Source organism: Lithobates pipiens, unplaced genomic scaffold (genome assembly GCF_037356315.1).
Source record: "Lithobates pipiens isolate NorthernLeopardFrog02 unplaced genomic scaffold, aLitPip1_a1.2 Scaffold_8, whole genome shotgun sequence".
Classification (NCBI taxonomy): Eukaryota; Metazoa; Chordata; class Amphibia; order Anura; family Ranidae; genus Lithobates; species Lithobates pipiens.
This window is the reverse complement of record NW_027507903.1, coordinates 102,825,640-102,969,818: the sequence shown is the minus strand read 5'-3', so window position 1 is coordinate 102,969,818 and position 144,179 is coordinate 102,825,640. Positions and strand designations below refer to the sequence as shown.

The 144,179-nt window shown below is 44.4% G+C and overlaps 1 protein-coding gene across 5 annotated transcripts; it reads right to left on the bottom strand.

Annotated features, from left to right (window-relative positions):
* Window positions 1–70,998: 70,998 nt before the first annotated feature.
* LOC143963496 (neuronal acetylcholine receptor subunit alpha-5) lies at window positions 70,999–135,618 on the bottom strand. 5 transcript variants are annotated; one of them, XM_077473137.1, is made up of 8 exons: window positions 135,216–135,618; window positions 117,566–117,776; window positions 88,354–88,521; window positions 84,536–84,580; window positions 81,195–81,304; window positions 79,552–80,383; window positions 77,849–77,925; window positions 70,999–71,342 (listed from the first exon to the last, which is right to left on the bottom strand). In XM_077473137.1, the coding sequence occupies exons 4-8, from the start codon at window positions 84,560–84,562 to the stop codon at window positions 71,120–71,122; spliced, it is 1,269 nt and encodes a 422-aa protein (XP_077329263.1). In that variant the 5' UTR covers window positions 84,563–84,580; window positions 88,354–88,521; window positions 117,566–117,776; window positions 135,216–135,618; the 3' UTR covers window positions 70,999–71,119. The 5 variants fall into 5 exon arrangements, with proteins under 5 accessions (XP_077329263.1, XP_077329262.1, XP_077329260.1 ...); XM_077473136.1 differs by having other exon boundaries at window positions 88,358–88,521; window positions 135,216–135,616; XM_077473134.1 differs by lacking the exon at window positions 117,566–117,776 and having other exon boundaries at window positions 88,358–88,521; window positions 135,216–135,617.
* Window positions 135,619–144,179: the final 8,561 nt, after the last annotated feature.

The window sequence follows — 144,179 nt, the reverse complement described above, 5'->3', positions numbered from 1 at the left end:
GGTTTTCTTCTGCTGCTGAATGAGTCTGCTGTTGTAGACGATATCTGAACCCAGAGTGTCGGGTGGGTTGGAATGTTCACAGGGTCGTGGTGATGCAGAAGAACAGGTAAACTCAAGCAGTCCTCAAGGGGCCGTGCTACATTTGGGGGCTCATCCAGGATTTCTTCTGCAGCCGGCCCTAGCCAATCTAGACAAGAGCCACGATCCACGTGGGAGGCAGCTTCTATGTCTACGGGTGCTTGGGGTAGGGCCCAGGGAGCCAGAGTAGAGCAAAACGCTGTCCTAGATATCTCAGGAAGTGAATGCACCAAAAAGGAGATTTGGCAGTGGGTGATAGCTCTAGCCCCAGGACAGAAGGCCTACATTGTGGATGTAGAAGTTGAGTATGACCCGGATCGAAACAGGGTACTGTTGGAGTAGCAGAAAGAGATACCTGTGTGTTTCCAGGAAGAAGAGATACGCCTGGCTGAAGGGGTTACTGCCATGGTGATCCCACTGAAAGTGAAGGGAGAGACTGTAGAGAGGCAGTCATCACCATGGGCCCAGGAGAGGGGCTTAGGATTGATTGGGACAGACTGCACTAGGGCTGGTTCTCCCCCTGTTTCCTTCTACACTGATATGAGCTGGCTAGTTGATAACTTAGTGAAGAATGGATCTGGGAATGCAAATCAGAGTTACCGAATGAGTTTGAGACCTGGATAAGTCAGGCCATTCAAGCTATGAGTAGTGGAGTGTTCCAGAGGCTGTAAAATGACAGCGAATCAGTGAAAGCCTAGGAGGCTCTGCTGCCCAGGTAATGTATAACTTGAGAATGGGAAAGAGAACCTATATTCCTATGGACTACATAGATGCTTTGTATGCTGTATTTGGAAGAGTGGAAACAACTGTAGATCTGATGTACAAATTCAATCACACCCCTAAAAAGAAGGGATAGAGCCTTTCTGGATACATCTCCCGCATAGACAGAATGTTACATCAGATTATTCTTAAAATGGGCATCGACCCAAAGGATGCTGACCAAGATCGTTTAGATCGGGTCTTAGAGGGGGCCCAACTGAACCATCCTATTGTCTTAAAGTTTCTCCTGAAGAGAACCAAGGTGGTACCCACGTATCCTGAGTTGATGAGAGAAGTATGGGAAGAAGAATCTTTACTGGAAGAAAAGAGTCAAGGAATGAGATAATTGAGCTCTATTGCTACTAAGGTGGAGAAAGTAGTTGCCCGAACTGTCCACGTTGAAGCAGGTATCTCAGATGAAGACAGTGAAACCGAGTCGGAGCAAGCTGGGCTGGCCATCCCTGATACTAACAAGCTGGATGCTGAACTTGGACCAGCTGAATTGATGCCCCAGGTCATGCTTTAATGCGAGTAATGGAAACCCAAGCAAAAGGTCCAAGAACAAGGTCCAAGAATAAGGATTTCATCAAGGGGGATCAAAGCTTTCCCAAGTGCGAGAGAATAAATGTTATAGTTGTATAGAAATTGGACACTTCCAGGCTGAGTGCCCCAAGAATGGAATCAGGGCTGGTGCAAGGATTTTTGACACCCTAGGCGAAACCTAATTTTTCCGCCCCCATTGGCTCCACCCCTGAATTCACCCCCTTTGCCCTGCCCATGTGACAGGAGATGGCGCTATACAGGAAGCATCGGCTCTGCTTCCTCTAGCACTGGCTCTAGTGCTGCACTGCGCCTCTAATTACACTAACGGTTGGACAGAACAGTTGCCTGAGACTGAGTTACTTACAACCTGCAGCCTCCATAGCATGCAGGCGCAGAGGGAAACCAGTGGCTGGGTGCCCCTAGGCAGCAGTGCACCTGTCATAAAGCAGATGTGACCAGAACTGTGACTGCAACAGAGTGAACCAGACATAAATAGGTGAAAGTAAGTAAGTTTATTAAAGTAAATGCATAAAAATGTGAACACACCATCAATACAAACAGAGTGAACAAACCAAACAACCAAACAGTGATAATAAATCAACCAGCATACAGTTGCAAAAAAAAGTATGTGAACCCTTTTGGAATGATATGGATTTCTGCACAAATTGGCCATAAAATGTGATCTGATCTTCATCTAAGTCACAATAGACAATCACAGTCTGCTTAAACTAATAACACACAAAGAATTAAATATTACCATGTTTTTATTGAGCACACCATGTAAACATTCAAAGGGCAGGTAGAAAAAGTATGTGAACCCCATAGACTAATGAGATCTCCAAGAGCTAATTGGAGTGAGGTGTCAGCCAACTGGAATCCAATCAATGAGATGAGATTGGAGGTGTTGGTTACAGCTGCCCTGCCCTATAAAAAACACACACCAGCTCTGGGTTTGCTTTTCACAAGAAGCATTGCCTGATGCGAATGATGCCTCACACAAAAGAGCTCTCAGAAGACCTACGATTAAGAATTGTTGACTTGCATAAAGCTGGAAAAGGTTATAAAAGTATCTCCAAAAGCCTTGCTGTTCATCAGTCCATGGTAAGACAAATTGTCTATAAATGGAGAAACTTCAGCACTGCTGCTAATTTCCCTAGGAGTGGGTGTCCTGTAAAGATGACTGCAAGAGCACAGCACAGACTGCTCAGTGAGGTGAAGAAGAATCCTAGAGTGTCAGCTAAAGACTTACAAAAGTCTCTGGCATATGCTAACATCCCTGTTAGCGAATCTACAATGTGGACAGATGAAACCAAAGTTGAGTTGTTTGGAAGAAACACACAACACTATGTGTAGAGAAAAAGAGGCACAGTACACCAACATCAAAACTTCATCCCAACTGTGAAGTATGGTGGTGGGGGCATCATGGTTTGAGGCTGCTTTGCTGCGTCAGGGCCTGGATGGATTGCTATCGTGGAAGGAAAAATGAGTTCCCAAGTTTATCAAGACATTTTGCAGGAGAACTTAAGGCCATCTGTCCACCAGCTGAAGCTCAACAGAAGATGGGTGTTGCAACAGGACAACGACTCAAAGCATAGAAGTAAATCAACAACAGAATGCCTTAAACAGAAGAAAATACACCTTCTGGAGTGGCCCAGTCAGAGTCATGACCTCAACCCAATTAAGATGCTGTGGCATGACTTCAAGAAAGCGATTCACACCAGACATCCCAAGAATATTGCTGAACTGAAACAGTTCTGTAAAGAGGAATGGTCAAGAATTACTCCTGACCATTGTGCACATCTGATCTGCAACTATAGGAAACATTTGGTTGAAGTTATTGCTGCCAAAGGAGGTTCAACCAGTTATTAAGTGTTTACATGTGTGTGTTCAATAAAAACATGGTAACATTTAATTTTGTGTTCAATAAAAACATGGTAACATTTTATTTTTTTGTGTGTTATTAGTTTAAGCAGACTATGATTGTCTATTGTTGTGACTTAGTTGAAGATCAGATCACATTTTATGACCTATTTGTGCAGAAATCCATATCATTCCAAAAGGCTTCACATACTTTTTTTGCATCTGTATATAGCAAAAGGGAGTACCAGAATCATAGTCAAGCCAGGCCAATGTCATAAACAGGAGATCAGCAGATGGGGGCCAGGAGTAAACAGACAGGGAACAGGATGGAAGGGATCAGGCTGCAGTGCAAGGATCCAGGGATACAGGAACAGATACAAACAAGTTCAGGATACAGGAATCAGGGTTCAGGGTCAGGATAACAGATAAACAGGCTCGTGTCCTCTCTCCTCCTCCAACCAAAAGCTAAACTCGAGGAGGAGGCGGAGCGGGAGGAGGAGAGCGGCCAGAATGAGTGGTGTTAATTGAGGTATTTAGAGGCTTTGATTTACATTGAGAGTGACACAGGGGGAGCGATGTATGAGAAAGGGCTGGCAGCAATGTTTTCTTAACTTTAAAGTATGCTAGCAGTGCTGTCCCAGGGCCAAGAGAGGCAGAGCAGCTGGCCTAAGACCCCAATGTGTGACACCCAGTACGGACTGCACAATCCCCCCCCCCCTCGTTGGTATGAAAAGAATATCAGTATATAACACGCAGGAACCATTTACCCTCTATTTTCAGGGGAAAAAATTGTGTGTTATATCCCGATAAATACAGTATCTCAGATAAAAATGGAGAGCAAGATAGCTCCTGGTTTGAAGACTTTGAACCTGAGACAGAGTGCGTAAAGCTATCAGTGAGGAAAAGCATTCTGTCCTGAGCTGTGAGCGAGTCCATTATTATTATTATACAGGATTTATATAGCTCCAACTGGATTTTTGGTGTTTCTTTCACACTACATTTTGGTCAGAAGGACAGACTGCGCTCTTAGCTCAGAGAGAGGCCTGTTAGTGCCTGAATGCACTCTTTTAGTAACAAAATACCTACCTGTCTGATGACCGTTATCTATAGGAACCATGTGGATCCATGTTATGCAGTGAGGTCATAGTGCAGGGCAGCTGCAATACTGACATTTAGTCAAGTATAATACAATGTAATAACTCAGCATGGAGACATGAGGAACGGCATATCTATCTGCCGGAAACAGGAAATGGCGCTTGATGCATGGTTTGCAGCTATGGGCCTGTGAAGAATATTATTATGGTATGCCGTAAGACTCCTTTAGCACTGAGGCGCTTTTCCGGCGCTTTTGTGCTAACAATAGCCCCTGAAAACTGCTTCCCATTAATTTAAATGGATGCTTTCACACTGGAGCGGTGTGGTGGCGGGTTGGTGCTAAAAGTCCTGCAAGCAGCATCTTTTGGGCATGTTTGGAGCACTTTAAAAAGTGCCTCAAAAACGCCCCTGGCTATTGAAATGAATGAGAAGTGCTTTCGAAAGTGTTGCAAAATAATTATTATTCCTTTTTTTTATGGAATGAGAAGCGCACAGAAAAAGCGTTACAAAAGCACCGCAAAGATGCCCAATGTTTTATGGGCAGTTTTTGAGCGCCTCAGGGTGAAAGGATTTTAACTTACAGAAATAACTCTTATTGGTGACAAAAGTTCAAAATAGTAAGTCTACCCAGTTTTTTGTGCAAAAACTCAAAATGGATTTAATAATAAAGTAGCTTAAGATCACACAACAAATATTAAAATACAGAATATAAAATAATGTCGAAAGCAAAGTTATGTTCTTGAGGTAAAAATTGTGTATGTATAATCATTTGTAAGTGTGTGTTTAATTGTGGCAAGATGTCTGTCCAGCTTGTCATCTCATGTAAGTGTGGGTACAAAAAGTTCCTTTGTTTTAGTTCAAGCAGCCTCAAGACTCTCCACTCCCCCTCCCTCTCAGAGGGCTGGGTCCAGTAGTTCTAACCTCATATTGAAAGGCAAAGGAATCTAAATCACTGCTGAAAGGGCCTCTCCTTGCAACATTGAGGACTGGTTCACACCTATGCATTTTCTAGCGCATTTTCAGTTTTGCAGAAACAAACTACAGTCCATTTAACATGGCTTCCTATGGGTCATGTTCACATCTGTGCATTTTATGGGACTTTTTTCAGGTTTTTGGTTCCCTAGACTTCAATGGATCAAAAACATGTATTGAAAAACGCAAAATGAACCCAGACTATACAAACTGCAACCTGCATAGGTGTGAACCAGGCCTCAGTTACGCTGACAAATTCCATGAATGTGGAGGATAGGGAGTTCTACACATACACTTTAGTCATACATATATAATGCTCCTAACAATTCATTTATCAATATACATTATCTCACAAAAGTGAGTACACCCCTCACATTTTTGTAAAAATATTTTTTATAGCTTTTCATGTGACAGCACTGATGAAATTACAGCTTGTATAGATTTATAATCTTATAGCAGCTCTTTTGCATATGGTGTACCAATGCCTGCTAATATGAAATACCTTGTATTACATTCATCAATGTTTACTATCTCTCATGTGCTGCCAAGCTGACATATATGTATCCATTATGTTTGTACCATGTGTGCATGTATGTATATATGAAAATACCTTTTTACTAGTGTTACAAATAAAAATGTTTACTAAATACTCTACTTCCACAAGTCAATTGCCTCATTTAAAGTCCCACATTCCCTTCTAATGTACTTGAACCCGGGATGGAGGTACATTTTTTGTGCCTCATTTAAAGTCCCAAACGCCCCCCTCTTGGCTATATGCCCAAGAGGGTTAAGGCAATGCTGGAAAATAATGGTGGCCACACAAAATATTGACACTTTGGGCCCAATTTAAACATTTTCGCTTAGGGGTGTACTGACTTTTTTTGGCAGCAGTTTAGACATTAAAGCGGAGTTCTACCCAAAAATGCAACTTCCACTTTTCGGATCCCCCCCACCCTGGTGTCACAGTTGGCACTTTTCAGGAGGGAGAGGGAGCAGATACCTGTATAATAGAGGTATTTGCTCCCACTTCCGGCGAAAGTTTTGCCGCAGAATCCGTGGCAATCTATGCCATGTCTGGCCCCATCTCAGTCTCCCGTTGTCTTCTGGGAGACAAACAGGTCCAAGAAAACAGAGGGTCCACTCTGAATGCGCAGCTGGAATTGAGCATGCGCAGTAAGGAACCAGGCTGTAAAGCCACAAGGCTTCACTTTCTGATTCCCTTACTGAAGATGCCGGCTCCAGCACCCAGGAGCCGAGGGACCGGTTGGCTTTGCGTGAGGACATCGCTGGCGCCCTGGACATGTATGTGTCCTTATTTTAAAAGTCAGCAGCTGCAGTATTTGTAGCTGCCGACTTTTAATTATTATTTTTTTTGGGCGGAACTCCACTTTAATTGCTGTGTGTTGAGTTTTTTGAGGGGGCAGCAAATTTACACTGTTATACAAGCTGTACACTCACTACTTTACATTGTAGCAAAGTGTAAGGCCGCGTACACACGCGCGGACTGTTCGCCCAACTTTGTCCGTCCAACAGTTTCGGCAAACAGTCCGCTCAAACTTAGCATGGACGGACATGGCCACACACGACGGACGAACAGTTTGCTGAAACCGTGCGCGATGACGTGAACGGCACGTACGACGGGACGAAAAATACGACGTCCTATACACTGCATTATAGCTTTCGGCGTGAAAATCCTTTCTGAGCATGCGCGAGACTTAGTTGGCCGAACAAGCCTACACACGAGCGAACAGTCCGCTGAAACCTTGTTTCAGCGGACAGTTTTTCGGAATTTCCGTAAGACCTTGTTCGTCCAACTGTCCGCTGAAACTGTCCGCTGAAGCCCCACACACGAGCGGACTGTCCGCCCAAACACTGTTCAGCGGACAAGGTTGGGCGAACAGTCCGCGCGTGTGTACGCGGCCTTATTTCTTCATTTTTGTCACATGAAAAGATATACAGTAATGAAATATTTACAAAAAGGTGAGGGGGTGTACTCACTTTTGTGAGATACTGTATATACTTAACCACTTTCAGACCAGACCAATTTGCTGGTCAAAGACCAGACCACTTTTTGCGATTCGGCACTGCGTCGCTTTAACTTACAATTGCGCGGTCGTGCGACGTGGCTCCCAAACAAAATTGACGTCCTTTTTTCCCCACAAATAGAGCTTTCTTTTGGTGGTATTTGATCACCCCTGCGGTTTTTATTTTTTGCGATATAAACAAAAATAGAACGACAATTTTGAAAAAAAAGCATTATTTTTTACTTTTTGTTATAATAAATATCCCCCAAAAATATATAAAAAAACATTTTTTTCCCTCAGTTTAGGCCGATACGTATTCTACTACATATTTTTGGTAAAAAAAATCGCAATAAGCGATTATTGATTGGTTTGCGCAAAATTTATAGCGTTTACAAAATAGGGATAGTTTTATAGCATTTTTATTAATTATTTTTTATTATTTTTTTTTTACTAGTAATGGCGGCGATCAGCGATTTTTATTGTCACTGCGACATTGTGGGGGACCCATCGGACATTTTTGACACATTTTTGGGACCATTGTCATTTATACAATAATCACTGCTATATAAATGCAGTGATTCCTGTGTAAATGACACTGGCAGTGAAGGGGTTAACCAGTGGGTGGCAGTGTAGGGGTTAAGTGTTCCTAGGGGTGTGTTACTAACTGTGGGGGGGTTGGGCTTTCATTTAGTGAACACTGATCTCTGCTCCAATCACATGGAGCAGAGATCAACGTCACTAGTTGCTAGGCAGAATGGAGAAATGTTGTTTACTCTGCATTTCCTCCATTCGGCCGCTCCGTGAGACGATCGCGGGGATGCCCGCGGCGATCAAGTCCGCGGGTCCCGCGACCGGACTCACGGGGGTCCCGACCAGCGCGGGAGCGTGCCGCCGGCGGCGCGCTCCCGATGGCAGGGCGGCATTCAATATTGGACGTACCTGTACGCCAATATGCCTGCCCGTGCCATTCTGTCGACGTACATCATCGTGCGCTGGTCGGGAAGTGGTTAAAGGGGTTGTAAAGGCACAAGGTTTTTTTTTCTTAATGCATTCTATGCATTAAGATAAAAAGCCTTGTGTGTGCAGCAGCCCCCCTCACACATATCTGAGTTCCCTCTCTGTCCAATAATGTCCATGAGTGTCTCAGCCGTCCGAGATTTTCCCTCCTGATTGGCTGAGACACAGCAACCGCGCCATTGGCTGACGCTGCTGTCAATCAAAGTCAGCTAGCCAATCAGGGGAGAGAGGAGAGGGGGTCGGGTCGGGGCTCCATGTCTGAATGGACACAGGGAGCTGTGACTCGGCTTGGGTGCCCCTATAGCAAGCTGCTTGCTGTGGGGGAACTGAACAGGAGGGAGGGGCCAGGAGCACCAAAGAAGGACCCGAGAAGAAGAGGATTCGGGCTGCTCTGTGCAAATCCACTGCAACAGAGGAGGTAGATTTAACATGTTTGTTATTTTTATAGGAAAAAAACAAGACTTTACAGTCACTTTAATGTACAGTGAAGGCTCATGACTAATTACTAACCAAATATAAGCTCACCAGAAATGTAAAGACTATGCCTATACAGTGGTGTGAAAAAGTGTTTGCCCCCTTCCTCATTTCCTGTTCCTTTGCATGTTTGTCACACTTAAGTGTTTCGGAACATCAAACCAATTTAAACAATAGTCAAGGACAACACAAGTAAACACAAAATGCAATTTGTAAATGAAAGTGTTTATTATTAAAGGTGAAAAAAAATCCAAACCATCATGGCCCTGTGTGAAAAAGTGATTGCCCCCTTGTTAAAACATACTATAACTGTGGTTGTCCACACCTGAGTTCAATTTCTCTAGCCACACCCAGGCCTGATTATTGCCACACCTGTTCACAATCAAGGTATCACTTAAATAGGAGCTGCTTGACACAGTAAGGTCCACCAGAAGATCCTTAAAAGCTACACATCATGCCGAGACCCAAAGAAATTCAGGAACAATTGAGAAAGAAAGTAATTGAGATCTATCAGTCTGGAAAGGGTTATAAAGCCATTTCCAAAGCTTTGGGAATCCAGCGAACCACAGTGAGAGCCATTATCCACAAATGGCGAAGACATGGAACAGTGGTGAACCTTCCCAGGAGTGGCCGGCCACCCAAAATTACCCCAAGAGCGCAGCGACGACTCATCCAAGAGGTCACAAAAGACCCCACAACAACGTCCAAGGAACTGCAGGCCTCACTTGCCTCAGTTAAGGTCAGCGTTCATGCCTCCACCATCAGGAAAAGACTGGGCAAAAATGGACTGCATGGCAGAGTTCCAAGGAGAAAACCACTGCTGAGCAAAAAGAACATCAAAGCTCGTCTCAATTTCTCCACAACACATCTTGATGATCCCCAAGACTTTTGGGACAACATTCTGTGGACCGATGAGACAAAAGTGGAACTCTTTGGAAGGTGTGTGTCCAAGTATATCTGGCGTAGAAGGAACACTGCATTTCATAAAAAGAACATTATACCAACAGTAAAATATGGTGGTGGTAGTGTGATGGTCTGGGGCTGTTTTGCTGCTTCAGGACCTGGAAGACTTGCCGTGATAAAAGGAACTATGAATTCTGCTGTCTACCAAGAGATCCTGAAGGAGAATGTCCGACCATCTGTTCGTGTACTTAAGCTGAAACGAACTTGGGTTCTGCAGCAGGACAATGATCCTAAACACACCAGCAAGTCCACCACCGAATGGCTGAAGAAAAAGAAAATGAAGACTTTGGAGTGGCCTAGCCAAAGTCCTGACCTGAATCCTATTGAGATGTTGTCGTATGACCTTAAAAAGGCCGTTCATGCTCGAAAACCCTCTAATGTAACTGAATTAGGACAATTCTGCAAAGATGAGTGGGCCTAAATTCCTCCAGGACGCTGTAAAAGCCTCATTGCATGTTATCGCAAACGCTTGGTTGCAGTTGTTGCTGCTAAGGGTGGCCCAACCAGTTATTAGGTTTAGGGGGCAATCACTTTTTCACACAGGGCCATGATGGTTTGGATTTTTTTTCACCTTTAATAATAAACACCTTTATTTACAAATTGCATTTTGTGTTTACTTGTGTTGTCCTTGACTATTGTTTAAATTGGTTTGATGTTCCGAAACACTTAAGTGTGACAAACATGCAAAGGAACAGGAAATGAGGAAGGGGGCAAACACTTTTTCACACCACTGTATATTAATATTTTCCCCTAGATTATAAAGTCTATTTATTTAACTTTTTCCAATCTAAAACAAATAAAAATATAACAACTCAATTATTCTTTCAATCCACCCAATTGAGTATGATTAATAATCTAATATTAGATATTAGATTAAGGAGAGCTTCTAACAGCTTAAGCCATGGATGCTCTATCTGTAATACGCTGGCTGTTTAATCACTTTCAGACCGGGCCATTTTGCTGGCTTAAGACCAGACCACTTTTTGCGAGTCGGCACTGCGTCGCTTTAACTGACAATTGCGCGGTCGTGTGACGTGGCTCCCAAACAAAATTGACGTCCTTTTTTTCCCACAAATAGAGTTTTCTTTTGGTGGTATTTGATCACCTCTGCGGTTTTTATTTTTTGCGCTATAAACAAAAATAGAGTGACAATTTTGAAAAAGAAAACGCATTATTTTTTACTTTTTGTTATAATAAATATCCCCCAAAATATATAAAAAAGCTGTTTTTCCCCGTTTAGGCTGATACGTATTCTTCTACATATTTTTGTAAAAAAAATCTCAATAAGTGATTATTGATTGGTTTGCGCAAAAGTTATAGCGTTTACAAAATAGGGATAGTTTTATGGCATTTTTATTAATAATTTATTTTTTTACTAGTAATGGCGGCGATCAGTGATTTTTATTGTGACTGCGACATTATGGTAGCCACATTGGACATTTTTGACACGTTTTTGGGACCATTGTCATATATACAGCAATCAGTGCCATACAAATGCACTGATTACTGTGTAAATGGCACTGGCAGTGAAGGGGTTAACCAGGGGGTGGTAGTGTAGTGGAGTTAAGTGTGTCCTAGGGGCATGTTACTAACTGTGGGAGGCTGGGCTTTGTGTTAGTGAACACTGATCTCTGCTCCAATTACATGGAGCAGAGATCAGTGTCACTTGTTGCTAGGCAGAACGGGGAGATGCTATTTACAATGGCACCTCCCCATTCACCCTCCCCGTTGAGATGATCGCAGATATCCCCGCGGCGATTGTGTCTGAGGGACACACGACTGGACTCACGGGGGTCCCGACTGACACGCGATCGCGCCGCCAGTGGTGCGCACGCGATGGCAGGGCGGCTTATAGAAATGGACGTACCTGTACGCCAATATGCCTGCCCGTGCCATTCTGCCAACGTACATCGTTGTGCGCTGGTCGGGAACTGGTTAAACCATTTTCCTCCACTCTTCCGCGTACATCCAACTCCTGACAATCTTTTCACTTTGCCCACTTTCAAGATAGCGTTCAGGCAGTTTCCCAACTCCAAGATGGCTACTGGGGCAATGCTTGCCCAAACCTAAGATGGCCCCCATGTGAGATCTATTTACTTCACCTGCTCAGCATTATGCATCATTCCCTTGAATGTAGACACTTAGCTTTTCCTTCCACAATGACCATTAGAATGAACACTGTGCAGCCATGGTCCATCCGAGAGTTGCTGTAGCACACAACTTATGAGTTCATTCACAGATAAATTTAAAAAAATGAGAAAGCATACACTATATTGACAAAAGTATTGGGACACCTTCCTTTACACACACATGAACTTTAATGGCATCCCAGTCTCATGCCACATACACACGACCGGACTTTCCATTGGAATGAACTCTGATGGACTTTTGAACTGACTTTTCGTCAGAGTTCCAACGGAGTTTCACTGAAACGGACTCTCCTACACATGATCACACCAAAGTCCGATCATTTGATGACGTACGACGGGACTAGAAAAAGGAAGTTCAATAGCCAGTAGCCAATAGCTGCCCTTGCGTCGGACCTGCATACAGACGAGCAGTTTTCTCTATAGGAACTGGTTCCGGTGGAAAGATTTAAAAATGTTCTATTTCTAAAGTCCGGCAGATTTTTCGACAGAAAAGGTCCGATGAAGCCACACATGATCGAATTGTCTGACAGATTCGTTCCGTCTGAACTTTTCTGTCGAAAAGTCTGGTCATGTGTACACGGCAGTAGTGTTCAATATTGTGTTGGCCCACCCTTTGCAGCTGTAACACCTTCAACTCTTCTGGGAAGGCTGTCCACAAGGTTTAGGAATGTCTATGGGAAGGTTTGACCATTCTTCTTAGAAGTGCATTTGTGAGGTCAGGTACTGATGTGGCTGAAAAAGTTTGGCTTGCATACTCCGCTCTAATTGATCCCAAAGGTGTTCTGTTGGGTTGAGGTCAGGACTCTGTGTAGGCCAGTCAAGTTCCTCCACCCCAAACTTGTTCATCCATGTCTTTATGGACCTTGCTTTGTGCACTGGTCCAAATCATTTGGTGGAGGGGGGATTATGGCATGGGGTTGTTTTTCAGGGGTTGGACTTGGTCCCTTAGTTCCAGTGAAGGGAACACTTAAGGCGTCAGCTTACCAAGACATTTTGGACAATTTCATGGTCCCAACTTTGTGGGAACATTTTGGGGATGGCCCGTTCCTGTTCCAACACAGTGCAGTTAGTTGTGCAGTTGTGCAGTTAGTCCTGAAGTCCACTGTCGGGTGATGTCCCAGAGCTGTTCCACGCTCGCACAAGATCATAACCATATGGTTGGGATTCGGCCACATGCCTGGACCAGCACCTGGCTCAGCCTCTAAGAGAGCTGTTAAGAGCCTGACCTGGCCGTTCCTGCCTCCTCCACAGCCCAGCACTCAAGTGACCGTTTTGGGCGGAATGGCAGAGCAGAGAGCTGCTGCTCAGGGAGCTGGGACAACTGAACGATCGATGGTGTTTGATCACTCGGTTCTCAGTGTTAGCCCTTGTACACACGGTCGGATATTCCGATGGACAATGGATAATCCGACCGTGTGTGGGCTCCATCGGACTGTTTCAGTCGGAGTATCCGACGGACCAAGTTTTCCAGCTGGGCTATAACATTTTCCGACAACATGATCCGATCGGACTTTGTCCGATCGTTTGTAGAGAATTCCGATCGGAAAAAGTGTCACGCATGCTCAGATCAAATTACGAAACTAAAGCTATTGGCTACTAGCCTGAACGTAGTCCCACCGTAACGAATGAACGTCATCACGTTTTGAACGATCGGATTTTGGTATGTATGCAACACCAGTTTCGGACAAAATCCGTCGGAAAAAAATCTGACAGATTTTGTTGTCGGAATGTCCGACTGTGTGTACAAGGGCTTTGAGTCAGCGGGGGGACAGATGCCTCATCGGACCGATGCATCCACCTAGGTGAGTATCAGAAAAAAAGATTCCCATACTTCTTTTTTAAGACACATTTTGCCATTCCATACCACTCTGAATATGTAGCTAATCTTTGTAATGTAGCATATTAATAAAAGTGATCTAAAAATACCTGCCACTAATCACTCGCTGTACAGCAAAGGTTTAATCACAGCAGTAGAAAATTAATTATGTTCCATGATTAGTTGGTTGAATTCCCTGCTTAGCAAGTTATCACCAGAGCATAGAAAGGAGACATCTAAGCTTGCTAAAGATAGGAAAGAAATAGGAAAAACCTGTCCAAGGAAAAAGAAATCAGCTCTGATCACATTTTCTTATTTTGATTTTTACACCACTGCAACTAAGGTGCAATGCTACATGTGTGGGCAAAGGACTTAAAGCATTATTTAAAAAAATATATATATATATACTGCAGCTTACCAAATCTTAGTTGTGGCTGTATCAGTTTTTTTATATTGTTTTTGTTTTTTTTGTTTTTTTACCTGATGATCCAGCCAGTAACTCTGTTTATTTTAAACCTTCTCTTTACAGACTATCTGTTAGAGGGTTGAGACAAACCATTTAACACTGACAGGGCTGCCTACAATGATCAACTTTTATTCATTTATGTAACCTGTTGCTGTACTGCTTATAAAGTGTTAGCTGGAGTTCAGTTTTAATTTATTAGTCAAGTCCATATGAATCTTTTAGTAAGTCTAAAGGCCCGTACACACGATTGGACTTTTTGAAAACAAACATGCCAATTAGCTGTTTTAACCACTTGCCGACCGCCTAACGCCGATGTACGTCGGCAGAATGGCACGGGCAGGCATAAGCACGTACATGTACGTGATTTGCCTCCCGCGGGTCGGGGGCCCGATCGGGCCCCCGCCCGGTGCCTGCGGCGGTCGGTTTTCGTTCGGGAGCGATCCCGGACGAGGGGACGGCCATTCATTCATGGCCACCCCCTCGCGATCGCTCCCGACGAATAGAAATCCCCGGTGACATCACTTCCTCTCCTGTAATGTAAACACAGGAGAGGAAGTGATGTATTCTCTCCTCCGTGTCGGTATTTTTCGTTCCGACACGGAGGAGAGCGGATCAGTGAGTTGCACCAACACATCCCACACACAGTAGAACATGCCAGGCACACTCACACCCCCCCTTTACCCCCCGATCACCCCCCCAATTACCCCTGCCCCCCAGTCACAGTGACACCAATGTCATTTTTTTTTTTTTTTTTTTTTTTTTTGCATTGGTGTCATTTGTGACTGTAATAACTGTTAGGGCAGTTAGAGTTAGCCCCCTTTAGTTCTAATGTACCCCCCTAACCCCCCCAATAAAGGTTTAACCCCGTGATCACCCCCCGTCGCCAGTGTCACTAAGGCTGGGTTCACATTGCAGCGGTTTATGAGAACGAATGTGATTCGCACCGCACTGCAGTGCAAATCACATCCGATCTCTGTGCGATTCGAGTTCAGCCATTCGCCGCACCCGCCGCACCCGCCACACCCCCGCCGCACCCGCCGCAAATTCGCACGGGACCCTTTTTTTGGCCCGCAGCAGAATCGGATCGCATGGGTGTTCACACCATGCGATCCGAGTTTGCAGATCGCACTGCGATATGCGAACTGATCTGGGGGTGTCAGTAACATTTCACTGACACTCCCAGCAGTTCGCATAGGGCAGTGTGAACTGCCGCCGGGAGGCATGCGATGCGGGAACCCGCCGCGGATTCGCGGCGTTTCCGCATCGCTCCAGTGTGAACCCAGCCTAATAAGCGATCATTTTTCTGATCGCCGTATTAGTGTCCCAGGTGACGCTAGTTAGGCAGGTAGGTATTTAGGTTCGCCGCAGCTTTTTATAGCGCCAGGGACCCCCATATACTACCGCATAAAGCCCCCTGATTGCCCCCTAGTTAACCCTTTCACCAGTGATCACCATATAACTGTTACAGGTGACGCTGGTTGGTTAGTTATTTTTTTATAGTTTCAGGGCACCCGCCATTTATTACCTAATAAAGGTTTAACCCCCTGATCACCCGGCGGGTGTCATTTGTGACTAATAACTGTTAGGGCAGTTAGGGTTAGCCCCCTTTAGTTCTAAGGTACCCCCCTAACCCCCCCAATAAAGGTTTAACCCCGTGATCACCCCCCGTCGCCAGTGTCACTAAGGCTGGGTTCAGATTGCAGCGGTTTGAGAACGGATGTGATTCGCACTGCAGTGCAAATCACATCCGATCTCTGTGCGATTCGAGTTCAGCCATTCGCCGCACCCGCCACACCCGCCGCACCCGCCGCAAATTCGCACGGGACCCTTTTTTTGGCCCGCAGCAGAATCGGATCGCATGGGTGTTCACACCATGCGATCCGAGTTTGCAGATCGCACTGCGATATGCGAACTGATCTGGGGGTGTCAGTAACATTTCACTGACACTCCCAGCAGTTCGCATAGGGCAGTGTGAACTGCCGCCGGGAGGCATGCGATGCGGGAACCCGCCGCGCATTCGTGGCGTTCCCGCATCGCTCCAGTGTGAACCCAGCCTAATAAGCGATCGTTTTTCTGATCGCTGTATTAGTGTCACAGGTGACGCTAGTTAGGCAAGTAGGTATTTAGGTTCGCCGCAGCTTTTTATAGCGCCAGGGACCCCCATATACTACCGCATAAAGCCCCCTGATTGCCCCCTAGTTAACCCTTTCACCAGTGATCACCATATAACTGTTACAGGTGACGCTGGTTGGTTAGTTATTTTTTTATAGTTTCAGGGCACCCGCCATTTATTACCTAGTCTCACTAGTGTACCCCTAAATTTAGGGGTGTCTACTTTCCAAAATGGGGTCATTTGGGGGGGGTTTGTGCCATCTTGGCATTTTATGGCCTTCAAAACTGTAACGCCCTTAGAAAGCCTGAAGGCGGTGCTTGGTTTTCGGGGCCCCGTACGCGGCTAGGCTCCCAAAAAGTCCCACATATGTGGTATCCCCGTACTCAGGAGAAGCAGCAGAATTTATTTTGGGGTGTCATTTCACATATGCCCATGGCATGCGTGAGCAATATATCATTTAGTGACAACTTTGTGAAAAAGAAAAAAAAAAAAAAAAAGTTTGTAATTTTCCCGCAACTTGTGGCAAAATATAAAATATTCCATGGACTCAACATGCCTCTCAGCAAATAGCTTGGGGTGTCTACTTTCTAAAATGGGGTCATTTGTGGGGGTTTTGTGCCATCTTGGCATTTTATGGCCTTCAAAACTGTAATAGGTAGTGAGGAGTGAAGTCAAATATTTACGCCCTTAGAAAGCCTGAAGGCGGTGCTTGGTTTTCGGGGCCCCGTACGCGGCTAGGCTCCCAAAAAGTCCCACATATGTGGTATCCCCGTACTCAGGAGAAGCAGCAGAATTTATTTTGGGGTGTCATTTCACATATGCCCATGGCATGTGTGAGCAATATATCATTTAGTGACAACTTTGTGAAAAAAAAAAAAAAAAAAAAAAAGTTTGTAATTTTCCCGCAACTTGTGGCAAAATATAAAATATTCCATGAACTCAACATGCCTCTCAGCAAATAGCTTGGGGTGTCTACTTTCTAAAATGGGGTCATTTGTGGGGGTTTTGTGCCATCTTGGCATTTTATGGCCTTCAAAACTGTAATAGGTAGTGAGAAGTGAACTCAAAAATTTACGCCCTTAGAAAGCCTGAAGGCGGTGCTTGGTTTTCGGGGCCCCGTACGCGGCTAGGCTCCCAAAAAGTCCCACATATGTGGTATCCCCGTACTCAGGAGAAGCAGCAGAATTTATTTTGGGGTGTCATTTCACATACGCCCATAGCATGTGTGAGCAATATATCATTTAGTGACAACTTTGTGTAAAAAAAAAAAAAAAATTTTTTTTTTGTCATTATTCAATCGCTTGAGGCAAAAAAATAAAATATTCAATGGGCTCAACATGCCTCTTATCAATTTCCTTAGGGGGTCTACTTTCCAAAATGGGGTCATTTGGGGGGGTTTTGTACTGCCCTGCCATTTTAGCACCTCAAGAAATGAGATAGGCAGTCGTAAACTAAAAGCTGCGTAAATTCCAGAAAACGTACCTTAGTTTGTAGATGTGACAACTTTTGCGCAAACCAATAAATATACAATTATTGACTTTTTTTTTACCAAAGACATGTGGCTGAATACATTTTGGCCTAAATGTATGACTAAAATTGAGTTTATTGGATTTTTCTAATAACAAAAAGTAGAAAATATCATTTTTTTTCAAAATTTGCGGTCTTTTTACGTTTATATCGCAAAAAATAAAAATCGCAGAGGCAATCAAATACCATCAAAAGAAAGCTCTATTTGTGGGAAGAAAAGGACGCAAATTTTGTTTGGGTACAACATTGCATGACCGCGCAATTACCAGTTAAAGCAGCGCAGTGCCAAAGTGTAAAAAGACCTCTGGTCATTTACCAGCAAAATGGTCCGGTCTGAAAGTGGTTAAGGCAACATCCAACTGTGTGTATGCTCCATCGGACAAACTTTTTCGGTTTTCATTGGACTTTTGTTGGTTGTGCGAATGGACAAACTTTTCGACAACATAAGTCCGATGGAGCAAAGTCAGATCGTGTGTACAGAAAACCATTGGACTTTACAAACACGCATGCTCAGAACCAATGCAAAAGGTCAGGCAACAATACAGAAGTTGACCAAAGGTGGCAGTAAAGAGCAGAAAAACCACGTGATTTGGTGAAAGTTGGCTGAAAAAGTTTGATCGTGTGTATGCTTAACAAGTTCACGGCCAACACCCTTTGTACAAAAGTCCACAGGAAAGTATGTACAAAGTCTAATCCTGTGTATGAGGCTTAGCACTGCCCTCTCCCCAGATTGACAATGCTGTTGACCAAAGGTGTCTCTGTTGCTTCTCTATTCAAAGAGGAGACACCTTAAGAAAGAAGATGCATTACTCGCCAAATCACCAGGTGAAAATTAAGAAATGGCAACCTCAAAAGAAACCGAATGCAGCCACCACATTTAAAAATTTACCAGCGCTTTTTGGGCGCTAGCGGGGCAGATTTTTAAGATCACATAAAAACGTGACCTTAAAAGTCCCATTTTACAGCACCTTCAAAACGCTTTTAAGGCACTTTGGAAGCACTGCCCATTCATTTCAATAGGCAGGGGCATATTGGGAGCAGTATTTATACTACTCCCAAGCCACCCCAAGATGCGGCTTGCAAGACTTTTTCTAACGTCCCACAAGCGTACCGCCCGAGTGTGAATGTACACATTGCACTGAATGGGAGGCAGTTTTCAGGCGCATTTAGAGGCTATTTCTAGCACTAAAACTCCTGAAAACTGCCTCAGTGTGAAAGGGGTCTAACTCAACAAAAGTAGTAGTTAGCACCATAGGGACAAACCATATAACATGGACAATGGTGCTTACAACCGTCATCTTTTATTCATGTTGCTTATTTTCCAAAATAAAAAAAAACTGTTGCTGTCTTTGCCTAAAAAATGTTAGCTGAAGTTAGAATTTAATATGAAAACAAAAATGCAGCACTAAAAGTGTGAAAAAATCACCTACTTGTGAAAAAGGTGAAAAAATTATTGCACAGTGGCATAGCATAAGCCAAGCATAATAAAAACAACACAAATGCAATATGTATAAATAAACAATACAGAGATCCACGTGAACAATGTGTAAAGATCCCCACAATATATGTGGATATATGATAAAGAGATCCACGTGAACCGTACCACGTAGATCAAACAAACAATGTGAAAAACAAAAAACAAAATATTATCCTATGACACATAAGAACACGTAAGTTCCTCTTCAGTAAGGAGTGATCCAAATTGAAAAGAGTGCCCAACTTCCAGTAAATGTAAAATGGAACACTGAAGGTACCATCATAGCGACACCCTTCCAAAGCTCCTCATGCAGGTAATACAGCGTACTCGATAAACAGAGATAAGTAATGGGTACTCTTACCTGAAGGTGTGGACCCACACACCTTAGTGGTGAGTCAGTTGAAGTAAGTTATTGCAAAACATGTCGGGTACTTAGCCTGCTGGCGAGATTTTCCACGCATCCAGACGACAGCTTTGTTGTTGTTTTTCTTTTTTTTGTACCCCTTTTGTACATGCATGTATTTCTAATTTTATATATTTTTTTAATAAACTTATTTTTTTATTGGATTTAATCTACTCTGTGAGGAGGCCTTTTGATTTTTTCTTTTCCCCTTTCTTATTTTTGATACACCTACTACGATGTGAGTACTTCCTACGTTGGAGTTTAAGCTGAGGATATCCTACATTGGACACCCCGTTTATACAGAGTACGGAAGACGGCTTGGCGGAGTGGAGGTTTACACCATCCTTTTGAGAGGATTGCTGTTCATTACAGCTTGACGCCTGACTGACTCACCACTAAGGTGTGTGGGTCCACATCTTCGGGTAAGAGTACCTATTACTTATCTCTGTTTATCCAGTACGCTGTATTACCTGCATGAGGGGCTTTGGAAGGGTGTCGCTATGATGGTACCTTCAGTGTTCCATTTTATATTTACTGGAAGTTGGGCACTCCTGTCAATTTGGATCACTCCTTAGGCCTCTTTCACACGGGGCGGATCAGTAATGATCCGCCCCGTGATGATCCGCTCGCTCAGCGGGGATCGCTCCGTTGTCCCCGCTGAGCCGGCTGCGGACAGGGCGGTCTCTGCACACTGTGCGGGGACCGCCCTGTCAGCTCTCCGCTCTCCTCTATGGGGATCGGATGAGCACGGACCGTGTGTCCGTGTTCATCCGATCCGCTCTGCAGACGGATAGAAAAATATGATTTTCCTCCGTCTGCAGAATCGGACTGTTGCGGAGGCGGAGGAAATCGGGTGTCTGCGGATGTTCATCCGCAGACACCCGCTATCCCATAAGGATGAATGTATGCCCGTATTTCATCCGCAAACGGATGGATGAAATACGGACATATCATCCGCATGTGTGAAAGGGGCCTTACTGAAGAGGAACTATTTGTTGCTTAAGGGGACGAATATTTTCTTACGTGTCATAGAATAATTGTTTGTTTTTCACATTATTTGTTTGATCTACGTGGTATGGTTCACGTGGATCTCTTTATCATATATCCACATATATTGTGGGGATTTTTACACATTTTTCACGTGGATCTCTGTATTGTTTATTTATACATATTGCATTTGTGTTATTTTTATTATGCTTGGCTTATGCTATGCCACTGTGCAATAATTTGCATTTTTTGTTTTCTTGTTTTCTATGCAATTGTATCATTGTTGATGCTGGCTGCTTTATACATTGTTTCTATTTGGTAGCGCAATTATATTTATATTGGGAATTAGAATTTAATATGATAGTCTATCAAATACTACTCATCCATCAGGTGACAACACTGCTGCACAATGTCATTGCAGAAAGAACAATGTTGTCACCCTGTTTAAGGAAGTGAAAAAACACTGGCAGGATCTAAAGGTACTAAAACTACTAAAACTGCAGGGTACGCATGGGAACGGAGTTCCTGTACTTTTTCCACAACAGGAACTCAGTTCCGGTTAGTAGCCGTGTCCTGCAAGACTTTGAAGTATGCAAGCTGTGTGGCAGGTGCTACACCAGCAGCTGCCGGCACAGCTCGCAATAGTAAGTGCTGCACACCTGACCATTCAGGCATTGCCAGTAGGGGGCCCCATGACAGCTTCTGCTTTGATCTACCTGTTAGCGGACAGGTAGATCAGGTTTAGGTGTAGCTGATGGGTAGATCAGCTATTCTGCTCACAGGACATGCAGGGAGAGAGGTGAGTTTCATAGTTAAGTTGAATAAAGACACCAGTCCATCCAGTTCAACCTGAGTGAGTGTCTACAATTGTCCCTATCCCTGTACATTGCACACTCATGTCTGTCCCTACCCTCAAGGAGCCCACAATCCAAGGTCCCCATTCATATACTAGGGTCAATTTTGGATAGAAGCCAATTAACCTACCTGCATGTCTTTGGATTGTGGGAGGAAACCGGAGTACCCGGAGGAAACCCACGCAGCCACAGGGAGAACATGCAAATTTCAGGCAGGTAGTGTTGTGGTTTGGATACGAACCAGTGACCCTTCTTACTGCTAGGTGAGAGTGCTAACCACTACACCACTGTGCTGCCCAAGCTGAGGGAGCTGAGCTGAGGGAGGAACATCAGTTTTGGGGTGGTAAGCTGAGCACAATACCTGGCAACGTTTAATGCCAGGAGGGAAGTTTATGTGGAAATTAGTGAAGAGTTGGAATAGCAGCGAGAGTGTGTTGGAGCCCTGCAGAGTTTGCAGCCCCCCAAGCTAACATACATCTCCTATGCAGTGGGCTGAAGCCCACTGTCGGCTGACATCACACAGCTGGTCCAAGCTGGGGAAAGATCATGACATATGGGATCGAGATCCACTTACATGCCTGGACTGGCACCGGGGTCAGCCTATCAGAAAGCCGCTAAGAGACTGACCCAGTCGTTCCCACCCCCTCCATAGCCCAGCGCTCCAGTGAGTGCGCGGGAGGTGGAGGGTTGGGCAGAGCAGACAGCGGTGACTGACGGACACCATCTCTCTGCTCAGGGAGCACTGGGAACCAAGCAGTGTTTGATTGCTTGGTTCTCAGCCTTAGAGCTGGCGGGGGCAGATGCAGCATCGGACCAATGCTGCATCCACCTAGGTAATTATAATTCTTTAAGTGTTTTCCTATACTTCTCTTTTTTTTTAGTTTTGGATAGAGTAAAAAGGGATTAGAACACCTGTCAGGTTTTATTGCGGTCTGTGCCCCCCGATGGGGAGATTCAGTCCATCTATTTGTCCTGTTTACTTTATTATTCAATTATTATTGAGGCTGGGTTCACACTAGGGCACAGAGTTGCTCACAAAAAGGGTTCGATGCATCTACATTCAACGGTTCAGATTAGATTTCAGCCTGAATGTTTGGCTGAATTCGGACCTGAAATGGACCAAAAGACGCACAGGACTTCTGTGCAATTCGCTCCAGAGATGTGTGAACCGGCTCCATAGAGAGCCGGTCACAATCTCCTGCTATTTGAATTGAATGTGGGGAAACCTGCATCCAATTCGCAATAGTGTGAACCCAGCCTCAAAGTATAAGTAAAAGAAAACCCCAAAATTTGGGTTGTCCCCAGAAAAGTAATAGAGAGGAAATCTTTCAATGGGGACAAAAGTTCTGGTGACTTAGGGTTTCCCAAGGAATTCCCTTAATTTCTAGGAATTTTCTCTTTAAGTGCCCAGTCGTGGGTCCTTAGCTCCGTGACCATGGCTGCGGGACCAGCGGGCCCGATCGCCGCTGGTGTCCCGTGATAGGTCACAGAGCTGAAGAATGAGGAGAGGTCTGTGTAAACAAACCTCTCCCTGTGCTTTCTACTGTGGCTGTCACCGATCGTCTGTTCCCTTTTACAGGGAAAGACGATCAGTGACGTTGCATGCCACGCCACGCCCCCCACAATAAAAAAAAAACACATAACGTCACATATAACCCCTCCTCGCCCCCTAGTGGTTAACTCCTTGACTGCCAGTGTCATTTACACAGGAATCAGTGCATTTAAATAGCACTGATTGCTGTATAAATGACAATGGTCCCAAAAATGTGTCAAAAATATCTGATGTGTCCGCCATAATGTCGCAGTCACAATAAAAATCGCTGATCGCCGCCATTACTAGTAAAAAAAAATTAATAAAAATGCTTTAAAACTATCCACTATTTTGTAAACCCTATAACTTTTGTGCAAACCAATCAATAATCGATAATTGTGATTTTTTTTTACCAAAAATATGTAGAAGAATACGTCTAAACTAAGGAAAAAATTTTTTTATATATATATTTTTTGGGGATATTTATTATAGCAAAAAGTAAAAAAAATTAAATTTTTTTCAAAATTGTCGCTCTATTTTTGTTTATAGCGCAAAAAATAAAAACCGCAGAGGTGATCAAATACCACCAAAAGAAAGCTTTATTTGGGAGCCACGTTGCACGACCGCACAATTTTCAGTTAAAGTGACGCAGTGCCGAATAGCAAAAAGGGGCCTGGTTATTTGGCTGCAAATTGGTCCGGGGCTTAAGTGGTTAAACTGTATGTAAAGTCAAAACGTCTTGTTTTTTGGGAGGTCAAGTGGGGAAATGTTAAAACTCCTTTAGCGTCTCTATTTTTGCCTGTTTTTGATGACAATAGTGGGAAATCTAAAATGTTATAGTTGTTACAGGAAAAGGAGGCGTGTTTGCAATGAGGATACCTCTTCTGGTGACAAATAACAAATGACCCATTTTGGAGAGTTTTGCTTTCTATTACTGTTGTGTCTTTGGGACAGGAAATGAAGGGAAATCTCCCAAATAAGACTAAAAATTACACTTTTAGACCCAAGAGTTCATGACTGCCAACTGCCTGCCTCACGCATACAGAGATATGAATCCTGGTTTGAAATCAGGGAAGGTTCAGTGAAGTTTTCACTTCAAACATTTTGTCATTGTCAAAAGAAGCTCTATTTTTTATTCATGTGCACATGATTGGATGCTCGTTCACTTCACTTCACTTCAGTTCATTGTACTTCAAATCACTTTACATCTTAGTAAATCAAGTTCTTTGTGTGACAGTTGACAAGCCAGCAATTGGTAGGCTTTAGGTGACCTAACCCTCTATCATTGCTTAACAGTCAGCCCAAACTTCACCAATAGTGTAGTCCTTTACAAAACTCTTTCAAATGTCGGATGGGGTTTGTAAGTGCTCTGGATATTCACCTGTTTTACTGAAATATAGGAGCTGCTTCTTTTCCTCCTCCAGAGTGTAATTAAGAACCTTTATTGTTTAGAAGGCCTTGTAAAAAGATATTTGACATTTTTCAAATCTTTCATTAATTTCTGAGACTCCTATTACATTTTTTTTTTTCCAAACAATGAAATATGTCTTGCAAAGGCACTATAGCACAGGAGAAAAAAATAAATTTTGACGGCTGCATCTGCCTGGGCATTTAATAATTGATTCAGACATTAACAGCATTTGACGAATGTTAAAGCAATGAGCACATATTATATTTCAGAAACACATACCAAATTGCCTTGAAAGCAAAAAATACCTTTTGGGTAAATTATTATCTAAAAATGGTGCAGGTCTTGGTTGTGGAATTGCTTTAAAGATGGTACTGGTCTAAGAGTCTAGGAGTTCTGGAGCACTTTGATTATTTATAGGACTTTCTTGAAAATAAATCTGAGATGTTAGTAGGAACATTTAAGGACTTTTATAAGGTTGCAGAGCTTACTTCCTGAAAAAAGGCGTAGGATTTCAGATATTCAGGATAGCTATGAAACAGAGTTGTTGTTCCTTCAGCACAAGAGGAGTCAGCTAAGGTGAACTATGAGTATTTTACATTGATGTGTTAAAGGCCATTCAACATTCCAGGCCTATACTATCAATAAGAATGTACTCTGAACTGGAGAAAAGTGTCAATGTTGCCATTTTATTAACAAATAAATATTAAAATCTCTTTAACCACTTGCCGACCGTGTCGCATACATTTGCTGCGGCACAATGGCACTGCTGTGCGAAATCCCTTACCTGTACTAAATGTGCTCTCGCTGCCAGGGGGCAGGCAGCGGCAGTGATGTCAAACTGAAACTTCGACAGAGCCAATCCATTGAGGTGCATAAGAAAAGAGTCCTCATGCTGTGGGCAGACACTCCCAAATGCCTTCACAACCGATACTGGAAACATTTGATAATCCCGTACTTTGTAAAGGTTCAAATACGTACCTTTGCCCAACTGGTCAGTCTTGGAAGGCAGAATAAATAAAGCTATGGAAGAATTAGAACAACTTACCTCATACGTCAACAGCCTACCTTGTGCTGTTTTGGATGGACTGACCAACTCACTAACTCGAAGAGCCCCGAAAAAAGCCAGGACGAAAGCCGTCCGGAATAAAGGCGACTCGTATTCAGAGACACACACAGAACTTGTCTGAGCCTATAAATCTTGCAACATGAAAAAAGTAACCAGATGGTGACCGTCCCGACTGCAGAAACCCTTCCTATAGCCTTTTTTACTTGCGTCTATCTAGCAAGGTTACTTTGTAGTATAAGCAAGGAAGCTGAGACCTCTGCAGTGTGTAAATGTGCTTTTACTAAACAAAAATGCAGTATGTACAAAACTATTACAATATTAGAAATACAGTACAAGACTTACAAATTTCTATAACAAGCAAAAAGCTTAACAAATAAACAGCCTATGGTCTGTAACAGTAGAAATACACTTAAAAGTTACTTAACTCTGGTTACTCTGTTCATGATCTCCAGTAGCAATAAAGACTCAGTTGGTAGTTAATGGAGAATCAGGCAAAAGCATCTTTTTTCTTCAATGGCTGGTTACAGATGAGTCTTTTTGGTGTTAAAGCATGATGAGTCTTCCTAGCTTATGCCTGACATCCCGTTTTATGTGTCAGGCTGTTTACCATAGTTACCAAACAACAGAAAACATACCTGTTTACTGTAGCTGTAGAGACAATGGACTGCTGAAACTCCTAACAGTTCCCACTGTTTAAGGACAGCCTATGTATTTGTTTGCAAAATATTAGTTTGAGAAACAGCCTCAAACAAACTAAAACAAACCTGATTTATTTTTCTGTGAAAACTAGTCTTATGGAGAAAATAATTAATTATATATATATATATATATATATATATATATATATACTCAAACTGAACACAACACATTCCGCCCTTGATTTTTCTCTTAGCCTACACACAGAAAATCTCTGCATTACTAACAACTCATTCTACACATTCATTTTTCTTGAATGCCACACCTCCCATATTTCTGTCATTAAGAAGGTGTTTTAGTCTTTGGCTAAATGTTCATTATAAAGTCCATTCTAAACTTCTTTTTTGAAACAAGTCCAGGCTTATAATACATTAAAGGCCTTGCTCTACACAGCTCTTGTTCTTCCATCATTCTGTCCATCATGTAATTACTTTTCTCTTGTCTTCCTATGAATCAAATCGGAGATAGCCTGTGGAGTGGAAAACAAAATGGATTATCTGTTTCTTCTAATAATACATAAACAGTAGATCCCGGCCCTTCAGCTACAATCTCTCCTCTAACTGGCTTCTTGCTGGGATATCTGACTGACACTTTGCCACCTGCTTGTATCCACTTCTGACCCTCCCAAAGAACATCAATAGGGAGGAGAGGAAATATACTGATATTTCCCAGAAGATCACTGCTGTTTGTTTTGGAAGGTTTGATGTTATGTAGTCTCACTTTCCACTCTTGCTGAGAAGTATCCACTAACCAGTCAGAGTCCCAACCACTGTTTCGAAGCTCATCTGCCAATACAAATATAACTTCAAACCTTCCTGCCGCATTCCCTCGCATTTATAGATAGGCTTCAGCTTCAGATACGTCACTCTTGGTTTCTATGTCATGGGAAGCAGTAACATGGTATCTGTTAACTCCTGTTCTTTCAGGAACCTTACATAAATACTGAACTCTGCAATCCAGCTGCGGAATCTGTGCCCCAGTCCCTACCATCCTCTCATGTGGTGTACTTTTGGCTATTGGCCTAGAATTTAACAACACGACTGCCTGTGTGAGGACCCAATCACACCCCCTTAGTGTATGTGTGGGTGTAAGTTTGCGTATCTGGTCCTTCAATAGCCCGTTGTAGCTTTCAATCAAACCAGCTGCCTGTGGATTGTATGGGATGTGGCACAACCAGTACACTTCAGAATCTTTGGCCCACTGCTGTACTGTTGATCCGGTGAAGTGTGAGCCCTTATCACTTTGGACTTGTTTGGGACAACCATAAGCAACGACAAGTTTCTGGAGCATTAGGCAGAAAAGGTGTATAAAACACCCAAAGGAAATTGGGACTTTATTTGAAGCACCGGACAGCAATAAATATAATTGGATGAATAAAAAGGAAATTTTATTGGAGGACTTAGGTAAAAAATATCTGAAACTATTAATAATTACAGTGGTACAGATTGTATAAATATATAGACTGAGGCATGGTAATGCAGTCACAGTACAATATATGATAACAATAACATGCTATACAGTATGTTGAAGACAGTGATAATCTCACATGATATAAAGCATTCAATTCCTTAATTCATCCAAGACAATACAATGTATACAATGGTTCATCTATTATTATTACTTGCGGGGTCTATGGTCTCATTGAGCCTGGAGAAGTAGAAGATAGGTACAAGGTGGTACATAAATTTGTAAAGTCTTGAAAATGATAAGAACACGGTAGTCGGTAGCTCGATGCGTTTCGTGGCTTTGATGCCACTCATCAGGAGCAAACACGTGTAGTAATCTAAAAGATTGAACATAATTATAAGAGGAAAATGGTAATAACTAGGTAAGGCAGAGTAAGGAGAGGGGTATCAACCCCACAACCGAAACTTACTTATTAAGGTCTAATGCGGTGCCCATCTGGTAATGGGGCAAGAAGAGCCATCCGGACATGGCTCCAAATGGGAGCTGAGGTGGAAAACGTACCGCCCCTTCCCGAGATTTTGGGATGGATATTCGTGATCTTACCAGGCCACGATATCATTTAAAGTCCCTAGGGATGGTGATACATGACCCTACCCTGTCATGTTCTCCTGAAAGTCCCTACCCTTTTCCTTAAGTTTCTGGAGCAGTTGAAGCATTGTGGCTTGATCTGCATGTTTGCAAGGATGAACAAATATAAGTCCTGAATAGGTGTCCACTGCAGTGCAACAATATCTCAGTCCATTATTTCTCCCGGGGCAGGGGACCGATGAAGTCAATCTGCCAGATCTCTGCAGGCCTCTCACCCCTCTTAATCAACCCGGTGGAGTACTTTTGCAATGGCCATTGTTGCACTTCTCCACACACTGTACAGTTGCCTATTACAGTCTTTATCATGTCCATGGATATAGGCAATCCTCTCTGCTGTGCCCATTCATATGTTGCTGTGAGCCACACTGTCTGCTTCATGTCTTCTGACAGAGACGCAAAGGGTGGAGCCCCTTGAATGGGGTGTAACTGCAGCACAGAAATGTCCTCTTCTGGCTGGGTGCTGGTAAAAGTAACAAGCCCTGCCAACTGTTTTTAAATGTCTCTAACATCCCCAGCTGCAACACCCCCTCTTTCTTGAAGGTACCACTTCCATTTCATCAGTGTCTGGTTCAGGGCTACAGCTGCCCTAGTAGTCAGTACATTATCTCTCACCCATCCTGCTATTGGCAATGCAGTATGGATGGTGACTGTGTCCTTTCCTGTAATGGTCTCTTCTCTACATGTTGAAGTGCTGTGTAGACCCCAAACAGGCACTTCTCTAGGGACATGTATCTCTTCTGTGCCCTTGTCAGTTGCTTGGACAAAAATCCAATGGGTATTTCTTTTCATTTGGCTGCCACAGACTCCAAGATTTGGTACCATCCTGCTCCACTACATCCAGCTGAAATGGTACTCCTTGTCTCATGGGTCCCAATCCCTGAAAATTGCTTCTTTAGCAGCAAGGAATGCGGTCCACTGCTCTAAACCAATTGGAGAACTCAGTCTTTTTCCTGGTATCATTGTATTTAGGCCTATGAATCGGCCCAAGATGTGGGATAAACGATCTCCAGAATCCCATAAGGAGGGATGAGCCTAATGGTCGCTGAACAGCAAACATTATGCAGTGTTTGCGCCAAATTCGAAAGCCGCAAAACACTAACATGAAAAAACAAAAGTGTTAATTTTCAAGTCAAGTCAAGTCAAACTCAATTGTCATTCTACTACACGTAAGAACATACAGTAGAACAAAATATCGTATCTCACAGGGCCACGGTGCTACATACAAATTAAACATAGTTATAAATAAATATACACAGAATAAAAACACCAATAAAAGAAAACCTATACACATCTGGGAACTACGTAACTGTACATATACTATTTGTTTCTAAAAGTCTTTGTAGCAGTGAGTGTTTATAAAAGTGTCTAGTGCATATTCAAGATTAAAAAGGAGGGGACGTAAGGCATTCCTGGTCACAATTCATAGGTTGTAGAAGAGGTTTCAAAGAGGATTGGAGTTGAGGGCTCTCACAGCCTGTGGGGAAAAACTGTTGAGCAGTCTGACAGTCCTGGATTTGATACTCCGGTACCTTCTACCTGATGGCAAGAGCTGAAAAAGACTGTGGGAGGGATGGGTAGGATCCCTACCTCATTTTAAAGGCTTATATGCAAGTTATTTCCATAAAGATTAAAAGTGTATGCGCTACTTTACAGGCATACTAAGGACAACCCCAGGCACGATATTTAAAGGAATATTACATTTTTATTGTTTCACTTTAAGCATATATCGGTGGTGGTGTCAGTGCTCTATATCACAGTGCTGGTGTCAGTGCTCTCTATCACGGTGCTGGTGTCAGTGCTCTCTATCAAGGTGCTGGTGTCAGTGCTCTCTATCACGGTGCTGGTGATCATCTCCTGCACCCTTTTCATAGCCTACCCTGACCTTTCCTCTCCTCCATTGCCTTCATGCACTCCTGAGTCCTGAATTGTCAAAATTTCACAGATAAAAAAAGAATGCTTGTAGTTGTCGATCCCAGATTCACTTCACACATGTGTTATGTCAGTGGCCATGTGGTGGGACTATGTGTGCACAGCTAGTAAGTATTTTGTGCCTGAAAATATGACCTGTAGGTTTTTAAGGTTCGCCTGCCATTGAAGTCAATGGGGCCCGCTGCAAAATTTGTGGTTCGCGAACTTTTGGCCGCGTTCGCAGTTCGCGTTCGCGAAACATCCTGTCGGAAGTTCGTCCATCTCTATTCTTTACTGGGAACCCCCAGAAAAGGACTTACAGCAGGTCTAAGGATCCCTACTCTCCACAGTTCTTGAATGGTCTCCCCACTTTCTTTGTGGCCTCCAGGAAGGCTGTACTGCTTGAAACAGATTGTCTTCTCTGGTGGAGGAATGTAGACAGGGGTCCATTACCGCTCTAACCAGATATGATTTATCAGGATACCCAAATGTAAATGTACCCCTTTCAGTCTGAATTGACTGACCTTGAAGTACATTCATCCCAAGAATATTTTCGGGTAACTGATACCAAAACATTTGTCATAAATCCTGATCCCTTGCCAATAGCCAATTTCACCTATATCCTAACTTCTGGTGTGGTTTGCCCTCCCAAACCATCTACATAAAACAATTCTCCTTTGTGATAGGTATGATTTCCTTGCAAAAGTGTAACTTCAGCTCCGGTATTGATTAAAGCCATTACATGTGTAGGAGAAGATGACTTCCCCCACCATACAGTGACAGGTGCATATTGGTGTCGGTCTCCTGCTGTCACTGCCCTCACTGCTATTACAGGAGACCCACCTTCCATTCATAAAGAACAAGAAACCTCCCAATCCCCTTTTCTGAATATCTCTAACTCCTCCCCAGGATAAAGGGACTTTTGTTTGGGTTCTTGTGCAGTGTTGGAAATAGTTTTGGGGATAACAGGAGGGTTCTATTCTGTTTTCTCTAAACCTAAGGCAGATGTTATCTTCACAAGTAGTAGTTTTCTAACCCTGACAGTTTTCCCCACTTATTGTTTCCACTTCTTCAACATTTCTGCAGTAGAAATCCCATCTATCCCATCTTTAGGTAGTCCTGCCTTTAATAGGCCCACCCACATTTTTTTCCTAGAAATAACTAGCTTTTCTCTTCACCTCCTGTCTTCCCTAAAACAACACTGTCTGCCCCTTCATTCCACAAGCATAGAAGCCAACTCAATAGGGGCTCCCCAGACCTTTGTTTGTATTGTTTTGCCAGCTCATGGAGTTCAGTTTGTGTAAACTCCCGTACTTCTTCAAATATAACATCTCTAGGGTTGCGATACTGCACCTCCCCATCTGCCATATCCTCTCTATCATGTTGACCTTTTCCTATGCTTAGTAATGAGATGTCTGGCATACTTTTTCTTTCCTATTGGGTGATTATCATCAGCAACATAAATCTCCTCAGCCTCACTATCATTTGAGGAGAGCACATCCTCACAATCCCAGGCTAGGCATGTGACAATGGCACGTACCCTGGCTTTACTAACAGGTTTACGGCCCTTCCGTTTCCTTAAGGCATTGATTTGGTCATGAGGGCTGAACACCACTCTTGTAAATCATCAGCCCAACTAGCAGTTGAACGAACACACTCCTAAGCAACTGCTAGCTGGTATTTTATTACCTTAACTTCTGCCTCTTTCTCCCTTCTCTGTGATTCACTATAGAGAGCATGAAGAACATACCAACCCACTGTGGACACTGTCTTCTTCTCTGCTTTAGTTAAATCCAACTCCTTAAGGCTAAAATCTACAAAATGACTTGAGACTTTATCACCTCAAGTCTTATTCAAGGGAGAAGCATACTTTACAAATTCTTTAGCAAGAGGCTCCCACTCATTGTCTATGGCCCAGATAGGTATGCTGCACACTTCCTTCTGGCCACCAGAACCCTCTGTAGCCTTGCTTTTCCTAAACAGCTTATGCAGCATTTTTACCTAGCACAAGCCACACGACACATCACAGAAAAACAGGTCTGCTTCAGTTGAACTTTAGCACAATATATCGCAGTACGAGCGACCAATGTTTTTCTTGCGTCTATCTAGCAAGGCTAACTTGTGGTATAAGCAAGGAAGCTGAGACCTCTGCAGTGTGAAAATGTGCTTTTACTAAACAAAAATGCCAAACAAATAAACAGCCTATGGTCTGTAACAGTAGAAATACACTTAAAAGTTACTTAACTTTGGCTATTGTGTTCGTGATCTCCAGTGACAATGAGGTAGCTCCTGGAGAATCAGACGAAAGCATCTTTTTTCTTCAGTGGCTGGTTACAGGTGAGTCCTTTTGGTGTTAAAGCATGATGAGTGCTCCTAGCTTATGCCTGACAACCCCTTTTATGTGCCAGGCTGTTTACCATAGTTACCAAACAACCTGTTTACTGAAGCTGTAGAGACATTGGACTGCTAAAACTGTCAACAGTTCCCACAGTTTAAGGACAGCCTATGTATTCATTACCAAAACCTGATATGCCGCAGCTCCCTCCATGTTGCTCCACAGCCAGTGCCAACTCTCGGGAACCTGTTCAGCTGTAAACAAGACAAAGAATCAGCTAATGTGTTAGTAAGGTGCACAGCATATACAAAAATTACATTCAGCTGTAGGCAGCGCAACACCAGATGCTTTAACAAACAGCCAGACAGCATTGAAGCAGCCGACAGCCGGTTCAAAACCACTGCCATATTGTCACAGTGCAAACAAAGGTTCCTGTCCCAGAAACAATACCCCGAAATTCTATGGCAACAATCACTGGAAAAAGTTCCAAAAGGACCAGGTTCCACAAACCCCTACCTCCCTCCATGTCTCTGGCCAACGTTTTGCGCTCCACCACCCCCCCAAGGAATTCACCATAGCCCACGGAGCCCTCCGCATCTGTATAGAGGTCCATATCATAATTACTGACCCAGCCACGTTGCCAAAGGGAACGACCATTAAAGGCATCCAGGAAGGCATGCCACACCTTCAAGTCCTCCCTATCTCCCCAGGTAGAGTAATAAAGTGCTGTGGGGAAGATACACCTGCTATAACCACCGACAAGTGGGGACTAAAAATCCTGCTCATCGGCAGAATGCGACAAGCAAAATTGAGCTTGCCGAGGAGAGACTGCAGCTGTCACAGTTGGACCTTCAGTTTTCCCACCAGTAAAGCAATCTCAGCTTGGAGAGCTTACAGTTTGTCCTTGGGCAAGTGACATTCCATAGCCACAAAATCAATGACAATCCCTAAGCCCTTGTACACACGGTCGGAGATTCCGTCAGAATGTTTCCGATCGGAGTGTTTTGTCGGATATTCCAACTTTTCCAACTTGCCGGAAATATTTTCCAACAAAATGCTCCGGACATACTCCAATCATGTGTAGCCTACTCGGACGGACAAGGTGCCACGCATGCTCACAATCAAATTCGGACACGGAAGCGCTCGCTCAGGTAAAACTACTGCTCGTAATTGATATAGCACATTCGTCACGCTGCAATGTTAAAAATTCTTTCATGAAGCGCATTCTCTTGTTCTTTACAATGCTGCAAGAAGGAATTTCTTTTGATGCTCATAGTCACACACTTCTTCCGAGCGTATTTCCTGACTGTTTTTACTCATTTCAGCAATACAATTTTTGAAATCGTCACATCTACACAATTTTATTTTTTGTTTATTGTTTTTTGGGTGAATTTTGTGTGTGTTTTTTTTTCATAAACATCTCCTTTTTTGTCAGTTTGCTCATCTTTCCATTTTTTTGGGGTGTGTTTTGTGTGTAAACTTACCACAACAACATTATTATATTTTTTATATTTTCTTTTTCTTTTTTAATCTACAGGAGGTTGTTTAGTGTTGGTACCCCTTGTTATTCATTTCACTTTGAAATGTACCTGCCTGCTCACAAATAAACTGGTCTTTTTGAAGTAAAACACATATGCAAGTATTTCTTCAAACAAAAAAAAACTTTATTTAGGTGTCAGTAACAAATAAAGGGGGAGGCAGCGATGGACAAACTGGGGAGATTAGCGAAGCCTTTGGCCCCCAGGGCACACATTAACTATTTAAACGCAAAACTTGGTGGCGTGTGTAGTACATATCTGAGGGAGAGAAGTCTGGTCCTGAAGTCCAAGAAACCCGGAACAGCAGCAGATGACATCTATGTTCCCAGGCTGTGGTACTACAACAGGCTACATCTTCTGTCAGACCAGATTGAACCCAGGTCATCACTCTCTGGTCTTCCTTCCACGCTTCCTTCCAGGCTGTGGCTGTGGTGCTGGAGGGTGTGGCAGAAGGAGGAGGAGGAGGGGCATGGGCCAAATCACACAAGTGTGTTGTTTGTGTCATTTGGCCCAAAAGACCCTTGTTGAGGGTGTGTATAATTACCTCCTCACACAAGAGCTGTTGCCCCTCCTCCATTTTCTCAAGCTTGCATGCAGCCAAGGCGGCAAAGGCCTCTTGATAGGTGGGTTTGGCTTGGAGGGCAGCTGATGCCTCCCCAATCAGCCTCAGGGCTGACTCCTCCACACTCCCCCCCCCTTTCTCGCCCTTTTGCGGTGCAGGCGGAGGGGAGGGACCTGGCATTCTGTGAGGCTCCATTGCCGCTTACCCCCGTCTCCTCCTGGCTGCCACTTTCCACAGCCACCTCCTGGCTGCTGCATTCCACACCCTCCTGTTCCTGGCTGAGGTCTTCCTGTGTATGAAAAAGGGACATAGTTTTAGTTGTTGGCTCATCAAACACACACAATTTTCACATCAAGACTGTTGCACATTGTTAACCAATAGAAAAGACTATCATTCAGAGCCCAGCATTTTTCTTTCTTGTCCCCAAGGTTTTGGCCACTACTGTCTATTGATATGTGGATCACTTTATAAAATCACCAATAAGTGAGCACAAATCAAGTTAACATCATTCATTTATACTCCCAAAATATGTACAACAATACTATACCTGGCTCAAGCTGGGCTCCCCCAGTTCTTCCTGAGTGGCAGGCCCAGGTTGGGTGTCAGAAGACTCAGCGGGTGTGAAATGTAGCATAGGACGCGTGGAAGGAAGAGTAGAGAGGGATTCTCTGGCCTCAGCCTGGTCTGACAGAAACTGCATCCTGTTATAATACTACAGCCTGGGGACATAAACCTCATCTGCTGAAGCACCAGATTGCATGGAGTCCAGCACCTTCTTCCTCTCCTTCAGATATGTACTCCTCAGGCCACCGATTTTCTTTTTTAAATAGTTGACATCTGCCTTGGGGACCACCGGCTTCACAAACTCAACCAGTTTGTCCATTGCTGCCTGCTTCTTTAGTTTGTTACTATACTGAGGGTATGTCGCTTGCCACAGGCAGGGCATCTCTCTGTATTTATCGATGAACAGAGGGAGGAATCTATGATCATTGAACCCGTCCATAATGTCTGCAAGACACAACACAAGACAAACCTTAATGTCAGGCTAAACTCCACTAATGCAGGCCTCAATCTAGAAGCAGTATAGCCTAGTGATGTACCAAGTTCAAAATGTTACCTTCGTTTGCACGTTCGTCGCCTCAGCTTCTCCCTCTGTTCACAGATCGTACGGACGACGCACGCGTGTTGCATTTTACATACAGTGCGCATGCGTGAAACTCCGCCCGCCCCTGACGTTCTTTCTAGACTATTCCCCGCCCCTTCACTTTCGGCGCAGTGGAGGGAGCACATGGCAGAGAAAACGCAGGTGTGCAATCAGAGTTCCACTAATGAGGAGAAGGGTGAGGAAAGGCCGGAGCCTGAAATGTCCCTATCCAGGAAGAGAAGATTTAAGGCCTCAAATATGTCTTTTGGAGAGATGTTGGAGATGGTGGACATATTGAACAGGGCCGACTATGATGGGAAGTATGGACCTTACCCAAACTCAAATATCAGAAAGGCCAAGATCATGACTAAAGTTGTGAAGAGTCTTCAGAAGAATTTTGGGGTACGCCGATCCAAGGATCAACTGAGAAAACGCTGGTCAGACCTGAAACTGAGGGAGCACGAGCAGTACATAAGGATCAAGCGTGTTCTTGAAAAAAGTAAGTAGTTGTCGTGTGTTCATATGATTATTCTTGCTTGCATACATGCTCTATGTGCTTTGATTTCATGTTGTGCATTTTAAAATGGCCACTTTCAAGTTCATGGTTTCATTCGTTCGTAAGAAACATCGTTCTGCAGGTAAGTATTCCAGCTTAACAAAGTGTCCACAATAATGTTCTCACCTTGGAACCAAAAACACAATTGTACAACACTTCCAAGCAATGTTTCATATTCCTATTTCTGCCCTCTGTGTGCCAATTATTGTTTTTTTGCATTCTCATAGGGGAGAGAAGACCCGGCAAGTATGAGGGGACCAGGGACCCCACACCTTTCCAAAGAAGGCAAAATTCCAAAACCAGCGATGGATGATCATCTCTCCGGGGTCCGCTGATCTGATCCAGCGCAGCGAATCCATCCATCTTTTGTCACCACGGAGGAGACACTGCAGGGATCCCAGCCGCCTGACGTTTGTTATATGCAGAGGGCGGGGCCACCTGTCACCTGACCCCACCTCCCTCTGATGCAAGGGGAAACCCGGGCTTTCCCGTGACGTATGGGTGACCCCGCCCCCCTCTGATGTAACACAGGCAGGTTTCCGTTACATCAGAGGGGGGCGGGGTCACCCATACGTCACTGGGGAAGCCCGGGTTTCAGAGGACGGATCAGATCAGCCATCGCTGGACCCCGGAGAGATGATCATCCGTCGCTGGATAGCAAGAGTGGATTACCACCGCTGGAATCTTTTTTTTATTTTTTTATTTTTTTAATAAAGGAATTTTTGAAGTGTGTTTGTCTTATTTAACTATTTTTTACACTTTCTTTGTGAAATGGTAGGGGTACCCCCTTACCATTTCAAACGGGGGGGCAGGATCTGGGGGTCCCCTTGTTAAAGGGGGCTTCCAGATTCTGATAAGCCCCCCGCCCGCAGACCCCCACAACCACCGGCCAGGGTTGGGAGGATGAGGCCCTTGTCCTCATCAACATGGGGACAAGGTGCTTTGAGGGGTCACAGATCCCCAAAGCATTCTCCCAATGTTGAGGGCATGTGGCCTGGTACGGTTCAGGAGAGAGGGGGGCACTATCTCGTCCCCCCTCTTTTCCTGCGGCCTGCCAGGTTGCGTGCTCGGATAAAGGGTCTGGTATGGATTTTTAGGGGGACCCCCACGTCAATTTTTTTTTCAATTTGACGCGGGGTTCCCCTTAATATCCTGAAGGGTCTGGTATGGATATTTAGGGGGAACCCCATGTCAATTTTTTTTTTTAATTTGACGCAGGGTTCCCCTTAATATCTATACCAGACCTGAAGGGCCTGGTAATTGAATTTGGGGGACCCCCACGCTATATTTTTTTTTGTTATCAATTACTTTCAATGAGTGTTCTCTGTATTACCGAGCCGGCAATTCATAATAGCTGTGAGTGATTTTAAAGGACTTTTTTTCCTGCATAAATGACACTTTGTGCAGGGACAGTTCTAAGCATGGGAAACATGCGCCCCTTCACAGGCATACTATAGACAACCCCCAGGTATGAAATTTAACCACTTAACACCCGCCCTATAGCCGAATGACGCGCGCGCCCCCCTCCACAGGACCCGGTGGATCACGGTAAACGGCCGCTCATAGTGGCCGTTTACCACGTGATCGCTCCGTCAAATGACGGAGTGATCACTTGTAAACAAACCGGCGTCATGTTATGACGCCGGTTCCTCCCTCCCCCTCTCTGTACCGATCGGAACAGCGGAGGGGGAAGAGATCGGTGTCAGCAGCGATGTGGGCTGCATCTGCAGTGCCCACATCGCTGCTCACCAAAAATAACCCCTCAATTCCCTGCCAATACTCTGCAATACTCTGCAATACCCTGCAGCACTCTGCAGCACTCTGCAGCACTCTGCAGCACTCTGCAGCACTCTGCAATACCCTGCAGCACTCTGTAGCACTCTGTAGCACTCTGTAGCACTCTGCAATACCCTGCAACACCCTGCAACGCTCTGCAACACCCGCTAATACCCTGCAACACTCTGCAATGCTCTGCAACACTCTGCAATGCTCTGCAACACCCGCCAATACCGTGCAACACTCTGCAATGCTCTGCAACACCCTCCAATATCTTGCAATGCTCTGCAATGCAATACTCTGCAACGCCATACTCTGAAATACCCAGCCATACTCTGAGATACCCAGCCATACCCAGCCATAGTCGGTGATACCCTGCAATACCCAGCCATAGACACCCCCCCCTCCCGCCGCCCTCCGGTGCTTCTGCCGACTCGCCAATACGATCAAATCCAGAATCTTTTTTTTTTTTTTTTTTTCAGGGAACCCAGCTTAGAGGTGAGATGTGGGGTCTTATTGACCCCATATCTCACTGTAAAGAGGACCTGTCATGCCATATTCCTATTACAAGGGATGTTTACATTCCTTGTAATAGGAATAAAAGTGATCAAAAAATTGATTTTTGGGGAAAAAAATGTCAAACTAAAATAAATAAAGTAAAATGAACAATAAAATTGTATTTATTTTTTTAAAGCACCCCTGTCCCCATGTGCTCGCATGCAGAAGCGAACGCATACGTAAGTCCCGCCCACATATGAAAACGGTGTTCAAACCACACATGTGAGGTATCGCTGCGAACGTTAGAGCGAGAGCAATAATTCTAGCCCTAGACCTCCTCTGTAACTCAAAACATATAACCAGTAAAAAAAATTAAGTCATCGCCTATGGGGATTTTTAAGTAGCGACGTTTTGGCGCCATTCCATGAGCCTGTGCAATTTTGAAGAGTGACATGTTAGGTATCTATTTACTCGGTGTAACTTCATCTTTCACATTATGCAAAAATTGGGCTAACTTTACTGTGTTTTTTTTTTTAAGCACAAAACTGTTTTTTTTCCAAAAAAAAGCATTCGAAAAATTGCTGCGCAAATACCGTGCGAGATAAAAAGTTGCAACGACCACCATTGTATTCTCCAGGGTGTTTGATAAAAAAAACATATATAATGTTTTGGGATTCTATGTAATTTTCTAGCAAATAAATGATGATTTTTACATGTAGGAGAGAAATGTCAGAATTGTCCTGGGTGCTCCAGAACGCCTGGTGGCGCTCCCTGCATGTTGGGCCTCTGTATGTGGCCACGCTGTGTAAAAGTCTCACACATGTGGTATCGCCGGAGTAATAGCAGAATGTGTTTTGGGGTGTAATTTGAGGTATGCATATGCTGTGTGAGAAATAAACTGATAATATGACAATTTTGTGAAAAAAAATAAAATTAAGTAAAAAAAATCTTGATTTTGCAAAGAATTGTGGGAAAAAATGACAACTTCAAAAAACTCATCATGCCTCTTACTAAATACCTTGGAATATCTTCTTTCCAAAAAGGGGTCATTTGGGGGGTATTTGTACTTTTCTGGCATGTTAGGGTCTCAAGAATTGAAATAGGCCATCAGTACTTCAGGTGTGATCAATTTTCAGATATTGGCACCATAGCTTGTGGACTCTATAACTTTCACAAAGACCAAAAAATATCCACCAATTTGTACTTATTTTTACCAAAGATATGTAGTAGTATAAATTTTGGCCAAAATTTATGAAGAAAAAATTACTAATCTGCTAAATTTTATAACAGAAACAAAGAAAAATTAATTTTTTTACAGAATTTTCTGTATTTTTTCTTTTATAGCACAAAAAATAAAAAACCCAGCAGTGATTAAATACCACCAAAAGAAAGCTCCATTTGTGTGAAAAAAAGGACAAAAATTTCTTATAGGTCCAGTGTTGCATGACTGAGTAATTGTCATTCAAAATGTGAGAGCACCGAAAGCTGAAAATTGGTCTGGTTATTAAGGGTGTTTAAGTGCCCAGTGGTCAAGTGGTTAAAGGAATATTACACTTTTATTAAATAGTATATATATATATATATATATATATATATATATATATATATATATATATATAAAAACAGATAAAACCTCAAAACAGAAAGTCCACAAATTAAATATATATATATATATATATATAGCAGCGCTCAACATGCAAGATCTTGTTCAGATGTTGTTCATATGTGCTCTTGAAAAAATGGTGATAGAGTCCAACACGTGAAAAAAGAAGAAGAAAGATCGGAACCACCTTCCACCTGACGTTTTCCACCTTATGTGCTCTCAAAATACAAGCCCCCCTTGGGGATGCACTCACCAGAAAATCAAGGCTATAAGATCCTTCAATATACCAAACCACTATGTTCTTTAGTCGTGGAAAATCAAGGATATAAGAGCCTTCAAACCATTATATTCTTTGGTCGCTAGATGTCACCATAATGGGGTGGCCCAAAGCTCATAAAGGAAAAAAGATCATACTGACATAGCGTAATACTGTTTAAAAAACCTTTATTAGAGACCCCCTATACAAAATAAGCGTACCAAATATAATAGAACAAATCGCATTAGATAAGTGTACTGTGCCTTGTTTCTCGTGGTGAGCCCCTTAGGTAACCGCGAACGACCGCTCTGTCCGTTCGATTCACTTCCTGGTACCTTGGTTAGTTCACGATCGAGTAACTGGAACGCACACACGTCGTGCACCGGAAGTGACGTGTGCGTTCCAGTTACTCGATCGTGAACTAACCAAGGTACCGGGAAGTGAATCGAACGGACAGAGCTTTATGAGCTTTGGACCACCCTATTATGGTGACATCTAGCGACCAAAGAATATAATGGTTTGAAGGCTCTTATATCCTTGATTTTCCACGACTAAAGAACATAGTGGTTTGGTATATTGAAGGCTCTTATATCCTTGATTTTCTGGTGAGTGCATCCCCAAGGGGGGCTTGTATTTTGAGAGCACATAAGGTGGAAAACGTCAGGTGGAAGGTGGTTCCGATCTTTCTTCTTCTTTTTTCACGTGTTGGACTCTATCACCATTTTTTCAAGAGCACATATGAACAACATCTGAACAAGATCTTGCATGTTGAGCGCTGCTATATATATATATATATATATATAATTAGTGGACTTTCTGTTTTGAGGTTTTATCTGTTTTTTTATATATATACTATTTTATATGATGTATGTTTTAAATAAGCAGCAGCTATTACTATTATTCTTCTGATTTAATTGAATTTCTTAGTGATCACAAGTATTGGTCCAAAGATTATTATTATTTTTCTTTTAAATCGGAATCCTGAAGCGCTGAGCAGTGTGCTATTGTAGTTAGGGACGATAAATTTTCAGCACGCAGGCTTGGATTACACTTTTATTGTTTCACTTTAATCATTATTAAAATCACTGCCCCCGAAAAAACGGCCGCTTTTAAAACTTTTTTATGCATTGATACATGTCCCCTGGGGCAGGACCCGGGTCCCCAAACACTTTTTAGGACAGTAACTTGCACATTAGCCTTTAAAATTAGCACTTTAGATTTTGAACGTTGGAGTCCCATAGACTTTAATAGGGTTCTAAAGTTCACACGAAGTATGCTATATACTAGCTCCGTCAAATCTTCTTTATACATTCGACAGACACCATAAGCCTTCAAAGACAGATTCGACCGTAATTCATGTGGATTTTCGGACGAATGCAATTTTTGAAGAAAAAACGAAATAAATAAAAATGAATTTCGGGAGTAACTAAATTAATTAATTTTTCGGATGAAAACGAAATTACGAAACAAAATAATTTACTCTGCACATGTCTATATTTTGAACTTTTGTCCAACGGACTTATGTACACACGGTCGGAAAATCAGACAACAGACATTTGTCCGTGGAAAATTTTAAAACCTGCCATCCAACATTTGTCCGATGGAGCATACAAACGGTCGGATTTTCCTACAACAGCCTGCCATCACACATTTCCTGTCGGAAAATCCGATCGTGTGTACGAGGCCTAAAATTGCAGGTTGCAGCATTTGAAAACATAGGGTTGATTTACTATAGGAATTGAGGCTTCTTAAAGTAAATGCAAGCAAATAATTTAAAACTAGTACTGCACTAAATATATATAAATTCATTCATTATTATATATGCATTAATTTCAACCTTCTTAGTGTAAATACTAAATCACGCTGAACAAATAACAAATATCCAACCTGTGTGGCAGCACGCAGGTAAAATCACCTGGTTGTATTCAGGATGGGAAATATGTGTGTCCTAGATTCAGGCTTTATGCAGACTTTTACAATTAGAGGGGAAGAGTTAATGAGCCCAGCTGTAGTAAGTGGGCTCATTAAGACCTCTACAAAAAAAACCAGCATGCATAGGGAGATGCTCCATCCTGGAACCAGTTTTGTGTGTATAGACTGGGGAGTCTGAGATCTGTTCTGTGCGGTGAGTTAACGCCTGTGTGGCAAACCCCTACAATAGAGACAGGGACTGGGGCAGCACAAGGCTGTACCCAGTTGTTAGACAGGGAGTCTACGTGTGTAGTTAGAGGTCAAGCTGACCAGGATTTATTTTCTTGTTTTATTTTGTTTGGCTGTTATATGTATCACTGCATGTAGCCTAAATAAACCGGATCTTTTGTTTTTTGCACCTACACCGCTGTCTGCTGTGCCTGGCTTTGTGTTGTGAACCCATCCAGGGGGTCACACACACCCGCTACCGAGCGAACCCCCTCACAGTTGGTGGAGAATTTTGGCAGTTTTTTTTTTTTTGTTAAGGCCAGCATGGAGGAGATACTGAGACAGCTGGCTCTAGCAAATGCAAACCAGCAGCAAACAAATGCAGCTTTACAAAAGAGCCTTGCAGCTCAACAACAAGCCCAGCGGCAGGCAAATGCAAATCAGCAGCAGACAAATGCAACTTTGCAGCAGAGTTTGGAAGCTCAGCAACAAGCCCAGCAGCGATCTGAAGCCCACTTCATAGACCTGTTGCAGAAGCAAGAGCAGAATTTTCAACAGCAAATAGAGACATTGATACAGCAACGTCCGCAGACCAATGAAGCAAGTGGGTACAATAATACTGCAACCTTTGGTGTGAGCCGTTTACTGACAAAAATGACTGGAGAGGATGATCCGGAGGTGTTTTTGACCACATTTGAAAGGACTGCTGAAAGGGAAAAGTGGCTTAAGGAGCAATGGGCTGGACTGGTGGCCCCTCTGTTAACTGGGGAATCGCAGAAAGCTTATTATGACCTAGAGCCTGACCAAGCAAAAGACTATGTGGTGCTAAAAGCAGAAATATTGGCACGGCTGGGTGTCACCCTGGCAGTCCGGGCTCAGCGTGTGCATAACTGGACTTTTCAGGTTGGAAAACCTCCCAGGTCTCAAATGTATGATCTCATTCACCTGAGCAGGAAGTGGCTGCAGCCAGAGATTTTGACCGCACCAAACATTGTGGAACGTGTGGTTATGGATCGTTTCCTGAGAGCTCTTCCTACTGCCATCCAAAAATGGGTAAGCCATGGAGACCCAGAAAATGCAGATAAACTTGTGGATCTGGTTGAGAGGTACTTGGCTACAGAGAACTTGACCACCTCTTCCAGGGACTCACGGACTTTCCCCCCTAAGACCAGATCATCCCCAGTGGCGGGTAAGATGACTCCAAGGGGTGAGGGTGGAGAGAGTGAGAGGGTGGGAGTTCTACCTAAGGTCTGGCGGGAGCAGCCCAGGAAGCCCATGCTGCAAGAGGCAGCGAAAAAAATTATTTGCTACCGCTGCCGGCAAGAGGGACATATTGCAGCCAATTGCTCAGTTGTGGATGAGCCTATGCAATGTGACTTTATAAGGGAGAGACGTCAGTCGCTGTTTGCGACAGTTGCATGCACTGCCATTCGGGGACCTGAGAAACATTTATGTAAAATGTGTATTAATGGTAGACATGTTGATGTGTTGCTAGATTCAGGTAGCCTGGTAACATTGATAAAAGCTGAATTAGTTACTACAGAGGTCTCTGGGAAGAACAGGGTGGCTGTTATTTGTGTGCATGGGGACACCCGAGAGTATCCTGTAACTTCAGTGTTTTTTGAGACCCCCAAAGGTAACCTCTCTCATCAGGTGGGGTTAGTGTCTCAGTTACCACATGATGCTATTGTGGGAAGGGATTTTCCAAAATTCTGGGAACTCTGGGATTGTCCTGAGGCCCCCATTGGTGCCCCTATAAACCAGGAAGATGACCAGAATTCCTCTGGGAGTGGTGAGGACTCTCCTGAATTTCCCTTGTCGGTATTGGCGGGGGAAACTCGAGAAACTGGGGAGGAGCCAACATCCTCAGATGAAAACATGCCGTCTGTGGAGTTTTCGGATCTTGAGGTTCACAGAGAAAATTTTGCCACAGAACAGTTAAAAGACCCCACCCTAATAAAGGCACGGGAAAATGTGGTGAAAATAGATGGCGAGTTAGTGAACCCAGATAAGACTTCCCCTTATCCTTACTTCACTATGGAAAGGGACCTGCTATATCGAGTGGCTCAAAGGGCAGAAGAAACCATTGAGCAACTTGTAGTACCCAAACCTTACAGGAAGTTGGTGTTAGAATTGGCTCATGGACACATTCTGGGAGGTCATCTGGGGACAGAGAAAACCAGAGAGAGGGTATTGCAGAGATTCTATTGGCTTGGGGTCATGAAGGAAATAGAAAAGTATTGTTCCTCCTGCCCTGTGTGTCAGAAGTCGGCACCTATGCCACATTTCCGTAACCCACTGGTACCTCTTCCTATCATTGAGGTCCCCTTTGAGAGGATCGCAATGGATTTGGTAGGTCCGATAATGAAGTCTGCTAGGGGGCATCAGTACATTTTGGTTATATTGGACTATGCCACCCGTTATCCGGAAGCAATTCCTCTCCGAAATACCTCGGCCAAAACCATAGCCAAAGAGCTATCCCTTGTTTTTAGCCACGTGGGTATTTGTGAGGAACTGCTTACGGACCAAGGTACACCCTTTATGTCCCGGGTTATGAAAGAATTATGCAAGTTGTACAAAGTGAAGCAATTGCGTACATCTGTGTATCACCCCCAAACAGATGGGTTGGTTGAAAGATTCAACAAAACCCTAAAACAAATGTTAAAGAAGGTGGTGGATAGAGATGGAAAGAATTGGGATTGTCTAATACCCTATCTGATGTTTGCCATTAGGGAGGTACCCCAATCCTCTACGGGTTTCTCACCCTTCGAGTTGCTCTATGGGAGACACCCAAGAGGGCTGCTGGATATCGCCAAGGAAACTTGGGAAAATGAGAGTTCTCCTCACAGGAGTGTGATTGAGCATGTCGCCCTGATGCAAGATAGAATTGCACAGGTAATGCCAATTGTAAAGGAACATTTAACCCAAGCGCAGTTAGCACAGCAGAGAGTGTACAACCGTGGGGCCAAGACACGTACTTTTTCCCCGGGGGATAGGGTCTTGGTGCTAGTCCCTACGGTTGAAAGCAAATTTCTGGCCAAATGGCAAGGTCCATATGAAGTAATTGAAAAAATTTGTGAGGTGAACTACAGGGTTAGACAGCCAGGAAGGCGAAAGCCGGAGCAGATCTATCACGTCAATCTGCTGAAAGCCTGGAGGGATAGGGAATCCCTAGTCGCAGAGACTTTGTCACAAGTACAGCCTGATTGCTTAGTTCCTGAGGTTGGAATAGCAGACACCTTATCGAAACCCCAACAACAGGAGGTTAAAGAGTTTGTACTTCGTAACAAAGAGATTTTCTCTGAGCTTCCGGGACAAACATCTGGCGTAGAGCATGACATTATCACCCAGCCAGGAGAAAGGGTAAAACTAAAACCTTATAGAATACCAGAGGCCCGACGGGAGGCAATACGTGGGGAGGTTCAAAGGATGCTGGAATTGGGTGTGATAGAGGAGTCCCAGAGTGACTGGTCCAGTCCTATTGTACTAGTGCCCAAACCTGATGGGAGCTGGCGGTTTTGTAACGATTTTAGACAATTAAATAAAGTTACAAAATTTGACACCTACCCCATGCCACGTATAGATGAGTTGGTTGACCGGCTGGGAACAGCCCAATATATGACAACTCTTGATCTCACCAAAGGGTATTGGCAAATTCCCCTGGCCGAGTCGGCCAAGGAGAAAACTGCGTTTGTAACCCCAGATGGAGCATTCCAATATAAGAGAATGCCGTTTGGGTTACAGAATGCACCGGCAACATTCCAGCGGAAAATGGATAAGATTCTGAGGCCCCATCAGAAATATGCTGCAGCTTACCTGGATGATGTGATTATCCATAGCACAGACTGGGTCTCACATTTGCCAAAAGTACAAGCAGTCCTAGGCCGCGTACACACGCGCGGACTGTTTGCCCAACCTTGTTCGTCAAACAGTTTCGGCAAACAGTCCGCTCAAAATTTGCATGAGCGGACTTGCCCACACACGAGCGGACTGTTTCAGCGAACTGTTTGCCAAACAGTTCGCTCAACTTTTGAAATGAACGGACTCGCCCACGTAAGGAGGAGGCAAATCCGCCCATTTCGAGCGCATGTACAGGTAGGCGGGGCCCGCGAAGGAGACGTCGCGGGCTCCGCCGCCTGGAATGGGCTTAAAGGGGAACCCCAACGCCGAAAAAAATCGGCGTGGGGGTTCCCCCAAAGTCCACACCAGACCCTTGTCCGAGCACGCTACCCGGCCGGCCAGGAAAGGGGGGCGAGCGAGCGCGCCCCCCCTCCTGAGCCGTACCAGGCCGCGTGCCCTCAACATGGGGGGTGCCTTGGGGAAGGGGGGGCCGCGCGGCCCCCCCACCCCAAAGCACCTTGTCCCCATGTTGATGAGGACAAGGGCCTCTTCCCGACAACCCTGGCCGTTGGTTGTCGGGGTCTGCGGGCGGGGGGCTTATCGGAATCCGGGAGCCCCCTTTAAGAAGGGGGCCCCCGGATACCGGCCCCCCACCCTATGTGAATGAGTATGGGGTACAATGTACCCCTACCCATTCACCTGTGAAATAAAGTACAAAAAAAAACACAACACAGGGAAAAAATATTTTATTGCACAGCTCCGGGGGTCTTCCGTCTTCGGGGGTCTTCTCGCCGGACTCCTCCGCTATCTGTGTGTAGCTCTTTTGCTAGCGGAGGAGTCCGGCTTTCTTCCTCCCCGCCGCCGGCCTCTTCTCCCGACTTCGGGGGTCTTGTCCCCCTCTTCGGTTCTTCTGCCGGGCCACCGCGCCTTCTTGTAGCTCTTTTGCAGGCGGTGGCCCGGTCTTCTGTCGCCGCTGCCTTCCGTTCTTCTGTCGCCGCCTTCGGTTCTTCTGCCGGGCCACCGCGCCTTCTTGTAGCTCTTTTACAGGCGGTGGCCCGGTCTTCTGTCGCCGCTGTCGTCGCCGCCGCCTTCCGTTCTTGTTCTTCTTCTTGTTCTTCTTCTTCTTCTCCTGGAGATGTTGACTCGACGAGCTCTCCGGCCGGAATGCCAGAGCCGCGCTGTGCGGTCACTTATATAGTGACAATGGGGCGGTGTCACATGGTATATGTCACATGGGTTGGTCACATGGGTTGATGTCACATGGGGACTATGACATCGTAAGGGGGCGGGGTCACCATGTGACCAACCCATGTGACATATACCATGTGACACCGCCCCATTGTCACTATAAAAGTGGCAGCGGAGCGTGTCCCTGGCATTCCGGCCGGAGAGCTCGTCGAGTCAACATCTCCAGGAGAAGAAGAAGAACAACAAGAAGAAGAACAAGAACGGAAGGCGGCGGCGACGACAGCGGCGACAGAAGACCGGGCCACCGCCTGTAAAAGAGCTACAAGAAGGCGCGGTGGCCCGGCAGAAGAACCGAAGGCGGCGACAGAAGAACGGAAGGCAGCGGCGACAGAAGACCGGGCCACCGCTTGCAAAAGAGCTACAAGAAGGCGCGGTGGCCCGGCAGAAGAACCGAAGAGGGGGACAAGACCCCCGAAGTCGGGAGAAGAGGCCGGCGGCGGGGAGGAAGAAAGCCGGACTCCTCCGCTAGCAAAAGAGCTACACACAGATAGCGGAGGAGTCCGGCGAGAAGACCCCCGAAGACGGAAGACCCCCGGAGCTGTGCAATAAAATATTTTTTCCCTGTGTTGTGTTTTTTTTTGTACTTTATTTCACAGGTGAATGGGTAGGGGTACATTGTACCCCATACTCATTCACATAGGGTGGGGGGCCGGTATCCGGGGGCCCCCTTCTTAAAGGGGGCTCCCGGATTCCGATAAGCCCCCCGCCCACAGACCCCGACAACCAACGGCCAGGGTTGTCGGGAAGAGGCCCTTGTCCTCATCAACATGGGGACAAGGTGCTTTGGGGTGGGGGGGCCGCGCGGCCCCCCCTTCCCCCAGGGCACCCCCCATGTTGAGGGCACGCGGCCTGGTACGGCTCAGGAGGGGGGGGCGCGCTCGCTCGCCCCCCTTTCCTGGCCGGCCGGGTAGCGTGCTCGGACAAGGGTCTGGTGTGGACTTTGGGGGAACCCCCACGCCGATTTTTTTCGGCGTTGGGTTCCCCTTTAAGTCCATTCCAGGCGGCGGAGCCCGCGACGTCTCCTTCGCGGGCCCCGCCTACCTGTACACGCGCTCGAAATGGGCGGACTTTCCGAGCGGGAACAGTTTGCTCATTTCGAAAGTAGCCTACACACGGGCGGACTGTTCGCTCAAACACAGTTTCAGCGGACAGTTTTTCGGAATTTCCGAAAGACTTTGTCCGTCCAACTGTCCGCTGAAACTGTCCGCTGAAAGCCCACACACGAGCGGACTGTCCGCCCAAACACTGTTCAGCGGACAAGGTTGGGCGAACAGTCCGCCCGTGTGTACGCGGCCCTAGACTCTATCCGGGAAGCTGGGTTTACGGCCAATCCAAAGAAGTGTACCATTGGACAGGAGGAGGCCAAATATCTTGGGTACACTATTGGGAGCGGGGTGATAAAACCCCAAGTCAATAAAGTCGAGGCCATACAGAGTTGGCCACGTCCCAACAGCAAGAAACAGGTACGAGCCTTTCTGGGAATCGCTGGCTATTATCGACGATTCATTCCCCATTTTGCTTCTCAGGCTGTGCCCCTCACTAACCTGACAAAAGGGAAAGAGTCGGTTATGGTTAAATGGTCCCCAGAGGCTGAGGAAGCATTTCAGTCCTTAAAAACAGCCTTATGTAGCCAGCCAGTGTTGTACTCACCAGACTTCTCTAAGGACTTTGTTGTACAAACTGATGCATCAGACGTTGGGTTAGGAGCAGTGTTATCCCAGGTCTGGAACGGGGAAGAGCACCCAGTCATTTACCTCAGCAGGAAGTTAAAGTCCCATGAGGTAAATTACTCCACAATTGAGAAGGAATGTTTAGCAGTGAAGTGGGCTCTAGATTCCCTTCGGTACTATCTGCTAGGTAGGCACTTTGACCTGGTGACTGATCACGCTCCTTTAAAGTGGATGGCTCAAAACAAGGAGACCAATAGAAGGGTAAATAGGTGGTTCCTGGCCCTACAGGAATTTAACTTTACAGTTAAGCATCGCCCTGGTGTTAAAATGGGGAATGTGGATGCTTTGTCTCGGATACATGCGTGTCTGGCTGCTTGTGTTACAACCCCAAGGTTGAAACAAGAGGGGGGGGGTATGTGGCAGCACGCAGGTAAAATCACCTGGTTGTATTCAGGATGGGAAATATGTGTGTCCTAGATTCAGGCTTTATGCAGACTTTTACAATTAGAGGGGAAGAGTTAATGAGCCCAGCTGTAGTAAGTGGGCTCATTAAGACCTCTACAAAAAACCCCAGCATGCATAGGGAGATGCTCCATCCTGGAACCAGTTTTGTGTGTATAGACTGGGGAGTCTGAGATCTGTTCTGTGCGGTGAGTTAACGCCTGTGTGGCAAACCCCTACAATAGAGACAGGGACTGGGGCAGCACAAGGCTGTACCCAGTTGTTAGACAGGGAGTCTACGTGTGTAGTTAGAGGTCAAGCTGACCAGGATTTATTTTCTTGTTTTATTTTGTTTGGCTGTTATATGTATCACTGCATGTAGCCTAAATAAACCGGATCTTTTGTTTTTTGCACCTACACCGCTGTCTGCTGTGCCTGACTTTGTGTTGTGAACCCATCCAGGGGGTCACACACACCCGCTACCGAGCGAACCCCCTCACACCTGTTAATTTATTAAACAGAATGGTGTGAAATATCAAAGCATTTTACTTTCACCATAAACAAGAATAATGAAAAAAATACAATTATTATAATTACCGTATATACTCGAGTATAAGCCGAGATTTTCAGCCTCTTTTTTGAGGCTGAAAGTGCCCCCTCGGCTTATACTCGAGTCACCGCTGTCTGACTGCTCGATCAGCGTATCGAGCAGACAGACGGCGGACATTAAAATTTAAAAGCCGCGCCTCCTTCTCCGCCTCCGCCTGTGATAGGCGGAACACTGAATTTCCCAGCAGTCAGTGTTCCACCTATCACGGACATCCGCTCATTCTCATACTACGGACGAGTATGAGAGGATGTCCGTGATAGGCGGAACACAGGCTGCTGGGAAATTGAGTGTTCCGCCTATCACAGGCGGAGGCGGAATTTTGAATTGTAGAATGGCCGCCGAGAAGAGCGGCGATCCATCGGCACGGCACGGGACGGAGGAGGCACGGCACGGGACGGAGGAGGCACGGGAAGGAGGAGGCACGGCACGGGACGGAGGAGGCACGGGACGGAGGAGGCACGGCACGGGTCGGAGGAGGCTCGGGACGACGGCGGCTCGGGACGGAGGCTTGGGACACAGGTAGGCTGGACACACACACAAGGCTGCACGGACACACACACACACACACACACACACACACACACACACACACAAGGCTGCACGGACACACACACACACACACACACACACACACACAGGGATGGATGGATGGATGGATACACACACACACACACAGGGATGGATGGATGGATGGATACACACACACACACACACACAGGGATGGATGGATGGATGAATACACACACACACACACACACACACAGGGATGGATGGATGGATGGATGGATACACACACAGGGATGGATGGACGGACACACACACAGGGATGGATGGACACACAGGGATGGACGGACACACACACAGGGATGGACAGCCATGTCTCACCCTCGGCTTATACACGAGTCAATAAGTTTTCCGGTTTTTTGGGGGTAAATTGGGGGCCTCGGCTTATATTCGGGTCGGCCTATACTCGAGTATATACGGTATATATAAGAATTATTAAAAAATAAATATAAACCACTTTAAATCCCTGAAGTGTCATATAAAACAATCCCACTTGATACACTCCTCCAATCAAAATAAAACACATCCAACCATACTGTACTCCTGTATACACACATAAGAAAATAAATAAATGGACACTTTTAAGGCTAATTTAAAGCTATATTTTTCATGCTGACAGGGTTGGTGCACCCCTCTATGCACTTTATCTATGAGTGTCCTTTTCTTTTATATGTTTTTTAATTAATATATGTATATAGAATACAGTACGACTAGATATGTTTTTTTTTTTTTGAGTCATTGAGAAGGAAGCAAGGAGGAACAAAGGCAAAGAGGCATGGCTCTGACAATTAGGGATGGCCGAACTGTTTGCCCGGCGGTTGGTTCGTGGCGAATTTTGCGTGTTCGCGATTCGCCCAATCGGCGGACTATTGCTGCTGATCGCCCGGCGGACTATTGCCGCTGTTCACCTGGTGGACATATGTGTTTACAGTGTGAAAGAACTTTGACCCATGATGACACATCCATCATGGGGTACAGGACAGCCAACTGAGACATTTCAGCACATGGACAATTGGACATTCCCCCTACCTTATAAATAGACCTGATCTGGCGGCCATTTTACCTTCTGTCTTATGTCAGTTTAGGGACAGGACACTGTGTGGAGCAGGGAGAGACTGTAGTGACACAAATCGCTAGCTATTAGGTCCACAAAAGTCCATTTAAGGACTGGTACAGGTGTTGTACAGTATATAGGGTTCAGTGCACTGCTGTGCTGGTGATTGCAGCAGCCTGTCTTTTGTCAGTGTAGGGACAGGAAGCTGTGTGCAGCAGGGACAGTCAGTTTAATCACTAGCTAGCTATTACTATTAGGTCCACAAAGGTCCTTTTAAGGACTTGTAATGGTGTACAGTATATAGGGTTCTAGTGCACTGCTGTGCTGGTGATTGCTGAGTGCCCTGCTGACTGATTCTGCAGCTGTCTTTTGTCAGTGTAGGGACAGGACGCTGTGTGGAGCAGGGACAGTCAGTTTAATCACTAGCTATTACTATTAGGTCCACAAAGGTCCTTTTAAGGACTGGTATAGGTGTACAGTATATAGGGTTGTACACGTATAATATACTTTCTTCCAAATATAGAAAGAATATTATACTTGACTGATGCCCGATTCTGCAGCTGTCTTTTATCAGTGTAGGGACTGAGGGACAGTCTGCAAATCACTAGCTACTAGGTCCACAAAGGTTCTTTTAAGGACTGGTATAGGTTTACAATATATAGGGTGCTGGTGCAGGGCTGTGCTGCAGATTACTGCCCTATTCTGCAGCAGTCCTTTATTAGTGTAGGGACTGAGGGACAGTCTGCAAATCACTAGCTACTAGGTCTACAAAGGTCCTTGTAAGGACTGGTATAGGTGTACAATATGTAGGGTTGGGGTGCACTGCTGCTGACTGCTGCCCTATTCTGCAGCAGTCTTTTATCAGTGTAGGGACTGAGGGCAGTCTGAAAATCCCTAGCTACTAGGTCCACAAAGGTCCTTTTAAGGACTGGTATAGGTGTACAATATATAGGGTGCCGGTGCATTGCTGTACTGGTGATTGCAGCTGTCTTTTGTCAGTGTAGGGACAGGACGCTGTGTGGAGCAGGGACAGTCAGTTTAATCACTAGCTAGCTATTGCTACTAGAACCACAAAGGTCCTTTTAAGGACTGGTATAGGTGTACAATATATAGGGTGCTGGTGTCAGTGCACTCTATCACGGTGCTGGTGTCAGTGCTCTATATCACGGTGCTGGTGTCAGTGCTCTATATCACGGTGCTGGTGTCAGTGCTCTCTATCACGGTGCTGGTGTCAGTGATCTTACAGTGCTGGTGCCAGTGCTCTCTATCACGGTGCTGGTGCCAGTGCTCTCTATCACGGTGCTGGTGTCAGTGCACTCTATCACGGTGCTGGTGTCAGTGCACTCTATCACGGTGCTGGTGTCAGTGCACTCTATCACGGTGCTGGTGTCAGTGCACTCTATCACGGTGCTGGTGTCAGTGCTCTATATCACGGTGCTGGTGATCATCTCCTGCACCCTCTTCATAGCCTACCCTGACCTTTCCTCTTCATGCGCTCCTGAATTGTTAAAATTTCACAGATAAAAAAAGAATGCTTGTAGTTGTCGATCCCAGATTCACTTCATACATGTGTTATGTCAGTGGCCATGTGGTGGGACTATGTGTGCACAGCTAGTAAGTATTTGGTGGCTGAAAATATGACCTGTAGGTTTTTAAAGTTCGCCTGCCATTGAAGTCAATGGGGCCCGCTGCAAACTTTGCGGTTTGCAAACTTTTGGCCGCGTTCGCTGTTCGCGTTCGCGGTTCACTTTCGCGAAACATCCTGTCGGAAGTTCGTCCATCTCTACTGACAATAAGTGAAACAAGAAAATACATGATGTACCAACATAGTACAATAAATGATGATGCTTAGCTTAAGGAAACATACTGCATCACTGCATTTTAATACTTTTTATTTTTCATTTAGTGTAAACTCTCATTGATTTTAAGTTTAAAATAAATGTAAGTAAAAAGCAATACTAAATTGATTAAACCACGCTCCTTCCCTAATAAAGTGCAAACATGCAAAAGTGATTTCAACTGAGCACCAACATGATAATATAATAATATGTGTATAAAAAGTCCAAACAAAAAATAAGTTCAGTAGTGCAAATAGTGAATATTCAAACAATGTATGAAAGTCTTCGAGCAATGTATCAACTTCTTCAGATAGTGTACACAATTTTCAAATCCCTGCTCAACAGTAGGTAAATTTGACTGAAATATCTTCCACCACTATCACCTGCACACGTCCTACTCACCAGACTTCCATGACCCCTATTACAGGTAGTCATAAAATGCATATGGGTATATCCAGCAGGAGTTGCACACAATCCCAATGTTGATCCCAGCGTTTAACCAACCTCCAGGACACACACACCAAAGGGAATCCAGATTGTTTGAGCATGTTCCCAGGAACCAAACGATTTGAAAGGATTTGTCCAACGGTTAGTGGGAAAAATGTAAAAAGAAAGGGCTTCCATAGTGAAGTATGTCACAGTTTTATTCCAAATAAAACAGGTAAAAACAAGATAAAAACAGCAAAACCTTGTGGACAAACAACAAATAGCAGGGAACAAAAATAGTGGGATATTTTTGGGAAAAATATCACTACCATCTAGTGGCCAGAAAAAGTGAAAAAAATTCATAAGAAAAAATCTTGTTTTTGTATACTGCCATCTTGTGGTGAATGGAGAGACATTTACATATTTTCTTTTAATTATATAAAATGTATTTAAAAAAAAAAAAAAAAAAATATATAAAATTAAAATGAATAAAATATTTTAAACTATCCTACAACAAAAAGGAAAAAATGGGGTAACAGGATGGATTCAAATGAGTTGGATGTCCCCTTTACAAATTGTCATGCAAAATTATTAATTAGATAAATAACAATTTAGGTCAATATCCACGTTGATACCAGCGGGCGAGAGTGTGTTTAACTTATAGATCCTTTCTTTTTCATTTTTTGATATTCTTTGGATCATATTACCCCCCTCCAATCATAATCTATTTTGTCTATCTCAAAATTTTTTGACAAACTCGGGTCCCTATTGTGGTGTAGCCAAAAGTGATTCGAGAGGCTGTGCTTCAGGAACCCCTTTCTGATGTTATTAAGATGTTCATTTATGCGGATGCATATGTTCCGTTTAGTACGTCCCACATATTGCAACCCGCGTGGGCAAATGATAAGGTAAGTGACGTGTAGATTTACACATGATAAATTTATCAATAGTAAACTCACTGCCTGTGCTAAATGAGGTGAATTTAAAAATGTTTCTGTAATTATTCCTTGTTAACTTACATGCTTTGCATCTTCTACAGTAATAGAAACCAGTTACATCCAAAAAAAGTACTGTTTTTCTTGGGAGGGTTTAGCACATTGGGGGACAATTTATTTCTTAAATTGGGTGCACGTCGGTATGTGAATGTTGGGCGGTTTAGCAACAGTTTCAATAAAGTTGAGTCCCTTAAGAATGGCCAGTATTTTAGGATCACCTTTTCCAGACTTTTGTAGTCTCAACTAAAATTAGTCAGAAATGCTTCAAATTCTAAATCTGATGATTTTTTGGGTTTATCTTTCAACAGGATGCACCTATCCATATTCATAGTCTGTTGTTGAATAGACTTAAGTTTATGTTCATCATATCCCTTTTCTTTAGATTTGTTGATTATCATATGTGACTGTGATATATAATCTGACATAACAAAACAAACACGTCTCATACGTTCGTGCACATTAAAACCAAAATTGACTATGGAATGGCTATGCATAATCTGAATAATCTGTATCTTAATCTATAGTTATAGATCCACAAGAATAAAGGCTCAATAAAATACTGTAAACAGTATAGGTATGCTTTGTATCTCCTCTAGGCAGGTGTACTGTCTCTCGCTTCGTCCTGGCCACTCCCCTATGGGAAAGTTTTATTGGCACTTTATAGTGCCAATACTTGTATACTATATTTAGTTGTGTGTTTTAGTTGTGCGTTTATAGATTTTGTGCACATTATTTGTTTTGCTATATTTTGCACTTGCACATTAGTTGTATGTTTACTATTTTATGTACATTATTATATTCTTGTGGATCTTGTGGATAACTATAGATTAAGATACAGATTATTCAGTGCATAGCCATTCCAGTGCAGCATATATTCAATTTTGGATATATAATCTGACATATTTTCACAGTTACGCCTTATTCTCATTAGTTTCCCTTTTGGGATCCTGCTGAGTCATCTTGGGTGATGGCAAATTGCCATGGTAATATAACTATTCCTATAGGTCTCCTTGAAATAGGTCTTGGTAGTGATGCTTTTAACGAGAACCAAGTCAAGGAAGCTGATTTCAAATAGGTCCCAGTTCCCTGAAAATTTTAAACCAAAGTGGTTATAGTTAATGTCTCTCAAAAAAACTTCCAAAGAATCCACTGTGCCTTTCTACAAAATGACGACATCATCAATGTACCTGTTGTACAGAGGGATCTCAGGTCTGTCAGTTCCAAAAATGCTATGCTCCTCCCACAAGCTCATTAAAATATTTGCCACACTGGGAGCATAATTTTCTCCCATGGCGATTCCCTTTATTTGCTTAAAGCAAGATCCCTCATGCCAAAAGTAGTTGTTAGACATAGCTAGATCCAAGATCTCAAGAGGCAACCTTTTCTGTTCCCTCTTGAGGTCAGATCCAGAATCAAGAGCTTTTTTTGTGGTGGCTAGGACTTCTGATTGTATGAGATTGGTATAAAGCGACTCAACGTCAATAGTAACAATTAGCGTATCATTCTGTTTTGGTACATCATTCAACAAATTCATAAGGTGTTTACTGTCTCTTAAATAAGAAGGATACGTCTGAAAAATAGGCTGTAAAAAGTAGTCAATATATTCTCCTATCTTGGAAAAAAATGGATTTATGCCGCTGATGATTGGATGTCTTGGTGAGTGATCAAGATTCTTGTGGATTTTCGGTTATTGGTATATGACAGGGAGTTTCGGTGCATCAGGAATAAGATACCTACCCACTTTTTTGGCGAGAATGCCCTTATGTTTGGCCCCTTGAACAATTGCCTTTAAAGAAGCTTTTAGCTTCTTAGTAGGATCACTTCTCATTTTCTTCTAGGTATCTGTATCACCAACCAACCTATTAAGTTCCTTAGTATAGTCCTCCTTTTTCAAAACTACAATACCCCCCCCCCCCCTTTATCTGCTGGCCTAATGGCTATGTTTCTTCTTTTTTCTAATGCCTCAATGCCCTTTTGGATATTACATTTTCTCTTCCCTTTTCTTGTTTTTATTGGTCTAATATCCTGTTTGACCAATATTTTGAATGTCTCCCAAAAATGTTTGGATGACTTTTTGGGGTTAAAAACTGACAGATTTTTTAGCCCACTATTTTTATAATTCTGTTCAATATTGGGAATAATGGTGATCAGTTTTTCAGCAAAATGTTTTTTAATATTATGCTTCCTTACAAATTTTTCAGTATCTATAAAAGCATCAAATGTATTTAATCCCTTATCATGTGAATACATTAAACCTAATTCGAGAACCCTCAGCTCATTCAAAGTAAACATTTCTCCACTTAAAAATTCCCTGGCCCACTACTCTCTCATTCTTTTGTTCTTCCTTCCTCCTCTTTTCTCTTGGTGTTGTTTCTTTGGGACCCTTGTTATAGCCAGAAAGGTGCCTCCCATTGTTGCCATGGGGGGGCCATGTGGTCCATAATGGGGATCCTGTTGTTGATTGTACCAAGGTAGAATGGGTGGGCCCCCTCTCCCCTTTCCCCTCCAGTTCCCTCTCTGGCCAGGGTGTCCTCTGTATGGATTCCATCTGCCTCTGTTGAGTGTTTAGTGGATCCCCATGCCCTCTCCTCTGAAAACCCCTATAAGGTGGGTGCCCCCTGTAACTACTATCATCATGATACAGGGGTTGAAACTGATTTTGTACAGGAATTTCATAACTATATATTCAACGGTTGTATGATAGGTCGCCGCACCAGTATAACCCAATGTCATCGCGCCCCTATCATTAACACGGTTATTCCTACCCCCTCTAACAGGGGGGCCGTAGAATGTCCCTGACCTCTCCCACTGGGGGTGGAACAAACAAGAGCTCCTGAAGATTGAATATGTTCCATGTGTGACAGGTGGGATGTGTGACAGGTGATGGTGGTGGAAGATATTTCAGTCAAATTTACCTACTGTTTAGCAGGGATTTGAAGATTGTGATGTCCCTGACCTCTCCCACTGAGGGTAGAACAAACAGGAGCTCCTGAAGATTGAATATGTCCCATCCTGTCTGTGGAGGAGTCCATATTGAATATTCACTATTTGCACTACTGAACTTATTTTGTGTTTGGACTTTTTATACACATATTATTACATTATTATGTTGTTGCTCAGTTGAAATATCTTTTGCATGTTTGCACTTTATTAGGGAAGGAACGAGGTTTAATCAATTTAGATGTAGATGGTTAATAATTTAAAATGTTATGTTACATATTTGTTCTGTTATATTTGTAATAGTTAACATTAAAGGAAAGTTCCAAGGAACACAGTATTCCTCCCAAATTAGAAGAAAAAATATTTGTTCTTAAAATGCTGATAATGTAGCAGGAAATGTCTTCAAACGCTGAGGAAGTAGCAAGAAATGGACTTAAAGAGGAAGTAAAGGGAAAAAAAATAAAAATTAAAAAACACACCCTGCAAGGCAAAGGCATAATGAGCTAGTATGCTATGCATACTAGCTCATTATGAATAATTTACCTCAGAACGAAGCCTCCGAAGCGGTCCTCTGTCTTCCTCTTCGCCGCTGCCATAGATCCCGGAGTGACTTCCGGGTCTGATGTGCACGGGAGCCGACACTCGCGGCATATCGCCGCAATCTGCGGCCTGCCCAGTGCGGCCTGCGTGCCGCTGTCTACGGCGCATGCGCCATAGACAGTGGTGACTGTCTTCGTGTAAATATCTCCTAAACCGTATATGCTGTTCCAGAATCTTCCTGGGCTTGGAATTCTGGTAAGAAAGGCAGCCAGCCTTTTGGGATGTGCACTGTGGCACCCCCGGGTCAGCAAGCAGCACTCACCCTCCCTTGTTGTCACTTTTATGTGGTTTGTCACCCTTGATTCAAGGGGGGACTATTTTGAAAATGTATGTAATATTTTTTCTTGAGCTCTTTGACTAAGCTCTAGTTTGTGATACATTTTATGGTATTTGTTTATAACATTTATATAATCCGTAAGTGATGTGTTTTGATTTAAACCAATAAAGTGCCATAGCCAATTTTCTTGCCATAGTCTGGTTCATGTATATTTAATTTTAGTTATTATTCTGGGGGGGCTGGCAGTTTGCAATCCCATACTGTATCTCCTTTGTTGTCTTCCAGACAGCAACAGGACCACTTCACTCAATGCAGATTTCATTCTAACCCCTTCCTATGACTAGAGAAATGTGTTCTCAGCAGGGGCGTAACTAGAAATCACAGGGCCCCATAGCAAAATGTTGTATGGGCCCCCCCACCAAAAAAAAATGAACTAATGCCATTAAACAACAGACTACCACACCCATGTGGCACAGTACCCAGGCAACAGCTTATATTAATTTTGAACAACAAAGTATGCAGTATACTCTATGCAGCCCCTGAAGGGAACACATTGCTGACCTCCATGCCTTCTAACCAATTTCTGTTCTGTTATATAAAATGAAATAGTTCAACTCACCATAATGCAAAATCAGTGGGATCCCTGAGTGTGTCACTTGCCATCATCTCCTGCCACCAGATGCAGATTGTAACTTGTCACACGTTGCGAAATGTCACCTACCACATGCTGCGGATTGTCCACTTGCCACATCCCAGATTGTCACTTGCCAAGTCACCTGCCACACATTATGGATTGTCACTTGCCATGTCCTGGATTGTCACTTGCCACGTCACTTGCCACACATTATGGATTGTCACTTGCCACGGCCTGGATTGTCACTTGCCACACATTAAGGATTGTCACTTGTCACATCACCTGCCACACGTTGCGGATTGTCCACTTGCCACATCGCCTGCCACCAGATGCAGATTGTCACTTGTCACACATTGCAGAATGTCACCTGCCACATGTTGCGGATTGTCCACTTGCCACGTCCCGGATTGTCACTTGCCACGTTACCTGCCACACATTACGGATTGTCACTTGCCATGTCCTAGATTGTCACTTGCCACGTCTCGGGTTGTCACTTGCCACGTCACCTGCCACACATTACGGATTGTCACTTGCCACGTCACCTGCCACACATTACGGATTGTCACTTGTCAGGTCACGGATTTTCACTTGCCACGTCACCTGCCACATGTTACGGATTGTCACTTGCCACATCCAGGTTGTCACTTGCCACGTCACCTGCCACACATTACGGATTGTCACTTGCCACGTCCTAGATTGCCACACATTACAGATTGCCACTTACCACATCCTAGATTGTCACTTGCCACACATTATGTATTATCACTTGCACGTCCCGGGTTGTCACGTGCCACGTCACCTGCCACACATTACGGATTGTCACTTGTCACATCACGGATTTTCACTTGCCACGTCACCTGCCACATGTTACGGATTGTCACTTGCCACATCCAGGTTGTCACTTGCCATGTCACCTGCCACACGTTACGGATTGTCACTTGCCACGTCCCTGGTTGTCACTTGCCACGTTGCCTGCCACACATTATGGATTGTCATTTGCCACGTCATGGATTTTCACTTGCCACGTCACCTGCCACACGTTACGGATTGTCACTTGCCACATCCCGGGTTGTCACTTGCCACGTCACCTGCCACACATTACGGATTGTCACTTGCCACGTCACCTGCCACACATTATGGATTGTCACTTGTCCCGTCACAGATTTTCACTTGCCACGTCACCTGCCACATGTTACGGATTGTCACTTGCCACATCCAGGTTGTCACTTGCCACGTCACCTGCCACACATTACGGATTGTCACTTGCACGTCCCGGGTTGTCACTTGCCACGTCACCTGCCACACATTACGGATTGTCACTTGTCACGTATTTTCACTTGCCACGTCACCTGCCACATGTTACGGATTGTCACTTGCCACATCCAGGTTGTCACTTGCCACGTCACCTGCCACACATTACGGATTGTCACTTGCCACGTCCTAGATTTCCACACATTACAGATTGTCACTTACCACATCCTAGATTGTCACTTGCCACACATTATGGATTGTCACTTGCACGTCCCGGGTTGTCACTTGCCACGTCACCTGCCACACATTACGGATTGTCACTTGTCACGTATTTTCACTTGCCACGTCACCTGCCACATGTTACGGATTGTCACTTGCCACATCCAGGTTGTCACTTGCCATGTCACCTGCCACACGTTACGGATTGTCACTTGCCACGTCCCTGGTTGTTACTTGCCACGTTGCCTGCCACACATTATGGATTGTCATTTGCCACGTCATGGATTTTCACCTTCCACGTCACCTGCCACACGTTACGGATTGTCACTTGCCACGTCCCGGGTTGTCACTTGCCACGTCGCCTGCCACACATTATGGATTGTCACTTGCTCTGCCACTTTCCTGCTGTGTCACAGAGTCAGGCAGCAGATTATCAGTCAGGCAGCAGAGAGATAATGTCATCTCTCTGCTTCCTGGCTGCCTGCACAGTGAGGGGGAACTGCACTGCAGGGATGAGAGGGCGGCAGAGATGATGTCATCTCTATGCTCCCCCGCCCGTCAGCTCCCTGATTGGCCAGCCCGCTCACGCCCACTCTCTCACCAGCGGACCGGCCACTCTCATCTGCCTCCCACTATCACCCGCGGAGCCGCCCGCGGACCACCCGCGGAGCCGCGGACTGCCCGCGGACCACCCGCGGACTGCCCGCGGACCACCCGCGGAGCCGCGGACTACCCGCGGAGCCACCCGCGGACCGCCCGCTCTCACCCGCGGAGCCGCCCGCGGACCACCCGCGGAGCCGCCCGCGGACCACCCGCGGAGCCGCCCGCGGAGCCACGGCACCTATCCTCACCGGGCCCCACTTGACTGCGGGCCCCATAGCGCCCGCATGTGTTGCTATGGCGGTAGTTCCGCCACTGGTTCTCAGCTATTGTATATTGTCTATTAGTTTAAAAGGTGTAATATTTGGGGGTTATTTTAGCTTAAAGGTAGAGCTTACCAGTGAGCTGAGTCCACGCCAGATATGCCGTTTTAAGGGCTTGTAGGCCCACTTTTATTAAAGAAAGAAAAGTCCGATAACAAAATAGTTGCTCACACAGGGGTTTCAGCTTTCCACAGCAATAATGTAAGTAGAACCAAAAATACCAAGCCACCTGGCTCTCTTTAGCAGCACTGCTGCTCAGACTAATGCTGCAGCCCTCTCGGCTCTGTAACAGGGTTCCTGTACACCCAGTACCTCAGCACTCTTTACGAGTTTCTTTTTTTTCAGCCCACAAGCTTGGACCCTCTGTCTGCTCTGACAGACCGACCTGTGCAGACATGCACACTTCTCCCTTACTCGCCTGGACTCCTCGGGAGGGTGGAGCCCAGAACCATGGTCTTGGCTCTGTTTTAAACCCAGGACCCACCTGTGCAATCATCCAGCCAGACTTCTGGCTGTTCCCAAAACCCGGTCCCAGGATTGGAGATTCCGTACTACCACAAAGGGTAATTTCATATATTGCTGCTGCTTATGACCAACAAAAGAAATAGTAACTGGAAGGACAAAATATTGCAGGCAGGTTCCGATGATATTTTTGTAATGATTACCCTTCTATATTATTTGCATAATACAGTATGTGATGTCAGATGCTGTGCGTGTGGTCTAAAATGTAAAAATGATTACATACATTTATCTATTAGTAGGGGTATTTTATACATTTTCATTTTTCTAGTATGAATTGAATTCTTGCTCAGTTGTTTTTTACATGCAGATTTTTGTGCAGTGGCTTACATTACAAATAAGGCTTAATGGCTTTTACTTCCTCTTTTGCTCGTTGCAAAGCCTGCAAATAAAAAGCATAATGGGCTAGTATGCATTGCATACTATCCCATTATGTGCCACTTACCTGAAAAATAATCCAGGGATGTCCCCTTTGTAGGCAGCATCCATCTTCTGGCCACTCTTCCTTCCGGGCCGCGGACTTCCGGCCATTGGAATTTTCGGCGGACTACAAGTGAAATATCTCCTAAACAGCGCACGTTTAGGAGATATTTCCACTACTTATAGGTAAGCCTTATTCTAGGCTTAACTATTGGTAGAAGTCCAAAAAGTGGGTTTACATCCACTTTAACCACTTGCTTACAGGGCACTTAAACCACCCCTCCTATCCAATTTTCAGCTTTCAGTGCTGTCGCACTTTAAATGACAATTGCGCTGTCATACAACACTGTACCCAAATGAAATTTTTTATCATTTTTTCCCCCCAAATAGAGCTTTCTTTTGGTGGTATTTGATCATCTGTGCGATTTTTATTTATTTTATCTTTTTTAAATGTAAAAAGACCAAATTTTGTTTTAAAATTTTATAAACGGGTAATTTATGTCCGTCAATGAAGTATGCTGATGAGGTGGCACTGATGGGCACCGATAGGTGGCAGTGATGGGCACTGATGGGTGGCAGTGATGGGCACTGATCGGTTACACTTATAGGCAGCACTTCTAGGTGGCATTGATAGGTGGCACTGGTGGGCATTGATAGGTGGCACTTGTGGGCATCGATAGGTGGCACTTTTGGGCATCGATAGGTGGCACTTGTGGGCGTCGATAGGTGGCACTTGTGGGCGCTGTTACTGTTATAAATGAGGTATAATTGCCTCTTCCTTTTTCGGGACCGATGTCCCTTTAAGATAAGCTGGCGATCGTTTATTTTTACTCCTCCGCTGTCAGCGTGAGGAGAAAAAAAAAACTATCACCGAGCTTTTGTTTACATCATGTGATCAGCTGCCATTGGCTGACAGCTGATCACATGGTAAGGGGCCGGGACCAGCCCCTTACTCGTATCGGTGATCACCAGAGTCTCAGTGACTCGGTGATCACAGCGCGTGCAGGGAGCATGCGCAGTGGAGGCTGTCATATGACGGCCTCCCGGAAATTCACATCCTCGCTGTGGCCGTCATTCGGCCATAGCGCGGATGCCAGGAGGTTAAGAATGCTATTTTGCAAAGGGACCCTGTCCAACAGGCCAGCTGCAAGGGTAGAATACATGCAGTGATGCGGTGTTGTTTCAACACGTGGGCTGAAAGAAAGTTAGGTATAGATAGGCTTCTTTTACAAGGCTGGCCTTCTTTTATACGGTAAGTGACCCTGTAGTGACAGGGTCACTTTAAAGGAATCCATTCCTGAGAAAACATGGACTTGACAACTTTTTATTCTATACATGCTAGTTGCTTGGCTGTCATGCTGACACTTTTGCTTCAGTACTAATCCAGAACTTGTTGCAGTTCAGTGACTGAGAAAGGATTGAAGCCAGACGGTCAGCGTACCAACATTTTGAAAAGGTAGCACCCATATGATGATATTTCTCTTTAAGGATATGAACCGCATCATTTTATAACTTTTTAAATTGTAATTATCTATGAAAGAAGGAAGTTTGTCTTTTAAGTGATATCATTTATTGGTCATCTCAGTAAGCTGGAAATAAAAATGTAAAATAAATGATAGATGTGTAACATAATTTATAAGCTTGCATTTTCAGTGTATTAAATTAGGCAATAAATCTAATTACATGAACTCCAAACTTCTAAACAGAATCAATATTGCAAGTACATTGTGTGCGGAATAGGAATAGAATTTTATTAAACATATTAACCAACATGCAGCTCTTCATTTCTTGAGTCAGTCAAACAGCTGCAGGCCAAAGGTGCATTATATAAGAAACATGTTTCCTCAAGGAAAAAATCCCATTGGACTTACCAGATACTGTGTGACAGTGTGACTAAATTAAATAGTATAAAGAGCTAAACAACAATGCTCTAGGACAGTGGTCTCCAAACTGCGTCCCCGAGGCCATATATGTCCCTTTGCTAGCCTTTATGTGGCCCTTGGGGCACTATTCCATCAACTAATATCTATTATAGGACACCATTCCCAATACTAACACCATAAATGGGGCACTATTCCCATTAAACCCAATGATGGGACACTGATGCCAGAGAATTTTCTACTCTCACTGGCTACAGTCCGGCCCCCACAAAGCCTGAAGGACAATAAACCGGCCCCTTGCTTAGAAAATTTGGAGACCCCTGCTCTAGGATGTGAAGTAGTCACCTGTGAATTTATAAATGAGAGGTAAATGCATGGCTAAAAAATGTATAACATGCTTATGTTATTAAGTTAAAGTGATACCACTCATTGGCTAGCTTAATAGACCAAAATACAAGCATTCAAAGCATGTTTTTTTTTGCAAGAGATATGAATGTGTGAAACATTGTGTAGTGGTTGAGGCACTGCATAGAAACCAAACAGCTTCCAGGTTGAATCTTTGTTGAAGAAACTGCAGTTAGAAGCTACCATGCACAGCTACACCAGATTTTGCACTGACCAGTTTTAGTAAATGAACCCCTATGTATTTTTTACACTTCATCTATGAGAGCACCCAGCACCTCACCCAAGTTATATACTCGTATATAAAAACATTTTTTTGTAAGAAAATCCCTGCCTGAGTTCTCCCCTATGAGAAATGCTTTGGATGAATGACACCATAAAAATTTAAGTTTTTCATATCATATAGTATATGCTCTGTCTGTTTGCTTACCTGGTCTGTGTGTCAGTCTTGGGCCTGCACTCTCATACCTGGATGGTTAAGTAATCTTCCCTCAGCCTGGCTCCACCCTAGCCTCTAAAGGATACACTATTTAACACTGTGCTGTCCAAGCCTGCCTTGCCCGAGCAATATTGTGTGTTTGGTTTCCTATCGCCTGCTTGCTGTGTGCTCTACATCTGTTTCTGTTACCGATCTTGGCTTGTTGTTTGACTATCCCTGCCTGCTTGTTACCCTGACCTTTGGAGTGTTCTCTGTTTATCCTTGTCTGCTAGTTGCCCCGAATGTTGGCTTATCTCCTGACTATCCCATGTTGTCCTGGGCTGCTGCTTTTTTCCCTATCCTCCTGTAGCCTACCGTGAGCATGAGCTGGGAGACCCTGGGGGACGTGACCTGGAGCCAGTTGCTGTGCAGTCCATCCTCACCGCTAGAGGCTCTGGTGAACACCTGCTGGTTCTTAGACTCCAAGCCCTGGGGAATCTTATACTCTAGCTCCCAGTGGGATCTGTGTTGGTGCTCCAGTGGACCTGCTTTTCTGAACCACCGCAGCAGTCAACCATAGGGTCCACTACCTTAGCGGTGCACTCCTGACCCCAACGGTGTGCATCTGTCACCTGGCCTCATGTGACCTGACAGTCAGTATGAATTAACTTTAATATTTCAGTAATTTTATTAGAAAGAAAGTTTTGAAGAATATGCTACCACTGATCACAGTACAGTAGATGTATTTATTTTATTTTAAAGGATGTCAACTTTGTAAATGTACCCATTAAGCAATTTTAATGGAACAATGTTACAAAAACATATAACTATTTCGGGACTTTGCGTCAATGCTGCCATATCGAAGGTGACATATGTCAATCTTCCAACATCCAAACTGAAGTCACATGTTCAGGGATGCAACGCGTCAGAGAGGAGCCAGTTGTCGTCACTTCCAGTCACGGCCGAGACCGGAAGTACCCTACATAGCTGTACCTATTATTGTGAACTGTAAGTTACTACAGTGTTTTTTAATAATTTGGACTGAATTACTGCACTATGGAGCCCCCCTTCTTTATTGCATGGTTATACTGCATCTGAACCTGGTATCAGCATTGCTGTGAATATCTGTGGGAGTTGATCGATTGCTGAGGATCCATTGTATATCTATACCAAGGCTTGATTTGACCCGTAGGGGTCTTTTTATGAGGTGAGAGGCTGGGGCAAATGAGTGGCGCACCACGGATGGTGATATCAATTGGATGAAGTGGACTTTATTCCATCGCTTTGCAAAAGCACTTTTTTTTTATGAACTGTAACTTGGAGATTTTTTCTCTTTTTGCACTGGGTTTTTATTGCACTATTAGCACTTTTGGTGCATTTTTTTGCACTTCATTCCTATGTTTGCTCCTTACTAGACTTTTTTGCAATATGAATGATTATTAATGTTATATATGTTGAAGATTGCTTACACTTGATTATTCACCATACAGTTTTAGCATGGCCCCTAGTGTGTTCATTGCACACAATATTTTTTATCACATTTGTTGTTATTCATTTATTTCTTTGAGTCAGCGCCACATACCTGTATATTTATTTACCCTTTTGATTTAGTGATCCGCATAGTGAACCACATGGGACTCTTCTTTCCTCTACTTTTCCGCTCCTTCTGCCCTTCTTTTTATGGTTATTTTATATGTTTATCTGGCCACCAGGCATTTCCCTGGTTTGGATGGTTGCAATGTATGTAATTTCTTTGCTTTTGCTTATAAAAAAAAGCCCATGGCTTACTATTGGTAGGGTCCTGCCTACGTGCACCCAGGAGCAAGGTTGGATGTTTGTGCAATGCTCATTTCTATGCTGAAGCATGAACCCAGAATGATCTTGATCACTTATTTTCCTTTTTATTTCTTTGTATTCTCTCCATATATATATATATATATATATATATATATATATGTATATATATATATATATATATATATATATGGTATATATATATATATATATATATATATATATATATGGTATATATATATATATATATATATATATATATATATATATATATATATATATATATAATTTATTTTTTCCAAATTATTGTGAGGCATTGTATGTTGATTATGTACGTGTTTCCCGTCTGTACACAACTGTTCGGCATTGTAACTATTTGTTGGCTCTATTTGTCTCAATTAATATTAATAAAACCTTTATAAAAGAAAAACATGTAGCTAAAAAGAAAATAATCAATCAAAAAAGCAAATCATCAGTTCATGTGTTTGATAGAGTTAAAGTGTATGTCTCTGTAAATAAAAAGAGGATATCCACGGATCCTGCCTGGTACTTTTGAAGGCTGCCGTGAGTACTTCAGGAGCCTTGTGAGTACAGACCCCCACAGGGGATCCCTGGGACTTGTGCTGTTAGATCCCCCTCTGGGTGCTAGAAGGCAGCTACTGGGTGAAAGCTAAAGGACACTGGCTAGTGTCTTGAAGAGGCAAAGTTCACTGCGTTCCTTCTACTACAAAGGGACTTGTTCATTCCATACAGGCATGTATGGTCCTACTGATAATCTGCTACACAGTTCTATTGAGAGAGTTGTCCTCACCTGTGAATAGTTAATTTGGAGAATCCTACTAATTCCCTTCCCCTATCCAAGTTCTCCAAATAAAATACAAAAACAAATCCCCTAGACTGGTCATTGAAGATAACCAGCGGAAAAGTGTGTGCACCTGGCTGTGTGAAAATGCCCTGTAACCGGCTGTTGATTAATCAGTGAGAGGCCCTGGGTTACTAATATCCAAGTGGCTCCTGCGGGGGTACCGCTACATACACATACTGTATGTGATCCAAACTATATTGTTTAGTTCTCCTTCCTGTTTTATATTTCAGTGATTTGCCTTTTGGACTTTATTTTTGGACACTATTTATCATTTGCACATTGTTATTATCACACTCTGTCCATCATTGTTTGTTTAAGGGTTTATAATTCAGGTCATTGTGATTTTTATATTTTTTATAGTAGTTCGGGTGACCTGGGGGTCGCCAAAGAATTCCCTTAATTTGCAGGGATATCCTATCACTTCCTGTTTGGTTATGGGACAGGAAGTGAAGGGAAATGTTCGCAATGAGACACAGATGGCAAAAAAAATAAAAAATTTGACAGTGGTTATAACCTTTCCTTACTCTATCCAAAATGAAAAAAAAAAGTTTTGCATATAGTTCTAATTGCAGACCACTGGAGTGGAGATATGAAGGCGAACTTATTATACAAACTGGTATTTATATTTAAGTTAATCTGGCCTAAAAGATATAATATGAATACGCACTGGCATGTTCAGTGAATCATGTGTACCCTTTTATGCTGAAAAGGGAACTGACATTTATCAATCACAGAAATGTCATAAAATATTTTTCTGTGCAAAGACCACTGGGTTCACACCTATGTGAATTGGATGTGGCTTTCACTGCATCTAATTTGCATGACAGGAGATTGTCATTGGCTCTCTATTGAGCCAGTTCACATATCTCCGTTGCGGCTCAGGAGTGCTGTGTGTCTTTGGCTCAGTTTCAGGGCTGAATTCAGGCAAAAAATTGTCCCTGATTCGTCCTTGAAACAGAGAACAGGGATGCACCGGACCCCTGCTGCGAGCCGCACCCGTCAGAGGTGTGAACCCAGCCTAAAGTATATGTAAACCCTAACAATAAACGTTATTAATTTGCTACCTTTTGCTCTGTTTAATGAACAATTAAAAGTGTTTTCTTAGATCTATTTAATAAATGCAGAAAAACATCTGTTACATATGTCATCAATGCAGAGCTGTCCTGTACATGTTTCCTATATTATCTCAAAGAGTGTGATTAGCCCTTCAAGTTCTTATCTTGGACTGCAGACTAAAGCCCCATACACACAAGCCAAATGCAAAGTGACATTGGCCTGTGTGTATGGCAGCTGGTCCAACAGAGGCCGGGCATTTGGCCTGGCATCTGTTGGATAAGCATGCTGGAAAACAAGCGGCCAACTGGCTCTCAAAAATTTGTTCTCAGCCAATGGCTGAGAGCGCTAATTAGAGTGTTCTGGTGGTGGGGGGCAGAATACAACATTTCAGTGGGGGAAATCGCTGTACTAACATTGGATCATTAGTACAGCGGCTCCGACCGGAGCTGACAGTTTTTTTTCGTTCAACCTGCTGGGTTGAATGGGAAAAAAAAATAATAGTGTGTACCAGGCTTAAAGTGATTGTAAAGTCTCCTTTTTTTTTGTTAAAAATAACAAATATTTCATACTTACCTCCTCTGTGCAATGGTTTTGCACAGAGCAGCCGAGATCCTCCTCTTCTCGGGTCCCTCATCAGTGCTCCTGGCCCCTCCCTCCTGTTGAGTGCCCCCACAGCAAGCGGATTGCTATGGGGGCAGCCAAGCCACAGCTCCCTGCGTCCATTTAAACACTTATTTGTGGCCCAGCTCCACCCTCTTTCTCTCCTTATTGGCTGACTGACTTTGATTTACACCAGCGGGAGCCAATGGTGCCGCGTTGCTGTCTCAGCCAATGAAGAGGGGAGTGCTGGACAGCCGAGAAAATCCTGCAACATCAGTGGATCAAGATGGGCTCAGGTAAGTATTAGGGGGGTTGAGGGGGGCTGCTGCACATAGAATGCTTTTTATCTTAATGCTTAATCTTAATATTAAGATAAAAAAAACCTTCTGCCTTTACAACCCCTTTAAGTTAATGTCTAAGTGGAGAATAGATGAGAGTGAGTAATTTGAGTAGTAAATAAAAAAACACTGGCCAGGGCTGACAACACGCCCAGCCAACAAAAATGCTGTGTGTTGTCAGCCCGCAACAGAACTCAGGGGCTGTGTGCATTTCTGCCAGATCAACAGATATTTTTCTGTACTTGCAGGGTATTTTAAAGTATAAAACCTAAGCAAATGTGCATGTATAGCAGAAATGCACTGTACAATGTACTACCGTACGTTTTTATTTTTTTTGCCCTAGCATACTCTTTAACTATCCCCACATTGCTCACATAGTGAAAAGCTATGCTTGAATCTATCACAATCAATATTATCAGTCTGAGCAGCTGTGCTTACTCCACCGAACCTATTGTGGGAGAGTTGCTATTCATCTTTCATGTATAGCTCTACTACAGATGTCACTCAAAAAAACAGCAACACAATTTGTATTAATTTTTATTTATTTAAATTGTAAATATTCAAGCTATTTAAATAAAAAATATTTTCTTTTAAAGCATTCATTTTCAAAATAGTCAGTACAGCAGCAAATATATGAGCTATGCATTAAATATTTAAGCTCGTTTTTTTTTTAAAGAAATATACAGGAAAAAGTTCATGTAGGTCTGTCTCCATACATGTTCCCAATATGTATTGGCACAATAATGTTCGCCCACTTGTGTATGACTGGGATAAATAGAAATATGGAGCCAAGGACTGAAACCAGAAGAAATGTCCATAAAAACACGCGGTCCAATACTTGAGCCACAAATTTCCAATCTTCAACAACCTGGAAAATGAAATATTATTTTTTATGTATGAGAATTTGTATGTATGCATTAAACTTTAAAAAAAATACAAATGAATAAAGTGTCTTGCCTACTTTGCCTTTCTAATTTCTTTGATCAGAAGCACACAGCAGCTGTAAAGAATTCAATGTAGAGGACAAGAAGTGGAGATTAAACTGGTTCTAAAGCCTTAAAGTGTTTGTTAACCTAAAATAAAAAATAAAAAATGGATCCTGTTCCTGTACAGTGCTTGTGCTGTGTAATTTGCCCCCCCTGTAAGGCTGGGTTCACACCTATGCAAATTAGATGTGGTTTCTTCGCATTCCAATTCGCATAGCAGGAGAATCTAACTGGCTCCCTGTGGAGCTGGTTCACATATCTCTGTTGCGGCTACAGAGCGCGCACTGCGCACTGTGCGTCTTTGGCTCAGTTTCAGGGCCAAATTCAGGCATAGAATCGGCCCTGATTCGTCCCTGAAATGGGGAACAGGGACGCACGGTGCTCCTGTGCGATCCGCATTGGGTTACAGTGTGAACCCAGCCTAACACCTAAAAAACCTGGCTGATCCTGCCTGGCTATACCCTCCACTCTGTAAACTGACCATGGTGTATCACTTATATGCCTCTGTCATCCGCAGCTCTCCTGTCTCTCCTGTCCTCCTCTACCCCTCCCTCCCTACCTGTCGGTTCCTGTGTCAGGGACCGCCCCTTCCCCCCTGCTGCTGAAATAACATTTCATAGTTTATACCAGGGGTAGGCAACCTGGGGCCCTCCAGCCTCCAGCTGTTACAGAGCTACAAGTCCCATCATGCCTCTAGGAATAATTATAACTGCCAGTCTTGCAATGCCTCATGGGAAATGTAGTTCCACAACAGCTGGAGGGCCCCAGGTTGCCTACCCCTGGTTTATACTATCCTCCTTGTCTCCAAAGGATATGTCCCCCTGTGTGTGTGTTTTATTAAAATAAGCTGTCCTTTACTTTACCTCAGAGCGCCTATCGCCACTCACGTGACCCACCATCTCTCTCCTCCTCTCCCCCCCTCCCTAGACTGACGTGAACGGGGGGAATCCCGGCACCGCCCGCTGCATCTGTTAGACGGGGTGAGGTGAGGGTCAGAGGGTCACATAAATGCAGATCTTCACTCTGAGATAAGGTAAAGAACGGCTTATTTTAATAAAACACACACACAGGAGGGCATATCCTTAGGAGACAAGGAGGATTGTATAAACTATTAAATGTGGGTAAACAACCACTTTAAGGCTTTTTACTTTAATGCATTCTATGCATTATGGTGAAAAATCTTCTGTGCTGCAGAATCCTCCCCAGCCCGCCTTATTCTTACCTGAGCTTGATCTGATCCAGCGATGTGCACAAGAGCAGCATCTCTCACTGCTGTCCCCTCCTCCATGGGCAGATTGATATTTGCTGCTGTCAAATGCTTTACCGAGTGAGCGGGAGGCAGGGCTGAGCTGCCTTCTCTGGGTCAATAGACACAGACAGGGTGGCTCAGGAGTGGCTTTCTATTGGGGCACGTACAGAAAAGGAGGAGCCTGGAGCACTGATGGGGGCCCCCAGAAGAAGTGTATGGGGGCTGTTCTGGGGGTGAGTTGGACAAATATACACCATCATAGCACAAGAACAAAAAACACATTTTGACATTATGTCATCTAGAAGAAAGAAGCATTTTCCATCAATATAGAAAGGAGTTCATTAGGCCTGTTTCACACGGGCTTCAGCTTGTACAAGAGCAGTGTGAACAGCAAGCATTGACAAAGCATTTGTAGAGTTTACAGCAAGCTGTTTAAAGCTTTTAACCACTTCAGCCTCGGAAGATTTGGCTGCTCAATGACCAGGCTATTTTTTGCGATACGTCACTGTGTCGCTTTAACTGACAATTGCACGGTCCTGCGACACTGTACCCAAACAAAATTGATGTCCTTTTTTACCCACAAATAGAGCTTTTATTTGATGGTTTTTGATCACCACTGTGGTTTTTATTTTTTGCACTATAAACAAAAGAAGAGCGACAATTTTTTTTAAAAAAAATAACACAATATAACTTTTTGCTATAATAAATATCCCATATTTTTTGAAAAAAAAATGTTTTTCCTCAGTTTAGGCCGATATGTAGTCTTCTACATATTTTTGGTTAAAAAAAAAATGCAATAAGCATATATTTATTTGTTTTTGCGCAAGTTATAGCGTCTACAAAATAGGAGATTTATGGCATTTTTATTATTATTATTTTTTTACTAGTAATGGTGGCAATCTGCCTTTATCAGGACTGCGATATTGCGGCAGACAAATTGGACACTTTTGACACATTTTTGGAAACATTGACAGTTATACAGCGATCAGTGCTGTAAAAATGCACTGATTACTGTATAAATGTCACTGGCAGGGAAGGGGTTAACACTAGGGAGCAATCAAGGGGTTAACTGTGTTCCCTCACTGACTGTGTTTTAATGGTAGGGGGAGGGGACCGTCTAGGACAGTGATGGCGAACCTTGGCACCCCAGATGTTTTGAAACTACATTTCCCATGATGCTCATGCACTCTGCAGTGTAGTTGAGCATCATGGGAAATGTAGTTCCAAAACATCTGGGGTGCCAAGGTTCGCCATCACTGGTCTAGGAGAATAGAGAGATTGGTGTTCATACTGAGTATGAACACACGATCTGTGTCTACTCCCCTGGAAGAACCAGAATTTGTGTGTTTACACACACAGATCCCGGTTCTCACTCTGTCATGAGCATCGACTCCCCTAGTGGCCAAACGGAAAAGCGTCGTAAGGTAACGTCAATTTGACCAGCGGCAGCTGGTCCGGAAGTGGTTAATGTACTATTCAACTCCAATTTGTAAATGTTGAACACAGATCCTAATGGGAGTGCTGACTGGCCCTTTAAACAAGCTACTAGCAGGCTTCAGCACTTATTGAAGCTTGTTAAAAGCCTGCTGTGACCTGCTAGAAGCTTGTTTAAAATGGCAATCTTAGGACCTGTGTTCAACATTTACAAACTGGAATTGAATGGTACATTAACCACTTCCGGACCAGCCACCGCAGTTTTACTGGTACAAGCTTCAACAAAGATTGGTGAAAGCTCTACAAATGCTTTGTCAACGTTTTCTGGTCACTGCTCCTTATAAGCAAAAGCAAAATGTACAGCTTGTTTGGCCTTCCTCTGGAATTGTGAGTAGATAAACTTGGTAGACATCTGTGTTGTGTCAGCCTTGTTAACTATGTACCGTATATACTCGAGTATAAGCCGAGATTTTCAGCCTCTTTTTTGAGGCTGAAAGTGCCCCCTCGGCTTATACTCGAGTCGCCGCTGTCTGACTGCTCGATCAGCGTATCGAGCAGACAGACGGCGGACATTAATTTTCAAAAGCCGCGCCTCCTTCTCCGCCTCCGCCTGTGATAGGCGGAACACTGAATTTCCCAGCAGTCAGTGTTCCGCCTATCACGGACATCCGCTCATTCTCATACTACGGACGAGTATGAGAGGATGTCCGTGATAGGCGGAACACAGGCTGCTGGGAAATTGAGTGTTCCGCCTATCACAGGCGGAGGCGGAATTTTGAATTGTAGAATGGCCGCCGAGAAGAGCGGCGATCCATCGGCACGGGACGGAGGAGGCACGGGACGGAGGAGGCACGGCACGGGACGGAGGAGACACGGGACGGAGGAGGCACGGCACGGGACGGAGGAGGCACGGGACGGAGGAGGCACGGCACGGGACGGAGGAGGCTCGGGACGACGGCGGCTCGGGACGGAGGCTTGGGACACAGGTAGGCTGGACACACACACAAGGCTGCACGGACACACACACACACACACACACACACACACACACACACACACACACACACACACAGGGATGGATGGATGGATGGATACACACACACACACACACACACACACACACACACACACAGGGATGGATGGATGGATGGATGGATGGATACACACACACACACACACACACACACACACAGGGATGGATGGATGGATGGATGGATACACACACACACACACACACACACACACACACACACACACAGGGATGGATGGATGGATGGATACACACACAGGGATGGATGGATGGATGGACACACACACAGGGATGGATGGACGGACACACACACAGGGATGGACGGACACACAGGGATGGACAGCCATGTCTCACCCTCGGCTTATACACGAGTCAATAAGTTTTCCAGTTTTTTGGGGGTAAATTGGGGGCCTCGGCTTATACTCGGGTCGGCCTATACTCGAGTATATACGGTACCTTTAATTATCCCATAAAGTATACAGCAAACTAAGCTAACTGAACTAAGTTTACTAAGCTAAGGCTGGCCGTATATGGATCTTTTTTTTTTTTTTTAACAGGTGGCAGGATGATCAGAAAAAAAAAAGAATGGATTCCCCCATTCACACAAGAGAAATGGAAGAGGGAATTCTCCCTGCTGTACTATTGTATTCTGACAGTGGAGAACCCCCCACTGTCAGAATACACTGATCAGTGCTGCAGCCTATTGAAATATTTTCCAGACTTTCCATTCAAGAGAAGCCGATTATTAGAGCGGGAACGGCCATAGATGGATCAAAATTTGTCTGGTCCTTGCTGATTTTCAATCCATCTGTGGCCTTATTAGTGAACAATCTCAAAGCCATTAGTAAATTGAACCTATCTGTAATGGTCCTCAATGCACACTTGTTAAAGAAACTACACTACACTAATTGAAGAAAGTACACCGTTAAATTTTGATGTAGACTGGAGTGTTGCATTAACCCTCAGGTATAGACTCAACCAATGCACCCTAAGCAAGGGCAGAGGATCAGTATTTGGAACATGGTCCTGCCCCTGCTCTGGAGACCACTCCTTTTTTGGAATAGCTTTCTGTTCACAACACATTTTCTGCTCTCTTGCTTTTTCATTTGTGACAAAGGTACCATAGAGACACTCAATTTATAAAAAGTCTATGTGGTTCTTGTAACCTAACTAAAGAAAAGTGGAGGATCAACATTACAGATCAGGATATGTGTACCATTGGTGTAAGGAGTTGGAGATAATTATGAATATGATCAGAGACCTGCACTGCAGAACTTTATCTAGTCTAGGCCCTAGTCTATCTAGTCTAGGCCCAGCTGCAGTTACAATGAGGGATCTAATAATCATGAATTCATTTAGCACCTCATCTACAGTTATATATGCTAATTTTATTGGTATTGGGCTGAGCTTTCATGGTATGGACTTTAACCATTTTTGCTTAACCACTTTATTACCACTGTTTAACAATGGTTATGTGGCCTACAGTTATTTGTCCAGTGCTGTTTATAAATGGTACTGCAGTGCCCTGCAAAAGTATTCACCCCCTTGGCATTTTATTGTGTTTCGTTGCCTCACAACCTGGAAATAACATGGATTGTTTGAGGATTTGTATCATTTAATTTACAGAACATGCCCACAACTTTGAAGATGTTTTTTTTTATTGTGAAACAAACAACAAATAGGACAAAATAACAGAAAAAGTCAATGTGCATAACTATTCAACCCCCTAATGTCAATACTTTGTAGAGCTAACTTTTGTGGCTATCACAGCACCAAGTTGCTTTGTATAAGTCTCTATGAGCTTGCAACATCTTACCACTGGGATATGCACCCATTCCTCCTTACAACACGGCTCCAACTCCTTCAAGTTGGATGGCTTGCTCTTGTGAACAGCAATCATTAAGTCTGACCACAGATTTTCTGTTAGATTGAGGTCTGGGGTTTGACTAGGCCATTCCAACACATTTACATGTTTACCCTTAAACTACTCAAGTGTTGCTTTAGCCATGTGTTTGGGGTCATTGTCCTGCTGCATCCTAGGCTCAATTTACACACAGAGTGGTACAGATTTTGCTCAAGAATATCCCTGTATTTAGCACCATCCATCTTTCCCTCAACTCTGACCACTTTCCCACTGCTGAAAAACATCCCCACAGTATGATGCTGCCACCACCATGTTTCGCTGTGGGGATGGTGTTCTTTGCGTGATGTGATATGTTGGGTTTGCGCCAAAGCATTTTTTTAATGCCCAAAAAGTTAAATTTTAGTCTCAACAGACCAGAGCTTCCTCCATACATTTTGGGAGTTTACCACATGCCTTTTTGCTAACTCAAAACGTGCCATTTTGTTTTTTGCTGAAAGTAATGGCTTTCTTATGGCCACTCTGCCATAAAGCCCAACTCTGTGGAACATATGGCTTATTGTCGTCCTATGTACAGATACCCCAGTCTGCAGCTCCTCCAGGGTTACCTTAGGTCTCTGTGCTACCTCTCTGATTAATGCCCTCCTTGCTTTGTCCACGAGTGTGTGGCCATCTCTTGGCAGGTTTGCTGTTGTACCATGTTCTTTCCATTTGGTTATGATAGATTTGATGGTGCTCCTAGGGGTCATCAAAGATTTGGATATTTTTTATAACCTAACCCTGACTTGTACTTCTCAGCAACTTTGTCCCTTACTTGTTTGGAGTTCCTTGGTCTTCATGGTGGTTTTTTGTTAGTGGTGCCTCTTGCTTAGGTGTTGCAGCCTCTGTAGACTTTCAGAAAGGTGTATATATGTAATGACAGATCATGTGACACTTAGATTGCACACAGGTGGACATAATTTGACTAATTATGTGACTTATGAAAGTAATTAGTTGCACCAGAGCTTTTTATGGGCTTCATAACAAAGGGGGTGAATACATAAGCACATACCAATTATCCATTTTTTATTTCTGAAAAATAGTTTTATATATATAAATATATATTTCAAATTTTACTTCACCAACTTAGGCTATTGTGTTCTGATCCATCACATATAATTCAGATCAAAAAAACATTCAACTAAAGGCTGTAATGTAACAAAATAGGTAAAAAGCCAAGGGGTGTGAATACTTTTGGCTCACATAGCTTAAAATTGTTTATTAAAAGTCAAACATAAAAAACAAGTCAATCCATGAATTCACAAGAGATGGTGTCAATCTAGATAAAAATGCCTGTATATTCGCCCAGCTGACCGCTGTGTTTAAGCGGCGGCCCCATGTGTGGGATGACGTAATGTGCTTAAGCCATGCCCTGTTTAGTCTTCTAGACATTGTCAGGAGGACTGTAATCACGGACCTCCCTTTCTCATAATTATACACTCATTACCCTTACAGTGCTCCTGGCAATGTCTAAAGCATGAAAAGTGTAGAGCGTAGGAAAAGTATAGGGCGTAGGGACCCATTCATAGAAAAGTCTTCCAGGATAAACCTAACCAGTCTTAAAAATGCTCCCCCCAGAAAGATGTACAGTATAAGCTTACCTACTTTTAGCCCAGTCCAGCCCAGCCATGTAATCCATCTCCCCTGTATCAGACAGCAATGGCTACAGGGGAGAGGAGGGAGCACCGACAACATATGGGCTATAGTAAGTCTATGGATGACAGCACCGCTCCCAGACTTTACCAGCTGTTGCCAAGCACTCTCTCTACTTCTCTGCAGCTGCCACTGGTTGACACAGGGGATCACTTGACCAGACCAGAACCTGCTGAAAATAGGTAAGTATATACAGTACATCTTTCTCCCACAGGTTAGTAAACATAGGTGTTAGTAGAGGGGAGCTAGCATTTTTAAGACTGATTAGGTTTAGCACAGAATTCTAGATTAAGTGGCAATCAATGTTTGTACAAAACTACCTTTATGATCAGAGTAGAGATATTGTGGAGAAAAAAAGCTCTACGCAATGTTAAAGTCAGATGATAAATGGGGGAACACTTCCAGTTATTCATCTGTATAACTGATTGGACAATCAAGGAGCAGTGGTACACTGATGAGTTCATTTCATTGCTTTCTCCTTCTGTAAGCATGTGTGTATATTTATATTGACAGCACACTGGAAAGTGCAGCTCTAACTCTACCACTTCAGTATGAGCCCTGCCGGGCAGAGAATTACGGGGTGTTTTCTTTTTATATATGCCACAAAGTTTGTAAAATCAAATGTTTAGTAATAATTTTTCAAAAGAATAATACAATTTTTATCTATGCTTTTAATTTATAGAACATAAACATATCCTGCAATGCTTTAGTATTTCCTTAAAAAAGTAGAAAGAAGGGTTGTATACTGGCTGTTATGCCTTGAGTAACAAGGACACTTGCTGGCAAAGCTCACATTTAATAAATAATAGACTGAAATAATCATACCTCGCGAACTTCATGTTCTTTGACCACATGCCGTGTTATATAACGAATGGAATCCAAAGCTGCCTCTAATGTATTTCTGGAGGTCTCTTGGCCATTGACTATTCCTGTGTCTTCTTTTCGTGTAAAGTACCTGTCTACATGGCTCCTCATACAAAGCAGTTTAGGAAGCTTGTGAAGGAAGATCTTCCTCACCCATGGTGCCATTGCATTGCGTGTTGATGAGGATCGGTTGTGGATATTGATGGCAAAGACTGTTATAACAATTGACAGAGTTACAAATATCATGGTGAACACCAAATATTCTCCAATAAGAGGAATGACTTTGGAAGAAGATGGAATAATTTCTTCAATCACCAGAAGAAACACCGTCAGAGACACAAGTACGGAGGTACACAGTGAAATTTTTTCACCCCCATTGGAAGGGAGGTAAAAAACAAGGATGGTTAGGAAGGAAAGTCCTATACAAGGAATAATAAGAAACAATGTATAAAAAAGGGGCAAGCGTCTTATGATGAAGGAATAGGTAATAAATGGATACCAACAGCATCCATCTGTTCGGTTCCCCCTGTTTCCAGTTGCAGTTACTATTTCCCATTCTCCATTATCAAAGAAGTCTCTTTTGTCTACTTCGTAGTCTTCAAGTGTGATGTCAACTTGTGACCCATCATAAGTCCAGGATCCAAACTTCATGGAACAGTTTTGGAGGTCAAAAGGAAAGAAGGTCACATCAATAATACAAGAACTTTTATAATTAGCTGGTGGTGTCCAGTTTATGGTGCCATCATATTTCACAACAGCTTTTGTAACAGAGCCTTCAAAATGCCCATCAGCACTAGAACAAAAATATTGTTATACATTTTATTTTTGTGATTGGACATGTCCCAGAAGCATCTGAATTATTCACTGTTCAATTTGTTAACTGCTACACAGACATATTATCTTTTTTAGTTAATTTAGGATTTCACAATTAAATTAGATAAAGTGCTGGTTTCAGACATAGATCTAAGACATAGTACAATAAAATGGCTATGCATATTGATTTATTTCCCTATTCTGCTTTAGTCATCTTGAGCCTCTTAATTTAGCAAAAACATTGTGTATTACAGAGAAAAGCTTGTAGGACCTATATATTTAAATAACTGCACAACCTTGCTTACAGGGGACTTACACTTAATTAGCTCTAACTACTTTTATCTCTGAACCAAGAGTAATGCCCCATACACACGGTCGGACATTCCGACAACAAAATCCATCTGGATCTAAAGTTTTCCGACAACAAAATCCGATTGTTTAAATTCCGATCGCATATAGACAATTCCGACACACAAAGTGCCACGCATGCTCAGAATAAATTATGAGATGAAAGCTATTGGCTACTGGCCTCTTTATAATCCAGTTGTACGTGTTGTACGTCACCACGTTCTGAACGATCAGATTTTCCAACAACTTTGTGCAACCGTGTGTATGCAAGACAAGTTTGGGCCAAAATCCATCTGAAAAAAATCAGACGAATTTTCTCGTCGGAATGTCCGACCGTGTGTACGGGGCATAAGACAGCTGTAGCAGACTTGAATGCACAAAAGGAACACTTACACTGCTGACTTTTTCAATAGTTTATTTATAGCAAACATGGAGGCACTTACTTGTCATAGAGAACAATGTCAGGAATCCAGATAGAATCAGATGGCACTCGAATTGATGTTATTCCAGCAAACTCACTAGGAGACCACCTTAGCTTCACATCTACCCATTCCTGAAAAAACAAGATAAGGAAGTAGATATGTAACACCACTGTGAAAACCTTTTAATGTCAGCGAAGTGTAATAACCTCATTGAAAATTTTAAGATTGAAAGCTTTTCAATCTCCTCACTAGTGATTATATGCAAATAAGCTTCTCTGTTACAATAGTTGCCACTTCTACGAAAACCAGTTTAACACAAATGGTAAAATATATGTGCGTAGATTATGATAAACCACTTTATGATATGCCTGAAACACCTAATGGGTTAATGAATATTACAAAAGGTTGCTGTGTAAAGATTGATCTCAGAAGTGACAAGTCTGATGGATGGGGAGGCAGGTATAAAAAATATCTACAGAGAAACGTGTTCAGTATGAATAATGTCACATAAGCAGCCACAGCCCAATCTGTGGTGAGAAAAATCTGCAAGAACATTTAAAATGTACATTAAAAAAAAGCAAGTGAATACATTATTATACAACTGTATCTCAGACAAATCTTGCCCATATATGAAACTTTGTTTTAATTGATAAGTTCAAGATAGATAGATAGATAGATAGATAGATAGATAGACAGACATTTGTATGGTCTTATGTTCAAACACCTTTTTTGCAATCAGTTTTTGAAAACAATCAGAAAAATTATACTGTCGATTTATTGTTTTTGTATTGTATACAGAACTAATGCTGCTGAGGACAAGGAGAAATCAGAAATCTAATCAATGCCCTCTTTAGCTCTTTCAGTAAAAACAACTTTGTAATTGTGCTGAAAAATATAAGGCAGAGCTGTCCAACTGGTTGAGGTAGGAACCAGCAATTATTCAAATAAAGCCTAGTACACACCATTGTTTTTTTTTTTCATTGAACCTAGCGGATTGAACGGAAAAAAACCTGAAAGCTAAGGTCGGAGCCACTTTACTTAGAATCTGATGTTAATACAGCGATCTCCCCCCACTGAGCTATTGTGTTCTGACAAGGGGGTGGCTCCACCCGCCAGAACACTCGGTCAGTGCTCTTAGCCATTGGCTGATCTGGAGCTGGTCAGCCGCTGGTTTTCCTTCATGTACGTCTGACAGAAGCCAGCTTCTGGTGGACCGGCTGCCACACACACGGGCTGAATGTCAACCGCTTTTTTTTTGAACCGGCCGATGTAGCCCGATATTTGGCCTGTGTGTGATAGGCCTTAGGCTGGCCATGCACAAGTCATTTTATTACTATTTTCAACCAGCACGTTGAAGAAAAATAAATTACTCAATTCCCCCATCCGCACACTCGATGTGGATGGAGGAATCCTTCCCACTGAGCTATTGTTTTCTGACAGCAGGGACATCTCCCTGCCTGCCCATAGACTGGAATTTGTCTTGTCCCTGCTAACCTGGCTGAATTTTGTTCCAGGTTTGGCTGGCTTAAAAGAGAAGTTCACTTTAAAAAAAAAAGAAATAAATGCAAATTTTTTGCAGGTAAGAGAAGTGCATTTATTTATTTTTACTTTTTTGAGCATGTAAAGCATCAGGTCTCTTGCAGACCTGTCATTATATCTGTGTTCCTGTAAATCCTGTACACGCAGGCAGATACACTGACAGGAAGAATCAATGAGCTGCCATGGCGCCCCACAGCGCTGTGGTAGTTCATTGAGAACTACAAACTGACATCTGCAAAGGATGTCGGTACTTGTAGTTCATTCATACACACAATACGGTGACTGCATGATGTGGCCATGTGGGCAGAGCCCCGCACAGCCACGCTGATTTAAAAAAATTGACAGCTAGTACAGGGAACTTCTCCTCGTACTGCGGGGTGGATCGGGAAGCTGCTGCCTCATTGGGAACATGTTACATGTTCCACTCTAAAAAAAGGGTAGCACATGTAACATGCTCCCAAAGGTGCACTTATCCTTTAAGCAACCACTAAACACCAATGGGTATTGTACCCAGTAAATGGCAGTAAAGTGCAGAGGGGCGGTCATTATTAATCTACTCACACCAATGAAGGGGTTGAGGTTATTTTTGCACTCACTGATGTCAGTAAAGGGGTAGGGGCTCAATTTTGCTGTCCCTAACAACAGTATAGGGACACCAATCAATACAGTTGGAATAAGGAGAATAAAATAGGTACCCTTTGTCCGGAAAATGACTTTCCAATGAAGGAAGTCTGATAACTCAATGTAAGCAAAAGGCTTACCTTAGCCAGCTGATTATCAGATATTCCCAAATCATCTAAAATTTCTCATTTGGGATTCTCATGGACCCATTAATATATTTACATAACCCCTTCATGTGAACATAACACAAATATGTGGCCTTTGAATTGAGTCACCCATGCTTCACCCCAGTACCATTGTTTAGAGGCGACCCTTGGCTTTCTTGTGATAACAACTAATGCGGATAAGCTGGCGCTTGGCTATTGTCCCAAGCGGCGGGATGGACTCCCCCTCCTCCCACCGCCTTCTGCGGCTTGTCTAGGCTCTCCCGTCTCACTGGGAGGCCCAAGTGACTAGCCGGCACGTCCGCCAGAATCAGCTTTGATCACGTCTCGGATCTAGTAACCTGGAAGCAATGTCATAACAAGGGCGGGGCCACCTGCTGACATAACTGGATGACCCCATCCCCCTCTGATGTCAGAAGGGTACGGGGTCACTCAATTACGTCACCCCATGCCTTTAATTCTGTACGGCCGCCATGTAAGCAAAAGCCTTAGCCCTTGTACACACGGTCGGACATTCCGACGGAAAATGTCCGATCAGACCGCGTTGTCGGATAATCTGACCGTGTGTGGGCTCCATTGGACTGTTTCAGTCTGAATATCCGACCAACAAAGTTTTAGAGCAGGGCTATAAAATTTTCCGACAACATGATCCGATCGGACTTTGTCCGATCAATTGTAGAGAATACCGATCTGAAAAAGTGCCACGCATGCTCAGATCAAATTCCTAGACCAAATCTATTGGCTACTAGCCTGAACGTAGTCCCGTTGTAATGAAATAACGTCACCAAGTTCTGAAAGATCGGATTTTCCGACAACTTGTCTGACCGCGTGTATGCAACAGTTTCGGACAAAATCCGTCAGACAAAATCCAACGGATTTGGTTGTCAGAATGTCCGACTATGTGTACAAGGGCTTATATGTGTGGGGCGTGGACTTAGCCCCTGAACCATGATTTGAGAATACAAAGTAATACCAAGTAAATAAAAGTTGCTACTATTAAAAAAGCACTCACTTAAAACATACAAGATGAGTACATACCTGTTTTAGCCAGACATTAGTGGTCATTAGCTGATTTTTTTCATCCTGCAACAGATCAGAAATATTTTATATTAATATATAAATATATATATATGTAGCGGTCACTACCTAAAGCTAGGTGATCTAGAAATGTTTTAGTGACAGAAATGCAACTTCAGTCAAATTTAGCCAGGCCTGTGACTTTAGGCAGGCCTGGTTGTTTTGATCTGGGGAATGGGAGTTTCAGTGTAGTGGGGGGTTGTCAGAGAATCACCAGACTTCAACGTCGACATTTTCCCGTGCACCTGCGGGGAAGACTGGCGCAACGGCGCACACGGGTGCGTGATGCTGCGGGTTTGTGCATTAGGGTGCACAAATTACCGGGTCCGTGTGCTCACAGTTCCACGGCCTGGCGCACGAATATGCGCGATACAATACAAAGTCGTGTGCGCACGGCTATACGCATCACCTGATTGGCCTGACAGGCCTATAAAAGGTATCAATGTGCTCTGTGTCTTTGCTGGTTTGTCTTGCAGCTCCAGTGTTCCTGTGTTCCTGTGCCTTGTTTCCTGAGCCTTCCCATTGTGACCCGGATCGTACTTGACTACTCTCTTGGACCTCTCCTGTGATTGACCCCTGGTTTGCTTCCTGGATTTCCCTCTCTCCGTTGTTCCTGTGTTTGACTCTCGGCCTGCCTCCTGGACTTGTCTCTGCCTATTCCCTGAGTTGTGACGCCTGGATCTACGGACTGACCTATGTGTATGACCTGGCTTGCTCTTGGACTTTGATCTAATCTTCCTGGTGTTTGACCCTCGGCATCCTGCTGTTCCTTACTCCAGGTGTTTGAACCCCTGCCAGGAGTTCCCGTCTAACAAATTCCAAGACCATCTGCACGGGCATCTCTTCCTTCAGAAGACCTTCTGCATACAAGCCACCTGCTGGCAACCCATGCCCCTCCATGCCCTGTACCCACTGTTCCATCTTCAGTGGTACTGTGCACCCAGCTGCAAGGGAACCCGCTCTCAGCACTTCGGGTCTGGTGAGTACCTGACAGGAGTGTGGCCACCTGTGCTCTGGCTCAAAGATGCCTCCCTATGCTTCCAGTGGAATTGTTCTGGAAGAGGGGTAGGACTTGAGATCTGAGTGGCTGGCAGCTCTGACCAATCATTAATTTGCTTTGGCAGGGGAAGGCCTCCCATATAAGCTGGGGTCACATGCTCCCAGGGAGGAGTCTGGCAGGAGAGGAAGACAGCATGGAGTAGCTGGTGCAGCCTAGGAGCAAAGTGTAAGAAGATGACTGGGTGATTGACTTTCTGTGAGTGAAACATGGACTATTGATCGGGAGGACAAGTGAGTGGAAGCCCAGGGAAACTAATGGAGGAAATTATGGAGCTACATACTGTGAATCTATGGACCACAGTATAAATTACTTCCAAAGACTAAGGGATGTTGGCACGTGAGTCATGGAAATAGGCAGTGATGGCCTGTGGCTCTGAGTTCAACACCCAAGGAAATATTATCAGTCAGGCAGGAGGGAAATGTTGAGAGTAATGCCCTTTTTTTTAACTTGGGAGTGGTGAACAAACGGAAGTAGCGGTCAACTGGCAGAGGTAGATCAGCAAGTATGACTGGAGGGGACACAGAATTGTTCTAAAGGAAAAGTTTTACGGGTGAAGGGTTATTCAGAGTGACTCTTTATTATCCGGCCTGTCTATCCTCAGGGATAATTCTACCAAAGTCTATCTGTAAAGAGTTATTCAGATCAATTGTCCTGCCAAAAAGTAGTGGGAAAAACTGAGTACCGCTAGCCCCCCCCCCCCCCCTCCTTCCATGAGGAAATTATATTTCTGAGGATGTTCTGTAAACCAATTGTGTACAGGCCTGAAGGTTTCCATATTGTACTGAATTTTACAGAATATTACAGTGGCTGCAGATTGAAAAGGAAGGTAATTTTTATTAACATTAAATTACAATATGGCCTGTGTAGCAATTGTATATGCTATATTTTTTAATTGCTATTTTTATTTTTCACAAAATTAGAGTTATCCTTTAAATCAAATCAGCTTTACAAAGAGAGCTCTTTAACCTTTTGAGATCCGCGCTATAGCCGGCGGCTACAGCACGGACCTCCTTTGCCGGGACTACGTCTATTGACGTTGTCCTGTGCACGAGCGGCGTGCTCTGTGATCGGCGAGTCAATGAGACTCGCCTGATCACTGATCCGAGCAAGGGGTCGGTCCCGACCCCTTACCACGTGATCAGCTGTCAGCCAATGACAGCTGATCATGTGACAAAACAGAGCCGGTAATCGGCTACTTTTCCTCCTCGCGCTGACAGCGCGAGGAGAGAAAAAAAAGCCGATCACGGCCAGTGTATCAGTGCCCACCTACCCCCTGCCAGTAACCCCCAGAGCATAAATAAAGTGCCACCCAGCAGTGCCACCCATCAGTGCCCATAATGCCACCTAGCAGTGCCATACATCAGTGCCCACAGTGCCATACATCAGTGCCCACAGTGCCATACATCAGTACCCACAGTGCCACCTATCAGTGCCCACAGTGCCACCTATCAGTGCCCACAATCTGCCTCAACAACATTGCTGCATCTCAGTGCCACATATCCGTGCCCATCAGTGTCATCTACCAGTGCCCATCAGTGCCCATCAGTGCTGCCCATCAGTGCCCAGCAGAGCCACCTATCAGAGCCACCTATCAGTGCCACCTATCAGTGCCCATCAGTCCCATCTATCAGTGGTACCTATCAGTGCCCCTTAGTGTCACCCATCCGTGCCACGCATCCGTGCCACCTATCAGTGCCCATCAGTGCCGCCTTATCTGTGCCCATCAGTACTGCCTTATCTGTGCCTATCGGTGACACCTTATCTGTGCCTATTAGTGTCGCCTTAACTGAGCCTATTAGTGCCCACCAGTGCCGCCCATCAGTGCCCACCAGTGCCGCCCATCAGTGCCCACCAGTGCCGCCTCATCAGTGCATTTCAATGAAGGAGAAAAATGACCTGTTTGCAAAATTTTATAACAAACTATTAAACATTTTTTTTTATTTTGCATCCTTTTTTGTTTGTTTAGCAAAAAATAAAACTCCCAGCTATAATTAAATACCACCAAAAGAAAGCTCTATTTGTGGGAAAAAATGATAAAAATTAAATTTGGGTACAGTGTTGTATGGCCGCGCAATTGTCATTCAAAGTGCATTAGCGCTGAAAGCTGAAAATTGGTCTGGGCAGGAGGGGGGTTTAAGTGCCCAGTAAGCAAGTGGTTAATAAAATTAAAGCGGAGGTCCACCCTAAAGTGGAGCTTCCGCTCATTGGAACCCTCCCCCCCTCCAGCGCTACAATTGGCACCTTTCAGGGGGTAGGGGGGTGCAGGTACCTGTACAGTACAGGTATCTGCACCCACTTCCGGCATAGATATCTGCAGAAGGTATGCCCCTTTCTGCAGAATCTATGCCCCTTTCCGCAGGTCCCCCGCTGTCTGCTGGGAAAGACACGGAACCCAGAGACAGCGGGGACAATCCTTATTGCGCAGCGCGACTCGCGCATGCGCAGTAGGGAACCGGGAAATGAAGCTGCAAGGCTCCACTTCCTTATTCCCATACCCAAGATGGCGGCGGCAGCACCCGAGAGACGATCGAGAGATCGGCTTCGGGTGCCGACATCGCGGGCGCGCTGGGCGGGTAAGTGTCATTATTTTAAAAGTCAGCAGCTGCAGTATTTGTAGCTGCTGGCTTTTCAAAAAAAAAAAAACTGCGGACTCCCGCTTTAAGATCGTGAATAAAATATAAACTCTTTTCTGCTTTTATCATAATAAAATGTGTCATACATACTACATCCACAAGTTGAGTTATAGCAAGACCAAACTTCACTTTCACTGTGTCATTCAAGTGTTCGACTGGACGAACCCATTTCTGGTAATCTTGTTGTTGAAATAAATATTTGAATAATCTATCTTCACACTTTGCTATAAAAGACGGTTCGGATATTCCTATTCCTAAAAAAAAAAAAAAAAAAAAAAAAAAAATTATTAATTTAACCACTTGCCTCCCAAGCCAATTCTGACACTTCTCTCATAATCATAATTTTTTATTTTTTTGCAAGAAAACTACTCAGGACCCCCAAACATTATATATATTATTTTAGCAGAGACCATAGGGGAAAAAAATGTTAGTCATTTCAACTTTTTATGCCACACAGGATTTACGCAGCAATTTTTAAAACACAATTGTTTTGGAATAAAACATTTTCTAGAAAAACAAAAAACATACCAAGTAAATAGATATCTATCGCTGTCGCACTTGAAAATTGCGCCAAACTTCGGTACTTAAATCTCTCTCTTACTTACTGTAACGTTCATGGTGATAACTCTCATGTGTGGTCTGAACGTCATTTACATATGCTGGCGCGACCTATGTATGTGTCTGAGTGCGCAGGGACAGATCACTTTAAAAACTTTATTTTTATTTTTTATTGTTTATATTAGTTCCATTTTTTTATTTTTACACTTTCCCTTAAATTTTTTACTTTTTGATCACTTTTATTCCTATTACAAGGAATGTAAACATCCCTTGTAATAGGAATAGGGCATGACAGGTCCTATTTATGGAGAGATCTGGGGTCTATAAGTCCCCAGATCTCACCTCTATGCTGGAAAGCCTGAGATAAAAAAAATGTAAATAAATCGATCTCAGTCTTTCCAACAAAGTAAACAGCAGCATTTACATTTGCAAGAGCCAGCGTTTCCAGCTTTCCAAGGTCATGGATATGGCCCGGGGACCATCTGGTTCTCGGTCAGCTCTATGGTAAACTTCCAGCATCAGTAGGTTCATTTATTGCATGGGAGAGACCGGAGAATAAACGGAGAACGGGAGAAGGGTGTCCCCTCCCGCCGCCTGTAAAAGCAATCAAGCGGCGAAAAAGCCACTATGATTGTTTTTACTGTGCAGGGAATCGTCTGCTGAAAACAAATATTTCTGGATGATGCCTTCAGCTGCAGCCATCATTCAGATATCACCACTTAAAGTCCCCAATGTCATACGATGGCGACCCCTTGAAATGTTCATGTTTGTCATGTTGCATCCAAAAATGTAAATGTTTTTATTAGTATTTTGTGTGATAGCTCAACACAAAGTGGCACATAATTGTGAAGTGGAAGGATAATAATAGATGGTTTTCAGAATCTTTTACAAAATAAACATGTGAAAAGTATGGGATGCATTTGTATTCAGCCCGCCTGATTTAATACTAGAACCACCTTTCACTGCAATTACAGCTGCCAGCCTTTTTGGATATGTCTCTACCAGCTTTGCACATCTAGAGAGTGACATTTTTGCCCATTCTTCTTTGCAAAATTGCTCAAGCTCTGTCAAATTGGATGGAGAGCGTCTGTGAACAGCAATTTTCAAGTCTTGTCACAGATTGTCAACTGGATTTAGATCTGGGCTTTGACTGGGCCATTCTAACACATGAATATGCTTTTATTTAAACCATTCCATTGTAGCTCTGGATGTATGTTTAGGGTTGTTCTGCTGGAAGGTGAACCTCCACCCCAGTCTCAAGTCTTTTGCAGACTAACAGGTTTTTCTTCTAAGATTGCCCAGTATTTAGCTCCATCCATCTTCCCATCAACTCGGACCAGCTTCCCTGTCCCTGCTAAAGAAAAGCATCCCCACAACATGATGCTGCCACCACCATATTTCACGGTGGGGATGGTGTGTTCAGGGTGATGTGCAGTGTTAGTTTCCCGCCACATATAGCGTTTTGCTTTTAGGCCAAATATAAAATTTTGGTCTCATCTGACCAGAGCACCTTCTTCAGCATGTTTGCTGTGTCCCCCACATGGCTTCTCTTTATCTGCAAACGTGACTTCTTATGGCTTTCATTCAACAATGGCTTTCTTCTTGCCACTCTTCCATAAAGGCCAGATTTACCATGGGCCTCTAGGCTTTTTCTCTGATTAATGCTCTCCTTGCCTGACCTGTCAGTTTAGGTGTATGGCCATGTCTTGGTAGGTTTGCTGTTGTGCCACACTCTTTATATTTTTGGATTATAGATTGAACAGTGCTCCGTGAGATGTTCAAAGCTTGGGATATTTTTTTTATAACCTAACACTACTTTAAACGTCTACACAACTTTATCCCTGACCTGTCTGGAGTGTTCCTTGGCTTTCATGATGCTGTTTGTTCACTAAGGTACACACAGGTGGACTCTATTTACTAATTAGGTGACTTCTGAAGGCTAATTTTAGTTAGGGGTGTCAGAGTAAAGGGGGCTGAATACAAATGCACGTCCCACTTTTTGAAAAAAACAAAAAATTTAAAACCATTTATAATTTTACTTCCACTTCACAATTATCTGCCACTTTGTGTTGGTCTATCACATAAAATCTCAATAAAATTGGGTACGATGTACTCCCATTCACCTCGGGGGAAAAAGTATAAATAAAAAACACACAACACAGGTTTTTAAATTAGTTTATTAGTCAGCTCCGGGGGTCTTCTCGCCGGGCTCCCCCGCTATCTTCTGCTCTTTTGCCGCTCTTTTGCTAGTGGAGGAGCCCAGTATTCTCGTTCGTCCTCGTCGCCGACCGGGGGTCTTCTTCCGACTTCTCCCGCTCTTCCGTTCTTGTGCCGGTCTCCAATGCTATCTTCTTCCAGCTCTTTTACTAGCGTTGGCCCGGTCTTCTCGTTTGTTGCTGTCGCCGCCTTCTTCTTCCATTCTTCTCTTCTTCCGATGTTGACACGACGCTCTCTCCAGCTGTAATGCCAGGGACGATTTGCACGCAACTTATATAGGCATAAGGGGCGGATCACCATGTGACATCACCCGGTGATCCCGCCCCTTATACCTATATAAGTCGCCGCACAACGCGCCCCTGGTATTACAGCCGGAGAGAGCGTTGTGTCAACATCGAAAGAAGAGAAGAAGGGAAGAAGGTAAGAAGAAGAAGGTGGCGACATCGATGAACGAGAAGACCGGTCCACCGCTAGTAAAAGAGCTGGAAGAAGATATCATTGGAGCCCGGCAGAAGAACCGAAGAGCGGGAGAAGTCGGAAGAAGAACCCTGAAGTCGGAAGAAGATCCCCGAAGTCAGAAGAAGACCCCCGAAGTCGGAAGAAGATCCCCGAAGTCGGAAGAAGATCCCCGAAGTCGGAAGAAGACCCCCAGTCGGCGTCGACAATGAACGAGAAAGCCAGGCTACTCCGCTAGCAAATAGTGGCAAAAGAGTAGAATATAGTGGAGTAGCCCGGCAAGAAGACCCCCGAAGTCTCATTCACATAGGGTGGGGGGGCCGGAATCTGGGGGCTCCCTTATTAAAGAGGGCTCCCGGATTCTGATAAGCCCCCCGTCTGCAGCCCCCGACAACCAACAGCCAGGGTTGTCAGGAAGAGGCCCTTGTCCTCATCAACATGGGGACAAGGTGCTTTGGGGTGGGGGGCCACAGGGCCCCCCTTCCCCAAAGTACCCACCCCCCATGTTGAGGGCACGCGGCGTGGTCAGTAGGGGGGGTGCTCGCTTGTCCCCACCCCCTTTCCTGACCGGCCGGGCTGCATGCTCGAATAGGGGTCTGGTATGGACTTTGGGTTCCCCCTTAAAATCCATACCAGGCGACGGGGCTAGCAAGGTGTCAATCTCGCCGATGGAGGCGGTGACATTGACTTCCTTCGCTAGTCCCATCTACCTGGAGTCACGTTCAAAATGAACAGACTTTACTCTGTGTGTGGGCAAGTCCGTTCATTTGAAAAGTCCGGGGGACTAGCACACAAACGAGCGGATTGTCCGTCGGACAGCCGAGTCCGGCAGACAATTTTGAGTCAAGACTTCTTTCAAAGTCCGCCGGACTTTTGGAAAGAAAAAGTCCGCCGGAGCCCACGCACGGTGGAATTGTCCGGCGGACTAAGTCCGCCAGATAGTCCGATCGTGTGTACACAGCATTACTTTCACTTACGATTGCTAGCAGAGAGAGACGCACACACTGAATCATTTCAGAAGACAATCAATCTTAGCTGGTCCGTTTGTCAGAGAACCTAAATTATTTATCAATTAAGCATAAGCACAGTAATAGAACAATAGTGAAGCAAGCTACAGTTCTACTTAACTTTTTCATAATAATCTGCTGCAATTGCGTTAGTGTTGTGAACTTGATACTAGTTTTGCTTGTGTTGTGATAGCCTCAGAGGCTGTCTGTGTTGTGGGGGGGGGGGGGGGGATTTATTATTATAGATTCTATATTATAGATTGAGATTCTCTATAGATTCTATATACCCTATCTGGTTACCTGTCTGATCGGTGATCACTATCACCAGTCCATTTTCTGTTTGAACTATATACATTCAACATGAACGATAAGGATTCGACAAAGCAGCGAAAAACATACAAACGTTGAATCTTTGGCTTATGGTGTCAGTCGGATGTTTTAAGAAGATTCGACGGAGCAGCTAAACTATATGGAGTCATACAGTTTAGCTGCTCCGTCTAATCTTCTTTGAACAATCGACAGATACCATAAGCCTTCAATGACAGATTTGACCTTAATTAATTTGGATTTTCGGACGAATGCAATTTTTAACAAAAAACTAAAGTAACTAAATAAATGTATTTTTCAGACGAAAACTAAATTCCGAAACAAAATATTTCAGTGTGCACATGTCTACTTGGTATATATATTTTTTATGGTGATTTTTTATTTACTTGGATGGCATTTTTTATATACTTGGATTGCATTTTATTTATTTGGATTGCACTTTAGTGTCACGTATTTACACGTTACAATTGGTATCTATTTTTGTTTGTTGGAACCACGTTTATATATTTTGAAGTGGTAGGGTCGTTTTTTGGGGGAATTTTCTCCTTCTGCCCCCCCAATCTCTTGTTGTATTTTACTGGCTTTGCACATTTTTGCACTTAGCATGTTAAGTCCTATAGGTTGAATACTGATTTTAGCGCAACGCTATTATTTTATCATTTAATCATCTTGGTGACTGACCACGTTTAAGTGTTTACAGCTGTTTTCACTTAGGCACGTTTCACTTATTATCAATTTTTGCGCTTTAGTATTTTTGTCTTAATACTCAAATATTTAGATATCAATGCCTAGATGTTGATCTGGGCATTGTTTCATCATTGATAATAACACTGATTAATGTTTTCAGGTTTTATTGTCTTTTCTCAGATAAGTAGGGACATAGTAATGCACATTTTCTTAACCTCTTTGGATTTAACAAACTGTGCAAGTGACCGTCTCATTTTATTTGATTTCTTCATAATTATGAACATTATCACAATGTAGTTACATAAAATGTAGTTCTACAAAGTCTATTTGGGGTGTCTGCATATAGACTTTATGGCAATGAAAGAACAAAGCTGTAGATATACTCTAATAAATGTCTGCTCCTTTTTAAAGTAAATCAAAATTTTTCATATGGTCATGCAAATGTACGAGACAACAGCTAAGTGTCTGATGTGGGAAGAGTTTCCCAGGATTGGGGTGTATACAGCACTGATATCAGTTAATTGTACCCATTTTTATGAAAAATCTGTTCCATTCTGTTCAATGCTTAGCATAGATGATAGAACCTTTTGTCAACACTCATATTCATTGGTGGACAGGATGTATGGGCTGTTGTAGACCAAATTAAATACAATTTACTGGGCCATATGAAACTTATATGGATAGATTTTGTCACACATTTTAGGAGTTCTAGGGGCAAATGATAGTTGTTTAGACGTAATGCTGTACAGTGGGAACCACTTTCAGACCGCACCATTTTGCTTGCTTAAGACCAGAGCACTTTTTGCGATTCGGCACTGCATCGCTTTAACTGACAATTGCACAGTCTGCGACGTGGCTCCCAAACAAAATTTATGTCCCTTTCCCCTTTCCCACAAATAGAGCTTTCTTTTGGTGGTATTTGATCACCTCTGCGGTTTTTATTTTTTGCGCTATAAACAAAAATATAGCGACAATTTTGAAAAAAAACGCATTATTTTTTACTTTTTGCTATAATAAATATCCCCAAAAATATATAAAAAAACATATTTTTTCTCATTTTAGGCTGATACATATTCTACAAATTTTTGATAAAAAAAATCGCAATAAACGATTATTGATTGGTTTGCGCAAAAGTTATAGCGTTTACAAAATAGGGGATAGTTTTATGGCATTTTTATTAATAATTTTTTTTTACTAGTAATGGCGGCAATCAGCAATTTTTATTGTGACTGCGACATTATGGCGGACACATTGGACATTTTTGACACATTTTTGGGACCATTGTCATTTATACAGCAATCAGTGCTATACAAATGCACTGATTCCTGTGTAAAGGACACTGGCAGTGAAGAGGTTAACCAGGAGGTGGCAGTGTAGGGGTTAAGTGTGTCCTAGGGGCGTGTTTCTAACTGTGGGGGGGGCGTGGCTGTGTTTTACAGATCACTGATCTCTGCTCCAATCATAGGGAGCAGAGATCAGTGTCGCTTGTTGCTAGGCAGAGCGGGGAGATGCTGTTTACATCGGCATCTACCTGTTCTTCCTCTCCTGTGACGAACGCTGCGACGATCCTGCGACCGGACTCACGGAGGGCCGACCGGCGTGCATGCGGCGTCAGTGGCGTGCACGCATTGGCACGGCGGCAAATTCAAAGGGACGTACCTGTACACCCATTTGCCTGTCTGTGCCATTCTGCCGACGTAAATCGCCGTGTGCCGGTCAGGAAGCGGTTAAAAGAATTAACTAAATTGGTGCAGTTTTGTTTCTAAACAGGTCCTTGTTTTAAATGTGATCTCTTGTTTCAATCAAAGCCAGTAAAGGAATGTATGGCAGTAACTCTTGAAGACTGCAAGTACATTAAAGATCATAAATGGAAGTGGAAGAATTCACAATTCAAGTGTCCATTTAAATACACATTTGTGACAGTGACATTTTCAGTTTCTATAGTAGTCACAGTCTAAGTGAAATTAGCAGGAGTGTTAGGCCGCGTACACACGCGCGGACTGTTTGCCCAACCTTGTTCGTCAAACAGTTTCGGCAAACAGTCCGCTCAAAATTTGCATGAGCGGACTTGCCCACACACGAGCGGACTGTTTGACGAACAAGGTTGGGCAAACAGTTCGCTCAACTTTTGAAATGAACGGACTCGCCCACGTAAGGAGGAGGCAAATCCGCCCATTTCGAGCGCGTGTACAGGTAGGCGGGGCCCGCGAAGGAGACGTCGCGGGCTCCGCCGCCTGGAATGGGCTTAAAGGGGAACCCCAACGCCGAAAAAAATCGGCGTGGGGGTTCCCCCCAAGTCCACACCAGACCCTTGTCCGAGCACGCTACCCGGCCGGCCAGGAAAGGGGGGCGAGCGAGCGCGCCCCCCCTCCTGAGCCGTACCAGGCCGCGTGCCCTCAACATGGGGGGTGCCTTGGGGAAGGGGGGGCCGCGCGGCCCCCCCACCCCAAAGCACCTTGTCCCCATGTTGATGAGGACAAGGGCCTCTTCCCGACAACCCTGGCCGTTGGTTGTCGGGGTCTGCGGGCGGGGGGGCTTATCGGAATCCGGGAGCCCCCTTTAAGAAGGGGGCCCCCGGATACCGGCCCCCCACCCTATGTGAATGAGTATGGGGTACAATGTACCCCTACCCATTCACCTGTGAAATAAAGTACAAAAAAAAACACAACACATGGAAAAAGTATTTTATTGCACAGCTCCGGGGGTCTTCCGTCTTCGGGGGTCTTCTCGCCGGACTCCTCCGCTATGTGTGTGTAGCTCTTTTACTAGCGGAGGAGTCCGGCTTTCTTCCTCCCCGCCGCCGGCCTCTTCTCCCGACTTCGGGGGTCTTGTCCCCCTCTTCGGTTCTTCTGCCGGGCCACCGCGCCTGGTCCGGTGGCCCGGTCTTCTGTCGCCGTCTTCCGTTCTTCTGTCGCCGCCTTCGGTTCTTCTGCCGGGCCACCGCGCCTTCTTGTAGCTCTTTTACAGGCGGTGGCCCGGTCTTCTGTCGCCGCCGCTGTCGTCGTCGCCGCCGCCGCCGCCTTCCGTTCTTGTTCTTCTTCTTGTTCTTCTTCTTCTCCTGGAGATGTTGACTCGACGAGCTCTCCGGCCGGAATGCCAGGGACACGCTCCGCTGCCACTTATATAGTGACAATGGGGCGGTGTCACATGGTATATGTCACATGGGTTGGTCACATGGGTTGATGTCACATGGGGACTATGACATCGTAAGGGGGCGGGGTCACCATGTGACCAACCCATGTGACATATACCATGTGACACCGCCCCATTGTCACTATATAAGTGACCGCACAGCGCGGCTCTGGCATTCCGGCCGGAGAGATCGTCGAGTCAACATCTCCAGGAGAAGAACAAGAAGAAGAACAAGAAGAAGAACAAGAACGGAAGGCGGCGGCGGCGGCGGCGACGACGACAGCGGCGGCGACAGAAGACCGGGCCACCGCCTGTAAAAGAGCTACAAGAAGGCGCGGTGGCCCGGCAGAAGAACCGAAGGCGGCGACAGAAGAACGGAAGACGGCGACAGAAGACCGGGCCACCGGACCAGGCGCGGTGGCCCGGCAGAAGAACCGAAGAGGGGGACAAGACCCCCGAAGTCGGGAGAAGAGGCCGGCGGCGGGGAGGAAGAAAGCCGGACTCCTCCGCTAGTAAAAGAGCTACACACAGATAGCGGAGGAGTCCGGCGAGAAGACCCCCGAAGACGGAAGACCCCCCGGAGCTGTGCAATAAAATATTTTTTCCCTGTGTTGTGTTTTTTTTTGTACTTTATTTCACAGGTGAATGGGTAGGGGTACATTGTACCCCATACTCATTCACATAGGGTGGGGGGCCGGTATCCGGGGGCCCCCTTTATTAAAGGGGGCTCCCGGATTCCGATAAGCCCCCCGCCCGCAGACCCCGACAACCAACGGCCAGGGTTGTCGGGAAGAGGCCCTTGTCCTCATCAACATGGGGACAAGGTGCTTTGGGGTGGGGGGGCCGCGCGGCCCCCCCTTCCCCAAGGCACCCCCCATGTTGAGGGCACGCGGCCTGGTACGGCTCAGGAGGGGGGGCGCGCTCGCTCGCCCCCCTTTCCTGGCCGGCCGGGTAGCGTGCTCGGACAAGGGTCTGGTCTGGACTTGGGGGGAACCCCCACGCCGATTTTTTTCGGCGTTGGGGTTCCCCTTTAAGCCCATTCCAGGCGGCGGAGCCCGCGAAGTCTCCTTCGCGGGCCCCGCCTACCTGTACACGCGCTCGAAATGGGCGGACTTTCCGAGCGGGAACAGTCCGCTCATTTCGAAAGTACAGCGGACAAGCCCACACACGGGCGGACTGTTCGCTCAAACACAGTTTCAGCGGACAGTTTTTCGGAATTTCCGAAAGACTTTGTCCGTCCAACTGTCCGCTGAAACTGTCCGCTGAAAGCCCACACACGAGCGGACTGTCCGCCCAAACACTGTTCAGCGGACAAGGTTGGGCGAACAGTCCGCCCGTGTGTACGCGGCCTAATTCACATAAGTGCAAGTGGAATGCATACAAGATAATGTTGCATAAAAAGACATTAGAAGTATTTCAGTAATGGACAATTTTAAATAATTGTATGTGATACTCTGTATGTAGAGAATTACCATTGTTTTCATTGTTATATATGTCATAAGCAGTGATGTAAGTAACTCAGTTAAAATAAACAGAGTTACTTAATGCAGTTACTTTAGAGGGTAACGAGTAATCTAACTGATTACCCTTCCCCTCATGGAAAGGCCGTTCCCATTACTTGGGCGGTGTTACCGCAATTACATCCTGCCTGGACCGCCCCATCCCGCTTCGCCTATTCAGAGAGACACCAATCGAGTGAAGGGGAGTCTCTCTCTCTCTCTCTCTCTCCCCTTTGCAGTGCACTGTGCAATCGATCAATCCCAAGTCCTCCACCACCTCTACTTCTGATGCCGCGTACACACGATTGGACAATCCGCCCACCTGTGTGCTAGTCCGCCGGACTTTTGAAATAAACGGATTTGCCCACATACGGAGTAAAGTCTGTTCATTTTGAACGTGACTTCAGGTAGACGGGACTAGCAAAGGAAGTAAATGTCACCGCCTCCATCGGCGAGATTGATACCTCGCGAGCCCCGTTGCCTGGTATGCATTTAAAGGGGAACCCCTACGCCGAAAAAACGGCGTGGGAGTCCCCCCAAAGTCCATACCAGACCCTTATCTGAGCACGCAGCCCGGTCAGTCAGGAAAGGGGGTGGGGATGAGCGAGCCCCCCCTCCTGAACCGTACCAGGCCACATGCCCTGAACATGGGGGGTGCTTTGGGGAAGGGGGGGCCCTGTGGCCCCCCAACCCCAAAGCACCTTTTCCCCATGTTGATGAGGACAAGGGCATCTTCCCGACAACCCTGGCCGTTGGTTTTCGGGGTCTACAGGCAGGGGGCTTATCAGAATCTGGGATCCCCTTTAATAAGGGGGACCCAGATTCCAACCCCCTACCCTATGTGAATGAGTATGGGGTATGATGTACCCCTACCCATTCACCTGGGGAAAAAAGTGTTAATTAAAAAAACACAACACAGGTATTTAAATTACTTTATTAGACAGCTCCGGGGGTCTTCTTTCGACTTCAGGGGTCTTCTCGCCGGGCTCCTCCTCTTCTGCCCTTTTACTAGTGGAGGAGCCTGGCTTTCTCCTTCATCGCCGCCATCCGGGGGTCTTCTTCCGACTTCGGGGGTGTTGTCCCACTCTTCGCTTCTTCTGCCAGGCCTCTGCTATCTTCTTACAGCTCTTTTACTAGCGTTGGCCTGGTCTTGACCCTTGATGTCACAGTGAAGAGGAAGAAGAAGAAGACCGGGCCAACGCTAGTAAAAGAGCTGTAAGAAGATAGCAGAGGCCCGGCAGAAGAAGGGACGGTGGCGGCGACGAAGGAGAAAGCCGAGCTCCTCCACTAGTAAAAGAACTAGCGATAAAAGAGCAGAAGATAGCGGAGGAGTCCGGCGAGAAAACCCCCGAAGTCGGAAGAAGACCCCCGGAGCTGTCTAATACTTTTAAAAATATTTTTAAATACTTTAAAAACCTGTGTTGTGTTTTTTTTAGTAACACTTTTTTCCCCAGGTGAATGGGTAGGAGTACATGGTACGCCATACTCATTCACATAGGGTAGGGGGCCGGAATCTGGGGGCCCCCTTATTAAAGGACATGGGGACAAGGTGCTTTGGGGTAGGGGGCCGCATTGCCCCCCTTCCCCAAAGCACCCCCCATGTTGAGGGCATGCAGCCTGGTACAGTTCAGGAGGGGGGGCGATCACTAGTCCCCACCCCCTTTGACCGGCTGGGCTGCATGCTCGGATAAGGGTCTGCTATGAACTTTGGGAGGACCCAAATGCCGTTTTTTCGGCATATGGGTTCCCCTTTAAATCCATACCAGGCGATGGGGCTCGCGAGGTGTCAAACTCGCCGATGGAGGCGCGACATTCACTTCCTTCGCTAGTCCCGTCTATAGAATATTTTAAAAAAGTCACAGTTACTTTGCTGAGTAACTAATAACTTTTCCAACGTAGTAACCGAGTTACTAACGCAATTACTTTTTGGGAAAATTTATTTGTAACTGAACTAATTACTATTTTAAAGTAAGATGACCAACACTGATCATAAGTATTATTATTGTGAACACCTTAAAGTGGAAATTTGGTCAGAAAATGTATTCCTGCTAGATCACTTGAGGCTGACCCCTTTTGCAGGTATAGCTTTGAAACACAGTAAAAAAATGCCTATACTGTTTAAAATCCACTGTCTCACCCTGCTTTGCACATGCTCAGTTGTGCTCTATTGTTTTTGCACTGATTAAAATCTAGAGGCCAGTCTGCTGACAGCCTGAAATTCTACTGCTGCTCAAAGGTTCTGGGTTTCAGTAATGTGGTTGCATAATAATTTAATTAATGTGGAATGTATTTTTCATTTTTCTTGCTAATAAACTTATTTTTATCACATTTTTATGAGTAGTGTTCCACTTTGAAAAAATGTTCAGTCATTATAAACAAATAGTTTTATCACCTAAAAAAAAAAGTGGAAAGGTATCATGAGTATGACATTCCACTAAGAATGTATGGTATTGATGCTTTATAAGATACGTTATGTTATTTATATCTGGATATTTGCATGATGTGGTCCAAGAACTCTCAGCAAAAGGGCTCGTACAGGCAAACTAACATACTTGTACATTGCCCTTTAAGAGGTGGCCAGCGGCACGAGCACCCGCGGCAAAAACTCAGTGAGTGGAGTCATAGGTTCCGCGGACTCCATGTCTGCGGGGATACCCGTGATCTTCTCACTGACTAGTGACAGTGTCACTGATCTCTGCTCCTTGTGATTGGGAGCAGAGATCATTGACATGTCACACGTAGCCACGCTCCCCCACAGTGAGAATCACTCCCCAGGACATACTTAATCCCTACACTGCCCCCTAGTGGTTAACCCCTTTACTGCCAGTGCCATTTACACAGGGATCACTGCATTTGTATAGCACTGACAATGGTCCCAAAAATTTGTCAAAAATGTCCGATGTGTCCGCCATAATGTCACAGTCACGATAAAAATCACTGATCACCGCCATTACTAGTAAAAAAAAAAGATTATTAATAAAAATGCCATAAAACTATTCCCTATTTTGTAAACGCTAAAACTTTTGCGCAAACCAATCAGTAAACGCTTATTGCTAATTTTTTTACCAAAAATATTAAGAAGAATACGTTTCAGCCTAAATATTTATTAGCGCAAAATGTAAAAAATAATGTGTTTTTTTCAAAATTGACGCTTTTTTTTTGTTTATATCGCAAAAAATAAAAACCACAGGTGTGATCAAATACCACCAAAATAAATATTATCTATTTGTGGGGAAAAAAAGGATGCCAATTTTGTTCGGGAGCCACGTCGCATGACCGTGCAATTGTCAGTTAAATCGACGCAGTGCCAAATCGCAAAAAGTGCTCTGGTCTTTGGCCAGCAAAATGGTCCGGGGCTTAAGTGGTTAATATGAAGTTTTATAGTTCATGTTTTAAAACAGAGAAGAGGTCAAAAAATAAACTAGAGTAATTAAAATTAGTTCCTCCTTTATTGCTACCGCTCCAGAAGGTGTGTATCTTGTTCCTGTGTTTGACCTGGCTTCCTGACCTTGCTTCTGTCTCCAGTCCTGACCTCGGCTTGTTTGACCCTGCCAGAACCAGCCTGGATTCTGACTACTCTCTGCTTGCTGTTTATGCTGTTTACCCTGATGTATATGATGTGTGGAGCTAGTCTGGCTCCACTTCTGTCTGCAAATCTGTACTTGCTGACCTGCATCCACTGCTCTGCATTAGCTGACCTGCATCCGCTGTTCTGCAAACCTGCACTTGCTGACCTGTATCCGATACACCTGCTGACCTGCATCTGCTGCTTCTAGCACCAGCTGTTCCAGCTTCCACTTGGCTACACCACTCCAAGCAGTGAGGACCAAACAGTCACCATCCCATCATGCCCCAGGTGGTGACGTCGTAAGGGGGCAGGGTCACCGGATGACATCACCCGGTGACCACGCCCCATGCCAATATAAGTAGTTGCGCACCGCACACCCGGCATTGCGGCGAGAGAGAACGTGATGTCAAAATCGAGAGAAGAGAAGAGGGAAGAAGGCGATGGAGAATACCAGGCCACGGCTAGCAAAAGAGCAGGCAAAAAAGCAGAAGATAGCGGAGGAGTTTGGCAGAAGAACCAGAGAGCACAGAGAAGAAGGAAGAGACCCCGAAGTCGGAATTACTTTAAAAACCTGTCTAGTGTGTTTTATTTTTGACACTTTTCAAGGTGAATGGATAGGGGTACAATTTACCCCATACTCATTCACATAGGGTGGGGGGGCCAGGATCTGGGGACCCCTTATTAAAGGGAGCTCCCAGATTCCGATAAGCCCCCCGCCCGCAGACCCCGACAACCAACGGCCAGGGTTGTCGGGAAGAGGCCTTTGTCCTTATCAAAATGTGGACAAGGTGCTTTGGGGTGGGGGGGTGCAGGGCCCCCCCCACTCCCCAAAGCACCTGCCCCCCCATGTTGAAGGCATGCGGCTCGGTACAGTTCAGGAGGGGGATGCTCACTCGTACCCACCACCTTTGCTGACTGGCCGGGCTGCGTGCTCTGATAAGGGCCTGGTATGGATTTTTGGGGGGACCCCACACCATTTTTTTGGCAAAGAGGGTTCCCCTTAAAATCCATATCAGGCCGAAGGGTCTGGTATTGTCCGAGGGGGGGGAACCCCACGCCAGTTTTTTTTTTAATTTTGGCTGGGATTCCCCTTCATCCTCAGCCCACAAGTCGGATCATGATGATCCGACTTCTGGTGCGACTTCTATTCAAATCAATGGGCTCCCATAGGGAACCATTGATTTTGAATAGAGGCAGATAAACGCTGCTAAAAGCTAGCGCCGCTGAACGTGCATTAACGGCAATGCAAAACACTGATAAAATCAAGTTTCAGCCAGCGTTTTCTGCCAGCAATATGGCGTCCAGAAACAGCTTTTTTTCAGCTCCAGTGTGCATGGGGCCTTAAGGTGGTAAAAATTCTGAAATGATTTATCTTTGTCTGATTTCTTTACATCACAGAAACCTGACATTTTAACAGGGGTGTGTAGACTTTTTATATCCACTGTATTTCCTACTGAACCCTGCACTCTGCATTACTTCCTGCTGATCTTTGCACTCTGTAAAACCTCCCACTGACTGATGTGCTATTAATTACTGACCTCTGCACTCGGCAGCTCCTTCAGAGTTACCATGGGCCTCTTGGCTGCTCCTCTGATTAACGTTCTCCTTGCTTAGCCTGTCAGTTTAGGTGGACGCCCATGTCTTGGTAGGTTTGCAGTTGTGCCATACTCTTTCCATTTTCGGATGATGGATTGAACAGTGCTCTGTGAGATGTTCAAAGCTTGGGATATTCTTTTTATAACCTAACCCTGCTTTAAACTTCTCCACAACTTTATCCCTGATCTGTCTGGTGTGTTCCTTGGCCTTCGTGATGCTGTTTATTCACTGAGGTTCTCTAACAAACCTCCAAGGGCTTCACAGAACAGCTGTATTTATACTGAGATTACAACTTGCCGCCATGTGATCGGCTGTGTTGAATCACAGCCAGTCACATATAAACATGGAGATGTCGATAATCAGCACTCCTCGCCTCACACTGACAGGGTGTGACGAGAGGAGAGCCAATAAGCGCTATCTTCTCACAGAGGACAGCTATTATGTAATCAGGGCACTGATCATCAGTGCCCTGATTACAATTAAGTGCCCACCACTGCCAGCAATCAGTGCCAACCAGTGCCCACAATTGCCATGAATCTGTGCCCACCACAAGTACCAGCAATCAGTGCCCAAAATTGCCAGCAATTAATGGCCATTAGTGATGTCAGTCAGTGCTGGCTATCAGTGCTGCCCATCACTGCTGCTCATCAATGCCACCCATCAGTGCTGCCTATCCATGCTGCCTATCTGTGTCCACCAGTGCCGCCTATCAGTGCCCATAAGTGCAGCATATTCGTGCCTCCTCATCAATGCCACCTAATTAGTGCCCATAAGTGCAGCTTATCAGTGCCCATCAGTGAAGGAGAAAAATTACTTATTTACAAAATTTACTGACAGAAACTAAGAAAAACCTTCTTTTTTTTTTTTAGGAAAAAATAAAAAACCCAGGAATGATTAAATACCACCAAAAGAAAGCTCTATTTGTGCAAAGAAAATGATAACACTTTCACATGGTTACAGCGTAGCATTACCCTGCAATTGCCATTCAAAATCTGACAGCGCTAAAAATGGCAATTGGTTCCACTAGATTTTAGTTGTGGGTATCAGAGTAAAGGGGGCTGAAAAAATATACGCAACGCTTTTCAGATATTTATTTGTAAAAACCTTTGAAAACCATTTATCATTTTCCCTTTACTTCACAATTATGCGCCACTTTGTGTCGGTCTATCACATAAAATCCCAATAAAGTACATTTTACGTTTTTGGTTGTAACACGACAAAATATGGACAATGTCAAGGGGTATGAATACTTTTTTTAGGGCACTGTATACATATTGTGTGGTCTATGCGTTACAAGTAGGGATGAGCTTCGTGTTCGAGTCGAACGTACGTTCGACTCGAACATTGGCTGTTCGTCCGTTCGGCGAAATCCGAACTCTTGGTCCGTTCGCGTCAAAATTCGTGTGGCGCGCACGGCCCACAATGCACTGCGATGGCGCAGTGCATTGCTGGCTCGTGATTGGCCAAGCATGCACTGTGACCCCGCATGCTTGGCCAATCGCAGCGCCAGCAGCGAGGAGAGCCATGATTGGCCACAGGCATCCTGCCTGTGGCCAATCATAGCTCAGGCTGTGTAGTGCACGCCCCACACTATATAAGGCCGCCTTTGAGGCGGCCTCGTGTAGTGTGTTGGCATCTGAAGCAGTGGGTGTTCTGTGTACCTTCAACACAGTTACACACCAATCGTTTTTGGCTGATTTCCTATCTTGCTCTTGTGTAGTGGTTATTGTCTGTGCCCTGACCGCAGTATACACCACTATATTCACCTCACCTATATAGCTAGTGATCTAGCTTTAATAATAGAGCTTGCAGTCAGTAGTGTTAGGAGATAGTGCGTGCTGTCTGCGTGCTCTGTACCCAGTACATACCGCTATAATCCACCTACATAGCTCTTCTCTTTTTGAGCCCAATTGCCATCTGCAGGAGATATTGGAAGTTGTGTGTGCTTCCAGCACAGCACAGTATACATCTGTATATACCCCTTTAACTCTGCTGTTTTCTGGTTATTGTCTGCGTGCCCTGACCGCAGTATACACCGTGATATTCACCTCACCTATATAGCTAGTGGTCCATCTTTAATAATAGAGCTTGCAGTCAGTAGTGTCAGGAGATAGTGCGTGCTGTCTGCGTGCTCTGTACCCAGTACATACCGCTATAATCCACCTACATAGCTGTTCTCTATTTGGGCCCAATTGTCATCTGCAGGAGTTATTGGAAGTTGTGTGTGCTTCCAGCACAGCACAGTATACATCTGTATATACCCCTTTAACTCTGCTGTTTTCTGGTTATTGTCTGCGTGCCCTGACCGCAGTATACACCGTGATATTCACCTCACCTATATAGCTAGTGGTCCATCTTTAATAATAGAGCTTGCAGTCAGTAGTGTCAGGAGATAGTGCGTGCTGTCTGCGTGCTCTGTACCCAGTACATACCGCTATAATCCACCTACATAGCTGTTCTCTATTTGAGCCCAATTGCCATCTGCAGGAGTTATTGGAAGTTGTGTGTGCTTCCAGCACAGCACAGTATACATCTGTATATACCCGTTTATCTCTGCTGTTCTATAAAAAAGGCATCTGCAGGAGTTAGTGGGTGTTGTGTGCCTCCAGCACAATATAAACTACCCAACTACTGTTTTACCCAACTCCCTTCATGCCATTACCATGTCTGGAAGGCCAGCAAGGAGAGGCAGACAGGCGCGAGCCGATAAAAGAGGGCAAGCAGGCTCTGTGTCTAGAGACAACAGTGCTGGTCGTGGACGCGGTGCATTGTCATCAGCACGTGGCCATGGGACATGCTTGTCCTTCTTTTCTGCAGCTGGACATGTTGAACCGCAACATGCCAACGACTTGGTAGAGTGGATGACCAAGCCCTCTTCATCCTCCTCATCCTCTCTCACCCAGTCTCAGGGTAGTAGCAAAGCAGCTGCCAACGCATCGTCTTCCCTCCTCTCAATGTCATCATCAGTGACTCCTTCCCTAGACCCACCACGTCCTCCTGAGGAGTCTCCTGAACTCTTTGAGCACAGTGTTGGGTACATGCTCCAGGAGGATGCCCAGTGTTTGGTGGGCTCTGATGATGACACTCAGCTAGAGGAAGGCAGTAGCGTGAGCGCAGAGAGAGGGGATGCTCAAGAAGGACAGCAATCTGGCAGTCATGTTCCACAAGCTGCAGCATACTGCCAGGTTTGCTACAGCGATGAAGAGGGAGGGGATGATGAGGGCACTGACTCCACGTGGGTGCCTGGAAGGAGGGAGGAGGAGGAGGAGGAGGAGGAGGAGGCACATGTCCAACGAGGCAGGATGCCCTCCGGGGGCCAGCTTAGGGGCAGCAAACCGACTGAATCACACCGCAGAGCTCCGCCTGCGCAGAGCGCTTCCTCTGCGCGTTATTCTAAAAGTTCTTTGGTGTGGGCCTTTTTTGAGACGAGTGCATCAGATCGCACCGCTGCTATTTGCAACATATGTCTCAAGCGTATCTCACGTGGCCAAAACATCAGCCGCTTGGGCACCACATGCTTGACCAGACATATGTTGACCTGCCATGCAGCTCGTTGGCAAACGTACCTCAAAGACCCACACCAAAGAACAAAGCGGACCTCTCCTTGCTCCTCATCAGCTGGCATCTCCAACCCCACTAGACCTTCAGTCCTCTCTGAAACCTGCTCTGAGAGGAATGAAGGTGTAGAATTAGGTTTGTCACAGCCAAGTGCTTCCGGGAACTCTGCTAGTGGTACATCCACATCCGATTATAGCAGGCAAATGTCCCTGCCCCAGCTGCTGGACCGGCGGAAGAAGTTCACTCCCAGCCATCCACTTGCCCAGCGGTTGAATGCTAGCTTGGCTAAATTGCTAGCACTTCAACTGCTGCCTTTTCAGTTGGTAGACTCGGCCCCCTTCCGTGAGTTTGTACAATGTGCGGTTCCTCAGTGGCAGGTCCCCAAACGCCACTTTTTCTCACGGAAGGCGATTGTCCTTGCCTCGCTGGACAGGGCGGTCAGCGGTAAGGTGCATATTACCGCTGACTCATGGTCCAGCAGGCATGGACAGGGACATTACCTGTCTTTCACGGCCCATTGGGTCACTCTTCTGGCTGCTGGGAAGGATGCAGGACAAGGTGCAGTAGTGTTGGAGGTTGTTCCGCCACCACGCCTCCAAAATGCTACTATTGGTTGTGACACACCTCTCTCCTCCAACCCCTCCTCTTCTTCTTCCTCCATGGCCTCTTCCAGTGCTCTGTCCTCAGAACCAGCGGTGCTCCGTAGGCGTTCCAGGGGCTACGCAAGTACGCAGGCAAAACGATGCCATGCCGTGCTTGCGCTGGTTTGTTTGGGGGACAGGAGCCACACTGGGGCGGATGTTTTGTCAGCTCTGCAGGGGCAGGCCGAGAGGTGGTTGACGCCACGCCAGCTTAAACCAGGAATGGTGGTTTGCGACAATGGCACCAACCTCCTCTCCGCCCTCCGACAGGGACAACTGACCCATGTGCCCTGTGTAGCTCACGTCCTTAACCTGGTGGTGCAGCGGTTCTTGGGCAGGTACCCCGGCTTACATGATGTCCTGAAGCAGGCCAGGAAAGTCTGTGTGCATTTCCGCCGATCATTTAATGCCTGTGCTCGGCTGGCTGAGCTCCAAAAGGAGTTGAACCTGCCCAAGAACCGCCTTATATGTGACATGCCCACCAGATGGAACTCAACATTGGCCATGCTGCAGCTGCTGCACACGCAGCAGAGGGCCATCAATGAGTACCTGTGCGACTACGGCACCAGGACAGGGTCAGGGGAGCTTGGTTTTTTCTCACCACGCCAGTGGGGCATGATCAGGGATGCATGCACTGTCCTGTCACCGTTTGAGGAGGCCACAAGGATGGTGAGCAGTGACAGTGCATGCATCAGTGACACTGTACCTCTTGTCCACCTCTTGGAGCATACGCTGCATGGAATAATGGACAGGGCACTTGAGGCAGAACAGAGGCAGGAAGAGGAGGACTTCCTTGCCTCTCAAGGCCCCCTTTATCCAGACAGTGTTCCTGCTGTGCCACCCATCACACAGGAAGAGGGTGAGGAGGAGGAAGAGGAGGAGGAGGATGATTGTGTCAGCATGGAGGTGGAGGCTGGCACTCAGCATCAGCATCAGCAGCAGCAGTCTTATAGGAATGATTTACAGTCCCAAGAAACACATGGACTTGTACGTGGCTGGGAGGAGGTAGCTGCGGATCATGTTGTCCTTAGTGACCCAGAGGACTCCGGACCGAATGCCTCAGCTAACCTATGCTGCATGGCCTCCCTGATCCTGCAAAGCCTGCGGAAGGATCCTCGTATTCTTCGGATCAAGGAGAGGGACCATTACTGGCTGGCCACTCTCCTTGATCCACGGTACAAGGGTAAGGTTGCCGACCTTATCTTGCCATCGCAGAGGGAGCAGAGGATGAGACATCTCCGGGAGGCCTTGCAGAAAGCTCTGTACAACGCGTTCCCAGAGACTGGGAGGTCACAAACTCCTGGTCCTGGACAACGTGTTGCTGAGGCATCAGTCAGAAGGAGCGGTGGAGAAGGTGGCCGTCTGACTGATGCTTTCAGACAATTTTTTAGTCCGCAGCCCCAAGGTATGATTGGTTCCAGCACCCATCGCCAGCGTCTAATTTACATGGTGCAGGAATACCTAGGGGCAAGGTCAGACTTGGACACCTTTCCCACCGAAAATCCTCTGGCTTACTGGGTCTTGAGGATGGATCACTGGCCAGAGCTTGCACAGTATGCAATTGAGCTACTGGCCTGTCCTGCATCCAGCGTTCTTTCGGAACGCACCTTCAGTGCTGCTGGTGGCTTTGTTACCGATCACAGGGTGCGCCTGTCCACCAAATCAGTTGATCGACTGACCTTCATCAAGATGAATCAGTCTTGGATCACCCACAGCTACCAAGCACCTGAAGCTGATGTAACTGAATAATTATTTTTGAAATACCACATCCCTTCAAGACTGCCTATGCTGATGCTGAGTGACTGTCCTGTTATGTTGATTGTCTATCCTCTTCCTCCTCCGCTGATATGTTGGAAGAACATTTTTGGTTCTGGGTGATGCCAGCAGCCCAATTTTTCTGCCCCTGTTTAACAGGGGCGTTTAAGTACAATTTTTGATGCAATGCTTTGCAGCAGGGCTAATTCCTGCAATAAAACTAGAGTATATGGCAGAGGTTGGAGTGTGGTGGCACCAGCACCAGTGCCTAAGGCCCAATTTTTCTGCCCCTGTTTAACAGGGGCGTTTAAGTACAATTTTTGATGCAATGCTTTGCAGCAGGGCTAATTCCTGCAATAAAACTAGAGTATATGGCAGAGGTTGCAGTGTGATGGCACCAGCACCAGTGCCTAAGGCCCAATTTTTCTGCCCCTGTTCAACAGGGGCGTTTAAGTACAATTTTTGATGCAATGCTTTGCAGCAGGGCTAATTCCTGCAATAAAACTAGAGTATATGGCAGAGGTTGGAGTGTGGTGGCACCAGCACCAGTGCCTAAGGCCCAATTTTTCTGCCCCTGTTTAACAGGGGCGTTTAAGTACAATTTTTGATGCAATGCTTTGCAGCAAGGCTAATTCCTGCAATAAAACTAGAGTATATGGCAGAGGTTGCAGTGTGATGGCACCAGCACCAGTGCCTAAGGCCCAATTTTTCTGCCCCTGTTTAACAGGGGCGTTTAAGTACAATTTTTGATGCAATGCTTTGCAGCAGGGCTAATTCCTGCAATAAAACTAGAGTATATGGCAGAGGTTGGAGTGTGGTGGCACCAGCACCAGTGCCTAAGGCCCAATTTTTCTGCCCCTGTTTAACAGGGGCGTTTAAGTACAATTTTTGATGCAATGCTTTGCAGCAGGGCTAATTCCTGCAATAAAACTAGAGTATATGGCAGAGGTTGCAGTGTGATGGCACCAGCACCAGTGCCTAAGGCCCAATTTTTCTGCCCCTGTTTAACAGGGGCGTTTAAGTACAATTTTTGATGCAATGCTTTGCAGCAGGGCTAATTCCTGCAATAAAACTAGAGTATATGGCAGAGGTTGCAGTGTGATGGCACCAGTGCCTAAGGCCCAATTTTTCTGCCCCTGTTTAACAGGGACATGTAATTACAATTCTTGATATATTTCACAGGAGGGCCCCTTCCTGTGCCCACCCAGAGTAACGGTGAGGACTTATAGTGTTGTGGCACCAGCACCACAACCACCAAAGGCCCAATTTTTCTACCACTGTTCAACAATGGCATGTAATTACAATTCTTGATATAATCGTTCACAGCAGGGCGCTCCAGCGCCCACCAAGAGTCACTTTGAGGGCTTACAATGTTGTGGCAAAACCAACACCTTGTTCCGCCATTTCTGCAGAGCATATAGGGCAGGCCCCTACTTTCAAACATCCAATTTACAAACATCTCCTACTTGCAAACGGAAGGAGACAACAGCAAGTGAGATGAAAAAAGATGGACGACAAAAAAAATTATACAGGGGTGATAACCCTTCCCTATGTTTTCCAAAAAGCTTAAAAATAGTTTTTTTGACTGGAGCTACACTTTAAAAATGTACCAGTTGAAAATTACAAACAGATTCAACTTAACACAACAAACCTACACAGTCCCTGTCTTGTTTGCACCGCCTGTATACTGCTGTTCTGAGTATATAGGGCCTGGGGGCCACACGTATTTCCTTTTTTTAATATGGGTACGGGGTTCCCCTTAATATCCGTACAAGACCCAAAGGGGCTGGTAATGGGCAGGGAGGGCTACCCATGCCATTTTTCTCAATGATTTTCAACCATATTGCAGGAACCAGATATAACATTAAAACCGCAAGCAGTTTTAAATGGTGTTATTTCCGTTTAATGTCATTTTGTGCAGGGACTGTTCTAAACACGGGAAACACGTGGCACTTCACAGGCATACTACAGACACCCCCCAGGCACCATATTTAAAGGAATATTTCACTTTTTTTTTCACTTTAATCGTCATTAAAATCAGTGCTCCCGCCAAAACGGCCATTTTTAAAAACATTTTAGGCATTGACCCATGTCCCCTGGGGCAGGAGCCAGGTCCCCAAACCCTTTTTAGGACAGTATCTTGCATATTAGCCGTTAAAATTAGCACTTTCCATTTCGAACGTTCGAGTCCCATAGACTTCAATGGGGTTCTAACGTTCGTAACGAACGTGGGGTCCGTTCGAAAGTTCTGGTGCGAACCGAACCGGGGGGTGTTCGGCTCATCCCTAGCTACAAGTATGACCAATTTTAGGTCCAAACTAAATGAGCAAATTATAGTTATTAGGCCTTCAATAAGCTGTGATTATTCAAGTAAGATCACACAATTCCTAAATTTGCATTGCTTGGCCTGGATAATATTGGCAAAATTCTAATAGTTCAGGTTGTTGCAGCTGATTGCAAATATCCAAAACTGCAAATTATGTTTGGTTATACGTAAAGATTGCCTTTGTGATTTGGACCGACTGCATGGTTGCACTCTGTGCATCTATTGCTTAAAATGTCAGGCTTTTTCTTTATGTAAAGAGCTACTGTCTATTATTATTCCCATTGCAATATTTGCTTGAATGGCTGCCAGCTGTGATAGTAATGCAAGGCATCTGAAAAAAAGTTGAATGATTTGTATAATTTTAGAGTAAAATGTGTGGTCTATTTTTTCCTTCTTTTCCCTTACAAATTGTAAGCCAAATATTAAATCAGATTGTGTGAACTATTTTCACTAACATGTGTAGGGGTGCTGCCCTAAGCAATAATGTGTCTAGTTTAATTTAATATTGCAGCTAGGCTTAAGTCAGCGTGAGCTTGGATTACCATAGTTCTGTTTGCTTAAGTTTATTACAGGGGACTGTTTCTTAGCAGATGCAACAAGAAGCAGCACTGCTAAGGTATAAATATAAATGTCGGCCTGGCCAACCACTAGGTGGTTAATACCCATCTATCTATATATCTATAGATATATATATCTATAGATATATATTTATTTATTTATATCGCTGGTGGTGCATGCTAGGGAGGATATAAATATCTGAATCAACCTTTCAGAAAGGTTCTTGACTCCTGGACTTTTGCCAGGGAAGGAGGCAGTGCTGGATGCCTGCTATCTGCAAAGACCCTTTACTAGAAGTGAGACCTTTTTGGACATTAAGTGCCCTAAACCTCTCCCCTTGAGTTTATTGTATCTAATAAACTCTAAGGCCGCGTACACACGGGCGGATTGTCTGCCCAACTAAGTTCGTCAGACAATCCGACAGACAGTCTGTCCAACTTTCGAATGAACGGACTTGACCACACACGATGAACAGACAGTCCGCCGAAAGCTTGCGCGATGACGTGTACGGCACGTACGACGGGACTAGAAATTCGACGTCCAATACACTGCAATGCAACCTTCGGCCGTGTAAATCCTTTCTGAGCATGCGCCATACTTAGTCCGTCGAACTAGCCTACTCACGAGTGGATTGTCCGCTGAACCGTGTTTCAGCGGACAAAATTATGGAAATTCCGAAAGACTAAGTCCGTCAGACTGTCCGCTGAAAAAGTCTGCTGAAGCCCACACACGAGCGGATTGTCCGCTGAAACACGGTTCAGCGGACTAAGTTGGGCAGACAATCAGCCCGTGTGTACGCGGCCTAAGAATGTTCTAAAGTGACTAAAAACCAATTTTTTCGACCCCACAAAGAGTCAAGGATTCCACCTTGAAGAATATCCAGTGGTGCATGTCATGGCTCTCTATTGTCTCCAAAACTATTTGTTCTCTCACTAGAACAGGATTTTTATTCCTGGTTCAACTGCTGCAAGATCATTAAGATGATAATCTTCCAAAAGTTCCTAAATCGAATTAATTCCTTCCCAATTCACATTCCTCTTACTTTCTTCCACTCAGCCTCATGGCTTTTTACCAAGTTTATATGGATCTATTATTGTTATTAATATTAATGATTTATATAGCGCCAACAGTTTATGCAGCGCTGTACAATGTATAAGGGGGGACAACACAATTACAGCACAATACAAAAGGTACAGGAGGGCCCTGCTCATAGAGCTTACATTCTAAAGGGAGGGGGTGATGGTACAAAAGGTAATAGCTGCAGAGAATGATTGATGGGGATGGCTCGGGGACAGTTAGGTGGGTGTGGGATAGGCTTCCCTGAATAAATATATAAAGCCTATAAAGCATATAAATATATATAAATATAATATATAAATATAATATTATATATATAATATATAATATAATATATAAAGACCTATAAAGCCTTGTACACACGATCACACTTTCCAACAGGAAATGTTCGATGACAGGCTGTTGGCGGTAAATCCAACCATGTGTATGCTCCATCTGACATTTGTTGACGGATTTTCCGTGTACAAATGTTGGTTAACATATTTTCTAATTTTACGCAAACAAATGTGTGTTGTCGGATTTTCTGAGCGTTTGTACACAAGTCCGTCGGACAAAGGTCCAAAGTACAAACATGCATGCTCAGAAGCAAGGACGAGCCAGAAGTGGTTGGTCTTGTAAACTAGCATTCATAATGGAGAATTACCATTGGTGATGTGGCAAATTATGAAATCTCGAAATGCAGCACACATTCTCTTCTTCTTTAATGGGATAATAATGAATCTGCTTTGCTGGTGATACTGATGGAGTTATTTCAAACTAATTTTTAAAGGTTTTTTTTATAGTGATACCAAGAATAATATTATTATGCTTTTTTATTTTTTTTTATTTGGGCTAGTTACCACAACACCATTATCCTGTAGATACAACTATGTTGGTGTCCCTTGTCAATTTTACATTGTATTTTTTTGAATGTAACTGCCTACTCCCAAACTGTCATTTGAAGTAAAACACATAGCCAAGTATTATTCTCCACAATTTTTTTTATTGTGCATTAAAAAAAGAAAACAAATAAAATTAGACATGCTATCTGCCAATAGAACTTAACCAAAAAGTGCATTCTACGCATCCAAAACATTTTTAAAATATACCAAATCAAACCATTATTCAACCAAATAAATAATGTCAAAGCAATAACTCCAAGGCCTATAATAAATAACAGGTTATCTCCTCCAATTCCGGCACATGGCTGGTTGACAAACGGCTGTTCAGAAACGAACTGAAAAGCGCGAACTGAAAAGTGCGAAATGAAAAGCGCGAATCAGCACTCGCCAAACTTCTACTAACATGAAATTAGCAGAAGGAGCCCAAAGGGTGGCACTAAAGAGCTGAAAAACAACGTAGTAGGTCACTACATTCATATTTGTTGGCCAACAATTGTGTGGCCATGTGTATGCAAGACAAGTTTGGGGCAACGCTCTTCAGACAAAAGTGTACGGTTTTGTTGGCGAACAATGTGATTGTCTGTACAAGGCTTTAGTGCTCCAGGTTGAAACAACAAATACTTTAACCCCCCCCCCAACTCCTATGCTGTAATCACAATGGCGGATCTAACATTATACAATACATCTTATCAACCGTTACATCTAATTGATTGGAATAGACCCAGGCAAAGCGAGTACACCTTGACTAAGCCCAATATAATATTTCCCTGAAAACCTGCCCCAACAGATTTGGAATTCCATCCATTCTTTGACCCTGAATGCTTATAAAAAAGCATTTGTGAAACAAAACCTCCATGATACCCATCTCTTCACCAAATTTTAGGGAACCAGGCATTTCCCCCTGGTCTATTCCTTCTGCAACTTAAGATAAAAAACCTTTACTGTGCATCCGCCCTATTTATGGGTTCAAGATGGCCAACAATTACACACCTGACTTCCCCTACATGCATTTTCTACCTGCCCTTTCAGAATGGCCTGTAACTACACTATTTCTTGATGATTTACCATCACCCAGAGAATTCCACTAAAACTTATTGGGCTTTGAGAATCTATGCTCAGATGAAGGCCTTCTCAGACATGACCTGTCATTTATCTACTCCTGCTTAGTTATGCCATACTCTGACTACATTTATTATGGCCAGGGAACATGGCTTAAACATTGCTTTCTCCCTAGAGCAACTCCAGAAAATGTACTGTCACTTTCAAATCATCAATCTGCACCAGGATACAAGAATGTAATACAAAATCATCACAAGGCAAATTCACATCATCTGTACCAGATTATGGATGGATATGTGGTGATAACAGAGCATCTCCTCCACGCATCTTTTGGGAATGCCCCAAAATCTCAGACTTCTGGGATAAAGTCAGAAAAATCTCACAACAATTCATTGACTTTCATGTCCCTGCAGATCTCTTCCTCCTACAACATAACACCATCCCCACTAAAACTTCTTGGGAATCGATGTTGACACCTCCTCAATTTTGTTAAGACCAACATTCCTTCCAGCTAGCAGGAGGATCTCCTCCGTTCATCCAGACAGAGCTTAATTGGTTACATGGTAAAAGGAGAATGGAGGACCTGACTGATTGAGAAAAACCAAAGAGAAATTTCACAAAACTTGACAACATTGGCATATGTTTATATACTCTAACAAAGACAAAATGCATTCTGTTTAGAGTAGAAAGGGAGGCAAAAGCATCTTACTAATCCCCATCACTTGCCTCCTTCTTTTAGTCACAATCACCCTTCCGGTCCCTCGTTGGCTCCCCCCAATTCTCCTCATCCCTGCCGTTCCCAGACTCTCTCCTTGCATCCCAGCACTACATTCCCATTCCTAAGCAACTCCGCTATCTTTCCCAATACAGTAGTACTAAGCCCAACTCTCCCCCCCCCCCATTCCACACAGTTATCCTAAACCAAGGGAAGCCATTGCCCCCTGACCTACAACACAGTCTGTTCCCCCTTGTTCTTTGCTGTATTTACCCAAAACTTAAAAAAATTAAGATTTGCATTAGTGAGATTGTCACAGACAAAGAACGGATACTCCCTGAATTCTCTCTATACAGACAATCATCCTAGAATGACCAGTCTTTTACATGTATATGACCTCGTTATTACATAAATAAAGCATTTGAAAAAAAATAATCTGACAGAAGTCTACCTTAACAAAAGGTACAGTTTGTACATACAGCTTCTCTGCTATTTAAATGGCATAACGCTTATGAAATACAGACATCATACAGTATATTTACAATAAAAAAAAACTCTTTATATAGCATACCTCCCAACATTTTAAGATGGGAATGAGGGACACTTACTAGCAAATGTATGTAGGCATAGGACATGCCCCTTGCCACGCCCCTTAAAGGGGCCATAACAAAAAAAGGTTATTTAAATCCACAAGTGCTTTTTTTTACCATTAATATTTCTTTATATTGGCTTTTAAAAGTGACAAATGCAGCAATTTAGAAATTGGATGAAAGGTTTAGCACTGGGAAAAACTTATTGAAAGATAAAAAGTGCATTTTATATACAACTATATGGATCAGACCAAAATGAGGGACAAATGAGAAGGAAAGAGGGACAGAGGGACATTGCTCCAAATCAGGGACAGTCCCTAGCAATCAGGGACAGTTGGAAGCTATGTATACAGATTGAAGAAAATAATTCAGCTTTTTCTTTGCAATTCAGAGTTCCAATCTATACACTAATCTATCTTTCTTTGTAAAATGAATCCTTCAGGATTCATGTTATTCCTTAGTATACAAGTCACATCCAGGCTAACCCTCCACCTGAGCAGAAATGTTGGCCTTTCATAGCACTGCCCACATTTAACACATAACAAAAAAATTCTGATGTGTTTATGTTATTAAGCATGTAGCTTCATTTGTAGCCTCACTCCAAGCTACTGTTAAATATACCCATATACCCATGTGGGGGATCACTCAATGCAATGCATGAGTTAAATACCCGTTTGCTTGAAGCAAAACAAAAATGTACAAATGCTTATTCTATTCTTCCCTCCACTGGCAGCCTGCGCTCTATTCAACTGTTCAATGTTCTCAAATGTGGACAGGCCTTTACTGCCCCTCCATACAATGTAGGAATTCTGGTCCTGCATTTATAATATCACAGAGCTAAGTGAGATGGCCCTGGTAGACTGTCCACACAAAGGGAAAGGCAGAGGCATAGCTTGGAGCTTGTGGGCCCCGATGCAAAATTGACCTGGACCCCCCACTACCACCCACCACTTCCACCATGTGTGCAGATACACCCACCACATGGCAAGATACTCAAAGTGGCTTAAAGTGGTGGGCCAGTGGAAAAAAAAAAGTTTAAAAAAGTCAGCAGCTACAAACACTGTAGCTGCTGACTTTTAATAATCACTTACCTTTCTAGGGTGCCTACGATGTTGGCCGCCCGAAGCCGACCCGTCCTTTGGCTCTCGGGTCCCAGAACCGCCATTCACTGCGGCTTCCCTGCCCGTTTCCTACTGTGCAAGCGCGAGTTGCGCGGCGCTTTGTGAATGGGGCTTGCTGTGTTGTGGGAACTGTGTGTGTCCGCGCCCCATTCACCAGAAGACAGTGCAAGGAGGAGAAGACCTGAAGAATAGGAAGAGGCAGATTAGGACGATCTGCCTAGCAACAGTCATTTCTGGTAAGTGAAAAAAAAATTTTTTTTGGAGTATTTTCATGCATTTTTTTATTTTTTTTTAGGGTGGACCTCAAATACACAGGGCTGAAATCACATTCCTTTACACACAGTCTATCAGCCTTCACAGGGTGTATCTGGCTTTTATGTTGCCGTTCTGACCTGAAATCCCCTGGTCGAAATGGTAGTGTAGTTGCAGTAGGCAAATATACCCTATGCAGATCATGGCTGACTGGCTGTGTTGTAAAGGAATGTGATTTCAGCCCTGCAGAGGAGGAGCAGTATAGAGTGCTGTACTGGGAAAGAAGCTCAGCAGCGGGCATAGCATCCAGGGCAGAGGGGTGGTCAGGGGCTATGGGGGGAGAACTTAGATGGGGGGGGGGCATGTGACATGAAATTTGGAGCCTGGTGGAGTTAAGGGATTTGTTTTAGCAATATCTAAAGGTTTCTCTGTCAGTGTTGGCAGGTGTTGGGGGAAGGTTACCTCCTGGAGGTGCGTGTCTCTCCCCAGTTGTCAGGGAAGTGGGGTAAGTGGAAATCCCCAGGAGGGGGGGTACAGAGAATCTCAGCTAGTGACTAGAAGACACTGAGTGGTATCTTACCTCACCAGTGACACCGGTCCCATCGTGGCTACAGGACAGCATTCTCCTCCTCTTAACTCTGTGATCTTGGTTAGCATTCCATGTTGCCAGCACACAGCACAGACACTCCTCCTTCAGGAGGAGTGTCTGTCTTTCCCATTCAGGAAATGGCTCGCAGCTTCTCCCCAGCCAATGAGAACAGAGGGGTGTAGACTGTGGAAGGCAAAGTGGAAGCGCAGTACTGCAGTGTGGCTGTGGGGCCCTAGGGCAGATCGAAGCTGGACTTATAATATGACAGGGAGGCTGCAGGGGCCCCCTGGAGCTAGGGGCGCGGTTGCGATTGTGATCCCTGCAACCCCTTATCCTACGCCCATGGGGAAAGGAAAAACGAAGTATTTGTACTTATTCCTTTCCCACTTAGCCCAACAAGCATTGAACATATGCAGTGTGAGGAAAACCTCACTACATGGATACATTTAACAGCAAGCTGAAGTTATGCTTTAAAAAATGGACTGAGCGAATAAACGCTTTACATGCTATTGAACACATTCACCAATCAACCTCTTAAAAGGTTGCATCTTTAGCATCTCTGCACCTAAATCCCTAGATGCACCCATCACTGCTATTATAAGAGGCATTTAGTTGACTTTATAAAGAGTGCAATGGTGCATAGATCATAGGTATTGTCATGGTTATACAGTGATCTTCCTGTGTTTGCTTACCTCCCCTCATGTCTTCAGACTAAGAGGTCAGCCACTTCCACCTTGTGGTTTTTATAACCTCTCCTCTAAGCATGGCTCCACCCCAGGCCCTATCAGGGAGCCCTATATTAACCTGTGCACTGCAGGCCATCAGTGCTGATGAACCATTGTATATTCCTTCCTGTTTCCTGCCGTGTGCTCTGCTTCTGATTCCCGTTACCGACTTTGGCGTGTCGAGACTATCCCTGTTTGCCTGTGATCCTGACCTTTTGGCGTGTCCCCGACTATTCTTGTCTGCTTGTGGCCCCGACCTTGGCTTTGTCCCTCACCATCCCTATCCTCCTGTTGCTTACTGTGGGTGTGAGCTGGGGGATCCTGGGGGTCGCGACCTGGAGCCAGTTGCAGCCAAGTCCATCCTCGCCACTAGAGGCGCTGGTGAACACCTGCTGGCTCTTAGACTCCGTGCCCCAGGGAATCTTATGCTCTAACCCCAGTGGGATCTGTCCCCCGTCTGCAGCAGTCAGCCGTAGGGTCCACAACCTTGCGGTGCACTCCTGATCCCTACGGTGTGCACCTGTCACCTCGCCTCAAGGTGACCTGACAGTTTGATCAGCCCTGGACCCGGCTGACGTGCCGCTTCCTGCAGATGATCCATTGCAGAGCTTAGTTCGGCGACTTGAGACCCATGAATCGCATCAGACCCAGTGATGCGATTCCTTCAGGATTTGGCATCCCGTGTTGAACAGGTTCAGGCCTCATTAGGACCCCCGGTTCAACAACCTCAACCGCTATCTGCCGCTGCACCTATCGCATCAGTCGCAGCCACACATTCATTACAACTACCAGCTCCGGTCCGTTTCTCTGGGGACTCCAAGGCTTGCAGGGGGTTCCTTAGCCAGTGCACAATTCATTTTGAACTTCAGCCCCAAAACTTCCTGTCCGATCGGGCAAAAGTCGCATATATCATATCCCTCCTGTCCGGCGAGGCGTTAGCTTGGGCCGCCCCTCTGTGGGAACTGAATGATCCAGTGGTTTCTAGCCTGTCTGATTTCTTGAAACTTTTTCGGAATATCTTCGAGGAACCGGGTCGTGTCTCCTCAGCGGCTAGCGCTCTTTTACGTCTCCGTCAAGAGTCTGCATCTGTGGGACAGTATGCTCTTCAGTTCCGTATCCTCACAGCTGAATTGAGCTGGAATAATGAGGCCCTAGTTGCAACCTTTTTACATGGCCTCTCTGATAGAGTGAAGGATGAATTAGCAGGAAGATCCCTTCCTGCTGATCTGGACAGTGTCATCACCTTGTGTAACCAGATCGATATTCGCCTTCAGGAGAGGGCCCTGGAAAAAAAGACTCCAGCACTCTCCGTTCTTTAGGCAGTCTGAGCCCCCAGTCCCTTCTCTTCGATCCGAGGAGCAACCCCTGCCTGCTGAGGAACCTATGCAGTTGGGCCGGACAAAGTTATCTCCCGCAGAACGTGCTAGGTGCAGAACTCTGGGCCTATGCCTCTGTTGTGGGGCCAAAGGTCATTTCCGTGATACTTGTTCTCTTTGTCCGGAAAAACGCTCAGGGCTAATACATCTGGAAGATGGAGTATTAGACCCTGAAATATCACCTTCACCTTCTCGTCTTCTCCTTTCCGTGTTGCTTCATGTCGGTGCTTCCTCTCGTTCGGGCTCAGCATATCTGGATTCTGGAGCCGCTGCCAATTTCATGGATTGGGAAACTGCATCCTCCATGAGACTTACCCTTTTGCCCCTTACAACGCCATTGGTGGTCTTGGCGATTGATGGCACTGTTCTCCCAGGGGGCCCTATCCGCTTCCAGACTCTTCCTGTTAAGATGTCAGTAGGGACACTCCACCAGGAGTGGATATCCTTCCTTGTCTTACCTAAGGCTTCATCTCCTATCATATTAGGTCTTCCTTGGTTACGGCTCCATTCTCCACACGTCGACTGGTCTGCTGGTCAGATCCTGGCTTGGGGTTCCTCCTGTTTCTCTTCCTGCTTACTCAAGGGTACCCCAAAAGAGAAACTTCCTGTTACCACCATCCCAGTATCTTATGCTATTCCCGCTGTATATAGCGATCTCTGGGACGCGTCCTGCAATAGTTGGACTGATGCACTCTCTAGGTCATGTGGTACTCTGGATGAGGAGCCCACCTATGAACCTGAGTCGATCAGTCACTCCAGTTTGCATGGCCATTTACCTTTGCCTGTCCCTAATCTCCCTTGGACGCACAGCCAGGCTAACTTGTCTGCAAGTTCCACAGTTGCTATGCCCTGTGATGCGATTGAGATGGTCGCTACACCTGACAATACTATTCAGCCTCTGCACCAGTTATGCCAGTCCAGCCCATGCCCAATTAGCTTCCTGCTTCTTGTTCAGGAACTTCTGTGACCTGGCCTCACCCTACTGCTACTATGTCCGTTCAAACCCATTTAAGAGGTTCAATCCATCCTTTGGATAGACTGCCTCATTCAGCCAGGTGGGGTTTTCAATCTTTTTCTCAGGGTTCTCTGCATTCTGCTTGTGTTGCAGCTATCTAGCTTGACTCTTGTGACATGTCACTTTCTAACTAACCTGACCTCAGGGATCCACTGACCTCTGCCCAGTCTGGTGGTCCTGTTATGGATGCCCAGCACATCTTTAAGGGTGTGGGGGACCCTGCTCAGACTCCTGATCTTCTCATGCCCTTACCCATTCCTAAAAAGCCTTTAGTCCTCAAGTCCTCTCGTCCTCTCCCTACCTCTGTTTCGGTCTCTGAGGATAATCTAAAATACGAGGTTAGTCAAGTTTTGGATTCCCGGCTCCGTAAAGGCATTCTTCAGTACCTCGTACTTTGGAAAGGGTTGGGTCCTGAGGAGAGGTCTTGGATCACTACATCTTAGGTCTTTGCTCCCTGTCTGTTAAGGAGGTTCCATCTGGAGTTTCCCTTTAAGCCTGGACCCAGGCGGGGGAGGGGGAGGCCTCCTAAGAGGGAGGGTACTGTCATGGTTATGCAGTGATCTTCCTGTGTTTGCTTACCTCCCCTCATGTCTTCAGACTAAGAGGTCAGCCACTTCCACCTTGTGGTTTTTATAACCTCTCCCCTAAGCATGGCTCCACCCCAGGCCCTATCAGGGAGCCCTATATTAACCTGTGCACTGCAGGCCATCAGTGCTGATGAACCATTGTGTATTCCTTTGTGTGTAAGCTTCCTGTTTCCTGCCGTGTGCTCTGCTTCTGTTTCCCGTTACCGACTTTGGCGTGTCTTGACTATCCCTGTTTGCCTGTGATCCTGACCTTTTGGCGTGTCCCTGACTATTCTTGTCTGCTTGTGGCCCCGACCTTGGCTTTGTCCCTCACCATCCCTATCCTCCTGTTGCCTACTGTGGGTGAGAGCTGGGGGACCCTGGGGGTCGCGACCTGGAGCCAGTTGCAGCCACGTCCATCCTCACCACTAGAGGCGCTGGTGAACCCCTGCTGGCTCTTAGACTCCACGCCCCAGGGAATCTTATGCTCTAACCCCAGTGGGATCTGTCCCCATCTGCAGCAGTCAGCCGTAGGGTCCACAACCTTGCGGTGCACTCCTGATCTCTATGGTGTGCAGCTGTCACCTCGCCTCAAGGTGGCCTGACAGGTATACTCTATTATAAAGGGAGGAGGTGGAATTAGTAGAGCAGACCCTCAAAGTGTACCTAAACTCAACTAAACTGTTTAGCAAACTAGATTTTTTCCTTATTGTATGCTGTGAATTCTGCAAATTGCACACTTCCATTTCCTGGATGGCTGAGTACACTCACTTCTGCATTGTATCATAGTTACATAGTAGGTGAGTTTGAAAAAAGACACAAGTCCATCCTATGTGTGTGATCATATGTCAGCATTACATTGTATATCCCTGCATGTTGTGGTCTTTCAGGTGCTTATCTAATAGTTTTTTGAAACTATCAATGCTCCCCGCTGATACCACTGCCTGTGGAAGGGTATCCATGGACAGAGCCGTGGTTATTACCCAGGCTGAACTCAATTTTTATTTTTGCCTTTGCTCATCTCCATTACATTAAAAGAGAAGTCCAGCCAAAGCTCATTTTGCTGAACTTCTCCTATGGATCACAGGTATGCAGTTTGTTTTGCACTCCTGTGACCTGTTGTCGGTTCCCTGCTGACATCACAGATTTCAGTCCAAGCATAGTGTCATCACGAAAATAAAGTCTGGATCTGCCAGGTGCCTGGACTGACACCGGGCTCACCCTCCGCAGCACAGTGCTCCAATGAGCGAGGAGGGAGCAGAGCAGAGACGTGAAAACTGAGTGATTGGCAGTGTTCAACCCCTCAGTTCTCAGTGTTAGAGGCGCAGGGGGACAGATGCAGCATCGTACTTATTCTGCATCCACCTAGGTAAGTAATAATCTATAAAAAAAAGTCCTTTACTTCTTTTTTAAGGATGTGGAGATATCACATTTAATGCCGCGTACACACAATCAGACTTTCAAGCAGACTTGGACCGGAATCCGTCAGACAATTCGATCGTGTGTGGGCTCCCGCTGACTTTTTTTGCCCAAAAGTCAGACGGACCTAAAAATAAAACATGTTTCAAATCTATCCGACGGAATAAAAATTGGGAAAACCGGTCGTCTGTGTGCTTGTCCGACGGACCAAATACGACGCAAGGGCAGCTATTGGCTACTGGCTATTGAACTTCCTTGTTTAGTCCCGTTTACGTCATCACGTTCAAAATGAACAGACTTTCGAACAGACTTAGTCTGGTCATGTGTGGCCAAGTCCGTTTCGTTCAGAAAGTCCGTTGGATCTCTGCCGAAAGTCCGTCAGGAAGACCGTTGGACCTAGTCCGTCTAAAAGTCGTGTGTAAGTGGCATAAGTTGTCCTCTAAAGTTTACATAACAAGGGTTGATTTACTAAAACTGGAGAGTGAACAATCTGGTGCAGCTCTGCATAGGAACCAATCAGCGTCCAGGTTCTTTCGGTAATGCTTAATTGAACAAGCTGAAATTAGAAGCCGATTGGCTACCATGCACAGCTGCACCAGATTTTGCACTCTCCAGTTTCTTAAATCGATCAAATTGATTTGACAGGGTGGAGTCTTGCAGTTTTCTAATTTCCAGGAGAGTTTAGGCTTTATCCTAACAACAAAATATAGTTCTTCTTTATCGGATGAGGATTCTCAATCTATAAATCCACAAGCCAAAATAAAGTTGTTGTTTTTTAATGTAAAGATGTGTTATTTTAAACCTCATGTTCTGTTCTTTGAGAGCCATTATAAGTCAATACAAAGCATACTATATTATACTTTGTAAAATTTCCATTTTGCTGACAATTACTGAGAACAATTATGCCTCACCAGATGAAAAATTAGAGATGGGGAAAACGTTATTTCTATAGACCTATTATATAACTTTATTTCCAGTGAAAGTTCAGTTTCATGGTGGGTGGAAGGATTTTGTCACTGAATAAAATGCTTTTCAGCTAAGATGAAGACCCCTTTAGCCCTGGATCATAGCTTTACTAAAGATTAATTCTGTGTTAGAATTTTGAACACATAATCATGTACAGCACAATATACCATACTTAAAGCGGGAGTCCGCCAGGAGTTCCGCCGTTTTTTTTTTAAAAGCCAGCAGCTACAAATACTGCAGCTGCTGACTTTTAAAATAAGGACACTTACCCGCCCAGCGCGCCCGCGATGTCGGCACCCGAAGCCGATCTCTCGATCGTCTCTCGGGTGCTGCCGCCGCCATTTTGGGTATGGGAATCAGGAAGTGGAGCCTTTCAGCTTCATTTCCCGGTTCCCTACTGCGCATGCGCGAGTCGCGCTGCGCATTAAGGATGGTCCCACTGCCTCTGGGATCCGTGTGTTTCCCAGCAGGCAGCGGGGGACTTTCGGAAAGGGGCGTAATCTACGCCCTTTTCCGCAGATAGCTATGCCGGAAGTGGGTGCAGATACCTGTACTGTACAGGTACATGCACCCCCTCCCCCCTGAAAGGTGCCAATTGTGTTGCCGGAGGGGGGGGAGGATTCCAATGAGCGGAAGGTCCACTTTAGGGTGGACCTCCGCTTTAAACAATAAGTGCACATTTAGCACATATTCTTTAGATTTAGAGGCCTGCTTAAAAAATTCAGTGCAAGGAGTACCTGTTTTAAACTCTAGGATCTCTAGCCTGCACACCAGGTGTGACTTCCTGTTTGGGAGCCACAAAATCCAGGACACTAAATTATGCCAACTCTAACTCACGGATAGCAAGGATAACTTGCCACACATTTGTGGCAGTGTTGAATTGTATATTTGTTAACTTTCTGCACATTTTCACTGGCAAGTTTTACACTTGCAAAGCCCTTGAAGCACAAGTTCTAGTTGACACTTTTCTAATTTGTAGCAATTTTGTTTGGCAAGTCTCTAGCAAAAGCAAATTTACAGTGGTGAGTCTACAGCAAGAGTTCAAGTCACAGTGGCGCCTGTGGTGGGATGACTATTTGCACAACATAACTGAATTAGAACTTGCAGCAGACTTGCAGAATGTTTGCAAAGAGAGTGGATCTGGAGTCATGCAATGTGGAACTAACTTGTGAAGCCTGGCAAGTCTGGCAATAGCTTATGAAGTCATTTTCAAACTTGCAGCTCAATTGATTGCTATCTGGGCTAGAGCTTAGAAGGCCAAGCTGTGGCCCACCCTACTCCGTACTTTAAGATCGCATTTCAGATATGTGGTTAGAGCACTGATCAAAGCAAGTGTTGATCAAAGCATGAACCAAAGAGCAAGGTAAACAAAGGGCCAAAAAACATTTGTTGTTTAGACTTCCATAAGAAGTCATGAGGGACTGTTATAGGCAAACTCCACAAAGCATTGTAATTAGCTAATTGAGACTGACTGAGACTTTTCAAAACAGGATTCATCAATTCACAAAAGCACAAAAAGATCTGCATGTCTTGTAGTGTTAATGAGGTGATCAAACCCATTGTGTGTAGACGCTCACTTCCACCATCTACTAAACAAATTTTAGCACTGCGGTGTAGTCATTCTGCAGCTGCAACCTGGGTTTTCAAGGATGGGCAAACTGCGGCCCTCTAGCTGTTGCAGATCTGTCCCAGCTCTAATTGCAGTCCTGTTTAGTTGTAAGCCTAATGTTTATCCTGCATAGCATTTTCAACTTTTTTAACTGCCATTTTACATTGTTATCCTTTTTGCTACAGTTTCACGTTACTTTTTCTCCCAGCCCTGATGAAGAACAGGGAGATCCCTTAAAGGGGTTGTAAAGTAAAAATTTTTATTTTTTTAAAATAACAAACATGTCATACTTACCTCCACTGTGCAGCTCGTTTTGCACAGAGTGGCCCCGAACCTGCTCTTCTGGGGTCCCTCGGCGGCTGTCTCTGCTTCCTCCCGCAGGTGCTTCTCACGTTAATGCGAGCTCCCTCGCATTGGTGAGAAGCACTGCGGGCGTGCTCCCGTGATACAGCCGGCGGCTATAGCCGCTCGCTGTATCACAAGGCCCCGCCCCCCGGCGCGCTGCGTCATTGGATGTGATTGACAGCAGCGCGAGCCAATGGCTGCGCTGCTTTCAATCCATCCACTACAGCCAATCAGCGGCCAGGCTGAGCGGCGAAGAGGACGGCGGGGGCGAGCGCGGGATTTCCGAGGGGTCAGGTAAGTAAAACGGGGGGACTGGGGGCGCCGGCAGTGTGAGATGTTTTTTCACCTTAATGCATAGAATGCATTAAGGTGAAAAAACATTTACCTTTACAACCCCTTTAAACGCATTGGCTCTCCAGCATTCTTCAAAAACATTCCAACTATATAAAGAATGCAGTGGTATAGTACATTCATTTGGACACAGTCAAGATGGCTGAGGGGATTTTCCTCTCTTTAACCCTCCTCCCGCCCGCCGTATAGTAAAATGACAGTGGAGCGGGGCAGCTCTCATTCTGGACCAACGTCATATAAGGGGGCATGCAGCGCGACGATCACACAGCCGCAGCTCTTTACCCATGTGATCACCTGTGTCCAATGACAGCTGATCACATATAAACAATGAGATACCGTTTATCATTTCTCCTTGCCTCACACTGACAGAGTATGAGGAGAGGAGAGCCGATCCGCGGCATCTCCTCACAGGGAAGACATGTATAGGTAATCAGGGCACGGATCATCAGTGACCTGATTACAGTGCAGCCCCAACAGCGCCCATCAGCAATACCACTCTGTGCCCATCTATGATACCAACCTGTACCCATCAGTGACACCAGTCAGTGCCCATCAGTGATGCCAATTTGTGCCCATCAGTGAGGCCAATCTTTGCCCATCAGTGCCTGCCCATCAGTACCATCCATCAATGCCGCCTATCCATGCCACCTATCATTGCCCATTAATGTTGCCTGTCAGTGCCCATCAGTGTCACCTATCAGTGCCCATCAGTGCCACCTATCACTGCTGCATATTGGTGCCACCTATTGGTGCGCATCAGTGCCACATATTAGTGCCTCTGCATCAGTGCCACCCCATCAGTGCCGCCTCATCAGTGCGGCCTCACCAGCACACATCAGTGAAGGAGAAAAATTACTTATTTACAAAAAAAATTGCAAAAAATGAAACAAAACAGCAGTGATTAAATACCACCAAAAGAAAGCTCTATTTGTGGGAAGAAAGTGCTAAAAAAATTAATTTGGGTACAGCATTGCATGACTGCGCAATTGTCATTCAAAGTGTGACAGCTGTCAAAGCTGAAGATTGGCCTAGGCAGGAAGGTGGTAAAAGTTTTAAAACCCCACTCAGGAATAAAATGATTTTATTCCCACCCCAGTTTATACTCTAGCCACTTGCCAACCGCCGCACGACGATGTACGTCGACAGAATGGCACGGGCAGGCATATGGGCGTACCTGTACGTCCCTGCCTTCCCGCGGGTGGGGGGCCCGATCGGTGCCTGCGGCGGTCGGTATTCGCTCGGGAGCGATCCGGGATGAGGGGGCGGCCATTCATTCATGGCCACCCCCTCGCGATCGCTCCCGACGAATGGAAATCCTTCGTGACATCACTTCCTCTCCTGTAATGTAAACACAGGAGAGGAAGTGATGTAATCTCTCCTCCGTGTCGGTATTTTTCGTTCCGACACCGAGGAGAGGGGATCAGTGAGTTGCACCAACACGACACTTCACAGTAGAACATGCCAGGCACACTCACACCCCCCCTTTACCCCCCGATCACCCCCCCAATTACCCCTGCCCCCCCCCCAGTCACAGTGACATCAATGCATTTTTTTTTTTGCATTGGTTTCATTTGTGACTGTAATAACTGTTAGGGCAGTTAGGGTTAGCCCCCTTTAGTTCTAAGGTACCCCCCTAACCCCCCCAATAAAGGTTTAACCCCGTGATCACCCCCCGTCGCCAGTGTCACTAAGGCTGGGTTCACATTGCAGCGGTTTATGAGAACGGATGTGATTCGCACCGCACTGCAGTGCAAATCACATCCGATCTCTGTGCGATTCGAGTTCAGCCATACAGATAGTATGGCTGAATTCGCGTTGCACCCGCCGCACCCGCCGCAAACTCGCACGGGACCCTTTTTTTGGTCCGCAGCAGAATCGGATCGCATGGGTGTTCACACCATGCGATCCGAGTTTGCAGATCGCACTGCGATATGCGAACTGATCTGGGGGTGTCATTAACATTTCACTGACACTCCCAGCAGTTCGCATAGGGCAGTGTGAACTGCCGCCGGGAGGCATGCGATGCGGGAACCCGCCGCGGATTCGTGGCGTTCCTGCATCGCTCCAGTGTGAACCCAGCCTAATAAGCGATCATTTTTCTGATCGCTGTATTAGTGTCACAGGTGACGCTAGTTAGGCAGGTAGGTATTTAGGTTCGCCGCAGCTTTTTATAGCGCCAGGGACCCCCATATACTACCGCATAAAGCCCCCTGATTGCCCCCTAGTTAACCCTTTCACCAGTGATCACCATATAACTGTTATAGGTGACGCTGGTTGGTTAGTTATTTTTTTATAGTTTCAGGGCACCTGCCATTTATTACCTAGTCTCACTAGTGTACCCCTAAATTTAGGAGTGTCTACTTTCCAAAATGGGGTCGTTTGGGGGGGGGTTTGTGCCATCTTGGCATTTTATGGCCTTCAAAACTGTAACGCCCTTAGAAAGCCTGAAGGCGGTGCTTGGTTTTCGGGGCCCCGTACGCGGCTAGGCTCCCAAAAAGTCCCACATATGTGGTATCCCCATACTCAGGAGAAGCAGCAGAATTTATTTTGGGGTGTCATTTCACATATGCCCATGGCATGCGTGAGCAATATATCATTTAGTGACAACTTTGTGAAAAAAAAAAAAAAGTTTGTAATTTTCCCGCAACTTGTGGCAAAATATAAAATATTCCATGGACTCAACATGCCTCTCAGCAAATAGCTTGGGGTGTCTACTTTCTAAAATGGGGTCATTTGTGGGGGTTTTGTGCCATCTTGGCATTTTATGGCCTTCAAAACTGTAATAGGTAGTGAGGAGTGAAGTCAAATATTTACGCCCTTAGAAAACCTGAAGGCGGTTCTTGGTTTTCGGGGCCCCGTACGTGGCTAGGCTCCCAAAAGATCCCACACATGTGGTATCCCCGTACTCAGGAGAAGCAGCAGAATTTATTTTGAGGTGTCATTTCACATATGCCCATGGCATGCGTGAGCAATATATAATTTAGTAAAAACTTTGTGAAAAAAAAATGTAAAAAAAATTAAAGTTTGTAATTTTCCCGCAACTTGTGGCAAAATATAAAATATTCCATGGACTCAACATGCCTCTCAGCAAATAGCTTGGGGTGTCTACTTTCTAAAATGGGGTCATTTGTGGGGATTTTGTGCCATCTTGGCATTTTATGGCCTTCAAAACTGTAATAGGTAGTGAGAAGTGAAATCAAAAATTTACGCCCTTAGAAAGCCTGAAGGCGGTGCTTGGTTTTCGGGGCCCCGTATGCGGCTAGGCTCCCAAAAAGTCCCACATATCCCCGTACTCAGGAGAAGCAGCAGAATTTATTTTGGGGTATCATTTCACATATGCCCATAGCATGTGTGAGCAATATATCATTTAGTGACAACTTTGTGTAAAAAAAAATAATAAAATTTTTTTTTTGTCATTATTCAATCGCTTGAGGCAAAAAAATAAAATATTCAATGGGCTCAACATGCCACTTATCAATTTCCTTAGGGGGTCTACTTTCCAAAATGGGGTCATTTGGGGGGGTTTTGTACTGCCCTGCCATTTTAGCACCTCAAGAAATGAGATAGGCAGTCGTAAACTAAAAGCTGCGTAAATTCCAGAAAACGTACCTTAGTTTGTAGATGTGACAACTTTTGCGCAAACCAATAAATATACAGTTATTGACTTTTTTTTTACCAAAGACATGTGGCTGAATACATTTTGGCCTAAATGTATGACTAAAAATGAGTTTATTGGATTTTTCTAATAACAAAAAGTAGAAAATATCATTTTTTTTCAAAATTTGCGGTCTTTTTACGTTTATATCGCAAAAAATAAAAATCGCAGAGTCAGTCAAATGCCTTTAAAAGAAAGCTCTATTTGTGGGAAGAAAAGGACGCAAATTTCGTTTGGGTACAACATTGCATGACCGCGCAATTACCAGTTAAAACAGCGCAGTGCCAAAGTGTAAAAAGACCTCTGGTCATTTACCAGCAAAATGGTCCGGTCTGAAAGTGGCTAGGGAGAAATAAAAACACTTTTTAATGCAGTTTTGTATTCCTTTATAATAGTTCATGTATTCTTACATACACGTAGAATATGTACCTGCATCTGTCTTTATATCAGGCTCCTGTCATCCCCTGCACTGCAGCACTCCAAATAGGAGATGGAAGGAGAGCACTACATGTGCTAGCAGGAGGAGAGAGCAGAGTAAGCAGAGTGTATGGCTTATTAACGTGTTACTGTTCCTTCATTGTCTTATCAGCAGACTGACATGGAGGTGACACCACTGCACCCCTTAAGTATAACAGGAGTGTCTAAATAACACTAAACATCGTTGACAGAGCAGACAGTTCACATATGTGAATTTCAACTGCGTGTTCAGAAATTTAGCTTTAACCACTTGACCTTTCGGAAGATTTACCCCCTTCGTGACCAGGCCATTTTTTGCAATATGGCACTGAATTACTTTAACTGACAATTGCGCGGTCATGCGACACTGTACCCAATTAAAATGTATGTCTTTTTTTCCCTACAAATAAAGCTTTCTATTGGTGGTATTTGATCACCACTGGGTTTTTTATTTCTTGCGCTATAAACAAAAAAAATACTGACAATTTTTTAACTATCTGCTATAAAACAATGAAAAAAATAATAATTCTTTATAAATTTAGGCCAATATGTATTCTGCTACATGTTTTTGGTAAAATAAAAACCCTATATACATAAAAGTGTCAACTGTGTTTCTAGCCAGTGTTTTTGTGTGCTGTGTTAGGTTCTTTTACTAGGGGAAGAGATGTATTTTATTCCTCGACTTTGCAGGAACACAAAATCCATCCCTTCCTCCAGTCAGAATGGAGAGATCTCAGTTCTGTGTGTTATACTGATGATTGATGGGTGCCAGAGGACATCTAGTGCCCAGCACCAGCAGATCGGCTTCTGCTGTGATTGATCACAGCAGAAGTGGCCTGCCTGCGACACTCACGCACCCCCCAGCAGGCAGAAGTGCATAATCATTTATATCCTGTACATGATCCTGTACAGGAGAGCCATAAATATGCTATGCGGCAGTCTTGAAGCGTTATTAACCACTTAAGCCCTAGACCATTTTGCTGGCCAAAGACCAGAGCACTTTTTGCGATTTGGCACTTCGTCAATTTAACTGACAATTGCGTGGTCGTGTGATGTGGCTCTCAAACAAATTCGACATCCTTTTTTTTCCCCTTAAGTAGAGCCTTCTTTTGGTGGTATTTGATCACCTCTGCGGGTTTTATTTTTTGCGCTATAAACAAAAATAGAGCGACAATTTTGAAAAAAACTATTTTTTTTTTACTTTTTGCTATAATAAATATCCCCAAAAAATATATTAAAAAACATTTTTTTTCCTCAGTTTAGGCTGATACGTATTCTACATATTTATGTTAAAAAAAAAAAAAAATCGATCCCGCGCCTCCTAATTTCTAAACTAGGTTCCTAAGCTGCTACCCCTTAGCTAGGTGAAAAATCACCAGTGCAGAATTTGGAGAGGTTGGTAGGGGGTGCTAATTTGTCTAACAAACCTTAAAAAAAAAAAATGTATTAAAAAAATTATTATGGCAAACAGCCTGCCTGGTTTTACAACTACGTTAGATATCTGGTAAACTATAATTGACTTATAAAGTGCATATAGATGCGAATCTTAACAGTACCCACATATATTGCTAAAACAAAAAAGTATTATGGCAACCAGCCTGCCTGGTTTTACAACTAAGTTGGATATCTGGTAAACTATAATTGACTTATAAAGTGCATATAGATGTGAATCTTAACAGTACCCACATATATTGCTAAAACTAATCATATACAAGCGCAAACAAATTGACTTATAAAAATATAACTCTTAACAGTATCCACATGTATTCCAATAACCAATCAAAGGTATGTGCAAAATATTTTTATAACCAATCAAAGATATTTGCTATCACACCATATAAAATATAGACAACATTTCATAGCAAACAGAACCTGAATTAATTTAAACGCTTCCCCACGGCAATCGAGTCCGCAGGACCCGTGATCCTACTCACGGAGCTCCCGGCAGGGTTGCATGCGCTGCCGGCAGCGCACACGTGACCACGCACCAGCAAATTCCAAGGAACGTACCTGTACACCCATTTGCCCAGCCGTGCCATTCTGCTGACTTATATATACATGTGGTGGCCGGCAAGTGGTTAAGGGATTGCTTGAACCCTTGGATTGGTATTAGTATCAAGAATATTGGTAGACTGTCCAGCTCATGTACTGGGGTAAGAAAGGGGTTGCCATTATACTTTATGGCCATGTCCTGTCTGAGGTTTGCCTAAAAACTAGTCTACAAGATTAAACTTAGCAAGGAACCTCTCTCACTCTGTGTATATTTGTTTTTAGGTGTATTCTTACCCTTTAGCCTGAATTTACATACTCACCTGTCCAGCGAATCCAGTGCTGTACTGCTGTGACCTTGTTTCCAACACACCTAGGCCCAGTGCCTCTAGCATCTTCTCTGATGCCATTGGGAGCCAACTGTCTTTTCCAGGTCTAGATAGCCCCCCCTACTGATGCTACTTGGTACATCCCAGCTGCAGCCTGTGGAAGCTGATGCCTCCTGGGATAGGGGACAGGACGTTCCAGGAGCAGGGGCACATCATTGGAGGGAGGAGGGTATGTTGGGTCGAAAAAAAAAAAAAAAATGAAAAACCCCGTCCCCAAAAAAAGGCAAATTATTTTAGGGAGGGGGTTGGAACGCAATGGGGAAAATTTCTTTTATGTGAAGATTTGCTTTAACTTGGAGCAGAACAGAGGAAGTAATAAATGCTGACTTTAGCAATATGACTTTATTCAGTCATTATCAATGCAGAGGAAGCTAGTGGAAAGAATGTTGGATTTTTAATCATCTAGTTTCACAGCAATACATTTTCTTTTCACTGCATTTATGTTGACGTTTGTTAAAGAAAAATTACAGTGGAATATTTATAACTGGAAGCGGAAAATGACTGCAACTCCATTATCTGTGGGTGGTGATGTGTTTGGAGCGGAACTCTTGGCTGATATAAAAAGAAACATTTAATTGAATTAGGTATTATGTAAAGTCTAATTTAAATGTTGTTTAGAGTGCTAATGATGCCTAGTCATCCACACAATTCCAAGCAGACGTCAGCTTTTATCAATTACTAAAGTCGTATTATAGAAAGGTCATTTTGATGGCAATGTTCTATTCATCTATAAGTGTTAGTAATGCAGAGAACCCTATATGCAAGAACCACAGATCACATTGCATATTTTATGTTTTAGTTAAATCCCTTTGACAATGCAAACATCAATACAAAGTAATTGGATTGGCAAATCAATATTAATAAATAACACAACACAAAAGCATTGTTTTGTAATGCAGTATTTCTTCCCAGGGACTTAAACCATTTCTTATGGCTTCCGATCCCAAGTTATTAATGCCTCTGCAGTGGGCAAACATCAAGGTATGCGGGAGTCGCTAATATGCCAACAACGTAATAATCCAATTTTCAGCCAGGTGCATTTATTTTATTGCCAGGATATATGAAAACATTCCCGCAATGGCTCTGAAAATCAGTTTAAGCGTATGACATTTTTTTTTTTTGCAAACTAATGATAGTGGATTTTATTTTTCAAGTACAATACTTGGAGATAGTGCTGTAAATAAAAAGTACAGTTTGCATGAACTTTATGAAGCACAGAGAAATTCATATATAATAAACAAAATGATAAAACACAACATAACATACATACAACATAACACAATTATAAAACACAACATAACATACATACAACATAACACAATTATAAAACACAACATAACATACATACAACATAACACAATTATAAAAACATATATTTAATTGTACAACATAAACACTAATATCAATTCACTGAGCTATAAAGAATTATTATTTGTCATTATGATTATTATTTTTAGCCATGTGGCTGATACTTAATGGTAGTTTGTTGAAACAAGCATTGTTATATCTGTGTCATATGCTTTAGAAAATTATAAATATCTATTTATTTTTCATTTCTTTATTATTATTATTCTTTTTTTTATTATTTCTGTTATTATCATTTATAAAATCAAACCAATATTTGTACACAAATCACATGCAAATATAATTCCACATAAGTCATCAAAATTAGTCTTTAAGATAAACATATCCGTTCCATGATCCTTAAGCAACATTGCACCTTTACAGTCTTAGAATTGGGTTTACTCTTTTATATATTTATTCTGGAATGACGCACCATTGTGCTGTAATGGGAAACAACCTGTATCGTAGCATGTACTATTATTATTATACAGAATTTATATATGAAATCTATTATATGATTAATAACCATAATGATCACAAAGGGTGTTATTAGCACAAGCATACATTTACTTACCCCAGGCTCTTTTCAGATAGAATAAACTGAAGATCCACCATATAAGGCACTTTCCATTCACCATCATTTTCAGACATGAAAATTCTCTTTTGTGTAACAAAAGAACGGAAATGATTGTTCAATTCCCCTTCTTTAATGTGCTCAGAGGCTGTTCTTCACCTCTCTATGTATGAAGAAGACCCCTATTTTAACCCGTGTTCAGCATTCCCGGAAAACGCAGGCACACTGCAAGGATGCTGCTATGGATAACAAGTGTAAAATAATTTCCCTTGCATGTATGGAGCTAGTGAAACCAGCTGGGGCTGCCTTCTGCTAAATTCATTATGTGTCAATAAAAAAAGAAGAATGAAGGGGGATGGGATTAGATGGTCTCAGCTTGTGCTATGGTAGCTCGGGAGGAACATTTTTTCAATCCCAAGCTTTAAATCTTTGGTGGAATAGAAAGAATAGCACCATACATTTAACAAGGCTGGCATGCTATAAATTTCAAGGCTAGGAGATGGAGCCTGGTTTTACAACCTAGCACATTAATACTGCAGGGAAGGCGCGCTTGGGTTCACTTTATCTATTACATTCATCTATGTATGTGAACACATTTTGGAAAATGAAAAATAAATCCCATAAAGCACAGGACATTTAAAGTGGACCTTCAGCAAAAATGGAAATGACATTCTTTCTTTTGCCTCTCCCCAGGCTTTTTATTTTTTAGGAAGCGAGTTCCTAATTTGGTGGTACCCACTTCCATTTCTTTGTTCCCCTCCTAGATATTGACATCACCTCGTCCCAGCTATAGCCTCCTGAGATAACATTACACGTCCCAGGAGAATGCAGTACCAGTCTCATGGCAGGCCATGTCTCGCATATGTCTCACCTGCCCTCTATGTATCCATTAGAATGCGGGAATGGAGGCTCTCATAAATTTAGAAAGAGTTAGGGGTGCTTTGGAGCGGTTCTGTGGCTCTACAGCTTATGCATTTATGTGCAAATTTGTGCTAACTAAACCCCTGTTTTTAATGCAAACTGTTAGCCCTTGTACACACGGTCGGACATTCCGACGGAAAATGTCCGATGTTGTCGGATAATCCGACCGTGTGTGGGCTCCATCGGACTGTTTCCGTTGGAATATCCGACCGACAAAGTTTTAGAGCTGGGCTATAAAATTTTACGACAACATGATCCGATGGGACTTTGTCCTATCGTTTGTAGAGAATTCCGATCGGACAAAGTGCCACGCATGCTCAGATCAAATTCCTAGACCAAAGCTATTGGCTACTAGCCTGAACGTAGTCCCGTCGTAACGAAATAACCTCATTACTTTCTGAACGATCGGATTTTCCGACAACTTTGTTCAACCATGTGTATGCAACACAAGTTTCGGACAAAATCCGTCGGACAAAATCAGACGGATTTTGTTGTCGGAATGTCCGACCGGGTGTACAAGGGCTAAGACAGGATATTTCAGTTGGTTGCAAACTGGCTGGTGAGTTGAGCTGAGAATTTTCCCTCGCCTGCCCTCTATCTATCTATCTATCTATAATGCCCTGTACACGCGGTCGGAAATTCCGACGGAAAGGTCCAATCAGATTTTATGGTTGAAATTTGAGAGCAGGATCTAAAATTTTCAGATAAAAAAATCCGATCAGACGCTTTCCGATCGTTTGTAGAGAATTCTGATGAACAAAGTGCCACGCATGCTCAGATTAAATTACGAGACCAAAGCTATTGGTTACTAGCCTCTAGTTCCATCATACGCAACGTACATCACCTCTTTCTGAACGATCTGATTTTGGGACAACTTTGTCCGACCATGTGTATGCAACACAAGTTTCGGAACAATCCGACAGATTTTGTGGTCGGAATGTCCGACCGTGTGTACAAGGCATTAGAATGCATGTGCTTCTACTATGGAGGCTTTCATAAATTTACAAGAGTTAGGACTGCAGTTAATACTGTTGTGCCTTGGAGCGGCTCTGCAGCTTACGCATGTATTTGCAAATGTGTGCTAACTAAACCCCTTTTTTTAACGCATACTGTATTCGGTATTCACATATACATACACACACAAACCCACACACATATATACCATAAACTAGCCGCACAGACAAAAGCACTTATATACAACCTCCCCCTCACAAAAAATGCACACCAGAGCCCCTGACCATCCCACAGCATAAGTACATATACTGCACACTACCTTAGCACATATAGATAACCCCCAAATAACTTTAACCCATAATACTACCCAGAACCAATACAAAAGGGAACTATAGTCAATAAGAGAGATATATCTCAGAGCTAGAGCATCTCATCCACAACCAGATATACATGCAAACATACGGACACATATATGGAGCTGGTATTCACATATACATACACACACACACACACACACACACACACACAAACCCACACACATATATACCATAAGCTAGCCACACAGACAAAAGCACTCATATACAAACCCCCCCCCCCCCCCCAAAAAAAATGCACACCAGAACCCCTGACCATCCCACAGCATAAGCACATATACTGCACACTACCTTCACACACCTACTACTACATCCACAACCAGACCAGGCTGCACAACATACATATACTAAAACGAAGGCAGCGCTCTATGGGAGAAAGTCCAAAAATATGTCCATATATGTATTAATATCATAAATTGTATACACCTTGGATTTAATAAAAAGCAATTTATTGCACTTAAATTAGAGCCCAACAATGTCCAGCGGAGCCCCTCCTTACATCTGGTGTCCTCTGCGGAGCCCCTCCTTACATCTGGTTTCTCCAATAAAGCCCCTCCTTACAGCTGGTGTCCCCAGCAGAGCCCCTTCTTACATCTGCTGTCCCCAGAAGAGCCCCTCCTTACATCTTTTTCAATTTGTTTTTATTGAAATTTTAACAGGTACATAAAAATAGAAACAATAATACTGAGAGTTACATATTGTTGTCAAATACACAAGACCCCTCACTGGGGATATCAATGGTACATCAAGTAAGTTTAAAGAAAAGGAGTTCTTCCTTTGTGTAAAATTATTTGGTTAAGTTGGTTTTGAATTTAAGCTAGGTACAGTAACGACTCCGTGCTCCAGGCACCCCCAATAGGATCAAGCTGTGCCACAGACCACAGAGTTAAGCCCCTCCTTACATCAGGTGCCCCCTGCAGAGTCCCTCCTTACATCAGGTGCCCCAGCAGAGTCCCTCCTTACACCAGGAGTAGCCAGGGAAGCCCCTCCTTACATCTGGTGTGCCCAGCAGAGCCTCTCCTTACATCTGGTGTCTCCAGCGGAGCTACTCCTTACATCAGTGTCCCAAGAGAGCCCCTCCTTACATCGGTGTCCCCAGTGGAGCCCATCCTTACATCTGCTGTCCCCAGCGGAGCATCTCCTTACATCAGTGTCCCCTCTCGTCTGACACAATGGATGGATGGCTGGCGGCAGCTCCATTTTTCGTCTTTCCCCTGGTGTTGAACTGTGTTCAGTGGAGAGTGGAGGGGCCTCTGATTCATACAGCCAATCGGCTTCAGTGTACAAGAGAATTGTCTACTTGTACGCTGAAGAGAGAAGCCGATTGGCTGCACGGATCAGAGGCCCCTCCCCTCTCCACTGAACACACGGAGAAAGCCAAAAAGAGATCTCGCGGCGGCGGCCATGTTTTTGTAGCCTGCTGTGGTCTTTGACAAAAGCAAAATCCCGGGATTTTAATCGGGACAAACTCTGATCGGTATGAGGGTGCAACAATTGTGATTGTCCAGGGAAAATCAGGACTGTTGGCAAGTATGGACTTACTTGGCTGAACACTGTTATTCAAATGTAGATGTAGCAATTTCTACCTTGCAGCAGAGTATGCAGCAGTAATTTGAATCCTGACAAGCGGACCACCTTTGTTACAAATCTAACATGTCTCATGAGTATTGGGAGGATGGTACAAGGTGATATGGAGTCAAGCTGTCTAAATTTAAATGCAAATTGACAAGGGTACAAACATACATCAGTTTCTCTTGTCAGTCTCCTTCTGACCTTTACATCAGCACCCTCTGCACTGGAGCACATATAACCAATGACACAAAAATGTCTTTCATGCAAAAAATAGTGCTCTGGGGAATATTTTACAGACAATTTTACATTTTATTTCCTCTATGATGCTCATCTTCCAAGTACATTAAAAGCACTCAACCATGTGAACAGTGCTACAATGTCTGAGCGGCTATTCAAATGCAATGTGTTTCTCAAACTTTATTATATCTGAATGCATACTATTTTATGGAAACTTTTTATTAGGTACAATGCAATGTCTGTGTGGGGTATATTTATAAATCAGTGAATGTGACCATCAAAAAACATTTTCTGCCGGTTGGTGATGGGCCGAACACCCCCTGGTTCATGCCAGAACTCTCAAACAAATATTGTATAAGTTCAGACCCGAACTCCAAACCCTATTGAAGTCTATGGACCCAGAACGTGAAAAAAAAAAGTCCCCATTTAGATTGGCCATAAAAAAGGGTATGGGGGCCCGGATACTGCCCTGGGGGACATGTACAAATGCAATTTTTTTTAAAAAAAAGATCGTTTTTAAAGGAGCAGTGATTTTAATAATGCTTAAAGTGAAACAATAAAAAAAATGCCTTTAAATATAATGCCCGAGGGGTCCCCTTAGTCTGCCTGTAAAGTGACACATCTGTACTGTATATAGAACCTGCTGCAGCAAAACTGACATTTATAAAGTAAAAAAATTACATTTAAATAGATTTTCCCAGCAAGCTTTCTTTATTTATCAAACAATGGTTTGGAGAGACAGTTTGTATGAGGAGCCCACATTTAAGTGCACTTGAAACAAGATTTTTTTTTAACAGAGAATCGTTTATTAGAATATGCCAAGTACATACCCATGGTACATGGCTATCAATATGAATGGTCAAAAGAGACATGTAAAGTCACATACACAATAAAATTTGCTTTTGAAACAGAAATTGTAACGAAACACCAAGGTCCAGGACTCCCAACAGGTCTGGTGTACATAGACCGAGCATTGGTGAGAGGAGGGGAGGGGGGAGGATATGGGGGAAAGGGAGGGAAACAGGAGAAAAGGGAAGGGTAAAGGGAAAAGGGTATCAGGAGTAGGAAGGGGGGGGGGGGCAGACATAATCCTCACCCAGCAATTGTCCGCAGTATAACCACACCTATTATCAACTCAAAGTTGTAGCTAATGGTCAATATTCTCACCCCAATGATCAAGTAAGTAAGCTTATACAAAGGCAAGACTCTGTTCAGGGTAGTACACCTGGAATCAATCCTGGGGGGCTGTGCAGACTTCCAACACAAGAGTATCTCTCTATGTGCATAGAAGGAAGCATAGCCAAAAAAGAGCTTAACATATCAACTTTTATCTGGTTCAGCAAAAACATTTAAAGCAAGTTTTTTGGGTCCAATCTGAGATTCAAACCATTAGCAGAATTGATGTCAGAGAGAACCTCTTTTCAAAACACTTGAATTTGGGGGCATATCCAGATCATATGAAAAAATAATGCCTCGGGAGCATGACAGTGGAGGCAAGCCGAAGAGGCAGAAAAGTAGATGGCATTGAGGCGCTGAGGGGTATAGTACACCCAATGCAAAAACCTAAATTGAATAAACTTGTCCCTGAATGAAATCATAGTAGTTACATATGAGGCTAAGCAGTCTTCCCACTCGCCCACCTCCAACTTGGGGATGTCAATCAACCAACCGTTTCTGATATATCTGGTCTGTCTTAGTGGTGAAGGCCTGTGAGAGGTACAAATAGAGAGAGGAGAGGGGTTTATTTAATACTCTGGAGGTCAACAACCTCTCAACTGGGTCCCATTCTAGGGTAAGCCAGGATAAGAACTGTTGGTTGAATGCAAGTCAAAGTTGGAGATACCTAAGGAGCATCCAATTAGGTAAATGAAAAGCTGCTTTAATCTCAGGGAACATATGCAGACAACTCTCTACCAATATGTGTTTCAGACTCACCACTTCTCTTGTAGCCCATGCACTAGGATCTGGAATGTTATGCAGATGGGGGAGGGAGGGATTAACCCACAGGGGAAGATACAGAGAGAAGGACTCCAGGGTACTTAGATCGGGCCCTATTCCAAATGAGGACAGTTGTTCTCATCAATGTGGTGATCTCTGGATGAGTTTTAGGACCCCAAAAAACAAGTGGCTAAGTGTGGAGTATAAGCCCACAATAGCTGCCTCCAAAGTCTTGTCATCTCTCGGTTGCAAGAATCACCATCTGATTGTGACAAGCACAGCCAGCCGGTAGTAAATTTGAAAATTTGATAGGGACAGCCCCCCGTCCCAAGAGGCAGCCTGCCTTCCTGCCCATAAAAAATTGTTAAGTACACTATTTAGCTTTGTAAAAAACTATTTTTGTAGGGGAAAAGGGCAATGACGGAAAAAGTACAGAAATTTAGGTAGGTAGGTACGCCATCTTTATCATATTAAGCTATCGTACCAGATTAAGGGGAGCGAACGCTGCCAGGACATATATTGCTGGAATAAGCACTGGACTAAGGGTACCAAATTCAATTCATAATAGGTAGACAGTTCCCCGCCTAGCTTAAAACCCAGGTATTTAAATTCAGAGACCAAGCAAAGGGGAGTTCCGGGCGGTGGCTTAGGGTGGGCCGGATGAAGTGGGAAAAGAAGGGATTTGCCCCAATTAATCCTAATACCTAAATAGGAGCAAAGATGTCTATAATGGAGAGTGGAGCAGGCAAGGAGGAACCAACGTCCGCATACAAGGATATTTTTTCCTCTATCACCCCAACGCCAAGTCCACTAACCAAGTCGGAAGCCCTAATGAGAGCTACCATAGATTCCATCGCCAGGGCGAACAGACCAGGAGATAAAGGACATCCCTGTCTAGTCCCCCTGCCGAGTGTAAAGGGCGGGGACAAAGATTTATTTGTACAAATCTTGGCCAAGGGGGCAAAGTATAACATACAATTTCATAATATGAATTGGGGGTCAAACTCAAACTTATAAAGAACATGCCAGAGGTAGTTCCATTCCACCAAATCAAAAGCCTTTTCGGCATTTAAGGAAACCACCAACCCTGGGCTATGTTCATCCACTCTGGCCATATGGGTAAGCAACCTGCCAACACTAATATCAGTTCCCTTGCCCGGCATGAACCTGGTTTGATCCTAATGAATCAAAGCCATAATGACCTGATTTAGGTGTAGGGCCACGACCTTAGCAAGGACTCATTGCCATCTGCAATGAGTAATGAGATGGCCCTATACAAGGAACAAAGGTCCAAGTCCCAGCCGGGCTTAGGAAGAACCACCACCGCCTCTCTCATGGACTCAGGCAAAGAAACCAACCCTCAGCGCCGCCCCCAACACTCTATGAAGAAGAGGTAGGTGTTTATTCTCATACATCTTAAATAATTATGCTGTGAAGCCATCTGGACCCAGGGTCTTCCCTGACTGAAGAGACTTAAAGTGGTTGTAAACCCTTACAAACCACTTTGACCTACAGGTAAGCCTAGATTAAGGCTTACCTGTAGGTCCAAGAAATATCTCCTAAACCTATATGGTTTAGGAGATATTTGCCCGAAAACAGGCACCGCTGTCTACGGCGCATGCACCGTAGACAGCGGCGCGCAGGCGCACTGAGCGCGGCATTCTCAACGACGGAGCTGCCGCGCGTGTCGGCTCCCGTGCACATGTGCGGGAGTGACGTCATCGCGGCTTCGCCGAATGACAGCGGCGGAGCTGCGAGACCACACCAAGAAGATGGATGCGGACTACAAGGGACAGCGGCGACTTCGCTGGCTCCTGTGTCAGGTAACTGACACATAATGGACTACTATGCGATGCATAGTAGTCCATTATGCTTTGCCTTTGCAGGGAATGAAAGAGGAAGTAAACTCATCAGGGTTTACTTCCTCTTTAACAGCAGTTTGTAGTTCCTCAAGAGTTAAGAGACTATCTAGCTTTTCCCTATAAGTAGATGTCACACAAGGCAGGTCAACATTCTGTAGATATTCAGTCACCTCTTCTTCCATGCAAGTGGCCCTAGATGAGTAGAGATCCTGGTATGTCACAAAGCAGGCATTGATCTGCTCAGGATCTGTGAGAATTTCTCCATCAGGAGCAGCAATCTGGGGAATGGAAACAAGAGCAGATTATTCCCTGGTTTGGGGATATTCTCTTCAGCCCAGGGTTCAGAGTTATGTTAAAATACACAATAAGCAAAACATTATCAGTAGAAAAAGTAGCCAAACGAGCCATTAACCGCTTAAGCCCCGGACCATTTTGCAGCAAGGACCAGGCCCCTTTTTGCGATCCGGCACTGCGTCATTTTAACTGACAATTGCGCTGTCGTGCGACGTGGCTCCCAAACAAAATTGGCGTCCTTTTTTGCCAACAAATAGAGCTTTGTTTTGGTGGTATTTGATCACCTCTGTGGTTTTTATTTTTTGCGCTATAAATAAAAATAGAGCGACAATTTTGAAAAAAATTCAATATTTTTTACTTTTTGCTATAATAAATATCCCCAAAAAATATATAAAAAAACTTTTTTTTCCTCAGTTTCAGACGATACATATTCTTCTACATATTTTTGGTAAAAAAAAAATTGCAGTAAGCGTTTATTGATTGGTTTGCGCAAAAGTTATAGCGTCTACAAAATAGGGGATAGTTTTATGGCATTTTTATTAATATTTTTTTTTTACTAGTAATGGCGGAGATCAGCGATTTTTATTGTGACTGCAACATTATGGTGGACACATCGGACAATTTTGACACATTTTGGAGATTATTGGCATTAATACAGCGATCAGTGCGATTAAAAATGCATTGATTACTGTAAAAATGTCACTGGCAGTGAAGGGGTTAACACTAGGGGGCAGTGAAGGGGTTAAGTGTGACCTAATATGTGTTTCTTACTGTAGGGGGCGTGGCTTGGCGTGTGACATCGCTGATCGTCG

Excerpts from the sequence above, each read along its gene's own strand:
- LOC143963496 (XM_077473134.1), bottom strand. The coding sequence starts at position 135,282 with ATGATGGTGAATGGAAAGTGCCTTATATGGTGGATCTTCAGTTTATTC. Across the intron at positions 84,581-88,357 it reads TAACTCAACTTGTGGATGTA|GATGAAAAAAATCAGCTAAT; the intron begins GTATGTATGACA and ends GATCTGTTGCAG. Across the intron at positions 71,343-77,848 it reads GACCAAGGAACTCCAAACAA|GTTGTTGAAGATTGGAAATT; the intron begins GTAAGGGACAAA and ends TTCATTTTCCAG.